Genomic DNA, 121,896 nt, shown 5'->3' with positions numbered 1-121,896 from the left:
GGCAAGTGATTTATTGAAGTGTCTCAGCAGAGTAGGAGGAGAAAAGCAGGATAGAACAGGGAAGAAAAGCTAAGCAAGAATGTAATTGCAGCTGGAAACCAGCTTCAACCTGAGCCCTGGGGAGCTCTGGAGCAGGAGCTGTCCCAGAGAGTTGGCCTCAGCTTGTACCACTATGGCAGTCAGTCATGGTTGTGAGCGGCCTGCAGTGAGGGTGGGGGTGGGGTGTGCGTGTAACGCTCACAGCAGCTGTGAGTAAATGTACTGGCCTAGTTAAGGGCATCTAGGCAGAGCACCGACAGCATCCACTACAACTTCCCAACTCACTCCAAGTTATAGCCAAAATCTTACTACACTGTGTGATCTATCCCTGCCTAACCATTCTCTCTGTCTCTGAAATCATCTCCAATTACCCTCCCTCTTTCATTCCACTTCAGCCACACTGGCCACCTCACAAGTCCTCAAATTCTCCAGCATACCCGTGCTTCAGATTCTTGCACTTCTCAGTTCCCTCATCTGGAATGATCCCCACCTCCCATGTCCACATGACTAGGTCCCTTATACATCCTTGAGGGCTTTACTCACAAGACAGATTCTCAGTACGGCCTTCTCTCGCAGCCCCATCTAAAAATCACAACTCCCACCCCTAGAAAACACTTACAATCCCTTTACGTTCGTTACTTTTCTCTTTAAGCACTTATCAATATTGAACATATTATATAGTTTTCCTGTTTTTCTCATTTATTATTTGGTCCTACTCTAGAATATAAGCTGAAAAGGCTAAGAATTTTTATCTTTTTTTTAAGTCTCAGCACTTAAAACAGCGTGTGGTAGGTTACAGGTACTCAGTTAATATTTGCTGAATACATGAAGGAAGGAAGGAATGACTGATTCCTAGCACAAAGTGTAAGTCCTCAATAAACACTGTTTGAACTGAACTAATCTGAAACAGAAAATACCAGCACAGCCCCCCATGGAACAGAGATGGGAAAAAGGACACATATACTGCTATAGGCAGAGTTCTCCATAGATTATATATTTTCTTTGATAATATTGCAATGTTTATGAGATGTTATATATGTGTACGTTAATATATAATTTATACATATAAATACTGGTGAATAAAAATAGAAGCGCTAAAGATTTTCCAATTTTATTTAAATTAGTTCATCTCAAAACTCAACACTCTAGATTTACACACATTAAAGTAAGGTAAAGGTATAGCAAAATTAAAGGAAACGCAGGTTGTACAGATAACTCGATTCCTATGAAATAAAATTTAAATCCAAAGATGAAACTCTTTAAGTTCTTTACTGCAATGCCATATTCTGATCTCAGAGAGTAGAAAACTGTTCAGACATGTAAAATCTCAAATCTCTCAATCCTGAAATCTACCAGTAGATACCAAAAATCTCCAAGCCACATTAAACTTTTCTAGAGAAAAGCCTTTTTTAAAACTGAGATTACCAAAACTACAAAAGCATCTCTCAGACACTCTCTATCGCATTTTTTTGCTGAAGTGTCAATCAGCCTAGGCAGCCTCAGAGCCAACACTGGCTTCTTCCTGTAAATCGTCCCCCGCAGAGGATTCTGACTCAATTGCAGAAGATTCTTCTTCTAGTTCAGCATATTCACCAGAGCTTTCATTCTCTGTTGTACCTTTATCATTATTGACGGCCACAGCTTCATCCGGAGCTGCATTCATCATCTCGGAGGGCGGTTCAGTGCTGACCTCTGCGGTTTCGCCAGTCGCTGCGTCTGTGACCTCTGGCCCAGTTTCGGCACTGACTGCAGCGGTCTCCGCTGGAGCAGCCTCCTCAGTTTGTGGACAGGCTGAAGCCTCTGCCATGACTGCAACTGTCGCATCTGGAATAGCTTCAGCATCTACCACCTGAGCTTCCGCTACAGACATCTCAGGGGCTTCTAGACTTGCTTTCTCCACTCCCGCAAGGTTCTCTTTTTCACCTTTAAGATTTAGTCCATTAAGCAAAGTATTAATTGAAAGAGCATGGGAATACAGTGGACCACTGTGCAGTCATTTAAAAAAATGAAACAGATCTAATGTACTGATATGAAATAGTCTTCGAGGTAGACTGTTAATTGAAAAAAAGCAAGGAAAAGAGCAATGTATACAATATGGAACTATTTGTGTTAGGACAAAAGGAGGATAAAATAGGGGCTGGCCCTGTGGCCGAGTGGTTAAGCTCGCGTGCTCCGCTGCAGGCGGCCCACTGATTTGTTGGTTCAAATCCTGGGCGCGGTCATGGCACTGCTCATCAAACCACGCTGAGGCAGCGTCCCACATGCCACAACTAGAAGGACCCACAACGAAGAATATACAACTATGTACCGGGGGGCTTTGGGGAGAAAAAGGAAAAAAATTTAAAAAAAAAGGAGGATAAAATATATACCCAGATAGTTATATGTGCAAAGACTCTCTCCAGGAGGATACAAACAAACTGGTATTTTTTATTGCCTCTGAGGAGGGAAAATGGGGAATCTGCTTTTCTGTAAACTCTTTTGAACCTGTTGAACTTTTTAAGCAAATAATTTACATATACTATTTACTCAAATACAAAGAGCATAAAAATAAACAGCCAACCCGTCATGCAAAATAGCTCAGAAAAGTAGCCAATTTACTAGCTGATAACTCTGAGAAATCTCTAATCCTCTCTCAGCCTCAGTGTTGTCATCTGTAAAATGGGGATATTGATAATATCTACCTCACAGAGCTATTGTGAGGATTGATTAAATTAACATATATGAAAAGTGCTTCAAAACCAATAAGTGCTATGGTAATGCTGTATTTTATTATTATTATAATCAGCCTTCTCATGATTATATTCAATAATGTGTATTGAGGATATCCTGTTTCGTATTGTTTTCATGACTAAAAGGTTAAAACTGATCCATAAGCAGCTATTATCTCTGTCCCTAAATAGTGATCATAGTAACTGATAATAATGGCATAACGTTGAGATGGAAAAAAGCATGGTTTAAAGCAAGCAGTTTAAGGCAAGAAATATACATGAGGGTGAAAATGTAAAGTCTCTCTTCTCACAGTTGCCATTTTATCAGTCAGATCAACTGAGGGACTCGATAGACACCACCAATTCAACTGTACTTTGGGCAAAGACACATGGGCGGTCTTAGCCAAAACTGAAACAAAAATTAGTTCCATGATTTTAAAAAATAATGAGGGAAATGACAGGTCAAGCTGCTGAGAGAGGCAGATACTAAAATTATGCCTGCATGAATGGAAGCCTGAGTAGGGGGATAGTAACATTATGACACAAAGAACTCAAAGCCAGTGGTCAGCAGTACAAATGTAAAACATTTTCATTTATCAAATGCACTCATCCAAAATGTTTAACAATATTCTTTAGGTTTCAGTCGGGCTTTTTCTTTCTGAATGAACTCCTACCAGAGCCATTCTGGATTAAGTTCATAAAAAAGCCAAAAGCAAATAATGTTCATTGACTAAGAAGTAAGACTAAGACGATAGAAATCAGTGCCTCAAAGGGAAAAAATAATGAATTCACTTTACCTTGAAGTGGATGTAACTCAGCATTGGTTTTTTCTTTCAAATTTGCTATATGTTCCTTGTGTTTAGCTTTCTCTGATGTGACTCTCTTGTAAGTCTGAAAGTAAATGTGTGCTTAAGATTATTTCTTGAGCTTTAAGATTCCTGATAAAAGCTATATGCAATTCAAAGAAGAGAAACCAATGCACACTGTCTACTCTGTTGCTTCCCCTTTGGAAACCTCTGTCATTAAGTAGACTGCTTTAAAAAGGAAAGAGACAAATGCTCTAACAGGGGTTAAGATAACTGAAAATGCACACAGTAGATAGAAAGATGAAGACAAATGAAGAAAAAATAAATTATGCTAGAATCAAAATATTCTGACAGGCATTTACAAATATCCTCCAGGGGCCAGCCCCGTGGCAGAGCGGTTAAGCTTGTGCGCTCTGCTGCTGCGGCCCAGGGTTCGGATCCTGGGCGTGGACATGGCACTGCTCATTAGGCCATGTTGAGGTGGCATCCCACATGCCACAACTAGAAGGACCCACAACTAAAATATACAACTATGTACTGGGGGAATTTGGGGAGAAAAAAAAAAGATTGGCAACAGTTGTTAGCTCAGGTGACAATCTTAAAAAAAACAAAGATCCTCCAGCATTTATTCCAGAGAAATGGAAATTTGTGTGCACATGAAAACCTGTACACAAATGTTCATGGTAGCTTTATTTGTCATAGCCAAAAACTAGAATCAGCCCAGATGTTCTACAACAGATGAATGGTTAAATAAACTGTGGTACATCCATAACCTAGAACATTACTCAGCAAGAAAAAGGCATGAACTGTAGATACAGGTTTGGACAAATCTCTAGGTAATTATGCTGAGTGAAAAAAGCCAGTCACAAAAGGTTATATAACTTATGATTCCATTTATGTAAGATTCCTGAAATGACAAAATCATAAAAATAGAGAACAGATTAGTGGTTGCCAGGTGCTAGGAGGAAGGGAGGGGAGGTGAGGAGAGAAGTGTGAAAGCATGAGGCCAGGAAGAGCTCTCAGGAGGAGCCAATTTAAGATTACTTTTGCAACGAAAGATTTAACAGACTAGAGAGGTTCCTGTCTGGCACTAGTAAACACAATTAGGGGTACAGTGACGTCCAGATGAAATTCAGTCTTCCAGCATCCCACATAATCACATAGCCTAGTCCAGTCTCTGTTTTTCCAGTGGCCTATATCCAACTGTCGTAGCCCTGGGCAGTGAATTCGACAGTCAGCAGTAGAAAGATGGTAGAAGCATAGGAATCTGGGAATGAGTGAAAGCTGGGAGATTAGTGGAGGACAATAATGTAAGTGATATGTTTGAAGTTTCTTGGCTTCTTGAGGCTCTCAAAATTCTGAAGATTGGAATATGTATTTTGTATTTTGGTTTGGCCATCTACATAGTCCTACAAACTGCTCCTAGTCAGGACTAAAAATCCCTTCATGCATATTTCTGGAGGGTCAAACCAAAATGTAGTGATTGTGTACTCTCATGGTTTCTGAAGAATTTATACTTATTTACTTTTATTCATAATGAAGATTAGATTTTGATTTAAAGTTTATGAAAAAGTGGGGAATGATTTAATAGGTTTATCTTATTTAAACTCACAAGTGTTCCTTTGTTTGGCTTTAAAATCAGACTATTAAATACTTTGTGGGGCCAGTCCCGGGCCAAGTGGTTAAGTTCTCGCTCTCTGCTTCGGCGGCCGAGGGTTTCCCGGTTCGAATCCTGGGTGCGGGCATGGCACCATTCGTCAAGCCATGCTGAGGCGGCATCCCACTTGCCACAACCGGAAGGACCCACAACTAAAAATACACAACCATGTATCGGGGGGCTTTGGGAGAAAAAGGAAAAATAAAATCTTTAAAAAAAGAAAATCTTTGTTTTATAGCAATTACCTGGGGGGAGCAGATAGAGGGACCAGAGAGGAAAACATTCCTTTAATTTTATATGTGTCTATTTTGAATTTTTAAAAATTCATGAACAAATGTTACTTTTAAAAATAATAAAAGTATATAAAGATATAAAACTAATAAAAACTATGGAGACAGTAAAAAGATTGGGGGGGAGGGAGGGAGGAATGAATTGGTGGAGCACGGGGGATTTTTAGGGCAGTGAAACTATTCTGTATGTTATTGTAATGGTGGATACATATCTTTATACATTTGTCCGAACCCATAGAATGTACAACACAGAGAGAACCCTAATGTAAACTATGGACTTTAGTTAATAATAATGTCTCAATATTGAATCATCATTGCTAACAAATTTACCACATTAATTCAAGATTGTTGATAGAGAAAAGGGGGAGAGAGGGTAAGAGGAGGTATATGCAAACTCTGTACTTTCTGCTCATTTTTCTTAAACCTAATCCTGCTCTAAAAACTAAAGTCTATTAATTTTTTAAAAAGTTAATCTTTCAAAAACAATTCTCATTAAATGTTAATAATAGTACCTACCATATAGAATTGTTGTAATTATTAAATGAGCCATGAGTCTGTCATAGGATAAACACTAAATGTCAGCTATCATTTGTAGTATAGATAATAATGCTGTTTTTACTGAAAATCACCTATACTTAGTGGTGTTAAGAAATATTGATTTTATACTTAAAAAGAAATCTTCGTAATCTTGTATATTTAATTAGTCCCATGTCCTGACCTTGACATTGCTTTGAGTTTTACCACAGGTTGTAAAATATAAGAATTCCTGAATACTACAGTGATTTAAACACTTACATAATATCCACCAGCACTGACTGTGACACCCACAACCAGATAATAGATCATATTTGATCCAGATGATCCAGGGAATTTGTTAGATGACATCCAGCGAAGAGATGCTAGGAAAACAAGTTTAAACACAGTTAGCCCCACTGCTTAAGCAAAACTATTTTAAATAATTGCATCTTAAAAAAATTTTCCCCTCGGTGAACCTAGAATCTATTAACATCAAGTCATTTTAGCTTAAGGGAATACAGTATTACAAGGTAGGGTAATAATTCCACTTGACATTTTCCCAATCTAATTTGATGAGTACTTATTAAACATGTCATTTTGATGCTTAGCATCATGCTTTTCTTGGAAGGAGTACAGGCGTGGATAAGGAGAAACGACAAAAGCATTAAACTATTTTAACAGCCAAACGCAATGCATATTAGCAAAAGAAATCCATTTACTGTATTTACTCCACCACAGGATTCAGTGGAAAAGATTATTTTTCCAAAAAATGAATTAAACACATTGTACTTAAAATTTATATGTTAAATAAAACATTTATGTTGAAATTCAACACATTTCTATAAATCTATAACATGTAAAGGAAGAAACTTTAATTTTTGTAATGTAAAGTCTTTATAAAGGTGAAGATATAAGCTTTTTTAAGACAAATGTTTGCAACGAGGTCATATTTGAAATAGAAGTACAATTCTGTACAAGCTAATAGAAATAGATGAAAGTACTGTATTATTATATGTAAATATATTTACTAGGTAGTGCTAGAATTTGTATATAACATATGCCCTGGAATTGAAATTTTTCTAATAGACTCAAAGTTAGAAAGAGCTTAAAGTTTATATAGTTCAAATTCTTTATTTTAAAGATAAAAAAGTAGAGACATTTATTCATTCAACAAATATAATTGAGCACCTACTATGTGTTTGGCATTGTTAGAAGCACTAAGAATGTAACTGTGAACAAGACACATGAGGTGCCTAGCCTTGGGTAGCTCACAGTCTAGAAGGAGAGAATAGATGTACAGAAAAATAACTGTAGGCAAATAATTGCAATGCAGTGTGACAAATGCTGTAATAGATGGAAGTAGAAGCTGCAAGAATAGCATGAAGATGCAGCGAAAAAAACTGCTAGTTGGCTCAAGGTAGATGTCACAACTGAAGAGACATGACCTAGGCTTTGAAGGAAAGCAGGAGTTTGTCAGATAAATAAGGGAAGGGGAAATTGCACTGGAGGCAGAAGGCACAATATGCGCAAAAGCATGACAGCTGTGTGACTGGGAAAGTGCAAAGTAATCTGATGTGGGCTGACATAGAGTACCGATGTGGGGACTAGTAAGAAGTGATGATTTGCAGAGGGCAAATCTTAAGACATTTGAACTGATTACAAATCCTTGTAGTAGCAATATTGGAAAGATTTCATATATATGTTCTTAGTTTGGATATAAATGACCATCTCCTGGAAAAAATATTTTTTTCCTGAAAATGTGCCCAAAGAGCCTATGCTAAGAGGTTACGGCTTTGACTTGTAGTGGGGCTTTTGTTGGTTTAAAAATACATCTGTTATTAAATAGGGAATATGTAGCTTTCATAGTTGGCAACCAGACATAAATATAAAAAGATTTTTTTAAATAGGAAGAAACAAAGAAAATCATCAGAGATTAAAACTTAAATACAAATACAATTATGGCAAAGCTATTTAGAAGAGCAATGAAATGGGAAATATTCAATAAAGATTAATCAGACAAATTTTAGCATATTCATACATGTGAAACAGACTATAATTTTTGCAGAAGAATACTTACAAGAGAAAATATTTACAATATATTAAGTGAAAAATTATAGCAAAATAATCTATGTGGGACTAGCCCAGATTTGTAGAAGCAATTTGTATAAGGAAAAAAAAGTCACAAGGGAAAAAAAAAGTCTGGAACACTATACTAAAATGTAAATAACGGTATTCACTGGGTGGTAGGATTACCGGTGGCTCCTATTTTACCTTTCTGTGTTTTCTCCAATGACCTATTATAAACCTAAATTATTTTTTCATTAAAAAGTTACATTTTAAAAGCAAAAACCAGAGAACAAAATTTAATCAGGCACAGTTAAAATTTTATCCTCCAGTAAAACTGAAACGACATTATTTTTCATCAAATTAGGAAGTTCCAATAAAAGGTTAATTAATATCCACGACTGAAGCCAAATTTCCAGTCAATCATAGTTCTTAAAATACATAAATCAGTGCTACAAAGAAAGTAATTGGATGAAAATTAAGGACAGACCAGTAATGCTACAACCAGTATTGCTAACTACTTCAAATTTTAAACTACTTTTCTCTTGCCCCAAGTTGGGCAGGAAATTATTTGAAACACGTGCAGCTCCAAAAAAAAAAAAAACAAAGTATGTTACGTTTGTGCGTGATGACGGTGGGGGATGCGGACAGATAACGCGAAAGGTCACGGTCCGGGGGCTCCTCTTTCTCCGTACAGCGCCCCCCCGTCGCAACAGCCCCGTTATTTTCAGAAGTTTAACATGATTGGCTTCTACCTGTTTCATCTGTGAAAAATGTGCTCTATCTGACTCGGTATAAAGATCAAGGAAAAAGAAGACGCCTTATTTCTGTTACTTGTGAGGCAACTTCTTCCCACCAGCATTTTAAGAGAAAAATAAAAGGGAGTTGGACAGACCTTCCTTTTCTCCCACCACCATCACCACCACCCCTCCGGGCCTAATCAAAGTGACAAAGACTGGCCCGCGGAATTTTCCGCAGAAGGCTTCCTTTCCGCCTCAAAAACACGAACTGGGCTAAAGCTACGTCACAAGCCTTAGGAAGCGAGGCAGAGTGAAGGGAGACCTCCAGGAGGTTGTCTGAGAGCCGTTCCCCTGATCAGGAGCGGGAGAGTGAGGGGAGACAGACGAGAACTAGGAAAGAACAGGTTGGGGCCGAACTGCACCGGAGAGCAAACCTGGTCCCAGGGCGCAGGCTGCGGGGATGAAAAATACTCTCAGGCTCACACTGAAGCACCTACGATGTTCCAGGCGCTGTAATAGGCGCTTTCGTACATGTCAATTTTTATTTAATAAGCTTCCAGCTCGCACTGCAACTTCTCCTTTAGGAAATTTCTTAATACGCCCACTTTTCCCCGTTCGCAAATCTAAAGGTGACAGATACATGGACGACAGAGCCTAACAGCTGAATACCTCCCGGTCTATCTGCAGCTCCTAAGGAAAGTGCTTCGAAGGCCGCTTCCTCCCCGGGGATACCAGGGCCCAGGCTCGCGGGGTTCAGGCTGCCAAGCCCTGGGTCTTCAGTTTATTCACTCAAAAACGTGTACCCAACTTCTACCGGGCCAGCACTCCCTCCCGCACCCTGCCCGGCTCGCTGATGAGTGTCCATCTTCCCACCCATTCCTCTGCTTCCTCCCGAAGTTGGAGAGCGCCCTGGTCTCTGTAATAGTAACAGCGGTAAGATACACGTATGTTAGCCAGGCACTTTTCTAAGCGCTTATAACTACATAGTAACTCATTACAACTCACAGCTATTATTGTCCCCATTTTACAGATGAGCAAACTAAGGTTAAATCACTTGCCCAAGATCGAGATTCGACCCAGGAAATCTAGTCTAGATTCAGAAGCCGCGCTAGAAAGGTTCCCTACTTCCAAAGTCTCCAAGAACTTGGGGGCGTCTTCCCACACGACTCTCCTGCATTTCTCCCTCCATCCCTAATCTCAGGCTTCTGCTGCACTGGGTCGAGTTTGCCCCACCGGGTGCAGACGGGGACAAAGGCGCTCGCGGAATCCGCGCGCGAGACGCTCGTCCTCTGCAGGCTTGGACGGCGGGAGAGGCGCCCGGGCCAGCGCCTGGCACTCACCGTCAGTCCGGAGCGGCGCAGGGCTCGCCTGCGCCCTCAGAGGCAGCGCCAGGGTCTTGGAGACCGCCCTGCGGAGATACATCGCGCCCGCGGTCCGCAGCGCAGTAGCCTCTGCAGCCCGGCGCGGGCAGCGGGGCGCGGACAGCCAGAGTGAGCCCCGCCCCGGGGAGGGGCGCCGACCCCTGTCCAGCCCCGCCCGGGAGGCCCGGGAGGTGGGTAGGAGTTGGCTGTTCTCACCATCCTGGTCAATCCGACCTCCAGGCTCCTTTGCTTTCTCCCGGGTCCAACAAGGTGATGGCGGCATCTCAGAAAAAGGATCAAGAAGCGAGAAGTCGCCGTCACTTGCCTGTCCAGTACTGTTCCACTGAGTGAAACCCCTCCGTGTAGACTGGAAATGTTTCGGGATTCGCATCCGGAATAAGACATAGACATTGTTTATCATGCCGAGGGAAATCTGAACCCACTTTATCTCATGCACTCCGTTAGCTTTCCTAGGAGCGGAAGGGGTAGCTGGAAGTTTCCTGGCGATGGAGCGAGGAGAGGGGCGGCCTCAGCCTTCCAACGGTGGTGCGCTGGGCGAAGTTCAGAATCGTCAGAAAATCCCCAGGCAATGGCTGAATCAATTCACCGTTACCATGACTTTAAACACAAACCCCTCAAATGCTGAATATTCCTCTAAGGGATGCGAAACCAGTATTTCCACATCAACTAAAAATGCTAAATTATTAGTTTCTTCTCCTAGATTTCAATTACTTGCCTCATTGTGGCTACAAGAATTTGTCATGGTTTGAATACGGAAACCAATAATTTATGCTCATAACATTTTCTGAATGATTAATCTTTGAAAGGGACCATTTCATATTATGATAGTCCCTTATGTGTGTTTGGCAGTTAGTTTATAAAGCACTTTTACATATATCGTCTCCTTTAATTTGCATTTCAACCCTCTGAGGGAGGTGCCAATTCTTCCCTTTAGCAAGGGACCAGGTTGTGGGGAGGAACGTCCACGGACTGATGGTCAGGATTTTTTTCTTTTTAAAGGATATGAACATAGTTCTTCTAGTTGCAAGTTCTCTTGCCATGTTACAGGCAAACTATCCGCTCATTTGCTACATGAGTAACTAAACATTTCTCAGAGGTTCTAGTACTGAACACAATTCTAATAATATTTAACATATTCTCATTTGACCGGATGAGCCAATGGTCAGAACTGGTTTTTTGATACTCAGAGTAGCTTGCTATTCCTAGTGATTAAACGCTTAACAAGAGCAATTAAGTAATCTGTAGTAACCAAGAGGTCAAATTCAGACTTCCAAGCAGCACAAGAAGGGGCTAAATTCAGACTCTCCACCAAGAAGTTAGGGAGTTCTGAAAGTAGCAAAACGCATATTAGTACACTTGCTACTTTTGACCAGCATCAAGTACACATTCTCCAGCAACTAGGATTCGCTACCTCACTGGCCAGTGTAGAATGCTTAATGAACTGCTAGCAGCTAGGACAGATTGACAAACCAAGCCAAATCTGTCACAAGCGCTCCTAACCACTTTTGGTTTGACGCTACCCGATTTAAAATTTAAAAACAAACAAACAAATCTTTCTACCACTATGGCTCATTCTTTCCCTTGTGTACTTAGGGCTGAATTTTGACTTGGTTGCCAGGGATAGGAAATGGTCAAAGGCGGTAAATGCATTTAAATGAATTAATGCATGAATATACTGTTATGTAATGTGTTGGAAGCTTCCCTGGGCTCCCCTAAAAAGGATTCTTTCTGAGTAAACATTTGTAAGTGATGATAGCTCCCAGGACACTGTTTTAGGCTCCCCTTTGGAATTTAGTTGTAGACTTAGGGTCTTCTGGGTCATCCCCAGGTTCCATGGCAGCCACTTAATCTCAAACTGTCTCTCTTAAAATGCCTACCATATGCTAGGGACTGTGCTGTATGCTGCGATTGGTTATAATTTATTTTACAAATATTTATCGAGTCTCTAATGTATTAGGCACTGTTCCAGGGCATTCTTCAATGAATAAGATAGGATTTCTGCTATCACTCACAGAGGTGATAGTCTCAGGCTAAAGAGACATGGAACTAACATCTTTTCTGAGGGGTAGCTGCCAAGCCCACCATCAATGGGGTCAATGATCACAAATCTCTTGACCAGATATCAATAATTAATGTAACCTAAGGGTTTTTGTTAAAACCAAACTGGTTTAAACAATGCAAGAATAACACACATGTATATAGGTCTTTAAAAACTTTCCCTAAAGTATTGTCACATCTATTTTTGCACTTCATCCTCTTAACAATCCTAAGGTGTAGGCAGAGGAATGGTGATTTTCCCTATACTACATATGACAAAAAACTGAGGTAGTATAATGTGGTTAAGAGCATGAGGTCGGGAGTCAGATGCCTGGTCAGAGTAAAAAGAGATAATTGCTTTATTCATAAGATTGTTTTGAGCTGTAAGGCACATTAGGTATGAAATGGGCTCGGCTAGTTGGAGGAAGTAGTGCCAGATTCTGACTTCCAGCCCAGGCCAAATGCAAGGCTCCCTTACAATGCTCTGTTGCCTTTCAGTGTGCATATGACAGGATCCATTATATCCCACCATCTTATCAGATGGTAAGGTCCAGTGGGGAGCTTATCACGTCTGTTAGGTTGGATGTGGCCATCCCAGCCAGGAGAGCAAGAACTGAGAGATAAATAGTGCCACTTCTCCAGATCTCTTTTCACCATGCCTCTTGGATCAAAGGGAATTTTCTACCTGCTCTACTGCTCCTATAGGATATGTGGCTCTCCATTTTGATGGCAAACTCTTTTCACATCTTCATGAAACATTTTCCGAGAGAGGACATGCCTGTGGGTTGTTACTTCACTCTGTTGCAAGCCGTTTCTCCCAAACCTGAGAGAACTTTAACATTGGGTCTTTGCTGAGACTCTGTAAGGCTCAGACAATAGTTTCCCAGCTGTGAGTCATTTTGTTTGTAATGCTGCCCTTGGGCACATCCTTGACATTTTTCTTGGTTTCATCAGGAAAACAGAATCTAGGGTCAGAGATTTCTTGGCTTACCTAAAATGATCTCCACCTAATTTTGATTGTTGACAAAGATGACATTAGTTTTGAAAACATATTGTAAGGGTCTTCTACTGGCAATATTAATCATACTTATTCAAGGCTTAAGTGCTATATAATTAAAAACAATTTCAAAGACTGAGCGATTTCCTAGGCTCCACAGAAAGCTAGAAACAGCTTTGTTTTTCTTAACACTGAATTCTTAGGCTATAATCTCTACTTTCAACAGATCAATGTGGATATCAGGTGAAACAATTTAGAAGAGTATCTAGGAAGACAAATTGGCAAGCAATTCAGAAAGTCCTGAGAGGCATCCTTTTGATGACCTAAAATATTTAGATAAATGAAGGGGGAAGGGTAATCAAGATGGTAAATTATTAAACTATTCTTGGAGGTCTCTCAGTACTCTCCCCATCTATTCACTTTCTCTTCCATAGTAAAATAAACACGATATTCCCTAACATTTCTGTATTATTTCCTAAGGCTACCTAACAAATTACTACAAACTTGGACGGCTTAAAACAACAGAAATTTATTCTCTCACAGTCCTGGAGGCTAGAAGTCTGAAACCAAGGTGTTGGCAGGGCCATGCCTGTCCTGAAACCTGTAGGGTAGAATCCTTCCTTGCCTCTTCTAGCTTCTGGTGTTTGCAGGTAATCCTTGGCTTGTAGATGCATCTCTAACTTCCGCCTCCATCACTACATGGCTGTCTTCTTCCTGTGTGTTTCTGTGTCTCCTCTCATAAGTATACCAGTCATATTGGATTAACGGCCCACCCTATTCCAGTATGAACTCATCTTAACTAATTGCATCTGCAACTGCCCTAATTCCAAATAAGGTCATGTTCTGAGGTACTAGGAGTTAGGACTTCAACATATCTTTTTGGGGGACACAATTCAACCTATAGCAACTTCCTATACTTGAAATTTAGTTCATATAGCCTGTTTTTCCCATGGCAACTTAAGAAAATAATTTAAATGACTACCTCACAGACATTAAACCTGAAAAAAGGTCTACCTGACTTTGATCTAATAAAAAACTTGACTGTATTTGATATATGATTTTGCCTGCATCCTCTTCTTATGGAAACTCTTCATTATTACTAAAGGAGCCATCATTTGACCACAGTTCCTCTTGGAAATTTAGAATCAGAATGATTCTTGTTCAGGCCAGCTACTCTCTTGAACTGATAAAAACTCAGGAACTATTCTGTGTGCAAAGGAAATAAAGCAGATACACAGACAGCAGAGCCAAGAGCAAAAGTCTTGATGACATTTGAGTTCCAGGCCCCAATTATTCCTGGGCCCAGGTGTATTCCTGTTCTTGGGGTCTGTGAGTGACTCTGTCTCCTCAAAACCTTTTTTTAGCTTAACATAGTTGGAGTTAGGTTTCCATATTTAATTTAGAAAGCAGTTTTTCCCAGTGCCACTACTTGGCACAATTCTATGAAGTCTTACTCACAGAATGAATCTATATCTGTGCCGTCCAATACAGCAGCCACCAGCCCCATGTGGCTATTTAAATTAATTAAAATTAAATAATATTAAAAATCCAGTGACATTAATCACATTTCAAATGCTCAACACCCACATGGGAGTACTGGCTACTGTACTGGATAGCACAGACAGAACATTTCCATCACTGCAGAAAGTTCTCTTGGACAGCCCTGCTCTTCATGAATGGCTCCCCCTGCAGTAATACAGGCACAATCATGATGAAAGTTCACACAGGGTAGCTATAAGCTTAAGGCTTACAACACAGGAGAAATTGTTTATTTAAGTTATATTTAAGGGGCCGGCCCGGTGGTGCAGCGGTTAGGTTCACACATTCCACTTTGGCTGCCAGGAGTTTGCCAGTTCGGATCCCAGGTGCAGACATGGCACTGCTTGGCACGCCATGCTGTGGCAGGCACCCCACATATAAAGTAGAGGAAAATGGGCCCGGATGTTATCTAAGGGCCAGTCTTCCTCAGCAAAAAGAGGATTGGCGGTGGATGTTAGCTCAGGGCTAATCTTCCTCAAAAGAAAAAGTTATATTTTATTTCCAATTAAGGCTATGAGTTTCCAGAATTTCAAGTGTCTTAGAGTTTTCTGTTCCCTTTAGGGATATGAATTTTTAAGTGTTTCTTTTAGTGGAAATTGCCTTGAACTGGGAGTTGATTCCTGACTTCTTGGTCTCTATTACCACGTGACAATATTAGCTTCCTACTGCTGCTCTAACAAACTCAGTGGTTTAAAACAACACAAATTTATTAATGTTTAGTTTTGTAGGTGAGAGGTCCAACACAGGTCTCATTGGGCTAAATCAGGTGTCAGCAGGGTTGTGTTCCTTTCCGGAAGCTCCAGGGGAGAATGTGTTTGACTTTTCCATTCCTTGGCTCTTGGCCCACTTCCATCTTCAAAGCTAGCAATTGTCAGTTGAGTTTTTCTCACATCTCATCACTCTAACACACTCTTCTGCATCCTCTTTCACTTAAAAGCACCCTTGTGATTACATCAGGCCCAACAAAATAATCCAGGATAATCTCCCCATCTCAATGTCAGCTGATGAGCAAACTTAATTCCATTTGCGACCTTTTGCCGTATAACCTAACATATACACAGATTCCAGGGAGTAGGACACGGTCACATTTGGGGCTTCATTACTGTACCTACCACAGTGATGTTGGGTAATTCACTCTTCACCTCTGGTTTTTGCATCTATAAAATTATGAGATTAGTCTATATGACCCCTAGGGTCCTTTCCAGCTCTATCAGCTAGGACTCCAAACTGATAAAAATTAACAGTTACTGTTTATCTCTCTCATCTGTTTATCTCATCTTTCACTGAATTTGAATTATATAATTATTCTGAAATAATGTAAGTCTGAATTTATGTTCAGAAGTGACTTCCAAAGATATTGGGCCATGAATCTCCCAGAGTAAGTGTTGCCCAGAACCCAAAACACACACAAAATCTATAAGGTAATGAACCTTTCCACTTAACATCAGAATGGAGACCAAATAATGAATTTTTAAGTGTATGGTACACTAACCGTTTAAATTACAAGTTAATGAAGCGACATATAAATAAGTTTTAACTGATTCACAAGAAAGGGTTTTGTGAGGGATAAATGAAGTGTATTCTAATTTGCATCTATTAACTCTCACCCTCCTCCCCTCTTTTTAAAAATAGTCAGGAGTTTGCTAAGCATTGGATGAAAGTCATATTAGCAAAAAAGGACAACAAACTTTGTGTTGTCATAACCAGTGAGTAAAAACAATCGCCCAAACGAAAATCATTCAAATTCAAGGAAATGGAGTCAGAAGAAATTCTGGTAATAGGATTCATCATTACTTTCTGACTTACCAAAATGCCTCCTCCAGAAGAAACAGTATTTGGGCTCTTTTGTATTTTGAGAAATAAGGTAGTTCTATCACCCTGATATACTAAAGAATAAGTGTTTTGATTAGAAATTAAAAGTTGATATAAAGAGTAAATCCTTCAGCAGTAATTTTTAAATCCATCTCCTTAACAAATTTTCTTACCACCATGTCCTTAATTACCACTGACGCTATTATCAGGTGGTACTTTCCACATTGAAATACTTCTAATAACGTACCTTAAAATCGACATTTTCTACGCATTTTCATAATATACAAAATCTGAAGAATACAGAAATATTTTTATTTTTTCATTTAATGATGCAAAACACAAAGCTGACTTGACATATATTCACATATAACTTTTTCTCTCACGTTTACAACTCAACAGGCTGGTGAATTGAGAGGAAGTGCTATAATCACTATATGGAGCACACCTATAATGAAGAGAAAACAAAATTAAAGCTGTAGCATTAGCCAGCAGAAACAACACTAAAACTAGACCATTCTGAACAATTCACCTTAGAGCATCAAAGAAAGTCCAGAAAACAAATCCAAAGAGTATTAACCCCTCATCTTACTTAAGTTTTAGCAAAAAATATTTTATCTGAACTCCAAGAGCAGCAAAAGCATCTGGTTTTGATTTACCTAGTTTATATTTATCTTTCAATTGGCTGAATGAAGTAGTGAAATGGGCAAGGTGATATTAATAGAAAGATAGAAGCAAAAAATTTGGATAATCAAACCCTAAAGAGCTGAGTTTGAGAGTTGTTAAGTGTGGGGGAAAAAAGTGTACGTTAGTGATCACTATTTTATTATCCAGCAGATATAAATAATCTACTTTAATCAACCTAATCCATAAAAGTTAAGATTTAGAGGAGTGGTTTTTCACTTTACAAAAGGATTAACATAGGATTTCTTTAAAAGGATTTTCAGAAATATACCATATATACTCACATAAAATAAAGTCACTCTCTTTTTTAAATCACAGACCATGCAAAGTTTGCTATCTTGTTCACAGCTAGGATTTACCAGGAATTGTCAAACTGGGTGTTAGTTGTAGTGACAACCATAATGAAATGGTCATGCAGTAAAAAATTTAACCATCTACTGCCCGTACACATTTGTCCATTCTACAAATATTAAACATCCAGCTGGGCCCGGCACTGGGCAAGTTGCTGACTACATGATGATTAACAAAACAGACAGGATTCCTGTTCTCATGGAACTTATACTCTAGTGTGGTGTATGACAAACAGATAATAAGAAATGCATACACAAATAATGATAACTTGTCCTAAGTGCTACGAAGGCACTGTGTACAGCCCTATTAGATTTAAGAAAGTATGATTTGGGTTTCATTCTTAAACACAACTTTCTTCCAATACAGTCAAGGTGTAATCATTAAAACTGATCATGCTAACAGATGCTTGAGCCAAGGTATTAAAAATTCATAAATCTGTCACAGACAGGAATAAAGGTGCTAAAAAATACAAACCCAATTTTAAAAAATCCAAGATACCTTATTTAAAAAAGGCCAAATTAACTTGCATAATTTCTTCATCCTATAAAATGACATACTTACTATATTAGTATTTCAAAAGCTTATTCCAACCCATTTCTTCTTTTATACTCTAAAACATCTTCATTATGTTGTTTGATGAGCTAGAAGTAGGTAACAGTTAAAATTAGAAACATAATCTTCCTGGCAACTTAAAGAGGAGGCGGCTAACTAATGATATTTATATTCTGCAAGAGGAGTAAGAATAGATTAAAAGAATTACAATTATTCTAGTTAGAAATAAAAGGCTAAGAGATGCCAAAGTCCAAAAAACTGAATAGTATATACTTGTTCACCACAGTCTGACATACTAAATTTGAGAAGGCAATCCTTGAAAGTTTAACTTCTAAGTCAACTTCTGCCAAACACATTACTTCATTCAATGGGTAATTAATGTAATGGACCACCTTGCTAAACCAGCACGAGAGAGCCTGGTTCTTAAATGGGGTCCAGGCTGGTTGGTGGGTGTGTATTATACTTCTAACCTTAGAAATTTGATACTGTGAGTCAATGATGCACCTCATCCTCTAACTATATGTGTCTTAATTAGATGTCACGGAGGACAGCCACTTTCTTGGAACCACTGTCTGACAGAATATGCAATCGGAAAAATGGCTGATAGAGGGTGACATTCGCCACAACCAAAGATCTCATTTTAATCAGAGTTCTCAGCAGCAATCAAGCTTCTTTTCAGGAAAGCTTCAAATTGAGAATGTATAAAATTTCACTATAACAAATATTTTGCAAAAAGATTAGTTACTGTTGTTGAGTTATAAGTGACTTTCAACATCTCTTAGTCCTTCCCATGTCAAAGAACCGCTGAACCGCTTTAATGAGAAAATCCAAAGTAAGAGATCCAAGAATTGGTGATGGGTGGCAGTGGACGAAGCTTCAAACCCATGAGATACACAACAAAAATTTTAAATACTCATGTAGCACACATACTTTGAGTCAACTTTTAAAAAATGTATCCATAGGGAGGCAGTATTTCACAACCTCTACAGTACAGCTCTGAAGTTAGGGAGATCAGGTTCAGCAAATTAATTTCTCTAAGTGTTTTCTTCATCTGTAAAAGGTCAACAATAGTACCTACACGTAGTGTTGTTGAAAAGATTAAATGAGCTTTTACATGTAAAACATTTGGCATACTGTAAAGACAAAAAAAAGGGCTGCTACACATTAAGTACAATTTCCAACAATGTATTTATACAGCATTGATTAAAATCTTGTTTCGTAAGTCTAATGGGATTTAATTTGTATAGCTTGTTCACTGATGGTTTGTCCCTATGGCATCTGAAAGAAGTGCCTTCATAAAACCCCAACCAGCCTCCATCCTAAGAAATAAAATAAATAGTTACTATGCAGTAAAACTGCCGTTCATGACAAAACCATGCTAAGTAACGATGAATGACAAATTTCAGGCTCATATTTTCTCAAAAGCGTTGAAATCTTAATATTCTTTAGTCCTTGGGATTCCCCTCACGGAGAAATATGTTAGGAATTATATGACTATCCTATTGCATGGGAGATTGGCTCGGCAACATGCAGTCTCACACTGGTATTTCTTCTCCCCACCGTGTTGGGGTCGCACCACATAAGGGAGTAAAGACTTACATAGATCCACAAGAAGACGGAGGTGCCCAAGGTCAGTCCAACTTTCAGCCAGTCAGGTTTGTCATGTGGCGGCGCCCGAATGTAGAATTTTGACCGCGCTGAAGCTGAAAGGGGACAGTCTGTAAATCTATAACATCGCCTTGTAGGGAAAACCTAGCATTTACGTGTATTAGCGCATTTAATTCTCCCTTCACTCTTCCCTCCCGCCCGCCCACGGGAACAAATGTTCGGAGAGATCACATAAGTCGTCCTGGGCCACCGGTAGAGCCAGGCCGGTTGCCTCTGTCCTCCAGGCTCCTGGGGACCCTCTGACGACTCGAGAGTGGGCGAGTAGCAAACGCCCCTGGGAGGATCCCCCCTCCCCGGGTCTGCAGGACCCAACCTGCAAAGTGGGTAGAGGAGGGACCCAAAATCCATTCGCAGAGACCAAGAGGGGTCGGGTGGCACTTGGCGGAGGGTCGGTGACGGGTGATAGGGAGCCGGGAGTCAGGGTGGGGGCACGCGTGGGCAGCGGGATACGGGCCGGCGAAGGTCACCGCAAGACGAGCCCGGGCCGCAGCCGCTCCCTGCCGCCACGGGCCAGGTTCGCCCTGGGAGGAGCAGGCTGGGATGCTGGATCGGCCTGCTCGAGGAGGGACACTTACAGCCGCTCGGGAGTCTGGCCGGGGCCAGCAGCCTGGAGAAGGGGCGCAACAACGCGGACGGCGCCATCTTGCCGGCCTGGGCTCCGCCTCCCAGCAGCCCCGCAGCCCCGCAGCCCCGCGGCTCTGGGGTCGGCGCCCGGCCGAGCGCCCCCTGGCGGGCGGAGGCGCGGGGCTCGCCGGCTCTGCAGCCGCGCCGCGGGACATGTCAACTCCAAGAATCGCAGTTAGGGCCGGGTGCTCTAGCTGCCCTGGTCTGTCTTCAGTCTGTTAAGTGGGGTTAGGAAGGAAATGATTAAAAGGAAAAAAAAAAAAACCCAAAAAACGTAGTCTATCCATTTCTCTGTCCTCTGAGAGTTTATTTCAGACCCCCTTCCCAGGGACACTCATGAAGAGATTTACTAAAATCTTCCTACATGAGCCAGGATACCTAAAATGCAGTGTCGTGTTGAATAATAACTAGTATTTTGATCGAATTCTGTGTTCCAGGCACTGAGCATTAATGCATCATATGGTTTATATGCATTGTCTCATTTCATTTTCATAACGACCGCATGACATGCCGAGATTATTATTCTCAATGTACAGATGAAGCTCAAAGAAGACAAACTATTCATCCGAAGTGATGTAGGTTATATTTGAAGAGATCTCTTACAGTTCCCAAAGTCTGTTTACACGCACTACTCCTAGTAAAGCCTCACAACCCTGTGAGGAAAAGAGGATCCTCCTTATGTATTTTAGAAGTGCCCTGACCGGCTGAAGATCACACAGCTGGGGGAGGTGGGATTCAGACACAGGGCTTCTGATGCCAGATCTAATGATCCTCGTTAGTTCACCTAACAGACTTGGTGAGTCCCCTGAGGCCATGAGCTCCAGAGCAGTGTTCAAAGTGCCAAGTTCAATGTGCCATTCCTGCTCACCACCTCTCTATGCCTCAGTTTTATATCTGTAGCATAGGGGGCTGGCCTGGTGGTGGAGTGGTTAAGTTTGCACTTTCTGCTTCAGCCGCCCAAGGTTCTGGGTTGGGATCCCGAGTTGGGACCTCTGCACTGCTTGGCAAGCCATACTGTTGAGGAAGTATGGGTACAGATGTTAGCTCAGGGCCAGTCTTCCTCAGCAAAAAGAGGAGGATTCGCAGCAGATGTTAGCTCAGGGCTAATCTTCCTCAGAAAAAAAAAAAAGAAGAAGAAGAATCTATCTGTAACATAAAACCTATCCTATAGGGTCGTTGGGAAGCTTAGAAAGTGTCTGGTAGTTGTAAACAACTTGTTTTTGCCTGTCAAAGACATTGTATGACCCATAGATTCTATCTTTCACAACTGAGCCAGATTTTTGCCCATTCAGTTCTCAATTCAATCTGATGTATAAAGACCATGTAAAAATATGTCTAGATAAGAGATAATAAATTGTAATACCTGAATCCTTTAAACAGAATGCCATTTAGGTTCATTTTAAAAGCAAAATAAGTATTAGCAAATCTCTTTTTTCCCTCTTCATTTTCTTTAGCACTGTTATTGAAAAAACAATTTTAACCAAAAATTATTGACCAAAGGGTGAAATAATTGTACTATGCTTTCTGGTTCATTTTTATGTGCAACTAATGGCTAAATAGATTGCTAAACTGTGAGTCACTTTATAGTTGGTAACCTAGTTTGAGCCTCCTTGACTCAAGCTCAAGTAAGCAAACGACCCACTGATACGCTGAGTCAGTTGTTGGTTCTCAACTTCTTGGCTTCTTGTCCACTCAGCAACCTGCCAGTTGTATATCCTTTCTACACCATCCCTTGGAAGCTTGTCCTGACACAGCTTTTGCTAGTATCCAACGAGTTGGAACAGAAGCCACATTTAGTCAGAGCATACAGAGCCAGTAAGCAAACTGCTAATTCCAATACTGCTGTTAGAAAAGGCTGTTTTGTGGTTTGGGTGCCTGTACACTTTTACTAGTGTATATTTTGGGAAAGTGATGAAATATAAGGACATTTCTCTCAGCATGTTAGAGCTGATGGAACCCTACACTTGGAGTAGGCAGCTGTAGGTGAAACTCCATCTTGAATCCTGATGACGCAATCCCAGCCGGGAGCTAATGGCTATGATATTTGGTAGACGTTGCTACATGACATTCATTTAAGCATCTCCAGAATTTGAATGAAAAGACCTTATTTATGACTATTATTTATGACCCAGGCAAAGAGAGAGGGATTTCAGTCAGCAGCTAGAAAACCAGTTCTAAGTCCTTAATTATTCCCCTGGGAAACATCCTACTCAACTCACACCTCCCAGGGAGGGTTAAAGAAGAGCAAGAGTTGAAAACTCTATAAAATGTACCACATACATGTTTATTGATTTATGATGCATGAGAACACTGTATATCAAATTCAGGATCTGGAGAGGGATGGTGTTCCTCATGTATATGCAAGTTTTTATTTAAAAAAAAGTTAATGTTTGTTAAATCTGGGTAGCAAATAGATTTCTTTTATCTTGTAGTTCTATAAAATTTAAATATTTAATAATTAAAATGTAAAAGTGTCAATAGAGAACATCTTATATATATATGAAGATGGAGAAATTTCAGTCTACATATCCCTTTTGTAGCATTAAAGTTTGCAAGGTAAATTACTCATTGATTGATTGATTGATTTTCGGTTAACTTTGTTTGGAAGAGGCTTTTTGACAATAGGGATATGCAAATACATCATCTTCATCATCTAGCCTTGGATATGTTAACTTCCTGTGTAGCTGACATTCATAACATAACGTGTTAAGTGGGATCTTCATTTGTGAAACAGTGGTGACCTATCAGAGGAGACATTTTATTGTTGAGTTCAGGCTATCAACTTACTGACTGTGTGGTCCAAGTGTTATCTGTAGGTGCCTTTTTCCTAGGATATAACTCAGATAAATGTTAAATCAGACTAGTATTCACTGAGTCTTAAAAATTACTATTTACTTGTTAACAGCCAAAAAGAACGTAACATTTGACAAATGATATTGCTCGCTCGTCTATTCAGGTACTCATCTTCTGGTGGAAACTACTGTTTATTTCAAAGACAGGAAATTTTCTTCCCATAAGGGGAAAATAGTATATTATTTACAGGAGAACTTAGAAAACCATAACAAATAATATTGCTGTAGGGACTTTTGGATATGAAGACAGATTTGGAAACCTAAGTTAGTAGCTAAGCCAAGATTATCACCTGAAGTTAGACAACTTTTCTTCCTTTCAATAGTTCAGATAGTTACAAGACCTCTTGTGAGCAGTCAAGTTCGAAGGTTATCACTAAATAACCACTGTTTTTTATGACTTCTAAGTTTGCTCTTAGCTTTATTTTTTTTTAAGTTAAGTTAAAAAACTGGCCATATTCCAAAACTTAAGTGGTTTTCTCTAGGTACAATTTTTTCTTTCTTTTTTTTTTTTGAGGAAGATTAGCCCTGGGCTACCTACTGCCAATCCCCCTCTTTTTGCTGAGGAAGGCTGGCCCTGAGCTACCATCTGTGCCCATCTTCCTCTACTTTCTACATGGGACACCTACCACAGCATGGCTTTTCCCAAAGCGGTGTCATGTCTGCACCCAGGATCCGAACCTGCGAACCCTGGGCTGCCGAGAAGTGGAACTTGCGCACTTAACCGCTGTGCCCTCGGGGTCAGCCACACTATAGGGGCAATTTTCTTAGAGAAACTTTTGAAGAGAGATCACGGAATCTGAAGAAATTTCAGGACTTGACTGCTAAAACCTTACTTATGACCTAGGCAAGGGGAGAAGGCATTCAAGATAGCAGCTAGAAAACCCCAGGATTAGTCCCAGATTTTTCCACCGGGAAACATCTAACTCAACTCACACCTTCCAGGGAGGGTTAAAGAGCAAACTGAAAATGGAAAATATCTGTCAAATTTAAAAGAGCAAAGCTACTGCACATATTATTTAATGATTCATGATGCAAATAATGCTACTGATGGAATTCAGGATCTGGAGCGAGATAATCAAAGGTAAAAGTGGGTGATACGATGTGAAAAATTGTAGGTCACCAACGGAATGCCACTTTTAAAACAGTTTTCCTGTCTATTGTTAATAAAATGACATATATGTAGAGGCCCTATTTGGTATCTACTCTGACCTTGCCTACTCCATTTCTCTAGCATTCTTGCCAAATACTCTTCGGCTTCTAAGATTGGAGGAATTCTGGTGATAAGTTCAACGAGTCACCATATTAAGCACTAGCTTGAAGCCAGGTCCAGGAGAGTCAGTTTTCGCTGAACTCTCCACTTCCCCAAGGTGACTTATGCATTCGTCGACTCTGCACTGTAAGGACTCAACGATAAAATAAAAACACACACTTTAACCTTCAGATGCTTCTTCGGCAGTGCAAATATGACACTTTTTGGATCTGGCTACCCACCTTTCCAGGTTCATCTTAAGTACAAATTAAATCACCAATACTCCAGCAAGGCCCATTTAATTGAGCAAGCTCTTTCACGCTGTTCAGACTCCATTAAGCCCCCTCCACTCCATATCTGTTTACAAGTCCCCAGTGGGGTGAAGCCTTCATTTCCCGTCAGCCTCTGCTGCTTAATTAGGCACTTCGTTCACGATCACACACAGCGCTTCTTAAACACCTGATTTTTAGCCCTTCAGACTCAAACTATGATCCTACAGTCTGGGAGAATCTACTCTATGAATGCACGGCCAATCTAGCAGGAAGGAACAGAAAGGCTATTTTTAACGCGAAGACAGGCAGAACCGCAGCCGGTCACTCTCCCCTAGTTTCCCGGGCGCCTCCAAAGACACCCAGAGCCGAATGGATGGGCGGGGCCTGCCGCGACCCTCACGGCCTCCGCCGGCCGGCCGGCCTCCAGGTTTCCCAGCAAGCTTCAGGACAGAGGAGGTGGGGAAAGGAGGTCATCGCGCCTGCGTGCTGGGAAGTGTGACCCGGGTGGGAAAGCCCTCCGCGTCCGCCATTTTGGCTGCCTCTGTCGGTCTGTTCAGTTACCACGTGAACCGCCGACGGAGACCCGTGGGGGGGTAGGCGGCGGCAACGTTAAGTGAGAAAGGGAAAAAAGACAACGAGGGGAAGGGGGTGTCGGGGTTGGGCAACGCGTTGACACCTGAGGCCTGGTGGCGGCGGTGGATCAGGCAATCAAGGCTGAAGCAGCCAGGGAACGGCGGCGGCGGCGGCGGTCGGACAAACACACTGACCAAGCCGGGCGGTGGCGGGAGCAGCGGGAGGAGCCGGAACGATGCCGGCCGTGAGCCTCCCGCCCAAGGAGAACGCGCTCTTCAAGCGGATCTTGGTAAGTGTGAGGCTCCGCGCAAGCAGAGGGGAGGATTTAGCCGGTACCCGGGCCTGTCACTCCTAACCTCGGCCCGGCGGGCACCGAGCCACCCCCGCCCGGGACCCCGCCTTCGTACTCCTAGTCAGGCCGAATGCACTCCCTCGTTCCCTCTCTGTGGTTCTCGTTCGGCTCGCGCGCCAAGGACCACAGGCTTCCTCCTCCCGTCCCCACGCTTCGGAGGCCGTGGTTCCGGATTAGGCCCTGTTCTCCTAGCTTCTAGACTGTGGGTTTTCATCCGCCCTGAGAGAAGGGAGAGGAGGCCCGGCCTTTAGTAGGGTGGCGGGCCACACGGGCAGGAGTCGGGGCCCCCCGGGTGGTGCGGGAACCCTGCCGGCAGGCCAGGGTGGCACCCTTGGAAGGAACAGGTGGTGCGGATGCGGCACAGCTCATTCATTGCCCAAGAGCGTCTCTCCCTCCATCGTCCGTCCCTCCCTCCCTTTTCCTCTCCTCTTGGGATTCACCTGTCTCCGCCCGGCCCGGGGTCGCTGAATGACCTGGGAGGAGGGAAGCTAGGAAGGAGTTCAGAAGAGAGAAGGAAGCTTTCTGAACGACTGCCTCCTTGTAGTCAGTTGCATACTTGAGTCTGCAGCTTCTTGTCCTCTCTTTTTCCCTCCTTTCTGGAGTAGGGAAGAGACATTTATTTCTTAGTTTCCGAGCGGGAAACAGCCCCACCCCGTCTCCCTCCTCGGGAGGTGGGGCCCATTGCGAGGGGGCGGTCCCGTAGGAAGTGAAAAGTGAAGAGCCTTTAGTTGGGTCGTTCTAGACACGAATTTTCTTGTAGACTAAAGTCAGTTAACACTGATGCAAAAATTTACCAGCAGAGAAAGGAAAACGTAACTTTTGAGGTGGATCTTTTGACACTAGCTGAAGCTCACTTATTCCCTACATTTCAAATGTGTGCAGTTTGCATTTTTTTAATAACACAAATGAAATGTTTGGAGGGACTGTTTACATTGTAAAATATGTCTTGTAGCCTTGGCGTTATAATTAATACATTGTAGCACATTTTTTGTTTGGCATTGATTGTGAGTTGTCCCTATCATGCATACATTTCTTTGTGAAAGAATTAACTGTATTTGCCAAACTTAAGACTTAAAGTTTGAGGTGTGTGTTTGAAAGTGTTAGCTTTTTCCCTTGCGATGTAAATTTATCTCACTTGTTTGGAAAGTAGAACAACTCTGGGGATCCAGTTTTTCTGGAAATAAGAAGGAGTAATCTATGTTGAACTAAATTTGATTTTACAAAAATACCTGTATGCCCTACAGGTTTACTCAGTTCACGTTGAAAAACATAAAGTTGTATCCAATACCATAAACTCTTAGTTACCTTGAAACCCATATTGCCATTTCGTTTTGTTTTGTTTTAAGACTAATTGGAGCGTGGGTGGGACTATAGCATAGTTATACCAGAACAATTTATTTATTTTTAAACATTTTAAAAGACTAATTGGTGTGTAGGTTCAACTATAACCGTTTTTGAATAGCAGTTTGTCTTTTATCTTCCCCCCATCTTCTCTCCCCCCCATTTATTTTGAAAACATTCAAGGCAAAAAGTAGAGAGAAGAGTACAAGGAGCACTCATAAACCCTTTACCAAAATTTAGTATTTAACATTTTGCCAGATTTGCTGTCTCTCTCTTTTCATGTATATAAAAATTAAAAGTAAGTTGAAGGCATACTTCATCCCTAAATGCTTCAGCTAGCGTCTCTTAAGGACATTGTCTTGTATAACCGTAATACCATTAACAGTCATTCCCTAATATTTTCTGATATCCAGTTTCTATTAAGATTCTCCCAGCTGTTATGGTAGCACTTTTTAAAAAAATCAAACTTTTTATTGTGAGATAACTGTAGAGTCACGTGTAGTTTTAAGAAATAATACAGAGAGATCCCTTGTATCCTTTACCCAGTTTCCCCAATGCTAATACCTTGCAAAACAGTAGTTCAATATAGTAACATTGATATAATCTACCAGTGTTATTCAGATTTCTCCATTTTACTTCTACTATTTTGTGTATTTAGTTTCATGCAATGTTATCACATGTGTAGATTACATAACCACCACTACATTCAATATATAGAACAATTTCATGAGCACAAGGATCCCTCTGTTGCTGTTTTAGAACCATACTCTCCCACCTCCCTCCCATCCCTTCTACCCCCAAGCTGACAGCCACTACTAATCTGTTTTATATTTCTCTAATTTTGTCATTTCAAGAATGTTTAATAAAAAGAATCACACAGTATATAACTTTTTAGGATTGGCCTTTTCTTTATGCAACCTAATTCCTTTGGGATTCATCCAAGTTGTTGCGTGTATCAATAGTGTCTTCCTTTTTGTTGCTGAGTAGAATTCTGATATGGATGTGCCACAGTTTGTTTACCCATTCATAGAATAGCAATTTTTGATTAAGCACCTTAAACAATTTTTTTCTTGGTGATAGTGAGACAAAACCTTTAAGTTCATTGCTAAAATCAAAGTGCTAAAGGATTTATTGTGATAAAGTATATCAGAAGAAATATGAAAATGACTAAGTGAAAGAAAAGGGGATGTAATGTCATTATTCTCTTCCATTAGGAAAGAAGAAAATATTACTAACCAAAAGTATACTTAGTATTTGCTTTTTCAAAATTGCTTCTGCTTCCTCAGTTTTTGTAATAGTTAGCTCTTTTGATTTTTAGCTTTCTTTTTCACCCTGTCCAATAGAGTAAAAGTTGGGCATACTCTAATGCCTTATAATTAAGTGTTGCTAGATTGGTAACTGGTAAATCATTCCAGCAGCATTCAGTTTTTGAGCTGTTATTTTGTTGTACCATACTTGTTTGTAGTAAACTTGGTTAGGAAATGAAGTTAGTTTATATTTGAAACCTCAATTTCAAAATAATGAAGTATGTTTTTGCTTTAATTTTTCAAAGGAAACCTGGTTTACATATCAGTTTGCAAAGAATTTCAGAGTTTCTGTGGTGGATTTGCCTGGCTTGTTTTAGTTAAGTTGGTATCTAAAATTCAATTTTGTTACATATTTGGCCCAGGTTTTTTTCTATATTACTCTACTGCTTTCTGACTAAAGCATTGTCATAAGTTAATCAAAATGTCTGCAAAATGTATTTTGTCTAGAGAAAGGTCGGAGACTGAATTTAATGTGATGTATATCGTGTAGGAGTGTAGTTTAAAGAAGAGTTATTTGTATTTGCCATGAACTTTTTTTCTTATTGTAACTACATACTTTTTTCAATTTGGAAAACTAAGTTATTAGAAAATTGTAGTTTTGGGGCCAGCCCGGTGGTGCAGTGGTTAAGTTCGCACGTTCCAATTCTTGGCAGCCAGGAGTTTGCTGGTTCAGATCCCGGGTGTGGACATGGCACCGCTTGGCAAAAGCCATGCTGTGGTAGGCGTCCCACGTATAAAGTAGAGGAAGATGGGCATGGATGTTAGCTCAGGGCCAGTCTTCCAGCTCTGGGCTAATCTTCCTCAAAAAAAACAAAAGAAGAAAATTCTGGTTTTACTTATTCTTGATGCTGTTTATCTAAGTAGTTTGAGGGGTGTTACCAGGTCTCTACACCACCTTCTTAGGATATAGGTTAAGGGTAGGAGAAATGAGGTTGCCAGGGTAGAATGAAATCCACGCCTTTTTAGATTTTAGCCCACTTGGGAAAGTTGGACATACCCTAAGGCCTTGCAACCAAGTGTCGCTACTCCTGCTTTCTTCTCTTTTGTCTTTTCACGTGTTAGAGTGAACTATAAGAAAAAAATCTAGGGAGTACTTAAAATATTGTACATTGTTAGTATATTTTTGGCCTTTTGCCTGAATGAGTTATTTTGTTAGTTAAAAGTCTAAAGGGCAGAGTTTTCCTTTCCTAGAAAAGTAGTAATAGAAGTTAGCATGGTGATAATATTTGTGATTTACTGAGAATTTACCATTTGTACTACACAATAGAACTTTCTGGTGATGGGAATGTTCTGTATCTCCTCTGTCCAGTGTGATAGCCATTAGCCATATATAACTATTGTACACTTGAAATATGGCTAGTGCAGTTGAGGTACTGAATTTTTAATTTTAATTAATTTAAATTCATACAGCTACATGTGAATAGTTACCACTTTGGACAGTACACTTTGTACAATTCTTTATTATCAAAACTTTTCAAGGTGGGGACATTTTTATTAAGGAAACAGACTGAGATTAAGGTTGACAGCTAGTATTAGTGTCAGGAATCAAACTTTTTTTTTTCAGGGCATTTATACCACACCTGCCTACTGTTCATCTGTTTTTGGGGGGAGGGATTTAGGGAGAGTGAGTGCTTTGTTAGATAAAGGAGTTGTAATAATTGTTAGGTAGCACACATTGTAGGTACCTACACATTTTGTAGGTAAATTATTTTATATGATTTATTGCTTTTGGAAAAAGTGCTCTTTGTACAGTTAATGATACTCAGGTTGGATTTAGTTGCAGATGAAATTAAGATGAGGAATTGTAAACAAGTAGATGCCCATATGCACATGGAAAGTCAGCTGACTTAAATTTCTATGTGACAATTCTAGTTTTTAACTCAGAATGGTTTTAATATACTTCTGCCTGTACTGCCTGTGTTTAGAATATAACAAAGAAAAAAAGGGAAACAAAGTTTTACCTGTTCTAAAGTCCCCTTTCTTCTGTACACAGTAGGTAATCAGATGTTTGAACTAGAATAAATTTATTTAAAAGTGTACCGGAAAATGAAATGCAATTTTGCTATAGTGTAAATGTACTTTATTCTTACAAAACTCGTAAAATACTTTTTTTAAAAGTCTGAAAATCTTATGAGAAGAAAAAACCTTTTGATAATGTGGTAAATTCACTGTTTGTTTTATTTTAATTTCTGCCCTAAATCCTTTCTGGAATGGGGAGTAGTATGAATGAACAAATAAATAAATGTTCTTATTTAAATTGGCAAAGCATATTTTTTAAAAAAATGCTTTGTTTGTTAGAAACCTGTAATGTTTCAAAAATGATTCTTTTGGGTTAAGAGAATTAGGTTAAAATACTTGTTTGTGCAGAAAAGCTTAGTAGGGAACTGAATTTAATGATCAATTCTGCAGATATTTCAAAGCCTTGAAGTCCTGGGTCATTGTTCGGGGAATACACAGCCTAACCTATTTGATGATAATAGAGTTGCCATCCCAGCTATTACTTTGAAGCACTGGTTAAAAGACAGTTCCCACAGAGGCAGACACGGTGCCCTGTATGATTGGAGGACGGGAGAGCTACTGGCCAACTGGCTTTGACTGAAGGGATCTCTTTGCTTGTGTGCATTCTTATTTCGTTTAATTTTTGTGTTTCTGATAATGCACTTCTCACAGAGCATTGATTCAAATGTATCTTCTTTGTTCATAAAAGTGTTATTGGACATAAAAAGCTAGTTCATATAAGGGATGATATGCAAAGGGCTGTTTGTTCAGACTTTTCTCCCCCAGATACCTGCATGGTCATTTCTTTTTGCTTTATTTTTCTCCATATCACGTACTACCGTCTGACTTATATTTACTAGTAATTTGTTTATCACATCTTCCACAATTAAAATGTAGGTTTTATGAGGATAGGGACTTTGTTCTGTTAATTGCTATACTCTCATTGTTTAGAATAATGTACCATAATAGATATTTAGTAAGTATTTGTTGGGGCAGCCCGGTAGCATAGTGGTTAAGTTTGCACGCTCCACTTCAGTGGCCCAGGGTTTACAGGTTCAGATCCCAGGCACGGACCTAGCACAGCTCGTCAGGCCGTGCTGTGGCAGCATCCCACATGAAATAGAGAAAGTTTGGCACAGATGTTAGCTCAGCAACAGTCTTCCTCAAGCAAAAAGAGGAAGATTGGCAAGAGATGTTAGTTTAGGGCCAGTCTTCCTCACAAGAAAAATAAATAAATAAATAAATATTTGTTACATGAAATGGGTGTTGAAACAGTGACTAGGGCAAGAGAGAAAGATCTTTGGGTTGTGTGCTTGCATAAAGGTTTTTGGAGAAGGGGAGTTAAGCTGGGCCTTGGCATCATAGAGTACGTTGTAATATGAGGTAATTGTAGGATTTCAGGCAGAACCAGTATTACCCAGTAAGACCTTTGAGGTTTCATTTATGAATGAATCATAGTATTTATTTGTTTATATGGCCTTTCTACCTTTACAAAAACATAATAAGAGGAAAATTTCATTGTTTATTTTTTGGTTATTTTAGCATTGGAGGAAAAATAGCATCTGGATTTCATGAAGTATGTTTGTCGTGAGAATCCTGCTGAATCAGATAGTAAGGGTCAGTCATTGGTAGTTTGCTGAAGCTCCACAATTGATTCTGACACAAAGTCAGGGATGAGGACCACTGCATATGATATTATGAAATAGTAATATAAAATATTAGAAGGGGAAAAAATTTGTAGTTTAAAGTTGTTCCGTTGAGTGTTTTTCAGAAAACTTAAAAATCAAGTTTAATTCTCGGAATTTGGAAAGGTATGCTGCTGGGAAGCTGGCGTGGCAGAGCGAGCTACTTAACTAATCAGTGAGCCTTGCCAACCATCAGCATTCACATCTAAATGCAACTTTGCTCTCTGTTTATAGGCAATAGCCCTATTGAAGAGAAAAAGCTTGCTTTTTTTTTTTTGAGGAAGATTAGCCCTGAACTAACATCTGCTGCCAATCCTCCTCTTTTTGCTGAGGAAGACTGGCCCTGAGCTAAGATCCATGCCCATCTTCCTCTACTTTATATGTGGGATGCCTACCACAGCATGGCTTGCCAGGCGCCGCTGTGTCCACACCTGGGAGCCGAACCGGTGAATCCCGGGCCGCTGAAGCAGAACGCGCGAACTTAACTGCTGTGCCACTGGGCCGGCCCCCAAAAACTTAAGATTCTTAGTGAAAGATAGTTTTGAAAAGAATGTCAGTTGCCAGTGCTCATGGTAAGAAGAGCAAGTGAAGAGGTTTAAAAGAGTGATGGTTCTTAGTTATAAATATTAGGGTGTGGAGGGGAGGGACCTTTATGCTATGATTGTATTATTGACTTTGGGGAACTTCCCTGGAATGTCAGCTGTACACTTACATGTAAGCTGTTTTATGATGCATGCTGTACAAACTTGTATTGAAGTTGTAACTTCAAAAAAACTAGTTTAGCTTGTTGCATGTGTTTTTTGCCCTTAGGTAAGGTATGAATTATAGTGTTCACTACTTAATTTAGATTTAAAATAATTGCTTAAAATTGTGATTTAATAAAAGCAATCTTTTTGGCTATTTAAAAGTAAAATAAAAACTACAGTATAGCAATAAATGGTAGAGCTTAATGTCTTTGTTACCTGGTGTGCTCTATTCCACTGAGATTTTCTTTGGTTAGTATAAGAACACATTTTCAGTTGAGATAATTTGAAATTTCTAAAACCTACTGGAGAAATTATAATTTTATTTGAACCTGGTGATATTTTTAATGTTAAAGGTTTCCTTTTATTTTATTGTGGAGATTATTTAAGCATTCCTGTGTGTCATCTCTAAGAGTTGTTTTATCTGATTGTACATAAAAAGAGAAATGAAAGTTTGCTTTTAAAAATGTAGACCTGGGGGCCCGACCCGGTGGCGCAGCAGTTAAGTTTGGACGTTCTGCTTCTCGGTGGCCTGGGGTTTGCCGGTTCGGATCCCAGAGGACATGGCACCTCTTGGCAAGCTGTGCTGTGGCAGGCATCCCACATATAAAGTAGAGGAAGATGGGCATGGATGTTAGCTCAGGGCCATTCCTCCTCAGCAAAAAGAGGAGGATTGGCAGTAGTTAGCTCAGGGCTAATCTTCCTCAAAATAAATAAATAAATAAATAAAAATATAGACCTGGAAAAAAAACCCCTTAGGGTTGGTTGTCTGCATGGTGGTGGTTCAAAATTAAAAAAAATTTTTTTCCACTTATGATAATGGCTTCCGCTTAATATGGTACTCTTTATTTTTCAGAGAGATCTCTTTGGAGATTGCAAGATCACCTTTGATTATCAGTGCTTGAAAACTGAATCAGAATCTTTAAGAAGGGGGAAATGTAGTAAAATGGCATTTATTGAACATCTGTTGTGTGTCTGATTTTATACTAGGCTTTTTTACACTTTAGTTGATATAAACATTGCATCACTCCTTTAAGGAAATTTTAAGTATAACCAGTACTTATAATTACATTGTTAAAAGTATATTTCTGATTGCTCTATATACAGACAGTTGTGCTGTATCAGAACATTTGGGTTCCTAAAAGTCACTGCACTATGCAGAATCACGCAGTAAAAACCACAGGACTTGTGGGAAAAATGGGGTTGGGTACAATGCTCAAAAACTTCATTAGTGACAAATTAAAAACAAAGATAAGAACCTAATAAAAACAATAGCACAGTTTTACATGTTAAATGATTAACAAATACATAAATACTACCATGTAAATACCACACTTTACCTTGGGAAAGACCTGAAGTTTGCTTGTGGAAGTGGGTGTCAGAAGGATTGCAGCTTGTGAATTATTGTGAAGTGATGGAAGGAAAGTTATCTGAAACCTGGGGGAAAGTAGTAATACCACGCGTGGATGGGTGTGGCTGGTAACACACAAGTTGAACTGAGGTAGCTAGCAGATGTTTGAGCTGTGTATTTGTGCTGTGCATGCCTATGCAGCTTGTTTCAACTGGGTAGTTTTCTGTGTTCACCTAGTGTTTCTGGGGGACAAAATTCCACAAAAGCAGACATGAAATTTGAAATTTAGTGTGCTCAAAAATGTTCCCTATTGTATCAGTCATGTTGGAGTAAATGTGTTTTTTTCAAAACAAACATTATAGCAGAACCGACTGTACATTATCTAACTTAGTGGTGTAAAGATCACACAGCCTAGGTTTGGGTAGCTCATCCTTCACTCTGAAGTGTGGTTATTTACTAAGCCAGAACTTCTTGAAACTAGTACTTGAGACAGTGTCACAGTCTTTGCTATTTTAGTTGCCACTGCCTCTAAGGAGACATAAACTTGTTGCAACATTTTCTTTGTTAGAAGAAACTTTGTACCCCAGGTATCAAAAGTTTCAGGCTGATTCATCCCAAAGGTTTTTGTGGGGAGACTAAGTAATGCTTTAAGAACAAGGAAATAAAATATTACACATTTCTTCAGTTTGTGTTTTGAGACAGTTTTGATGCTCAACGGGGGAAGCCTGGCATGGAAAGAACAGTAGAAAGATTCTGGATTTGAATGCTGACTCTGCTTTATGTTATCCTTTACCCTTTTAAGACTCAGTTTGTAAATCTGAGTAAAAAGAGAAAAACAATAGTTTTCTGACCTGTCTCACTGGTCAGGTAGCAAGCTATGTATGAAAGTGCCTGGCAAATAGCGTATGTATTAGTACTTGCTTTATTGTAGATGTAGTGTATTCTATTAAGAACTTTAGCTTTTTCATTGAATTGATCTCATCTTCATTTTATCTTATCCTTACTATGTGTCTTATATTCTGTTTGATATTTTTATTTTGTTTTTGTATATTTTTTCGTGTTTTGGAAGGTTTATATTTTCTAGTCAGTTACTGTTATATTTATGCCTTTGAAAAATTCTCTTAGGGGCCGGCCCCATGGCTGAGTGGTTAAGTTTGCACGCTCTGCTTCGGAGGCCCAGGGATTCGCCAGTTCGAATCTTGGGTGCGGACATGGCACCGCGCATCAAGCCATTCTGGGACGGCATCCCACATGCCACAACTAGAAGGACCCACAACTGAAAATACAGAACTATGTACCGGGGGGCTTTGGGAGAAAAAGGAAAAAAATAAAATCTTTAAAAAAACATTCCCTTAATCCTCCTTTTCTTCTTATTTAGGCTTCTGCTGTTTGATTTGTCAGCTTTAAATTAAATCCATTGAATCTTATTTTCTTGTCTGTGAAGCAGCGAATGGGCTTATTCTACTTTCCTTTTTTTAATGTGTCTTTTTCTCTGACTTTTTAAAGTTATTTTTACTTTGTGAGAGCATGTAATTTTACATACTATTTTTCCACACTCATCAATACCTTTGTTTTAAATTTGATTCTATTATTAAGTATAGTTAATATTCACCAGCAAACCTCTTGCTAGAGTTTTCCCAGTCATCTCTTAGTTGGACGAAGCTCAGTGTCTAGTAGAGATTTCTCAGCAGTGCTTGTGGAAATCTCTTGAGTTCTTGCATGTTAAAACTGTTTTCCTGTAGCCTTGAGTTCTGAAGGACAGGTTGGTTGAATATAAAGTTCTTGACTCACATCTTAAGTTTCTTGAGAATATTGCCCTGCTGTTGTCTTGCCTGTACGTTCCTGATGCCAACCTGATTTTCTTCTTTATGGATGACTTAGTCTTTCTCTTTGGAGATCTGAGAGGTTTTTCTTTATCTGTAAAATTGTATTGTTTTACTAGGATATATCCATTGACTATTTTGGATAAATTTTCCCTGGTGTGTGGTTTTGGAATGTAGATTGATGTTTTCTTTTAATTCAAAAATTATAGCTTTGAGTATTGTATTGTGTTGATTCATTCTTCAGTGATTTTTGCCTGTTGAATCTTCTTTGCCTTACTTTTATATCCATTACTTTTCCTTTGAGTTTTTCACCTCTATTTCTTTTTCATTTATTTGAGAAGCATGCTTGTTTTCTCTTTAGATCGTATGTCTTGTAGTTTAGTCTTCATTTCTGGGATAATTTTGTGTTTTTTCTTCTGTTTCTTAAATTCAGTCTGTTCCTGTTTTATATCTTCCTAATGTCTGTCCTCTCTATTTTAAAATTTGAATATCTGATTTGAGGTGTTCTTTTATGTCTGCGTTTATTATTTAATTATTTTTAATTTGTGATGGAGCATTGTATTACATCTTTCCTCTGTTTTATTGCTAGGGTTTTTGGTGTGTTTTCATCTGCCAAAATGTTTTTCACTTCTTTATTCTACATAAGTAACTTGATATGGATGCTAGGTTCTTTTTTCTGTTCAGGTTATTTGTGATGGATTTTACTGGACCAACAATAGAGACAATTTTATTTTTGGAATGAGATTTGGGTGGCTTCCTCAGTCTCTCTGTTCAAGAGCACCCTCTTCTGTTGCTATTGTGAAATGCAGTTTTTTAAGTAAATGTAGGGCGCCACCTCCCTCCCCCATTGTTCTATCTTATTTGAGTAGGAACTTTATCTTCAGTTGCTTCCTTCTCCATCAGCCTTCAAGTGACACTTCCTCCTTCCCTCAAAGTGCCTTTTTCTCCTCCAAAGCTGTGCCTTGCTGAAACTGCCACCTTTGGTCTTGCAGACTTTCTAAGAGCCTCTTCTTTTTGACTCCCCAGTAGCCATCACTCTCATTCATCATGTCTCTCAGTACTTCATCTCAGCAAGGAGCCCCTTCCTTCTGAGGATGAATCTAGTTAATATTACATATACTCAGTCACTACTAGGACACTGGTGTATTGCTCTTTTGGACAGTTCCCATTGGAGTCTCTGATCTTGGATGCTTATGCACTTACCTGTAAATTGGAGTTTTTAGTTGTCTTATCTCCTTATAATGCTATGGGTGATTTTATTTGCTCTATGTCTTGGCCTGTATGGTTTTTAAAGAGGATTTGTAGAGTGTTTAGAAATTAGGGGGCAGCCATTATCCTATAAGGAATTCATTTTTGTTTTTATGTGCTATGCTTGAAAATAATAGAGCTTGCTTTAAAATAATTTGCAGTTTAGGTTTTATATAATTGAATAATTGGTTATACTTCTCTTTCCCCATGGCCCCTCCATTGTTCTTTTCAAACTCTTTTGGGAGTATTTATCATTGAAATAATTATGAGGTTATATTATAGAGCTCTCTCTCAGTTTCATATATTTACCTTGAGTTTTATTGAATATTGTCCTATCCCTGGCATCAGAGTTCATGGCTTATAGCATTCTTGTAGCAGAGTTCTACTCATAGTAAGCAGGAATCCTAAATCTTACTTCAACTTTTCTTTTTTCAAGTGACATAATTTAATGCTGCAAAAAAAAGAAGAAGAAGAAGAAAGCTAAGATAAAATCTAGCACATTTTACAGTGCATTAACAGGGGTATAGTATCCAGAAAGCAGATGGTGATTGTCACCTTCGGTTCTGCTCCTAGTAAGACAATATCTGTAGTTTCAACTTGTGGCTCAAAACTTGGAGAGAGATAGACCAATGACTTTCTAATGCTGATACACTACAAAAATATTGGTGTAAATTTCCCACCGACCTTTCTTGTCTGTTTTATTCTGAGACTGTGTTCTTGTTACTTTCAAAATACTGAAATACCTTTTGTTTTGTGAAATACTAATGATAAATTTTTAAAAAATGATTTACTTAGAAAAATAAAAATTTAACAACTCTATTTAAATTATCCAATTTGTTTTTTTTGAAATTTTGGTAGTTTTAAAAAATAGACAGGTATGGGAACAATATTGTATCAACCTCAAGAGGGTGGCTCAGAGTGTCAAAGGACTTAAAACTTCCATATAAGGAACAGCTAAAAGAGCAGAGGTGTTTAGCTTGAATAAGAAAACTGAATTCTTACAGAGCTAGAATCAGTAAACAGAAGTTAGGGGGAACTAGAGTTTGGTTCAGGATATCTAAAAACATTTTAGTAAAGAATGAGCTGGCACCAGACATGAGCTGTGTGACCACTTGTACCAGATGACATTAAGGTCTCTCTGACTAGGAGATTCTATAAAATGGCCTTGATTTGTTAAGTCTTAATCTCAATTATCTTATTTTGTCATTTTTTTAATAGAAGGAAGACAAACTTATTTTTAAAAATAGTATAAAACTAGAAGGAGAAAAAGCATCTTAGAATTTGTTTTCATGGTTGTAGTAGTTCGCCAGAAATTGTATGGTGTGTAAAGGACAACATATGTATTGTCTTGTCTGCAAACGGAAGCTCTAACTAAAAGAATGTTAGGAAAGGGAGGATCAAGGTAGTTTTTCTGAGATTGTATGTTTTTTTCAAAAAACATTAAAAGAAATTAAAGTATAGTCTACCTGCAGTGAAATGTACAGGTCTCGAGTGTGCTGTTCTATAAGTTTTGACAAATGCATATATGCATGCAACCTATACTCGAGATGTAGAACATTTTCATCATCTCAGAAAGACCCCTTACTCCCCTTGATTGTTTATTTTAATTAAGTTTCTGCTTTCATATTTCTCTATAATCAGTCAACTTGGGTTGAGTCTAAATATTGTAAGCTGTAACTGATATCATAGTGCTTTATTTAAACATTTTTATTGAGTACTCACTAAGGTCATTTATGTACATCTGCATTTAATTCTCACCTAAACCCTGCAAGGTTGTTCATATCCACATTTTACAGGTGACACAGTTGAGGCTCTAATACATTTAGTTCCAGGCCAATGATAACAAAGCTATTTATTAAGTGCTAAGATTTGAGCTCTAGACCAGTGTTGTCCAGTAGAATTTTTTGTGATGATGGAAGTGTTCCACATTGGAGTTTCCAGTACATTAGCTGCTAGTCACGTGTAGCTATTGAACACCTGAGATGTGGGTAGTGCACCTGAGCAGCTTTAGTGAAGAATTTTAAATTTTATTTAATATTAATTAATTAAAATGTTAAATAGCTGCAACTCTAGGCTGACTGACTCTTAAGGCTGTATGTAGCCCTTATCCATCCCTTTGTGTTCCACAGCAGTAGAACTACTAAAGTAGTTCCGATACACTGGCACTGTTAAGTGCCAGCCAGGCTCCTAGTAAGCTCTTAAATGCTTCTTGATTTGATTTTGGCATACATAAGACTCATTTTCTTTTTAACTTTTTAATTAAAAGTGAAAAGATTCAAACATATGAAAATAAAGAGAATAATATGGTGAACCTGTCTCCTAGGTTTGACAATCACCAACTTTTGGTTCGTTCTTTTTCATCTGCGATCCCTATCCCCTGGGTTATTTTGAAGAAATCTCAGGCATCATTTCAACATGGCTAATTTTTAAAGCCAAGTTTTGCTTTTATCGTTTATCTTGATTTGAGGCTGCATTCCTTTTAATCAGTTTTGAAGAGTGAAATGTTTTTTGCTTTAGCTGAAGGAAAATGATGGAAAGGTATTTTTAATTCTCAAGAAAATTATGTAATCCTCATGCCAAATCTAAATTGGATGTATTTTATTTACATTTTTGTGTCGCTATCTTCTGTTGATGTAAATAGCCTAGTTTCTTTATTTGCCATGTCGAAGCTCCTACTTGTAAGGAAGTGTTTTTTTCTGTAACAGATTTTGGAAAATTTCTTTTTCCAAATGCATGATGCACTTTGTTTCTGCAAATGATCACCTTATGTAGTTGTTCTGAGTTTTTCACAGCTTGTCCAACTGTTCTGTTTATATAAGCAATCTACTGTTTTGGAGATTTCTTAACCTTTTTCATACTCTTATTAGAAATTACTTTTTCCAGGAAGATCAATGGAATGATTTTCAATATCATGACGAAGGTTCTGTTATTTAACATTGTGAGTTTCAGATGTTGTGATCTTGTGATACTATAGTGCATCCCTCAGCACTGCCATAGTGTTGATGGACCATGCCAGGCTATCTAAGGGTCCCTTTCTGGGATTCCTCTGGCACAGGTGCCTCAGGCTGTGTTCATTATCTAAAAAATCTCTTCCTTCTCTGTCGTTCAGTTTGGATAAATTTTATTCACCTATTTTCTAGTACACTGATTCTTTTCTCTTATCTTCGTTCTGGTATTGAGCCCAAACAGTGAGGGTTTTTCCCCCCCCGAAAAGTGTTGCAAAGTGTTCACTAATTACTTCCTCCAGCGTTTTTATAATAGCTAACTTAAAGTCTTAACTTTATCTCTCTCATCTCTACAATGGTGTCTCTTGATTGTCTTTTCCCATACAAGTTGAGATTTTCCTGTTTCTTCATGTACCACATAATTTTGGATTTTATCCTGGCCTTTTTTTAAAATTGAGACTATATTGTCTTATAACATTGTGTACATTTCAGGTGTATATTATTATTTTTCAGTTTCTGTATAGACTACATCATGTTATCACTAATAGACTAGTTTTTATCCATCACCATATATATGTGCCCCCTTACTTCTTTCACCCTACCCACTTCCCCTCTTGTAACCGCCAATCTGTTCTCCTTATCTGTGTGTTTATCTTCCACATATGAGTGAAATCATGTGGTATTTGTCTTTCTCTGACTTACTTTGCTTAGCATAATATCCTCAAGGTCCATCTATGTTGTTGCAAATAGCACGATTTTATCTGTTTTTTTAGGGCTGAGTAGTATTTCATTAAATATATACACACTGCATCTTTATCCATTCATCTGTTAATGGGCACTTGGGTTTCTTCCATGCTGGACATTTTGGATATTAGTTTATCAGACTCTGGGTCTTGTTTAAATCCTGTAGAGAATGTTAGGTTTTTTTAGCAAATCTGGTTAGGTTCAAGCTGCAAGTTCCAACTCATTCTGTGGGCTCTGGTTCTAATATCAGTTCAGTTTTCAGAATCTCTGTAGTCCTATTCAGATGTGTCCTACTCATGTGCCACCCAGTAGTTTGTCCGGGACTTGGACAGTGTATCTGTTAGTTCAGTTCTCAAAGTCTTTGGTGTTGTGAGTAGATACAAGCTTGTGCAGTTTCAGGGTGAACCCTAGAGTTCGTAAACAGCTCTCTGGGGTTGCTTTCTCCAGTTCCTCCTTTTCTCTGATCTTCTTGATAACTTTCTGTTTCCCTGGGGCTCCTCTTTTCATCCTCTGGCTAGAAAGCTGAGGCTCTAGTTGTTTTGCTGTGCTATGCACTTTTGTGATTATACCTGTGTACAGGTTTATCGGTTTTATTGATCTTTTTAAAGAACCAGCTTTTGGTTTCACTAATTTCCTCTATTTTTCTTTTTTCTATTCCATTGATTCTGCTCTTTTTAAAATTTCCTTTCTTCTGCTTACTTTGAATTTAATTTGTACATATTTTTCTGATTTCTTAAGGTGGAAGCTGAGGTGATAATTGGACACCTTTTATAGTAGAGACTTTTTTCTGACTTCTACAGTTCTCTCTTTTGTTGTTGCTTTTCAGTAATTGGATTGTGATGTGGCTCTGTTTTCTTGTGGGTTTTTTCCTATCTTTCTTTTAGTTTATTTTGCTCGGGATTTATTGACATTCTTGGATCTGTTTAAAGTTTTTGTCAAATTTGCAATTTTTTTCTATTTTTCCCTCTTTGGTCTTTCTTTCCTCTCTTTCTGATACTCCTGTTACATGCATGTATTAGACCATTAAACCAGTTAATCTTGTTCCTCAGTTCGTTGAGTTTCAGTGTTCTCTCTCTCTGTGTCATTTTACTCTTTCAGCTTCCGTTTTGGATCGTTTCTATTTTAAGTTTTCAAGTTCACTGCAGCCACTTTAAGTTCTCTGCAGTGGTTTTATGTTCACTGCCCTGGCTTCAAATTCACTATTGTGTCTAATATTTTAAGCCCATATGATTAACTTTTCATTTTTGGTATTATATTTTTCTATTCTACGATATCTATAGTTTTAATAGTTTCCATTTCTCTATTGAGATTCCTGTTTGTTTTCTGATTGTGTCCATGTTTTCCTTTCAGTCCTTTAATATCATAATAGTAACTGTTTTAAAAGTCTTTACTACTTTCATCATTATTATTTCTGAGTTTGTTTCTGTTGATTGATTTTTTTGCCTCCTATAAATCATGGGTGAGAACTTCCTGCTTCGCATTTCTAGTAATTTTTGTTTTTTTATAATATTGAATATTATGGATACTGAGATCCATGAATGTCTAGATCTTGTTGTCTTTCTTAACAGAGTTTTGTTTTGGCAGACAGTTAATTTGCTGTGCATCAGCTTGTTCTTTTCGGGGCTTGTTTTTAAGCTTTAATAAAAATGGGTCTGGATTAGCCTTGCCAGCTCTGGTGGTCTAGAGATTAAGGTTTGGTGCTCTCACTGCTGTGGCCCTGTTTTGCTTCCCAATCAGGGAATCACACCACCTGTCTGTTGGTTGGTAATACTGTTGTGATGGTTTGTTGCCCTGATGCTGAAAGCTATGCTGTTGGTATTTCAACTACCAGCAGGGTCACTCATGGTGGACAGGTTTCACTGGAGCTTCCAAACTAAGACTAGGAACAAGGACCTGGTCACCCACTTCTGAAAAAATTGGCCATGAAAACTCTGTGAATAGCAGTGGAGCATTCTCTGATACAGGTCTGGAAGGTGAGAGGGTGGTGCAAAAAGACCAGGCAGGGTTCTGCTCTGCTGTTCATAGGGTCACTAGGAGTTGGAATTGACTCTGGCAGTAACAACGAAGATTATCCTTATTCCTCAGCTGTGCTTTTTCTGGGTCTCTGCTGATTCCTGGAGTGTTTCATGAAGTCTCTAAGTAGATGTTTGGAACTCACATGTCTCCCAACCATGTATCAGCACCAGTAAGTTGTTCAGCTCATGCTACTTGGTAGTTGTTCTTTGCCCAGCCTCAGCAGAATCACGCAGTGTACCTGCTCAGCTTAATATTTGACCAAAGATCTCCAGCAGATTTCTAAAGCTTCATCTCTGTACAGTTCTCTCTGGTACCCTGACCCATAAATTCCAGCCATTCAAGCAGTTCCTAACTCAGATATCTGCTTAGATCAGTGAGACTGCCATGCTGTTTGGGTTCCCCCTCCCTGTTCTATAGTCTGGGAAATGCCTTTAGGCAAAAAAAAGGATTTTCTTGGGATTTACCTTGTTTTTCTTCTGAGATCATAGTCCTGTGGTGGCTCTGGTCCAATAACTGAAAATAGTTGTTTCATATTTACTTACCAGTTTTATGCTTGGCAGGAACATGATCTGGTGTCACTTATTCCTATACATTTGGAAGCAGGAGTCTCAGAGTGTATAGTGCCAGCATTTAACATGTGGGATTTTTTATCTACTGGGACAATTCATTTTGTGTTAATTATCCTATTTTGCTTTACTGTTTCTATAGCAAAGTGTTGATATTTTAAAATTTAACTGCTGGTGAAAGATAGTAATTGACCAAGTTTTAATATTTTTGAAACTGTGTATTGTGTTTAATTTTGCATTATCACGTGCCCATGTTATAGGCAAGAGGACAAATAGAGTACTGTGGCATTCGTTCCATACCAAGGGAAATCCTCATTCACAATTCTGAAATTTCAAGAACTCCCCAATACAAGTTTCAGTGTGGAATTGGAGACTTATATTTTTATTTAATTTGATGATTCTGTTGTGGAGAACATAATATGTCTGTTACCATGTCTTTTTATAAAACCTGTTTTCAATGAATTGAATATGAAACCTTTGTTCAAAGTATACTATATGTACTATTTTGCATCTCTCTTTCTCTAAATAAAAGTAAAGTAAGTTCTCTGAAAATTTATTTAAGCCTATGGGTTTGGTTAAGGCAGCATTAAGAATCTTCTCATGATACCTTCTCATGCAGTTTTGTAAAATGAATGGTAGTGATAATGTTGCATGGGATTTTTAAAAAGAAGCAGATAATCCTATTTTTTCATTTTGTACATTTACACCTTTTGAATGGTTCAAAAAAGGACTCCTTATGATTATATCTTCTTTTATATTTTAAGACTGCTTTTATAAGTTTCCACTTAACTAGAAAGAACCTGTGTTAAAACTGAATTGTACAGGGGCTGGCCCTGTGGCCGAGTGGTTAAGTTCGCGTGCTCCGCTGCAGGCGGCCCAGTGTTTCGTTGGTTCGAATCCTGGGCGCGGACATGACACTGCTCATCAAACCACGCTGAGGCGGCGTCCCACATACCACAACTAGAAGGACCCACAACCAAGAATATACAACTATGTACTGGGGGGCTTTGGGGAGAAAAAGGAAAAAATAAAATCTTTAAAAAAAAAAACTGAATTGTACATAGATCTGACCTTATGTTTGGGGGCAGGGAAATTGTTGAATGAAATATGATACACTCTTTCCTATTTTTCTTATTAACCTGATTTGTTACTAGAGTTTATCCTAGGGCAAGAGCATAAATTTTAAGGAAAATGTATGGGATAAGCTAAGTTGAATGTTTGTTATTATTTTTTCCATTGAACTATGAGAATACTACTATCATTTGTAATGAGTGACCTGTTGTAGAAGTAGTGCTTTTAGGGAAAAAAAGAGATGGAGATCCATTTCTTTAAATACTCACTGATTCTTGATGGGGGAGAAATTCATTTTTAGCAGTTATTTGGAGGGGTATGCCTTTCTGAATTATTTTTACAGGTCACATTGACAGGAGGTAATTGGGTTAATGGCATGGAGTATAATTTCAATATGGAAGACTGCCAGATTTCATTAATTGGGAACATAATCATTAGAAACTGAAACTTGATTACAGTTCTGAAGTGTGATAAAATAAGAAGCCAAGTACTATAGTCTTATATCTCATTCAAAGAAAGTGGAGTTTGGTTTTTGATTTTCATTTTGTAAACTCAGTTATTGGGGAGATTTATGCAATTGATTAGTTATTCTGTGTGTGTTCATTTTTCTCATCTTATTTGGGGGATTTATCCAGTTTAATTATTTTGTTTATGTGTGTGCATTTTTCTTGCCTTATTTTTGGCATTTTATTGCCCATTTGATGATAATACCGAGTAAGTGAAACAAAAGGTGAGATAACAGTTGAATTTGTTCATTAGAAGATCTGTTAAAAGGTTAAAACTCTTGGCTTTCTTTGTTTCTTTGTTTCTTTCTTTTTTAAGATTAGCCCTGAGCTAACTGCTGCCAATCCTCCTCTTTTTGCTGAGGAAGACTGGCCCTGAGCTAACATCCGTGCCTATCTTCCTCTACTTTATATGTGTGACACCTACCACAGCATGGCTTGCCAAGCAGTGCCATGTCAGCACCCAGGATCCGAACCAGCGAGCGAACCCCAGGCCGCCAAAGCGGAACATGTGCACTTAACTGCTGTGCCACCGGGCCAGCCCCAAAACTCTTGGCTTTAATAACACTTATGTTAATAAAATTTAATAGAATTTCCTATATGGTCGAAAGAGCTCTCAGCTGGCACTCAGAGGGGCTAGAGTATAGTTTAAATTTTGCCACTAACTAGCTATGTAATCTCTGGCAAATTGCTTGTTTTCTAAATCTTACCTGTACAATAGGGATTGAACCTTTTGTGCTTAGTTAACAGGAGTATATTGAAGATTAAATGAGATGTTAGTGTGAAGTCCTTTTGAAAAATGTGATGCTGTAAACCATATAAGGTATTTCCATAAGACCAAGAGAAAAAAAACAAATCCTGTGTATTGTATACAAAATAAAGTCACATTGTGCATGTCAAGAATATCAATGTCTGTGATTTTTATTTGCTAGTTAGGAATTATATTTATACAGGTTCATATTTATACCATGGGATAGTAGACTCTTCCGTAGATTTTGGATTAAAACTTTGTTTAAAAAATTAGAATGTTAGTAGCAGTTGTCTCTGTAATGGAAATATGAATTAAATTTTTTCTCTATTTCTCTCTCCCTCTCCCTCTCCCCCTCCCCCAAATTATATAACCCCTCTGGACCTCAGTTATGTCATCTAAAATGGGGATAAAAAGTACCTATTTCAGGGGCTGGCCCCGTGGCCGAGTGGTTAAGTTCGCGCGCTCCGCTGGAGGCGGCCCAGTGTTTCGTTAGTTCGAATCCTGGGCGCGGACATGGCACTGCTCATCAGACCATGCTGAGGCAGCGTCCCACATGCCACAACTAGAAGAACCCACAACGAAGAATACACAACTATGTACCGGGGGGCTTTGGGGAGAAAAAGGAAAAAATAAAATCTTTAAAAAAAAAAAAAAGTACCTATTTCATACCATTGTTAGGATTAAGTTTCTCTATAAATGTATAGATATATCCATCTATACTCTCTAAAACTCTCTAAAAATATAGTTTTCTCTATAAAGCACTTTTAGCACAGTCCTGGTACACAGTAAATGCTCAGGAAGTATTAGCTATTATTACTAAGTGTTTTACATGTCTTTTTCTGGTGATTTATCTCCATGATATAAGGATTTTTTTTTGATAGTCAGCAAAGGACTTAAGATTACATAACTAATTTTATCGTCTGAAGTCATTGTTTGAAACCAGAGCCATTTGATTCCAAAGGCAGCCCTTTTCACTACTTGACTAGTTTCTTGAAGTGGATTTTCCCATTCATAGTGTTTCTGGTATGTAAAAATTACCTAGGAATATGATGCTAGAATTATGACATGGTGATGATGCTTTATGATTTGTATATGGTCATGCATTACATGATGACATTTCAGTCAATGACATACTGCATGTATGACAGTGGTCCTATATGATTAGTATCATGAAGCCTAGCTCTGTAGTAGGCTATACCCTCTAGGTGTGTGTAAGTACACTATGACGTTTGCACAATGAAAAAATTGCCTAAGAACACATTTCTCAGAACGTATGTGTTGTTAAGTGATGCATGACTGTACTTTATAGAGAAAACCTAGACTCCTTTTATATCATATTTACTGTATTGGCTTTGGTAAATTTAAGCCTTAAGTGTAAAAGCTATTTTTAATAAAGTAAATTAAAGGTGACTATTATTAAATTTTTGATGACTTACTACTGTTAATTCAGGTATGTTATTCAGGTATGTTATTAATTTTAGGTCTTCTTTTTCATCACTTTCACATATTTTTTGTAATCTCAGCTATTAGTAAATGCTGTTTACATTTTTCCTGTCTTTTGGTGAATATATGTTTGTATTTCTGTTGGGTATATACCCAAAATTGGAATTGCTGGGTCAATATATGTGTATGGTTAGTTTTATTAGATAGTGCCAAACAGTATTTTTTAGAAATCTGGTTTATTGAGGTATAATTTTTGTACCATGAAATCCCTTCTGCCAAACAATTGAACCAATTGGCTAACCAGTTTTCCCTCGTACCAGCAATGTATGAGAGAGTTCCAGTTGCTCCACAACTTCATCAGTTGATGTTATGTGATTTCATGATATTTCAATTTTGATGTAATTAAATACCTTTTGTGTGTTTATTGGCCATTTGGGTGTTTTTTTCCCAAGGCTCTTGCCCAATTTTTTTATTAGTATTTTATTGAGGTCATAATAGTCTATAACAGTGTGAAATTTCAGGCGTTCGCGATTATTTGTCAATCACCATATATATGTGCTCGTTTACCCCTTATGCCAACCTCACAACCACCTTCACCTCTGGTAATCACTAGTCTGTTCTCTTTGTCCATGTGTTTGTTTATTTTCCACATATGAGTGAATTCATGTGGTGTTTGTCTTTCTCTGTCTGGCTTGTTTGACTTAACATAATAGCCTCAAGGTCCATCCATGTTGTTGCAAATGGGGTGATTTTGTCTTTCTTTAATGGCTGAATAGTATTGCATTGTATATATATATATATATACACACATATACATATACATACACCACATTTTCTTTATCTGTTCATCAGTTGATGAGCACTTGGGTTGATTGCAGGTCTTGGCTATTGTGAGTAATGCTGCAATGAACATAGGCGTGCATAAGTCTTGTTGAATTGTTGATTTCAAGTTCTTTGGATAAATACCCAGTAGTGGGATAGGTGTGTCATATGGTATTTCTGTTTTTAATTTTTTGAGACATCTCTGTACTCTTTCCCACAGTGGCTGTACCAGTTTGCATTCCCACTAGCAGTGTATGAGGGTTCCCTTTTCTCCACATCCTCTCGAACATTTGTTATTTTTTGTCTTGGTAATTATAGCCATTCTAATAGGTATAGGGTGGTTATCTCATTGTAGTTTTGATTTGCCTTTCCCTAACGATTACTGATGTTGAACATCTTTTCATGTGCCTGTTGGCCATCTGTATATCTTCTTTGGAAAAATAATCTGTTCATATCCTCTGCCCATTTTTTGATTGCATGTTTGTTTTTTGTTGTTGAGTTGTGTGAGTGCTTCATATACTTCGGAGATTAACCCCTTGTTGGATTTATGATTTGCAAATATTTTCTCCCTCTTGGTGGGGTGTCTTTTCATTTTGTTCCTGGTTTCCTTTGCCTTACAGAAGTTCTTTTGTCTGATGTAGTCCCTTTTGTTTATTTTTTCTTTTGTTTCCCTTGCCCAAGTAGACATGGTATTCAAAAAGATGCTGCTAAGACCGACGTCAAAGAATGTACTGCTTATATTTTTTTCTAGGAGTTTTATGGTTTCATGTCTTACCTTTAAGTCTTTAATCATTTTGAGTTAATTTTTGTGCATGGTGTAAGATAATGGTCTGCTTTCATTCTTTTGCTCATGTGGCTGTCCAGTTTTCCAAAAAGCATTTATTGAAGAGACTTTCCTTTCTCCATTGTATATTCTTGGCTCCTTTGTCAAAGATGAGCTGTCTGTAGATGTATGGCTTTATTTCTGGGCTTTCAGTTCTGCTGCATTGATTTGTGTGTCTGTTTTTGTACCAGTACCATGCTGTTTTGATTACTATGGGTTCATAGTATATTTTGAAGTCAGGGATTGTGATGCTCCAGCTTTGTTCTTTTTTCTCAGGATTGCTTTAGCTGTTTGGGGTCTTTTGTTGCCCCATATGAATTTTAGGATTCTTTGTTCTACTTCCATGAAGAATGTCATTAGGATTCTGTGTAGTATTGCACTGAATCTGTAGATTGCTTTAGATAACATGAACATTTTAACTACGTGTATTCTTCCAATTCATGTGCATGGAATATCTTTACGTTTCTTTATGGCATCGTCAGTTTCTTTCAATAACATCGTACTTTTCATTGTATATTCCTAGATATTTTATTCCTTTTGTTGCTCTTCTAAATGCGATTGTATTCTTGAATTCTCTTTCTTTTAGTTCATTCTCAGAGTATAGAAATGCAACTGATTTTTGTAAGTTGATTTTGTACCCTGCAGCTTTGCTGCAGTGGATGATTATTTCTAATAGTTTTCTGATGTATTCTTTAGGGTTTTCTATATATAGAATCATGTCGTCTGCAAACAGTAAGCGTTTCACTTCTTCCTTACCGATTTGGATAACTTTTACTTCTTTTTGTTGCCTAATTGCTTTGGCCCAAACCTCCGGTACTATGTTGAATAAGAGTGGGCACCCTTGTCTTGTTCCTCTTTTCACAGGGATGGCTTTCAGTTTTTCACCATTAAATAGGATGTTGGCTGTGGGTTTGTCTAAACAGCCTTTATTATGTTGAGGTACTTTCCTTCTATACTCATTTTATTGAGAGTTTTATTGTAAATGGATGTTGAATTTTGTCAAATACTTTCTCTGTGTCTGTTGAGATGATCTTGTGACTTTTATTCCTCATTTTGTTGATGTGCTGTATCATGTTGATTGATTTGCAGATGTTGAACCATCCCTGCATCCTTGGTATAAATCCCACTTGATCATGGTGTATAATCCTTTTAATGTATTGCTATATTTGGTTTGCTAATATTTTGTTGAGGATTTTGCACCTATGTTCATCAGTGATATTGGCCTGTAGTTTTCCTTCTTTGTGTTGTCCTTGTCTGGCTTTGGTATTAGGATGATATTGGCCTTGTAAAATGTGTTAGGAAATGTTCTGCCATCTTCAGTTTTTTGGAATAGTTTGAGAAGGATAGATATTAAATCTTGTTTGACTGTTTGGTAGAATTCTTCAGAGAAGCCATCTGGTCCTGGATTTTTATTTTTTGGGAGGTTTTTGGTTACTGTTTCAATCTCTTTACTTGTGATTGGTCTATTCAGATACTCTATTTTTTATTCGCTCAGTTTTGGGAGGTTGTATGAATCTAAGAATTTATCCCATTTCTTCTAGATTGTCCAATTTGTTGGCATATAGTTTTTCATAGAATTCTCATAATCCTTTGTATTTCCGTGGTATTCATTGTAATTTCTCCTCTTTCATTTCTAATTTTATTTGAGCTTTTTTCTTTTTTTCTTAGTGCGCCTGGCTCTAAGGATTGTCAATTTTGTTTATCTTCTCAAAGAACCAGCTCTTAGTTTCATTGATCTTTTCTCCTGTTCTTTTTGGCTTCACTTTCATTTATTTCTGCTCTATTTTTAATGTCTTCTTTCCTGTTTTGTGAAGAAGATTGGCCCTGAGCTAACATCTGTTGCCAATCCTCCTCTTTTTGTTTGAGGAGGATTGTCACTGAGCTAACATCTGTGCCAGTCTTTCTGTATTTTATGTGGGATGCTGCCATAGTGTGGCTTGAAGAGCAGTGTCAGGTCTGCGTCCAGGATCTGAATCTGAACCCCAGGCTGCTGAAGCGGAGTGCACAAACTTAACCACTTTGCCTCCGGGCTGGCCCCACTGCTCTAATTTTATTATTCCCCTCCTGCTGACTTTGGGCTTTGTTTGTTCTTCTTTTTCTAGTTTTATTAGGTGTAGTTTAAGGTTATTTACTTGAGATTTTTCATCATGTTTATGGTGGGCCTCTGTTGCTATGAATTTCCCTATTAAGAACTGCTTTTGCTTCATCTCATGTTAGTTGGTATGATGTATTTTCATTTGTCTCTAGATATTTTTTGATTTCTTTAATTTTTTCATGATCCATTGGTTGATCAGTAGCATGTTGTTTAGTCTCCACGTATTTGTGACTTTCCCAGATTTTTTCTTGTAGTTTATGTCTAGTTTCATTGCGTTATGGTTGGAAAAGATGTTTGATACGATTTCAGTCTTCTTAAATTTATTGAGGCTTGCCTTGTTTCCCAGCATATGATCTATCTTTAAGAATGTTCTGTGTGCACCTGAGAAGAATGTGTATTCTTCTGTTTTTGGATAGACTGTTCTATATGTATCTATTAAGTCCATCTGGTCTTTTTTTTTCATTTAATTCCACTGTTTTCTTGTTGATTTTCTGTCTGGATGATCTGTCCATTGATGTAAGTGGGATATTGAGGTCCCCTACTATTATTGTGTTGCTGTTAATTTCTCCTTTTAGGTCTGTTAATAGTTTGTTTATGTACTTTGGTATTCATGTGTTAGGTGCATTTATATTTACATGCGTTTTTATGTCCTCTTGATGGAGTATCCCTTTTGTCATTATATACTGCCCTTCTTTGTCTCTCATTTCCTTTTTTATCTTGAAGTCTGCTTTGTCTCATATAAGTATGGCAGCACCTGCTTTCTTTTGTTTGCCATTAGCTTGGAGTATCGTCTTCCATCCCTTCACTCGGAGCCTGTGTTTGTCTTTAGAGCTGAGATGTGTTTCCTGGATGCAGCATATTGTTGGGTCTTGTTTTTTAATCCATCCAGCTACTCTGTCTCTTTTGATTGGAGAATTCAATTCATTTACTTTTAGAGTGATTATTGATATATGAGGGCCTAATACTCCCATTTTATCTCTTGTTTTCTGGTTGTTCTGTGTTTGCCTTGTTTCTCATCCCATGTATTTCCAACTGTCAATTCAGTTTGGTGATTCTCTATAATGCTTTTCTATTTTCTCTTTATTTATCAATTGTGTCTCTGTTCTTATTTCCTGTTTAGTGGTTACCGTGAGGTTTGTATAAAACATCGCATAGATGAGAGATTCTGTTTTCTGATAGTCTCTTATCTCCTTAGCCTAATCAGGTTCTATCCCTTTCCTGTTCCCCCTGTAAGTTATTGTTGTCAGAACTTATTCTGATTTGTGTTGCGAGTTTGTGATTAAAATGAAGTGATTATGGGGCTGGCCCTGTGGCCTAGTGGTTAAGTTTGTGAGCTCTGCTTTGGCAGCCCAGGGTCTCACCAGTTCAGATCCTGGTCGCAGACATGGCACTGCTCATCAAGCCATGCTGAGGTGGCATCCCACATGCCACAACTGGAAGGACCCACAACTAAAAATATACAACTATGTACCAGGGGGCTTTGGGGAGAAGAAGGAAAAATAAAATCTTTAAGATGAAGTGATTAGTTTTACTAGTTTATGCCTTGGAGAAGTTCTTTTTACTGATGTAATTAGGAGTTCTCTTAGCTTCATTTGCATGTAATTCCAGCTTCTTCCCCAGGTTTGGGAAGTTCTCAGCTATTATTTCTTTGGACAAGCTCTCTGCTCCTTTCTCCCTCTCTTCTCCTTCTGGAATACCTATATTCCTTATGTTGCGTTTCTTAATTGAGTCAGATATTTCTTGGAGAATTTTGTCATTTCTTTTTAATCTTAGTTCTCTCTCTTTCTCTACCTGAAGTGTTTCTGTATTTCTGTCCTTTAAATTACTATTCTGCCCTTCACAATATCAGCTCTTTTAAAGATTCTAGATTTTTTTTTCATTTCATTCATTGTGTTTTTTGCCTCTGACATTTCTGACTGCTGCTTTTTTAATGGTTTCAGTCTCTTTTGTGAAGAATTCCCACTTCTCATTCATTTTATTCCTTAGTTCATTCAACTGTCTTTCTGAGTTTTCTTGTAACTTGTTGACTTTCTTTATGATAACTATTTTGAATTCTCTTATCATTTAGATTGCAAATTTCTGTGACTTTAGGCTTGATCTCTGCATAGTTGTCATTTTCTTTCTGGTCTGGAGTGTTAGTATATTTCTTCATGCTCTTTGATGGGCTGGAACTTGGCCATCGCATAGTGGTAGTATCTGGTTGCAGATTCCACCTGCTGTCACTGGGATGGGGGGCAGGAACTGTGTTTTCTGAGCCCAGTGCTACTCCTGGCAGTTCTGCCTGTCTGTTGGAAGTTGTGCTGATAGGGCTTTCTGCATCTGGCCACTGCTGCTTTGCACATGTAGGTGCAGTGCTCTGGCTGGGATCCCCTCTCCTGTCTGACTTTCAAGCTGATGCACCAGGTGGGATAGGGGAGAGGGGGTGCCTTCTTCCCTGCCCCTCTGCTCCCATTCTGCATTCCCTGGCTGCCTACCTGGACTGCTTTGCTTGGTGGGGACACCCCTCTGGTGGCTTAGCCACTTTGGTGTGAAGCGTTCCTGTAGAGGGCTGCTTTTTCCCCTCTTCTCCTCTCCGACTCATGTGCTGGTGGCCACGTGAGGTCCTGCATCCTAGATCACTGCCACTGGGGGTGGGGTCTGCTTACCTCCTTCCACTGCCTCCTGGGGGGTCCAGCAGCCCCACCTTCAGATGTATGGCTGCAGACATCTGTTGTGTTGTGTGAATGTCCTCTGTTGGTTACTGAATCTCATTTTCATCATATCTTAGCAGGGAGAGCCTAGGGGAACAGCTCACTTGCCATGATGCTGATGTCACTCCTCTTGCCCAATTTTTTAATGAACTGTCTCTCTTATTGACTTATACGAGTTCTTTATGTATTCTGGATGTAAGATCTTTGTTGGATGTATTTATTGCAGATATCTTCTCTCACTTGCCTTTCTTTTTTTAACACTAACTTGAATATTTAGAATTTCCTGGTTAAGAGATCTTGTCTAGCCAACATTATGAAGATATTTTAAAATATTTTCTTCTAAATGTTTTATTGTTTTACCTTTCACGTTTAGATCTGTGATGGTTTTAGAATTTATTTTTCTGTCATAAGAAGGGTCATTGTAGCTCTGTTAATTTATTTTTTCTAATTGTTTTTCTTTTCATATTTCAGGCTGAGTAGTTTCTATTGCTGTGTCTTTTGGTTCTCTGATCCTTTTGCACTGTCATAATTGCTATAATCTTATCTGAAGTTTTCTTGATAGATACTGTATTTTTCTTGATAGATACTGTATTTTTCACCTCTAGAAGTGCTGTTTGATTCTTTTCTATATATTCCATTTCTCTTCATATGTTTGTATTTTCTTTAAATTCTTGAGCATATTTAAAATACTTTTTTTCTTTTAAGAGTCGCACTTCAGCTAACATGTGTTATGAATCTTCTTTTCTTTTTTTTTCTTCTTCCCAAAGCCCCCCAGTACATACTTGTATGTTCTAGTTGTAGGTCCTTTGGTTGTGCTGTGTGGGATGCCACCTCAGCATGGCTTGATGAGTGGTGCCATGCCCATGTCCAGGATCTGAACCAGTGAAACCCTGGACTGCCAAAATGGAGCACATGACTGTAACCACTTGGCCACAGGGATGGCCCCTAAAATAGTTGTTTTGATACCCTTTTCTCATGATTCCGTCATTTCTCTTTTATTTCTCTTGGGTGTGTGTCATGTTTTCTTGCTTCTTAGCTCATCTGGGAATTTTTTAGTGCATGTTGGGCCTTATGAATTTTATTGTTTTACTGGATTTAATTATCTTTAAAGAGTGTTGGACTTTGTTATAACAGGCAGTGAAGGTACTTGTGTATCAGTCTAGGGCTTTGTTAGGGTGGGTCTACAGTACACTTACTCTAGGGCTAGCTTTAGTCTACTATTGAATAGACCTTTTTGCAGTATTTACTGAATTATACAGCTGTTCCTTTTCTTTCTAGCTACTCGGAACTCTCAGTGCCTTGTGAGCCCTGAGAATTGTTGAATTTACTGCTTTCTGGTCATACTTTGTTTGGCCTCATGAAGTTTCACCCTACATCTGCAAGGCTTAGTACTTAGTTTTCAGCATGGAGACCCCATGCAGAATTTTGGATCTTTCTCTGAATACTTCCATCATTCTTTGTCCTATGTCTTGCAGAGTACCTCAGCCTCATTGAACTTGAATCTTTGTCTCGTCAACTCTGGGCTATTGTGTTCTGCTTAGGATCCTTTTCCCTGTGCTGTGATCTATAAAGCAATGGCATTTCTAGAGCTCATTGTCTTTTCCATCTCTTATGGTTCACAATTCTGTGCTGCCTGTTGTCCAATGTCTGACCACAGTTGTTTCATTAATTTTTTCTAGGTTTATTGTTTGTGGTAGAAGGGCTCTCCCCTCCCACTTATCCCCCAGATCACTCTGCCTTCTGAGTGCATGTTTGATTGCAGGAGAGGCAGAGAGTTAGGAAGCTATTGCAGAGAAACTGGGACTGATGGGAGCTACTAGAGGATGCAAGTATGAGGGGAGGAAAGCACCAAGGATGCTTAGCTTTTTCGCTTCATCATCTGGTTGCATGAGTTGAGGGGAGTGCATCTACTAAGGTGGTGAAGACTTGGGGAAGAAATCAGTTGTGTTTTAGATATGTAAGGTTTGAGATGTGAAACAGCAAAGTGGGGTTGGTGAGTATGTAGTTGGTTATAGAACAGCTCTGTAGTTGGCTGTAGCATTGAGCTTAAGCAATTGATTTCTTGATGCTAAATGTAAAATTTTATGTTTCATTGTTTTGTTTCTACACATTTTTATACTATGGTTTAGTTAATATTTGCATTAACTATCACTCCCAATTTTGAATATATTGTTTCAAAAGTTGTGAGTAAAATTTGTTTCAATTTATGACAGTGAATTCTGGCATAGATTATCTTTTAGATGCAGGGTTTTTTTTTCTGTCACAAATATAACACTTCAGAAAACAATTGTTATTGTGAGAGCACATGTTGATACCTAAAATTAAATAGCACTAAAAGATTTATTATGAAAAAAATGCCACCCCCGTTCCCACTCCAGAATCAAATATCCTCAGTCCTTCTAGCCATTATCTTTGGTATTTGCTTTCTTGTTGCCTAATAATATGTCAGTATTGCTTGATACATGACTTTTAGACATTTGTTGACTTCTGGATATAAAAAATGAGGACTTAGAACTTCATCATTGACACATTTGCCCATTTTCCTTTTGCTCATTCCCCTCATCATAGTTAATATCACAATTTTTTTATAAACCAGCACTGAATATTTACCTTTTTATAATTACGCATGTATTGTTCCCTGTTAAGTGAAATATTACACTAAAACCACACTTCCTGTCTTATACTAGCCTTTATTTCCCCTGGAATTAATGCATATTTTATTTATTCTGTTGCCTGGTTTTCTGTAGATCTATTGCTCATTTTCCCCAGATGTACGTGTATTTCTCTCATGTGTTTATAAATAATACTTTTCCATATTCTGAAGTATACCAGTTCTGTTTTTGCCCTTGCTGGAAACCTATTGCATGGTGGCCTTTGGCTTCCTGTTTCATTTTGGAGTGTTTGTTCTGTAGTTCTTCTTTTCTGCATTAGATTGTTTGTTTACTAAGTCTCATGTTTGTCTTTTTAAATTTGTTTTGATTCCTTTAATATCTTCCTAAGAAAGACTACATAGAGATAAAATATTAGCTGTCTGAGAAGCCCTAAATTTCATTTTACTCACAGACTTGATTGATGCTTTGGCTAGGTATTGAATTCTAGGTTGAAACTTAATTTCGCTCTGAATTTTAAAGGCTGTGTTGTTTTCTAGCTTTCAGCAATAATCCATTATTACTTTGAAAAAAAGTTCAGTGTCATTTTGATTACACATCCTTTGTATATGACTTGTGTTTTGCCCCCTCTCTGGAAGTTTTTAAGAACTTTTTATTTCCAGGCTTTGAAACTTCATCATGATGTCCATAGTGTAGTTCCTTTTTTTTCCTTTGTTATTTTGCATGCATTTAATTTTCTTTTCCGGCTTTAGAGACTACTTTCCTTCGGTAAAAAAGAAAATGTTATTTTAAAATATAATTTCTACCCCATTATTATTTTCAGTTTTCACTTTCTTTAACACTTGTTGCACCTGGAGTGAGCTAACGATTTTCTTCCTTTTCCTAATTTATAGTCGTCCCTTTGTCTTTCTTTTACTGTCTGTATTCAAACCTTCTGTATTGTTTTTTTTTTTTTTACTGGCATTTTAGTGGGATTTAGGAGAGTATGGAAATAACGCTGGCTCATTCTGTTGGATTTAACAGAATCAAAAATTTAGCGTTGAATTTAAAATTGTTTGCATTTCTTGCTAAAATCAGTTTCTTTTGTTTTGACAGAGATGTTATGAACATAAACAGTATAGAAACGGATTGAAATTCTGTAAACAAATCCTCTCTAATCCCAAATTTGCAGAGCATGGAGGTAAGTGTAAATACTGTACCCATACTTGTAAGTATAAGTAGATAAGGCTTTGCTTACTTGTCTGGCTTTACTTATTTGTGTTCTATTACTCCTAGCTGTCTTAAATATTTTCCAGAGAGAAGGGACCTTCTTATTCCTGACTCCTGTAAGAAGATACTTAAACCGTATTTTGAATTTAATGTCAAGAGAATGATAACACATTCTACTTGAGCTCTCATTTATTCCCATTTTGAATATTGATGCTATAAGAAAGGGAGAAGAACCTAGTAGGACAAGTATACTTATTTAAGTTAATAAAGAAGTTTAAGATGTTATAAGAAAAATTTGCTTTAGAACTTTGGTTGAGCTGGAGAAATTCTTTATAATAAGCTTATTTAGAAAGTGCCCATTTGGTCCTCTGCTCACAAAGCGGCATGTTTTATTTAGCATTGTATCTTAATTAGTTTTTCAAGACAGTCATGTTTAAGATGTGATTTGGGGGCTGGCCCCGTGGCCGAGTGGTTGAGTTCACACGCTCCTCTTCGGCGGCACAGGGTTTTGCTAATTCAGATCCTGGGCGTGGACATGGCACTGCTCATCAGGTCACGTTGGGGCAGCGTCCCATGTGGCACAACCAGAGGCACTCAAAACTAGAATATGCAACTATGTAGCGGGGGGCTTTAAGGAGGAGGAGAAAAAAGAAATTATTGGCAACAGATGTTAGTGCAGGCGCCAATCTTTTAACCAAAAAAAAAAAGATGTGATTTGTATATTGCGATATTCTGAAAGTTTACATAGCTCTTGCGTGTGTGAGGGTAGAAGGTTGGATGGTGAGATGTTTTGGGAAAATGGGAGAGTGTGTAGCTAAACTTGAGAAGAGGCAAAAGAAAAATAAGTTTTCACAGGTCTGATTTGTACTCTTAGGAAGCATTGCTATTTGGTAATTAATTTGATAATATTCTCTTAGTATTGAAGAGGAAAAGAGTAATAGTTCTCTATTAGCTTTCTTTATTCTTGCATACTTTCACCATAATAATACCATTTTTTTGGAAATGGCAAACAGTGGGAATAAAAGTATCCAAATCTCTCTCTTTTTTCTTCCGTGCTAAAGAATATTTCTTTTTGCTGGCCAGCTGGATATTAGATTGTTTTATATTTATTTCTAAACTATGCATATTGGTAATGTAATCATAGAGTTTCAGTGCAGCAGAGTACCAATTTTCCTTGTTTGTAAAATGCTGTTTCCCTCATATTTTAACATATCTGAAATCAGGTTGTATATGAAGTGTCATAATTGAAAATATTTTTTTAACAGTATATAAAATGATTGATTGCCTTAAACTTAATGGGAACCCAGGGTTTTGTTAATTTAGACATTTTAAGATGTTGGATAAAACCTGAAAGAATAGATGTTACGTTTGATAACAAAGGGCTACTTTCTACAGTGGCTTGCTAATTTGGCCACTTCCAAACATATTTCTTTTGTTTATTTCCTTTTCCTTTAAATTTATACATGATTTGTAATGATTTGTACAATTCCATTTCTTTGTTTGTGTTTTCCTATAGTAGTTGGCTCTTCCTCAGGATAGTGTCGTCACCCCTTATCTTTTATTCCTAGTTAATTTTTCTATAAACTCTAAATTGTAATCCTGAAAGTTAGGCAGAGAAATCATAATGAATATTTCTTATTCCTTTATGCTTCATATGTTATAAAATTAGAAATCTTTTTTTCTTTTTCTGAAAACTTGTTGATTGCGAAAGACAGCTTTCTGACATCATCTTTTCCTTATATCTTTAATAGTAATCCCAAAGAATCATTTAAAAATAAATACATTTATGGAAATCAGAAATGTAGATAGTAATTATGTGTATGTTTTAATCATTGAACAGTGAATTTAATCTTTATGTAATTGGGTTTACAGAAATAAAGTCCATTTCAAGATAAAGTTATTCACACTTTAAAGGAGTGATTAAATAAGGTCATCCCACAGAATTCCCCTGAAGAACAGTAATAGAGTCATTGTATCTTGTTAGCATATGAATTACCAGATATTGATGCATTTTTGTATCTTTGTATCTAAAAACAAATAGGCCTAGAAATGTGTATTTACTTGGTTTGTCAGTTTTTAAAATATTTTAATTCTGTACAAACCTAGAAAATTTCCCAGTAACCTTGAAGTTTAAAATTTTTAGGATAATGTAACATTTGTTTTTGAGGTTATGGTTATGTTTTTTGTTGTTAATTATTTTTAGTGTTTAATTCCTTTCTTCTTTTTTTTTTTAAATAGAAACTCTGGCTATGAAAGGATTAACATTGAACTGTTTGGGAAAAAAGGAAGAAGCTTATGAATTGGTTCGTAGAGGTTTGAGAAATGACTTGAAGAGTCATGTGTGTATCCTTTTTGAGATATATTTAAGGATTGGATTGTGATGTCTTGAGCTAAGATAGCAGTTTGGGAGTCAGAAGTTTTAGATCCCTCTTACCATATAACTGCAGAGGAGATGATTCTTTTCTTAAATTGAATAATAACAACTGCCTTCATTCAGGGAACATTTTTATATACCTGCTGTGTTCTAACAGTATGTCTATTCACAGATAAATGAGATTTACCTTTTAAAATATCTAGGAAAGCTCTTCCCACGCTTAAAAAGAAAAGAAGCTCCCTGCACATTTCATCATGATCATAAATTTAGGGAAGGATATATTTATTATAAGGAATATTAGAGAGACAGTATAGTGTACTGATAATAGCACAGGCTTTGGAGCGTGCTTCACTTAGGTTAGAATCCCAGCTCAGTCTTTCTAACTGTGATCTTAGGGCACAGTGTCCTCGTGTGTAAAATGGGGATAGTCCTACCCACCTCATGGTGGCGTTGCGAAGATTTCCTCATAATGCTAAGTACTATACTAGATAAATTTTGTTAAGGAAAGTGTGAGGGTAGGAGCAAGTACAACTGCCTGAGGGAAGATTGAGAAAAAATTGTGGGTTGCTATTATTTAAATAGTTTTCAAACAAATATTTCTTTATCTATTTTGTGGGCTAACACAATTTTAAGTGTTGAAATACTTGGTAAATTTTGAAGTGTTTGCCAGGCCCCTGGCATAGTGTAGACTAAGAAAAGGTATGGATTTTGCTCTCAAGGAACTTACAGTCTGGTTGAAGGAAGATACTTATTAGAAGCATATACAGAACACTTTGGAATGTTACATAAATGTTAGAGCTTGTTCAAAAATTATCAGTAATCCAGTGAAGCAGGAGTGAGTGAGTTGGGAGTAACTGAAACTAGAAAGGTAGGCAAAGGATTGTTTATTAAGACTATTGTAGATATCTTTTCATCATATTTAATGATTGATTAGTGTTCTCTACGTATTTGCCATGATTTATGTAATTGGATTTCTCTTGATGGAGGTGAATTTCTTTAAATTTTTGGCCATGTTAAACTCCTTGAAGATAGATTTTTACGAGGTGAAGATTAGAGGGAGTTGAAAGGAGTTGCAGTGCCCTAGAGAGGTAATCAGGTCCTGAAATAGTAGGATATTGGTGATTGCAAAGGGGAGGGAGGGGAAGGTAGGTAATGGGCCAGATTATGAAGGGTAGTGTGTTTCAGGCTTGTTAAAACCATTTTCCAGGCAACTGAGAAGGTTTTATTAAGCTTTATTTTGTCATTTATATTATGAAAACAAAGATTGTTTTTCAAATAAAATTTATAATATCAAATGTGTATTTTCAGTTATACATACTATCCTACACATTCTGTGTTTTACTGACTCTTTTGAGGATCCCTGGTGTAAGAGTTATTAGTTTGGAAGTTTGAATTTGATCTGAGAGAGAAACATTGTAAGTTTCTGGAAAGGGAAGTGGATTTTTTTTCTTTTGATTATGTGTGTTTTAGAAAGGTTACTGTGGCAGGAGAAATTAAAAGCAGAGACTGAAGGTAGGAGGATGGGTGACTATCGCAGTAATCAAGATCTGAAGTGAAAAGGACCTGTATTAGGGGGGTGGAATTATTTATGTATTTTCCTCCTTTATAGCATTTTTGTTTTTGTTTTTTACAACTACTGTAATTTTGCTTTCTTATCTGTGTCCCTTACTAGACTATATTCTCTGAATGCAGGAGACTGTCCATTTTGGTCACCTATACCCTAATTATTAAGAAATTTTTTGTTAAATGAGTCTATGTTTTTACTTTTTGTGTGGTTGATTTTTAGGAACTTTGTATTGCACTAAAAGTTCTGTCCTGTGGACCTTGTTAGCTAAAGAAAAGAAAATATACATGACTTAAAATAATTATATGTCATAGATGCCCATTCCCTCTTTTTTCTTTGAAAAATATAGATAATTCCTAATGTGTTTTGTGCCAGCGACTGAACGCTTTATTGCATTTAGTTACCAAACTACTATGCTTTGCTGTATAGGCTTTCTATTTACATTTTATAATTGAAGAAACATAATGAGACTAAATAACTTGTCCAAGGTCACAGAGCTAATAAGGCAGGCCAGACCTATTTTTTTTTTCTGGCTCAAAAAGCTGTGCTGTTTTCGACTGTATTAAACTACCTTCTATATTTATAGTCTCTCCTTCTTTTTAAGCTTGTAATTTTATAAACAGCTAAAGTCTCCGAGTTTCCTGGGGAATATTATTTCTTGACTTGTAGGTTGTATCCTTAACTAAATCCTTTAGGTTGGCATGTTTATGGCCTTCTCCAGAGGTCAGACAAGAAATACGATGAAGCCATTAAATGTTACAGAAATGCGCTAAAATGGGATAAAGACAATCTTCAAATCTTAAGGGACCTTTCTTTACTACAGATTCAAATGCGAGATCTTGAGGGTTACAGGGTAAGTAAAATAGAGAATTTTTTTATACTAAGGGGAAAGTATTTTTAAAATACTTAAAACTTTTGAGTACTTTCTAATAACAAAATTTTCCATTTTTTAAAAAGAATTTAATTGAATCTTACCCCCTTGCCCCAATAGTGATTGTGTTTATGACTGGACTCATCATATTTTAAAAATAAATTGTTTTACTGTGAGGCAGAGTTGGATTACTGTATAGGATTGAGTTAATTCAATATAAATTAACATTAATATTTCTCAAATAGGCAATCCTTTGTCTGTTATTAACATGTAAATACAACCTTTACTTCTCACATTTTTCTAGAAAGCAAATTATTTTGTTTCTTTTTACCTCCATTGAGACTAATTGTAGCTACATTTTAATCCTTAAATCAGTCTATTAAATCACATCTATTTAGTTCTTCTTTTTCTTTTTTTTCCATGTCATACGTGCTGAGTTGTTTTCTGTAGATCTTAACTCAGGCACTGTATTTTTAAAAATTGTTTCCTTTATACTGTCTTTTCCATTTGGTCTCTCAGAGTAAGTAGATCAAGAAATAATAAAGGGTGCTTGGTCTTAACTTTTGAAAGAAGGACAAGATTGCCTTGGAGGCTTCATTGTGCTTCTTAACAAGTATTTTTTTGGTTCTATAAAGCTGCACAATATGGATGTTTGAAACTATTTTCTATTATTATTCCCAGCACTGGGTTGCAAATTGCTTAGTGTTGTGGGTAAATTAATATTCTTTTTAAGAAGCATTTGCTTTCACTGTAAACCTAAAACCTAAAAAAAGGTGATCTTTTCCCCTTAAAGGAAACGAGATATCAATTACTTCAGCTTCGACCTGCGCAGAGAGCATCATGGATTGGTTATGCTATTGCTTATCATTTATTAGAAGATTATGAAATGGCAGCAAAGATTTTAGAAGAATTTAGGAAAACACAACAGGTAACAACCAGAAGCCAGACCTAGTAAACTAAGTCTGATTCTAAGTATAACTAAAAGAAAGAAGTGTACATAGACTTGCTTACCTTTTATTTTAAAATAGTTTCAAATTTACAGAAAAGTTGCAAAAATAGTACAAAGAACTCCATATAAGAGTTCACTCACATTAACTAGTTAATATTTGACACATTTACTGTACAACTTCTATATTTGCTTATCTATTTAAATTTTCTTCCTGAAATATTTGGGGGTAATTACAGATGCCATATTCTTTTACTCCTAAATACTTCAATCTGATATTTCCTAAGAATAACTCTCTAGTCATCAACTCTATAGATAGTACATAGATTATCAAAAAATTAGGAAATTGAACATTGATATATTATTATCTAATCCACAGCCCATATTCAAAATTGACTAATTATTCTACGTATATCCTTTCTAGAATTTTTTTTTCCTGTTTCAGGATCCAGTTTAGTTATACTTTGCATTTAGTTATCATTTCTCCAGTCTCTTTTAATCTGGAAGTTTCGAAGACTTCCTTTGTACTTCATGACATTGATATTTTTGAAGAGTATAGATAGAACAGTGCTTTTATAGAATATCCATCAATTTGGATTTGTTCGATGTTTCCTCATTATTAGATATAGTTATGCGTTTTTGGCAGGAAACCACAGAAGTGATGTTGAGCCCTACTCAGTTCATCATATTAAGAGGCACATGATGTCTGACTGTTCCATTTGATTACTTGGTTAAAGAGGTGTCTGCCAGGTTTCTTCACTATGAACTAATTTTTCTCTCTTTTTATTTAATAAACATTTTGAGACTTTATGAATAGCCTGTTCCTCAGTAAACTTTCATCACTAGTTTTAGCATTCATTGATTATGATTCTTGCCTGAATCAGCTATTTCTATGATAGTTGCAGGATGGTGATTCTCTAGTGCTCTTATTCCTTCTAGATTTATTATTTGACATTCTACTGTAAGAGCTTTCCTTTCTCCTCTCTTTATTATATGTAAGAACTTATGGATTCTTACTTTGTTAAATGGATTATAAGTTAATATTGTCATTATTTACTTAGTTGCTCCCTAGACAGATATTTAGGAATGTTTTTTTTAAAGTTTTATCAATCAGATAATTATCCTTTGACTTTTTGTATATATTTGAGTGTGTAAACAATTTTCTAATGAAAACAAAATTCTTACTGTTAGTATTCCTTATATCCACATATAGACATCCCCTGATAAAGTGGATTATGAATATAGTGAACTCCTTTTATATCAGAATCAAGTTCTTCGGGAAGCAGGTCTCTATAGAGAAGCCCTGGAACATCTTTGTACCTATGAAAAGCAGATTTGTGATAAACTTGCTGTAGAAGAAACCAAAGGTATTTTTTATAAGAATGTGATTTATTCTAATATTTAGTTATGACAAAGCAAGGCTGAAAAATCTAGTTGCTGCTGATAATTACATATAATTCAACTTTTTGATGATAGAAGATCGGTTTCTTACTCCTGTACTTTGAATAATTTGTAATGTGGGAAAATACACATTTAAACAATGAATATTGTTGAGAGAGGAAAAAATAATTATGCACAATAAAAATTATTGAATGAAGTAACCCAAATATGTTTTCTTTAAATAAAATATCTTTTATATGAAAATATTATAGAGTTTGATAAAACACAAGAGCTAATTGCTTAATTGTATAAGACAGAGGATTAAATTTCCTGGAAACATCTTATTAGCAAAACTGAATGTGTATACCAAATCTCTTTATTGACAGTAATATATATGGACAAATCACTCTTAACTAAAGTGCATATGGGACATTCCTAGGGGGTCTTTATAGTTTATGTAAATGTCTTTCTGGACATGGAAAGAACAACAATTGAAATGAGAGATTTGGGTTTATATATATGGATTGTGATAGGAGGGGCAAATCCCTACCTAAAGATCTCCAATACTGCTATTTATTAGAGGGCTGAGAAAAAGGAGTCTTAGAGTTTTAAAAGTTGAGGAGCTGATTATGGAAAGGGAAAGAAGAGGACTAGGGCATTGAAAATACAAGTACTTTCTAAGAATTACCGTCTTAGTAGTTTGCCCTTGTTAGTCCAGGGAACTGAAGTTTGCTGGTTTCAGATTCCTTTGGTTCCCTTTGAAGTTGAACTCTAGAAAAGCTTGGTATCTGTGTGGATAGTGGAAATAGCCGTTATTTGCTAAATGAACTTTTTGGCAAAGGATAATGCTACTAGCAAGAAAAAAATGGAAGGCTGATTGTCCTGGAGCTCACTTGTGAGCTGTAGATCCAGGATAACCCTCTTTGATTTGAGTTGAACATCCTTTAGCAGTCTATTAGTTATAAAGGGAGGAGATTTCTGACTTAATGGAAAGATCACAAGATTGGGAAAAACTAGTTTGGGTTCTTTCCCTGGCTACTAACTATATGACCAGGGGCAAGCCTTGGGCCTCAGTTTCTTTATGGAAATACATGACAGTTTTCAAAATACTCTTGAGTACATTATTTCATTTGATCCGTTTGATAACTTTCTTAATGAGGAAGAATGACAGATCACCAATGGGTTTTAGCAATTAGGAAGTCATTGATGACCTTAACAAAAGCACTCTCTGAACATTTGGAAGGAGGATGGAAAAAGCCCAAACAAATCAAGTAGATTTAAATGAGATGAGGAGTAGAGAGATTGAAGACAGTGTGCATAAATGACTCATACAAGGAGTTTTTGCTGTATAGGGGAACAGATAGGGGTAGTGGTGGATGAAATGAGATGCAGGATCAAAAGATTTTTTATAGCATGTGCTCATGCTCACTGGAGAATGATCCAGTGGACACAGAATAATTGATACAGTAGAGGGGATGTGATCTAGTGGGCAAGTTGAAGGATTAGACTTAGATAACAACATAAATAGTTCATACACAGTGACAAGAGATGGTAAAGTATATGGGCAAGTAGATGTGTAGATAATAGTGGGTTTTGGGGGGTTCTCTTTTCATTGCTTCCATTTTCTCAGTGAAATAGCAAACGGGGCCATCAGTTTATTCCACAAAATATGTATTGAATACCTACAGTGAGTCAGGTGTTGGGGACAGAGTATATAAAAAGAATAGAAAGGAACTGAAAGTACAATCATCAGTCTTTGGAAATTCCAGTAATAAAGGCATTGTTGTTAGTGGTGGGTGGTGAGGATAATTTGGAAACTTTCTGGAGTGGGTGAGTGAGCATAGTTAGGCAGCAAGTTTCATTGTTAATTTTTATACCACCAGTTCCTTCTACAAAGAAAAGGTGGGAGAATATTAAGGGAGGGAAACGTGGATGGGTGTAGCGTAGGGAAGAAAAATTGCAGGGTATTTTTTATGTTCTTTGTGAAGTGAGCTTTTGGTTAGTATAGAGCATGCTGTCAACCTCAGCACTGTTGACATTTTGGGACCAAGATGTTGCAGATGGAAGTCTCCAGTATATTGCAGAATGTTTAGCAGCATCCCTAGCTTCTATCCATCAGTTACCAGTAGCACCCATCCCCCTCCCCCCTTACTGTGACAACCAAAAATGTCTCCAGATATTGCCACATGTCCCCTGGGTGGCAGAAGTGCCCTTCCTTGGTTGAGATCCACTGGTATAGACATTAAGAATGTGGGCTCTTTGAGCCAAATTGCTTGGATTCAAATCCTGACTCAGTTAGGTATCTGTGTATGTGTATCGACCTTTGGCAAGTTTACTTAAGTTCTCTCTGCTTTAAAATGATGAAAATAATAGTAACCTATCTCATAGAATTTTGAGAATTAGATAATGCACGTGAAACATTTAAAAGTCACTGGCACACAGTAAGCACTCAGTAAGTATTCATATTTGTTATCTGATGAGAGCAAAGGGTGCAAGGTGAAGTCATGGTTTGAAAATAATACCTTTGGTGAATGGAAGCACATTAAGAATAAGGATTTCTCGGCAGTGTTTGAGGCTTTGTGTGAGTTTGGGGCTCATATATTTCTAGTGAAACCAGTGCCTCTGTCCATTCATCTGACCACTTGCTTCCTTTTGTGAGAAGGTGTGGAGCAAACAAACAATTGGAATGATCTAGGCCTTAAAATTGGTAAACAAGGGAGCCTAGGTTTTGAGATTGATTTTGATATTTGGGGCTGCTAATGTCATCAGAGATGAGATTGGGCTTGCAGCCCAGAGGAGACAAGCAGTGAGTCTACTGAAAGGCCTTAAGAAGAGGGAATAGTGTTTCTCTAAGGTTGAAGGGTAGAATTAGTGAGACAACAAGAAGAAAGACAAGGTAGTTAAGCTTAAAGCAAGATGCCTATTTGGGAGTTGGAAGAGACAGAAAAAGCAGGTTTGGAATGTGGCCATGATTATGGGCTGCTACAGTAGAATCATTTTATAGTTAATTAAGGCATCGTAAGGTTAGGGTATTGGATTGCATCATTAATTTGGATGTTGAAATTGTCCATATGATGTCAGGAATAATTAAGTAGTAGGTAATAGCTTGATAACTGTTTTGTGAATTCTGGAAAGTAGCCTGGAGTTAGACAAATACCTGAATAAATTGAGAATGCGAAAGACAATGGCATTTCTAAATACGAACCTCAAAAATGGAGAGACAATAAAATAACATGGTAAACAGTCTTGTTGAAGGGAATTGGGAGCTCAGAAGGATACGACATCCAACTACTTTCCAACATTGAAAAAGTTTTAAGAGAAAGTTTGAGGAAAAGTTAAAGTTATAGTCAGAAGATATTTAGTTAATTTAATCTGATTTTTATCAGGGGAACTTCTGTTGCAATTATGTCGTTTGGAAGATGCCGCTGATGTTTATAGAGGATTACAAGAGAGAAATCCTGAAAACTGGGCCTATTACAAAGGCTTGGAAAAGGCTCTTAAGCCAGGTAGTATTGTTTAAAACTCACTTTCTAAGTTTTAATTGCTTCTTTTGTTAATATATATTTTATTAATGAAAGGCATAACTAGTAAAATAGTGGTTAAGAATTGGTTCAGAATCTGAATACAAAAATACATATGCAAACTTCCATTTAATATGGCCAACTGAGCATTTTCTGAAACCTGTCTTCTAATACAAATTCATAGAAATAGTTGAGAGAAGAACTTTAGAAACAACTTTAAAAATTCACAAATGCATAGCAGCATCAAAAACATAGAAGAGAAATTTCCGCTGACAGAAATGGAGATGTCTCTGTAAAGGAAAGAAAGAAACATAACTTCTTGGTAACCTGTGGCTACAGCAGAATAGCTTTCCAGGGGCACGTGAATGTAGCCAAGCAGAGAGACCAGTTCTGTGTCATATGTGAGAAGAGGGAGTAAATTTCCATCACTCAAATAAACTTGGGTCTAGAGATTCCCTTCTCCTCCCCCTCTCCCTCCACCCTCTGCCAGGAATGGGACCCACTTGTGAGGACAGGCCCAGAAACATGTCTTCTACAAACAGCCGAGATGATCTGATTTGAAGCTATGTTTCCCTCAAGAGTGGTAGTGAGCCATTCTAGTTACATTGATATATGCAAGAGAAATCTTGTAGCAAAGAATGTCATACTACCTAGGAAAACCAGCACAGGAAGGGTAATCATCAGTGCCAGAAAAAGGGAGAGTAGAGATGATGGAGGAATCTAAGATGAAGAGAGGGAATTGCAGCCATGAAATATGAATAGTTATGAGAAAGTACCAATGAGGAATCTGGGAAATGAAAAACCTACTTAGGGACATAAAAATCTTTGTAGATTGAATAGAAGCAAGGCAACAGCTGAGGAAAAATTAATGGAGTGGAAGATTGATTGAACTGAGGAAAGCTCTGAACTGACAGTAAAAGAGAAAGTGTAAAAGAAATATGGAGAAATGGAAATACAGGATAGATCCAGAAACTCCAAAATAAATCAAAGGAGAGGAGTTAGAGAAGGAGCCACTGAGGAGAATAGTGGAGAAGCCATGTATGGACACATAATAACCGAGCCTTTCTCAGAAGTAGAGTAAAGGAGTCTTCAGATTTTGAAAGGCTACCTAAAGCAGAACAAGATAAAATTATGTATTTTATATGATTATAGGTATTTAAAATATGAAAATATTAGAAGGAAATATTCTAAAATAATTATTGATGTATTTAGATGTTTAGATTATAAATAATTTTCTTCCCATCTTCAAATTTTTCTTTCATATGATCATTTTATATACTTTGAGAAATTTGTAATTTGGTGGAAAAATATACAAGTTATAATTAATGTAAAAAGAATGTTTTTGGCTGCAGCTAATATGTTAGAACGACTAAAAATTTATGAGGAGGCCTGGACTAAATATCCCAGAGGACTGGTGCCGAGAAGATTGCCGTTAAACTTTTTATCTGGTAAGTGAGAATAATTGCAAAGGAATGAAAATGATGTTATGATTTACAGTTTCTTTCCTTGTTTTTAAGTATATGAGTATGCTATATTAAGATTAAAGTATGCATTATTTGAATTGTCTGGGTAAATGTAAGTCAGTGGAATTTTTTTGCTCCCAAGGTGAGAAGTTCAAAGAATGTTTGGATAAGTTCCTAAGGATGAACTTCAGCAAGGGTTGTCCACCAGTTTTCAATACTTTGAGGTCGTTATACAAAGACAAAGAAAAGGTAAAGCAAACTCAGATTTTTTTAACTGTCATTACTTTGCACAGTACTTGGAATAGTTGACTTCCTGATTATCTGTGCACATATTATATCTGCTATCAGTCTTCCTAGCCTGCAGTTTAAATGCTTCTGTGCCTCCTACTTCTCTTTCATCCTTCTCTTGTTAGCTAAATAACTTATTGCTTATTTATTTTCTCTGTCTCTTGTTTCTGCTGTATACTTTAATGAGTCAACGTAGGTATGAAAAGTTAGTAAGGTAGTGACTTCTTCAGTATTTTCTCTAGTCTCTGCTCATGGTGAAAGTCAAGAGGGACTTTTTTTAAAAAAACTATTTTAGCTTAGTAATCTTGCTCCTTTTTTATTTGGTAGAAAAAAATTCTGTCAGAAGAGTTTGTTTGCTGTCCCAGTAAGTCAGCTTACTCTTTCAGCTATGTTATAATATTCAAAATGCTTGTTAAGAGGATGTTTTAATCTTAATTTAGATTATTTTTCTTGCAAGTACAGTGACATCAAGACATGTTGGTTGGATTAAAAAAAAATCAGTTACAATGAAGAATAAGAGATGGGCAAAATTAAACGTACTAAAAACACCTAAACTTAAAGCACATAAGGTGCACTTATTTGCCAGTCTTTTGTTGACAGGCCCAAGGTGTGGGCTTTATTGATGAGTGTTTCTTTTTTTTTTCTTGCTATATCACATTCAGAAAATGTATTCTGTTATTTCCAGTTTGGGTAGAGTGAGAACTTGATGCTTGCCGAACGTTCTGATTGCAGAATCCTGTATTTTATGATTGTCTCCTTGATGGTTGTCTCATTTAAATCTAAATTGGTTAAAAATATCTTATGTATCCTTGAGTCTTTCCACGGTATTCAACTCATAGAAACAATTCTTTTCTTTTTGTTCTCACTTCTTAAGTTTACATAATATTGACTTAAATTCTGCAATGATGATAATAAATGCAACTGATTCAAACAGGTTTGGGAAAACAAAACTCTTCGTAAGCATGTAGCTCAGCTTGTGGGAGCAGAAGAACATGGGTGCACTAGAATAACCCAGCCGTGACCATTCAGTCCTCACAATTTTGTGAGGTAATGGAGAGAGTTGGTATTAATCTGTTGAGTCAGTTAAGTTGAAGTCATTTAAGAGAGCTTCTATAGTAGCAGAAATTCAATATACATGAATTAAGCAAATAAGGGAATTAATAAATTAAAAGTATTCACAGATCTCTTACGAAGCCAGGAGCAAGTAGTATAATCATGACTCAGGAGAAACCAGAACCTGGACAGCCGTTCATTTTCCTGGACCTCAGAAACCCACTCACAATTCCATGTTTCAGTTTTACTAATGCTTTCCCCTGGATTATGAAATTGAAAGTTGATGCTGTCATCTACTTCTGGAATTTCTCTTTTCATATAATATTTAATTCTTGATTCCTGAAGAGCAAATGTTAACTGTGTTTGTTATTTATGTGAGTTGAGATAAAAATGAACCAAGACAAAAATCATCCGGATCAGCATTACCTCTTTTTGTCCAACCTTTTCCTTATTTCTAGTTCAGCTTGGTGCTTTATTTTCTAGCAGGGAAAGGAGTTATCAGTAAGTTTTTAGAAAGTTATGTCGTATTTACACACCTTCAAAAATATGTATGGTTTACTTTTAAATTTTTATCCATAGGTGAAGAGATTTATAAAAGTGTGTGTGTGTTGGAATGTTTATCTAACCCTTTAATAGTAAATAGCACATTTTGTACAAGAATAGTATCAGTGTGTTTGTATATATGTGTGTGTGTGTATATATATGTATTTAAAGTGTGCTTGTATGTTTGTGCTCTAGGTGGCAATCATAGAAGAATTAGTAGTAGGTTATGAAACCTCTCTAAAAAGCTGCCGCTTATTTAACCCCAATGGTAAGTGCTCAAGTTTTATGTTTTAAAAAAATCTTGAAAATTTTAATATATTTATAATATTCTTAATCAGGTCAGTTTTGTTCATTATTTAGGCAGTAGGCTTAGTATATTTAAACTTCTTTTCCCCTTTAAGATGGAGATGCACTAATTTGTACATTGTGTGAAAATATTTGGTAGGAAGAAAATCACGTTACATTAGCTTATTGAAAAAAATTTTATGTAAAATGTAAAACATCTACAAAACTAGATGTAATAATATACTGATCCTCCAGTTAACAACCACTCAGCTTCAATAATTTTTAACTCATGGCCAAACTTATTTCATCTGTATTCTTACCTACTTTCCTCTACTTCCATATTATTCTGAAGCAAATCCCAAACACATTATTTCATCCATGAGTGTTTCACCATTTTAAAGATCATAACCATAGTATTTCCACACCTGAACATTAATACTTTCTTAGTATCAAAGAAAAAAGTCCATGCTTACATTTCCAGTTATCTTAGAAATGTCTTTTTTGTGTTTTTGAAGTTTGTCTGAATGAAGATCCCGGTAATACTTATACTTTTGGGTTTGGTTGATATCTCTCTTAACTCTCTTCTAATCTATAGGTTTTCCCTCCATCTCCTCCTCTTCCTGCAATTTGCTTGTTAAAGAAATGAAGTTTTTTTCCTTGAGTTTTTCTATAGACAGGATTTTGCTGAATGCACCCCATGGTGTTGCTTAACATATTATTCCTCCAAATTTATTATAAATTGGTAGTTGGATATAGAGCTGTGCTGTCTAGTATGATAGCCATTGGCTACATGTGGCTATACAAATTTTTTAAATAAAATAAAAATTTCACTTTCTCAGTTGTAGTAGCTGAATTTCAAGTGCTACTCAATAGCCATGTAAAACTAGTGCTTACATATTGGACAGGGCAGATACAGAACATTTCCATCATTTCACAAACTTCTAATGGACAGATCTGACTGGAGGCTTGATGAGATTCATTTATTATTTTTTGGTTGGTTGCTTTTTGTTTTGTTTCAAATATAAGACGGATGAGCAAGATTATTTAATGGGTGGTATATGTTCTTCCTTGAGGAGGCTTGTATTATTTTTGTTTTATATGTTAGCAAGTGTTAGGAATTACAAACTGGTGATATTCTATCATTCATTTTTTATTATCTTAAAAGAGAAATTTCCCTTCATCTATTATCTGCTTATCCAGTGTATAGGAAAAGCAAGATAAATGCTGCTTTTTCTTCCCTACCTCTCCTACATATTTTTTTGTTTTACCAGTTTTCACAGTAATGAATTGGTTTAGTAACACCGTTCAAAGATGGCCAATACACATTTTAAATGTATTATGAATTCATGGATTTAAGCCTATTTGATGTTTTAAATCTTTGCAGTTTCACATGGTTCCAGCTCTCACTTACATGGTAGTAGTTGATAGCTTCATTGCAGTTTGGTATGACAAGATATTCCAGTTCATCTTCTACACTGCCCATAGCAGACCTGGAATCACTTGTTTTTCCCAAGGAGCCCTGGTTCCTACAGAAAGCCCACTATGGGACTTGGGGTGCTCATTGCTATTGGGTTGCTCATTGTTTTTAGGTCTCAGATTAATTTTAATAGTACTTTTTGGAAGGCATTACTGTAGTTTCCTTGGTTAATCATCATGATGTTCCTTTGATTATCAGCATTTTCCTACATATTTTACAAATGTGGAAGAGGTTCAATGACATGCCCAAGAATATGCAGCACTTTAGTTGCAGATCTATCAGATGGGGAGTTGGTGAGTTCCACTCCTATTGTTTGTCCACTGAGCCATCCTACTTTTACGAGGATAAAAATAAGCAATCTGTTGCTTTCTTTGAAAGCAAATAACAGTTCTTAGATTTTAGAAATTTGCATTAAAAATTTTTTTTAATGTGTGGGCTGTGTATTTAACTTATACATTTTCTTGTGAGTACTAGATAAAAATTAAATTATGACCTAAAATATAGAATAAGCATTTTTACTTGTCTCGTTTTTTTGGTATAGTTTTCTTTTTGTTTTTGTTTTTTTTGAGGAAGGTTAGCCCTGAGCTAACTTCTGCCAATCCTTCTCTTTTTGCTGAGGAAGACTGGCCCTGAGCTACCATCCATGCCCATCTTCCTCTACTTTTTTATCTGTGGGACACCTACCACAGTGTAGCATGCCAACCGGTGCCATGTCTGCACCTGGAATTTGAGCTGGTGGACCCTGGGCCGCCGAAGCGGAATGTGTGCATTTAACCGGTGTGCCGTGGGTCGGGACCCCGGTATAGTTTTTATTTAACTTAAATTATGCATCATTGCATATTCAGCATAATTTTAAAATATATTAAGAATATTATAATCACCAAAATTCAAAATAACCACATCACAAGTATATTTATGTATAGTTTAGTACATTGGCTAAAAACCGACTTAAGCAGTTAGGCCTTTTTTTTTAACCTCACATTAATGGAAAATTTCTTTTGATTTTTCTTTTTTTTTTCCTCTCTATAAATAGTATCCTGGTCAGTAGACTCTCATAGTTCTAGTACAGCTTGACTCCCCCTCACCCCCTTCAGTTTGTTTTTTAGGTAATTCGTTACATCTTTAATCCCATTTATCACCACCTTTATTATATAAAGTTCTTACTAAGTGCAAGGCGTTGTGCTGGGGTCTATAATGATACAGAACAGAAAGCATGGTCCCTTCCAAAGATCTTAAAACTTTAGGGGTAGTGTTATAGCTAGTACATAAATAATGTGGTCCAAACTACTTTCCTTATCAAATAAAGATAGAGCCATTTTGAGGTGGGTACTCTCTTAATATATGTAATGACTAATCTTGGTTTCTTTCCTCTCCCACCTCCCCCCCCCCCCACTTTTTAAAGATGATGGAAAAGAGGAACCACCAACCACATTACTTTGGGTCCAGTACTACTTGGCACAACATTATGACAAAATTGGTCAGCCATCTATTGCTCTGGAATACATAAATACTGCTATTGAAAGTACACCTACATTGATAGAACTCTTTCTTGTGAAAGCTAAAATCTATAAGGTAAAAATCTCTTCCCACCCCTTTTTTATAAGATAGTGAGACTTATAAAGATTTTTTCTGTATTTTACAGATTCTAAACGCTGTAAGAAAATGACATTTGATGGCTCATAAAACATGGAATAACAAGTCTAGTACATTTCTCAGTCTGATTACTTTTAGACTTGTCATAGTCATGCTAATTTGATCATTCATCTATCTATATATGTACACACATACATACGCATGTATACATACATATGGTTACTCATATATGTGGTTATTCATGTTATACCTTGACACATACACATATCTGGTTATTCTCTTGGTTTTAAGTAGTAAAAGTATAGATAAAAGTAATTGCATTTTCTGTGAAATATTTGTTTCTATTAACATTTGAGTATGATCATAATCAGTATCTGGTAATCTTAATGAAATGAAACTGAAGATTCTACTATGAATTCTACATGTTTTGTCTCTTTTGGCTCTCAACTCCTGGGTCCTGCTTGAGAATCTTCACTCCTATGTTTTAGCACCATCTTAAAATAAAGTTGGCTCTTCTCTCTCTTAATACAAATACAATTTGGTAATAAAATCTCCTGAGGAAGGGATTGTAAACCAATTATTTATCAAAAAATAGTGAAATTGAGTAATATTTTAAAAGCACTTTTTAGAGCCAGGTTATGCTCCTTAATTTTGTGGTTTTGCCAAATGGACTAGTTAGGCGAATTGAAATAGGATTATAGTAGAATGTCCACTAATGTTTCTGTGGTTCCTTTGGAGTAGGAATTTGGCCATTCATTTGCCTTTTATCACCTTTGCATTGAGTTATGTCGTTATGACTTAAAGATTTCCATTTTTATTTATTCTTTGATTCAAACATTCATTGTTTTTGAGTGTTCACTATGTACCTGGCATTGTTATGGGCAGTGAGGTTATGTAACAATAGACACATTGTTGAAACAAGTCTTTCCTGTCAGAGAGCCTATATTCTGTATAACCAGCTAGATATCAGACTTATGTTATGCTAGACTGTATGCATCTACATTGATTAGGGTCTCAAGAGTCCAGAGAATGCCTTTTCTTCCATTTGTGTTTCAGCTGTCAAGAGGTAGCTAATGACTTGCGTAGTAAAATCAGCATACTGACCGATTTATTTTGCTTTTGTACCCTGTAAGCATGCTGGGAATATTAAAGAAGCTGCAAGGTGGATGGATGAGGCCCAAGCCTTGGACACGGCAGACAGATTTATCAACTCCAAGTGTGCAAAGTACATGTTAAAAGCCAATCTGATAAAGGAGGCTGAAGAAATGTGCTCAAAGTTTACAAGGGTTTGTACAGCTAGTGTTCTTACATAGGAATAAACAATTTGTACTTGTATACCTTGCTTATTTTTCAAAGTTGGTTTCCAGTATTTTTAATATCAAAACAGTCGAGTTTAATTGTCACCTTATCAGAAAAAAAAACCCTGAAATCAACATGAGCATTAAACATTATTTTCTTTTTAGATGGTTGTACAGTGGGTTTTTAAACTCTGATATATTCTCATACGTTCAGATGGATTTTCTAGAAGTAAAGGGAACTAATATTGATTGAGTACCTGCTTTGTGCTGGTGTTCTTTTTCTTATGTTACTCTCCAATCCCAATTATGTAGATCTTTTGATTAATCATTTACAAAGGTATGTATCTTTTTTAGTGATTATAAATACTATTCCAGTTGCTTTCACATATCAACTATTCTTTCTTACTTTGAGAATGGTTAAAAAAACAAAAAATTATTTTGAAAGAATTCACATCAATTGACCATCTTTTCTTTCTTAAATCCTATGGTGGAATAATGTATTTGGTAAGAAATGGTCTTGAATATATGTGATTTTCATATAGGAAGGAACATCAGCGGTAGAGAATTTGAATGAAATGCAGTGTATGTGGTTCCAGACAGAATGTGCCCAGGCTTATAAGGCAATGAATAAATTTGGTGAAGCACTTAAGAAATGTCATGAGATTGAGAGAGTAAGTACCATATATATATGAGTTTCTCTTTTTATTTTGTTATATGTTGAAGGCTTTGGGTAAATCCTATAGTTTTTTCTTTTCTCCCATATTATAATTTACAGTAAGTGATTTGTAGAAATCAGTATTCACATTTTTCAGTGTTTATAATGGAAATATTATAGACTATATTTTCAGCAGACTTCCCCATTGTCTACTCTTCCTGTAAGAATTCATGTAAAAAACTTTATGGAAAATTTGTATCTTGGCTATGTCTCCATTGGTTTTTGAATGTTCCTTTCAAAGTACTGCGGCTTTTTCAGTAATACACACAATGTTTACTAAGTTACCCTGGAAACGTTTTTTTTGTGGGTTGATTGGTGATGCCATGCCATATACCTTTGGTATTTATAAGATATAAGCTTTGAAGCCTTTTCACAACGTTTCTGTAGCCTATGTAATTCCTCATTTTCTGATAAATTTATTGTTTTCTTAGTCCTTTTTACTTTTAATTCATTTCTGTCATGAGTATTCGCTTTCGTTTTTTGTGTTTTTCACAGATAAAAATAGCTTATATGATGTCACGTTTGTTCTGTAATCAAGTAGAGAGCCCCAGAGCTTAGTTGAAATGTGTTAGTTTCTGGTTGCTTGACTTACTTCCTCATTGATTTCTCTCCCACATACCAGTATTCCATTGCATAGGATTCATATTTGTATCCTCAGAAAAATTACCAACTACTACATATTATAATCCTTTGCAAATTGTTCTAAATATAAAAACTGAATATTTTATGTAAATCTGCTGTACTACACCATTATGTATACTAGTAAATTATGTTTGATTTGTCATGATAGCTTTATTTAAATATGATTAAGGAAGGAATAAATATATATATTTTAAAGTATTGTGTTTCTTTTTCATTCACTAAATAATTCAGTGCCTGGTGTATGCCATATATTGTGCTAGGTGATGGCCAATTGTATTTTTTTTGATATGCAAAGTATTCATATTGAATGATTGTAATTTCTTATATTTTATTTATTGGTTCATGCCTAAGAAACAAGTAATTCCAAGCTTTGTTTTTTTGTAGTTTTTTTTGACGTTGCTATACTTCAGTATAATAAAAAAGATAATTTTATTAGCATTTTATAGAAATCACTGACGACCAGTTTGACTTTCATACATACTGTATGAGGAAGATTACCCTTAGATCATATGTGGACTTATTAAAACTAGAAGATGTACTTCGGCAGCATCCATTTTACTTCAAGGCAGCAAGAATTGCTATAGAGATCTATTTGAAGCTTCACGACAACCCCCTTACAGATGAGAATAAAGAACATGAAGCTGATACAGGTATAGTATTCAAAGATTTCTTATTGTTCGCTGTGATGTGTGTATGTGTATTTATGTTGTTGTGTAATAGAGATTTTTCCTGAGCTTTTTATTAAGCACCTTGTGGGAAGATGTTATTACATGTTTAGAAAATAATGATGGTCATTTTGTGAATTTCTCTAAGCAACAAAAGAAAAATATTCTTTACTTTTTACTTTCAAAAGTTAAGCAAGAATTTAATTTGTAACTAATCATTAGCTTATAAGAAGTTGGATTTCATGAGTTTTACATTTAATATCTGGTTTACCCAATACTGTAAATTGCTAACGATGCAATACTATAAATTGCTACCTATATAATTAATATTGGAACTCTACATTAGTGTTGGCTGTCAGTATATCTAGTTATTCCTCTTTTTAATGGTAATTTATAATTAAGCTACTAAAAGATGAATATTGCTTGAACTTTAAAAGTCAGCTTGGAATTAAGCTGATAAAATTGCCCAGTGACTTTATCGTTTGACCAGTTTTTGATGTGCCATTTTTACAGCAGGATGTCAGGATGTATAGAGAGAAGTCTTCCTTAGATAATTATTTGGGGAAAAAAATCTCAGAATGAAAGTGACCCAGGCATATAGAAGGATATAAATTTAATTGTATATCCAAATATTTTGTGACTTATTCATAGCAAAAATGTTATAGGAGTTGGGGCATAAAAGTGTGTCAGATTTTTTTCTTTAGTCTGGAGTTTTATTCCTCTTCTGAGGTTATGGTTGGTTACTTTTTGTATTCTTCCTCCTGCTGAAGACCTTTGGATCATTATGTTAATTTGTTACTAAATTTTACTTCCGGTCGCCTCAGAACAGTTTAGAACTTTCTAAGATCACACACTGAAACCCTTGTACTGATTTCACTTGACTCTTTCTACTTACTACTTTGTCAACTAGAAAGAAATGCCAGTAAAAATCTACAGGACTATTGACATTTGAAACTGAGCTGTGATCCTCTGGTTTACGTTTCTGTTCACTCCTTCTGCCTTCCTCTTCTTCAAACTTTACAAATCATATTCAATTAACTGTAATTATACAAAGTTGGAACAATTCAGAAATATACCTGGGCAAATATGAAAATCCCCTTTCACTTTTCTGCTACCAAAAGGTTATCTCCCTTTGAACGTTATCCCTATGAAAGGTTCAGTTTCCTTTGTGTACAATTATGATTTTTGGAATTTTATGTGTACATACTCTATATACACATGTCAGGGTGGTTCTTTGTAGTTGTCCAGTTTTGCTTAACTTACTTTTTTCCCCTCATTTCATAGTGTTGCTCTATGTCTGCACACAGCTTATCATCATCAGGCATGTTAATGGCTGTGTAGGAATCCATGTGGAATTTTTTCCCATCATTGCAGTGCCATAGTAAATGTCCTTGTACATCATTATGCACTTACTTATTTAGCATGGATTGTTAGTAGTGGAAATCGCTGGGTCAAAGAGTGTGATAATTTCAGGGGCCAGTCCAGTGGTGCAGCGGTTAAGTGCGCATGTTCCACTTCTCGGTGGCCCTGGGTTTGCCGCTTCGGATCCCGGGTGTGGACATGGCACTGCTTGGCAAAAGCCATGCTGTGGCAGGCGTCCCACGTATAAAGTAGATGAAGATGGGCATGGATGTTAGCTCAGGGCCAGTCTTCCTCAACAAACAGAGGAGGATTGGCAGTAGTTAGCTCAGGGCTAATCTTCCTCAAAAGAAAAATAAATAAATAAAATTTAAAATTTTTTTAAAAATAGTGTGGTAATTTCAAATAGTGCCAAGTTGCCTTCAATAAAAGATTCATCAGTTTTTATTGCCACCAATACTGTGTTGAGATTATCTTTTAATTTATTCCTAACACTGAAAATTACCTGTCCTTTACATCTTTGTTATTTTGGAGAAAATATCTAATATATAATTCCTAGATTTTTAAGAGTGGAGCATCTGCATATGTTTTCATGTTGCCTTTGGATTTCTTCTGTGAATTGCCTGTTCCATATTTTCTGCCCATTTTATTTTGAAACTTTTTGATTTGTAGGAGTTCTGTACATATCCTTGGTTATATTGCAAACATTTTCTTGCTGTCACTTAGGTCTTACCTTTGTTTATGGTGAGTATCTTTCATTATGTAAAAGTTTTAGTCTTTTATGGCTTCTGGGTCTTGCTTAGAAAGGCTTTTCTATGTCAAAATTTAAAATATATTTATAAATGTCTTCTGTGTTTTCTTATAATATTTGTTCCATTATTTTTACATTTGGCAATTTAATCATTTGGAGTTAATTTTTATATATGATGTGAGGTGGAGGATGGCTTTTTTACCCCCAAACAAACTTCTGACTCCTCAACAGAAGTTTTTGAATAGGTTGTCGTATTCCCTACTGATTTAAAATGCCACCTTTATCATGAACTAAACTGAAAAAGTAATATGGTGGGTTGTGGGCATGGTGTCTTATTCTAATATATATCAAAACTTGTAAAGACATTAAAACTGTGTGATATTGACACCAGTATAGGTTTCTGTTATGATCTATTTTTCTCAATCTAATGCTACATCTTTAGAATTTTCTTGGTTTTACATGTAAATTTTTGCTTATGTATAAACTGTAGGATTAGCTTTTCTTCTGGAAAGTTTCTTGTGGAGTTTTTAATTCAAATTACATTTAACGTATACAGATTACTATTTAGGGTGGGGAAATCTTAAACAATATTGAGACTGCATACTAGAATGCATGTATCTCCTACTATTGTTTAGTGTAATGGTTGTCATATAACTTTGGCAAATTTACTATTAGCATTATCCTTACATGTCCTTTTTTTCCATTACAGTATTCTAAATGAATATAGTTTTTGTATGTCAAGTTAGTATCCTTATTGAACTCCGATACTAGGTTTAGTTTTTTCAGTTGATTTTTAAAAATTTTCTCTGTAAACCATTATGTTAATCTGTAAACAATAGTTTTATTTCTTTATTTATACCTCTTTTTCATGCCTTATTGCATTGGTTAGAGTTGCTAAAATGTGCTGATTAATAGGAACAATAGTGTGCTTGCTGCCTTTTTATCAGGTAGATACAGTGCTTCTAATGGTTCACTATAAAGCTTGATATTTATAGTAAATATCTAGTGTTATCTTTTATTTGGTTGAGAGTTATCTTTTGCTTCTTATGTTTTTATTTTTCAGTAAACTTAAGAGCCTTTAAATGGCCGGATTTCTTTTATTTTGCCTTCTTATATGAATGTTAGTTGGGCTGAATAGAGTAGTCTAGGTTCAGATGTTATTTTCTATGTATACACATATATACAGGTGTACACACATGTATACACACATGCACAAACATTTTTCTTTTTAAGATAGTGCAATGTTATCTTCTAGCATGGTAGAATTTTCCTGACTCCTCCTAAGCTAAAATTCTCAGCCTCTATCATGTTCACACAAATAATAACAAATTCATGTAAAGTTGAGACCCTGCTTATCCAGATAATTAGTGCTAAATGAAGTGAAACAGGATTTGGACTCTTAATTTCTGTATTAATTTCCTATGTGGGTTTTTTTCCCTCTGTTTTTATATGACAACTCTGTTATTATGAACTGATATGAGTCCTTTTAAGACAGTGGCACGTATTATAGAATAGGATCACGAACTAGCCAGTGGGCCAAATCCATACTAGTATCCATACATAGTTTGTTTTGGTAAATGAAGTTTTATTGGGACATAGCTGAGCCCCTTTGTTTACGTGTTATCTATGGCTGTTTTCATGCTACAACAGCAGAGTTTAGTTGCAACTAAGACCTATGGCTTACAAAGCTGAAAATATTTAGTATCTGGCCTGTTGTGGAAAAACTTTGCTAACCCCAGGTATAGCATAGTGGAAGGAAAGCCCGGACTTTGGAGTCAGAGTGAAGTGGATTTAAATCCTTGCTCTGCCTTTTACTGTATCTGAGTCATTATTTTTCCTCTGAAACGTCAGTTTTCTTATACATAAAATAATATTGCAGTCTAATACATGAAGTTGTTGAGAATATTAAATAAAATAATGTATATATTGTATTTAGCATGCACTAAGGATGCAAGCAGTAGCAATTATTTTACACATCATTAAAAGGTCAATTTATGTTGACCACTCATTCGTAGCCTTCTGTTTCCAGGATATAATTTTTGGTCCTTGCTTGAAATTTTCTTTTTTTAGTAGAAAGGGATTCTTTACCAGGAAAAAGAGAAACAGGTTTGTGTTTGTTTTTGACAGTTCTGTCTGTTGCCACGTAATAACTTACTCCCCGACTTAGCAGCTTAAAACACCTGTTTCCACAGGTCAAGAATTCAGAAGCATCTAGGTGGTTCTGGCTTAGGGTCTCTTATGAAGTTGTAGTTAGGGTATTGAATGGGGCTACAGTCATCTGAAGGTTTGTCTTGGGATGGAAGATCCATTTTCGAGATGGCTTACTCATACGGCTTTTGGCAGGAGGCATTAATTCCTTAGTCTCTCCAGAGAGTTTCTTGGGTTCCTTAAGATATGGTAGCTAGCCATGAAAGAGAGCAAGGAAGAAGCCACATCTTTAATGTTCTATTCTCTTGACGTGATACTCGATTCACTTCCTTCACATTTCTGTTTGTAGAAGTGAGTCACCAAGTGCAGCCTATACTTGAGTGGGGAGGAAAATCAAAGAATTTGTAGACATGTGTTTGTCATGTTCTGCTTTTTGGACACAAATTATTTACCTTATTCTTACACGTGAAATACACTTGCCCCTCCCAGGGCCTCCAAAAATTTCATCCCATTACAGCATTAGCTCACAGTCCACAATGTTATCATATAAATGAGGTGCAGGTGCTGATGAGGTTTCTTGAATATGATTCTTTAGTATAGCTCTTCAAGTATAGCTGTTCTTGGTATGAAATCCTTTGAACTAAAGAGATGAGTGACCTACCAGCTACATTGTTAATGCCGTCAAGTCGATTCAGACTCCTAGTGACCCTGTGTATAGCAGAGCAGGAACCTGCCCAGTCTTTTTACGCCGTTTTCTCACCTTAAAGTGCTATATTAGATAATGCTCCGCTGCTGTTCATAGGGTTTTCATGGCCAATTTTGTTCAGAAGTGGGTGGCCAGGTCCTTCTTCCTAGTCTGTCTGAATGTGGAAGCTCCACTGAAACCTGTCCACCATGGCTTACCTTGCTGGTGTTTGAAATACCGATGGCATAGCTTTCAGCATCTGCAACAGTATGGACAACCAACAGACATACGGTGTGGTTCCCTGACAGGGAAACGAACCCAGGCCACTGAGGTGAGAGTGCTGGATCTTAATCACTAGACCACCAGGGCTGGCTATCAACCACAAATCCAATATAAAATGATGGGAGAGGAATAGGGCATCCACTGTAGACATTGTTGTTCAACAGGGGTGGTGAGGGGAGAATGGGAGGCACACAGGAGTTACTGGTTCATGTTAATTCTTTTTTGTTTTTTAGATTTTTAAAAAATTTTTCCTTGTCTATCCAAAGGGCCCCAGTACGTAGTTGTATATTTTAGTTGTGAGTCCTTCTAGTTGTGGCATGTGGGACACTGTCTCAGCATGGCTTGAGGAGTGGTGCTAGGTTGGTGCCCAGGATCCGAACCAGCAAAACCCTGAGCCGCCAAAGCAGGGCACACAAACTTAACCACTCAGCCAAGGGGCCAGCCCCTGGTTCATGTTATTTCTAAAGTCCAGTTGGGTACATGTTAGCAGTACTTTGATTAGGACTCAAGACCTTAGGAATACTTTTCTATGGCTCTTGACTCTGCCGTCTGGATTCTTGGTTCGACTTTCTGACTCATCCTTTCTTTTTCTTGAAACTTAGCATTTGTTTGCAACTCACTAGTTTTTTAATGTGCTTCCAATATTTAGGGGGTGTGAAGGCTTCTTTTCATTTTGTTCTCTCTTCCTTTCAGTCAAAATTTGCTGTCTTTCTTCCCATATAATTCCTTTAAAAACTTTGTGGAGGCTGCCCTGGGTGTCCTAGTGATTGAGTCCTGTGCGTTCTGCTTCAGCAGCCTGCGTTCAGTTCCTGGATGTGGACCCACGCCACTCTTCAGTGGCCTTGCTGTGGCAGCAGCCCACATACAAAATAGAGGAAGATTGGCAATGGATGTCAGTTCAGGGCAAATCTTCCTCAGCAAAAAGAGGGAGATTGGCAACAGATGTTAGCTCAGGGCGAGTTTTCCTCAGCAAAAAACATTTATGGATCTTTTGTGAATCTTATTGGAATCCACATGCACAGATCTTTGTCTGTCTTGAGCTTTTGCTGAGAGGATAACACTCTTAAGTTTCTTACAAGCTCTGTTTAATTGAGAGGATCTGTAAGTCACACCCTTAAGAGAGCCTTTAGTTTGACTAGTAACTGAAGTACCATGTTTCTGAGTTCTGAGTCCTAACAGAAGATTTTAAAGGCAAACTCTCTGCTTTCCCTCTGGATATGTTTTCCTGGCAGTCTTCTGGATTTGGTCTTTGCCCAGCAGCCATTTCTGGAGAGGCTGAGAATTTTCAGAACTGTCAAGTCCCTGCTTCTTCCTTTAGTTTCCTTCTCTCTTGCAGTTTTACTACAAGTAGCAGGGTGCCACCTTCAACACTGTTTTCTTTTTCTTTTTTTTTTTTTTGGCCTAGAAATTCCTCTAGCTAGATCACCCAGTTTATTTGATACATGTTCTAAGTGTTACTAAACTTTCTGCCTCTATGTAACAGCAACATGTTCCTCACTTCACTTGAAGTCCTCACTTGCAGACTCTTCAAAATCCAGACTTCTATCAATAGTCTAAGGCTCTTTAAGCTTACATTAATGCTCTTCTCCAAGTCTTTCCACCTTTTGCCACTCCCTGCTTCCAAAGGCACTCCCACGTTGTGGGTTTTTATTGCAGCAGCACCCTACTTCCAGGTGCCAGAATCTGTGTTGCTTACAGCATAGCAAATTGCTTACACTTAGCAGTTTTAAGTAACAAAACATTTATTATCTCAGAGTTACTGTGGGGCAGGAATTTGGAAGTCACTTAGCTATATGATTTTGAAAGACTTAGGAGTCTCAGGAGGTTGAAGTTAAGATGTCAGCCAAGGCATCTGAAGAGTTGACTTGGGTTGGAGAATCTGCCTGCAAGATGGCTTACTTTCACAGCTGGAGGCCTATTCTTGACCATGTGGGTCTTTTCATAAAGTTGTTTGGGTTTTTTCACACGATGGCATCTGGCTTCCTCTGAGTGATCCAAGAGAAAGCAAGGAGGAAAGCACAGTGCTTTTATGTCCTCGTCTTGGATGTCATACACTTTGATTTCTAGCACATTCTATTCTTTAGAAGTGAGTAAGTATAGCTCACATTTACGGGAAGAGGAGATAGGCTTTACCTTTTGGAGGGAAGACTTTATGGACATATATTTAATTCACCACAGTGGTGGTGTATTTTAGAATGACTTTTTTCTTTCTCAGTGTTAACAAATGTTATCTAAATAAATGCTGATTGAACATGTAGCTTTCAGATTTATTGCTTGAAGTCTAAACAGTATAGATTTTCCCTTTAATATAGCATATTTGCCAGTGATTTTCAGTCTTTGTTTTGAGACATTCCATAGTTTGTACCTCAAGGGACATTGTTAATTTTCAGTGTCAGATTTTTAATTTACCATTTATTCCTTATTCCGTTAACAAATATCCAAACAAATATTTGAGTGTTTTCTTTGTGTTTTGGTAGGCTGCTAGGCCCTGAGAATATAAAGATGATGAGTAAGACAAGGTCTCTTCCACGAAGGAGCTTACAGTTTCAGGGAGAAACAGATGCATAAACAAAGTATTCTGACAAGCAAAATAGATAAGGCATAGTGGCAGCTCAGAGTAGAGAATGCATAACCGTTTGACAAGATTAGAGAAGGCATAACTAAGAGAAAGCATAGTGCAAGGCCGTAGAGAGATGAAACAGCTCGTTAATAGAATTGCACATAGTTGAATACTGCTGGAGGAACTCACATGCTTTTATGCTTTGCTGTGGTTGCAGCACCAGGTCACCACCTGGTTTCAAAAAAACTTTCTGAAGTGGGTACAGTCTTCTCTCTAAATATGGAATCATTTAAAGGCTAGGTACACATAGGCATATGAACATGCATAACGTAATATTTTTAATGGGAGTTTGTGTGAGAGTATTAAATAGTAGTAATTGATCATTACTAATCTGATTAACATGCTTATAATTTCATTAATTAACACTTATTGCCTACAGCAAATATGTCTGACAAAGAGCTGAAGAAGCTACGTAATAAACAAAGAAGAGCTCAAAAGAAAGCCCAGATAGAAGAAGAGAAAAAAAATGCAGAAAAAGAAAAGCAGCAGAGAAATCAGAAAAAGAAGAAGGATGATGATGATGAGGAAATTGGAGGGCCAAAAGAAGAACTTATCCCTGAGAAACTAGCCAAGGTACTTCATAATAGCGTTTAGCACAATTGAGTGAAATCTCATGACCAGCTCTTGTCATTTTACACTGTCTTATTCAATCGATTTGATTATAGATTTTAGAGCAAAAACTTAGTTTAATTTTTAGTCGTCTTTGTTTGTTTGTTTCTGATCATATTTCACGTTTAAAACTTGAAATAATGATCCTGAGTTAGAGTAATCTAGTATGGTATAGTGGAAAGTTTTGGCATTTGAGTCATTCTGATCTGGGTCCACGTATCAGCTCTTACACTTCACTGTGTGTCTTGGACACTTTGTCTAACCTCTCTGATGGTTTTCTAATCTATAAAATGGGAGTAGGAAAAATCCCTACTAGGCAGAGATGTTAGGACTAGAGTAAATATATATGTAAAGCATGTAGTGTCTATTAAAAGTGGTGATAGGCGAGTTTTTATATCTAGGCTAAATTGAGCTTGTTAAAAAGTGAGTTCTAGATGTGTATCTCCTACTTACCGATGTTGTCAGTTTACGATACTTCTTTATTGGACTTTGCTATTTGAACCTGATATCTTAAAAGTCCCTAAATATTTCCCCCCAGCCAAAATCTTATCTACCGTTTTTAACCATTAAGCTGAAACCAAGGTATTCATTGTCACATGAACCGTTTTGATTAAAAACATACCTTTGCACTTTTCTTCTGGCCCTTGACATCCTCCTACTCCATGTGAAAATAATTCTTAATTCATTATGTTAAAGCAAAATAGTAAGCACATTGCCCTAGAGTTCAGTTGTAGCCTCACTACTAACTAAAAATTCAAAATCACTGACTGCTATAACTAAGGAAAATTATAATACCTAACAAATAGAGTTGGAAAATATCTTTAGAACTATACCAGAGCAGGTGGACAGTAATGTCTCATAGCAGTATTGCTATTTGAGAATCATAGAGAAATCTAACTTGGAGTTCACGAGGATATATTGACATTTTTCCACAAATGTGTACTTTCTAGGAACAAAGATGATAGTTTCTTACGGTTGTTGGGAGTTTATTGGAAGAGTATACAGGGAAGTGAGGAGACACAGAAAATTGACCTTTTAGGCCTAGTGGAGAATCATGAAGTTATTCAGGGATAATAGCAACTTTAGGGGCCTTCCAACTTGATGCCTTGGCTTTCTTTGTTACTGCCATTTTTATCACTATCACTGACTGCCTGCCACCATCATTCTTTCCGCTTGCTTTCTCTCTATCCCATGACTTTCCTTAATAACTTTTTTCTTGTAACTCTTCATGTCTTGCATTATAGTTCTTAAAGAGAGGATCTGTTTGGATTGTTTAGTTGCTGTCTAAGAAAGAGTACCCCTACAGAACAGAATTCTTGAACCAGGCATCCCTATAGACTCTATTAGGTTTTGCTTGTGTCCAGCTTATAATGGCTGCTTTGGGGCCAGATGCTAGGTTGTAGTCTAATCATTTGTGGCTAGAGGTGGTAGAGTCTCAGAAGAAGATAATGCCTGTAGAAAGTGCTTCTGAGTGCTTTATTTGGAAGGAGCCTAGTGGAAGGCACCCAGTTTCATGGATTGCTCTTTAGTGTATACTATTCTTATGTGTTAGGCACATAACACCCCTCTTTTCCTAGATGCCCCCATCTAATGGCATCCACACCTACCCGTATCCCCAAAGTGGTGGCAGTGCCAAATTACACCAAGCCATCATAACCAGGAGAGGCATTTTAGGCTCTTTTAAAAGCTGCCTGCCAAGTCTGGATCTGCAATCTGTAATTGGCTATTTTGTGATCCTCTATTTCAGCATTCTTCCGTGTGGTAAATGGTAAATTTAATGTTACCAGTTCACAATAACATATATAAAATAAAATAAAAGCATTATTAAGTTAGCAGGAATTTCAGTTAAGGAGAAAAGGAAACTAGGAAGAGGTTTAGTTAATGAGTTTAATAGTTAGGTAACTGAGTATAAATCTGAAGTCTTGGTGGAAGCTGTATTGCTTTCTCCAACTTACCTTGCATGAGACAGTAGTTGGTATTTGTGAGTTCTCATGCAGCATCCATCCTATTATGTTACCCCTTGCCTTCAGTCAGCATTCATCTCAACTGGATTTTTTCCCCCTGTTTTACACACCCACATTTCTTATCAAGAGTAATGAGTCCTTAGTATTCCGTGTTTATAATAGTGTTCTAATAGTTTTAAATTTTTTGTTTCTATGCTGAGAGTATTGGGAGATATACTCCTATACAACATATCTTAATATGTGGATTAAATTTCAGGTCAGTTTATAAATGAAAATATTGCATATAATCAAAACTGCCCTTGCAAATGTCTTAAATTGCTCCTCAAACTGTCCCATTCTGCATCTGTTTAACTTAGGTAAATTCAGATCTTCATGACTGGATGTAATTTTTTGTTTGAGAGAAAAGAGTATGCATAATGCTGGCAATTCCATCCGATACTCCACTCAGTGAACATATGATCCCAACTAAGTTTGAGATGGGGGAGGTATGACTGCTATTTGTGTAGGCTGTGTCAGTTCTTGTGTGCCTCTCATAGTGTGAATATCTTTCTACAATGATTGTGATTTTGGTACTTAAATATATGGTTTTCATACACATAATGTAAACTAGTGATATTGCATATTTATATCTATATGTCTATCTTTACAACTTTAGGGATTTTCAAGGGTAGTTTTGACAATTTTTTTCTTTCGTCTTCAGCACTGATTTTAGAACCTCGTTCCTCTTTATATGCTTTTGTATATGTAACCCTGTACTGCATTATGTATAGGTAAATGTAGAATGTAGTTAGCTTATTGTGGTTATGTATGTATATTTAAATGCCTAGATTTAGCCTGACAGAATCTTACCTGTGAGAGGCACACAACACATGTGGGGACAGCAGATCCACATCTCCTTTGGGGGCATATCTTCTCATTTACTAAGATTGTAGACAGAATTAAGTTCTCTCTTTTCTCTTTCCAAGTTCAAATACTTGATTTCAGTAAGTGTAATGCTTGTATTGATTTAACTTCCCTATATTCCTTGTTGTTTCCGGTTTGTAATAGCAGCTGTATCTCCCTGGTAGTAAATTATCCTGGTCAATACAGTGACCATCATTTCAGTCTGTACCCCTAGAGGCACAAAAAGCTTGGTATAGCTGGGTGGCAATTTCAGTTTCCAGTTTTCTTCCTTTCCCTGGGAACCATTTCTCCCCTGTATACCGTAAATTCCAACTCTGTAGAACATACAGCCATGGGAATAAGAAGCAAAATATTTACAAATGTGTGAGAAAGGCATACTTATGAGGGCCCCTGTTTTCTCCGTCTCTTGGTATCTACAGCTCTTAGGTCAGTGCTAGACACTGATTTCTGGTTTATCCTTCAGAATAATGCTAGCTGCTTCACACATTAGTACAAGATAAATCCCACAGACATCCCTTTGTTGCTTAACTTTTTTTTTTAATGCTGTGAAATAATTTCCTTGGCCAGAATCTATGTTGGTGAAACCATAATTACTGTACTAATAGAAGCATGCTGGACAGATATGGCAAATCCAAATTCCATTGAAGGTAAATTATTATTGCCTCTCTGATGAGAGAAGGTGAATAGAACCCAGATCTTCAGTGCCCTTCTGCTAAATATGGTGGTGTTCCCCACCACCATCCCAGTCTACTGAGAATAGTCGTCTCTCAATACTCAGTCTAGGAGTGTAACAATAGCACAATTATGAGGCAGACCTTACACATGTCCAGTAGTGGTTTACAAATAGGTAATTAATATGATGTTTTTTCTAGAAAAACTTTTTATTTTAAAATACGTTTAAAGTTACAGAAAAATAGGAAGAATCGTTTTAAGGACTCCTATATAATCTTTATCATGATTCAGCATTTTTTAGTATTTTTATTTAATATGATTTTTATATAATTAGTAAAAGGTTACAGAGAGAGTTCTATAAATATAAATCTTTTCAAATGCCATCTCACCGTTAGTGTGGCATTTGAATAATTTTGAATGTCTATAGAATTTGTAGTGGAACAAAGTAACACAGAATGGATATTGTAGTATTTTTTAATAGCTTGATTATAGTTTGAATTTAAAAAGAGCATTCACTCGTTCTGTAATGTTCTCTATAGTTCCTTCTTAGTCCTCTCCATCCTGTTTCTCATCCCTCCTCTGTCAGTTTTTCCCCTTGGGTATCTTACCTGTTTCTCTTATTGTCTTTCCCTGGTTCTATTTTATCTTCTTCCTTACTTGTATAGTTTCTATCCAGAGATAATGTAATCTCTGTGGTTAAAAACCAGTGAAGAGTTCTAGAGTTCCAAAATCCCCTTTGTTTAGATTACAGGAGGTTAAAATATGACAGTATATTTCTGGGAGACTGGTAAGTGGTTTTTGTTTCTTTTTTTAAAGTGTTTTTAATAGAAAGAGTAAACTCACATCCCCCAAAAATCTTGCTTCCATTTGTATAATATCTTTTATTTTTGTTAGGTTGAAACTCCATTGGAAGAAGCTATTAAATTTTTAACACCGTTGAAGAACTTGGTGAAGAACAAGATAGAAACTCATCTTTTTGCCTTTGAGATTTACTTTAGGAAAGGTAGGCAATTAGAGTATAGTGGCCCTGATAAAATTGATCACTGTATTTCTTAGATATAGTCGCCAAACTCTGATACCCTCCACTGCTGTAGGATTTTTTGGCAAATGCCAATGCAGCTTCCTCATAGAAATGCCTGCTATGTACAAAATGTTGTGGGGAGGTACAATGATGCAATTGTCTCTTCCAGGACATTAAAATCAACAGTAGATGTACATACATAACTAGGAGTAAGGTAAATACAGTAATTACCATGTACATGTGTGGATAAAATTAGTTAATAGATATAGAGCTTAGAATAGTGCCTGGTACACAGTAAGCATTAAATAAATTTTAGCTATTATTAGCTATTGTTATGAATAGAAGATGTGATGTTTGAGGTGTGTCTTGAAGGATGAATTGTATTTCTAAAAGGAAAGGTACATAGAAAGGAAGAATATCCGTTAAGAAAACACAAGTGTTTGTAAATAATATTGAAGTTATTCCCTGAGCCAGGTAAAAGATCAATGAAGGGTCTTAGTTGCCAGGTTTAGAATGCATAAACTGTATATAATAGATACTAAGAAGATTCTATGATACTGAATTGATGTAATGCAAGTGGTTCATTGGAAAAAAAGCATATGGAAGGGAAGAGAAACTGGTTAGTAAGATCCAACAGAAGGTTGTTGCTCCAAACAGTGTCTCTCTCCTACTAAAGAGATTGAATAAAATGGTATCTCTGTAGAGTATCCATTAAAAAATCATGTTTACCAAAAGTAATTAATAATGTTGGAGAAAGGTTGCTTCATAACATTGTTTCAAAATAGGATGAAAAACTATAGTTTGATTTTAATTTTTATTAAGATATTTACCTAATTCTATTAAGGTATTAAGAAAAGTGGCTGGGAAGAAATCAAAAGGTAACAGAGATTGTCTCTTGATGGAATTTGATTAAAATATTTTCTATTTTCTGCAATAATTATGTTATAATTTGGAAAATAAGTTTAATAAATAGTTTAGTAATTTTAAAACTTTTAAGTTAGTACTTCTCCCTTTTTAACAAATATTCTTAACTGGAACCCCAAAGTACAAAATATAAAAGCTGTTCTGCTTCAGGTGGGAAAGAGCAATCTAAATTCCATTCAGTTGGCTTCTTGGCTATGTTCTAACCTCTGAAGGACTCTCCAGTGTTTGGAATCCACTGCACTAGAGTGAAATGGGTGGTGACAGAGGGCGTGGCAGTATTTTTAGCTTTCTGAGTGTTGGAGGTAAGGGAAAAGAAATTGTTAGAGGAGCCTGAGATTTTGAATTTCGCCATTTGGGGAATGGTACCAAATTAGGGAAGTCTTCAAAGAGGTGATTATAGATGAGACTTGGCAGTATGGTGAGTATTCAGGTGCAGATTTACATTGAACAGGTGAAACACTACTGAAACTTGGGGAGCATGGGGGATCTGGGTGGGGGTGTAACATAGATAGAGATTAGAAAATGACTGAAAATATAACCTTGGTGAATACTCTACCTTTCAAGGGGGAAGAGGAGCCAAGGATTGACAGGAGAGGAATAGTCAGGTAGGAGGGAAATCATTTCACATGTCACAAAACACAAGGAAGGAGATAGTTTCAAGCATAAACAATGAAGTTTTTTAAGTAGTGGGGAAAATCCCTTTGTTTTGACTAAAGGAATTTAGGAAATGAAATGGCTTCACATTTCATTTCTTTGTTTATATAGCATTAGTTCAAATATTGTTGAATACTATCTAAATTTTTTATACTTCATAAAACCTTTTTTCTTAAAGAATGTTGTGTGGAAGGTACTAGCTAATGTTGCTAATCTGAGGAATTTGTGTGCTTAAGTCATATGTCGCAGTTGAGTTGTGATTGACTCTGAATTAGTTTTCTGTTTGTAAGGTCTTAGTCCTCCAAAGGAGGGCATCTTATTCTATCAAGTGATCAAATATATCTTACTTTTTCTTTTTATAGAGAAGTTTCTTTTGATGCTCCAATCAGTAAAGAGGGCATTTGCTATTGATTCTAGTCATCCCTGGCTTCATGAGTGTATGATTCGACTCTTTAGTACTGGTATGTTTTTGTTTTCTGTTACTTAAGTATTTGATTACAGTAGTTGATAGTGACTGTATAAGTGATCTATATAAGTTTATCATGAACTCAATCATTTTAACGCTAATGCGTATTAAATTAGCTTGGGGAAACAGCAGGATTCTTTTCTTTGTGATGAAGGTCTTTATTTTAAGACTAGAAACATTACCTGATTTTGACAGAATCATTCAAGTCCGGATATTTGAGAATCAGCTTTGTTTCCGTTTCTAAAAAGTTACATGTAAGTTGAAGTTTTGAATCATTTCATTATGTAAAGCTTCTTAGTAAATTGTTCTAAAATTGAAGAATCTCTTTGAAATTGATGTTATCTCCTTATTTAGCACAATTGTTTGAGTCGTAAAATTTTTGTTATTAAATATAGGTTAAAAAGAACTTTAAAACAATCAGTGTACTTTTCAAATATTTTGACGGTGAGATCCATCCGTTTTAATGTGAAGTAGAACTACAGAATTTTAGAGAATGAAAGGTGGAATTTTATGCTAATTATGTTTCATTTTATAGTTGGGAAATCTAGGATCTCAGAAGATTAAATTACTTATTCAAGCTAACATACATAATTATTGTTCTTCCTACAAGAGCTTTAAGTTTAGAAAAAAGGACTCCTGTAGTCAAGTAGTTCTGTTCTTGTTTTGATTGTTAAGTGACTGGAGAAGGAAAAATTGAATCTTAAATAGGACAGTCTGTAGAATTTAGAAATACTATTAAGTTACTTACCTCATTGCTAAATACTAGGCTCCATGAACCCATACGTTATATAAACATAATGAGATTTAAACCAGGCATTACAATCATTCTTTTGAAAAATGCTAAATTGTTCCATAAGAATATTGTTTTGATTTCTAAGAAAAAGTAAAGCCTTATTTAAATTATATTTATGCTTGTCAAAAAAAATGATTCCTATTATAGAAACTGAATCATAGAAATGTTTTTCCTCAATTTTTTAAAATTCTGAAGTAATAAATTATATAAGCATATCATAAAAATACAAGAAAAAATTGTTGTATTTAGAGAAAATAAAGAAGTTTCCTTTTTGTAAAGATTTTTTATTTTTTTCCTTTTTCTCACCAAAGCCCCGCAGTACATAGATGTATATTCTTCGTTGTGGGTCCTTCTAGTTGTGGCATGTGGGACGCTGCCTCAGCGTGGTTTGATGAGCAGTGCCATGTCCGCGCCCAGGATTTGAACCAACGAAACACTGGGCCGCCTGCAGCGGAGTGCGCGAACTTAACCACTCAGGCACGGGGCCAGCCCCCAAAGAAGTTTCTTTTTAGTCTCTTTTTTATATTAAAAAAATCTTTGAAATCATGAATCAGAAAATTAAGGCTAGAATAATTTTAATCCATTCTCAAGTTAGGATGGAGTGCACTTAAACTATTTTCAAAATTAACATACATGCTTTGTTTTATACAACCAGTTCTTTCCTGAAAGGTAGTAAAATAATACATATAAATCCTATGGAATTAGAGACTTTCCTTTGAAATATGAATTTAAAAGTGGCATATTTAAGCATATTTGCTTATAATGAATGTGTGGATTGTGAACATATGACTATTTTCTTGCAACACTTGTTTCAGAAAATTAAAATGTTCATGGACTTCAGAGAAACAAAGGCACAATGGTCCTGACATAAAAGTTAGAATTCCTGAGTGTCCCTGTTAACCATGCCCATTGCTCCAGCTGTTCAACTCACATCATTGTCAGGAAGAGAGTCACAAAGTGATCTTTATTTTGATTAAGTTTGGGGAATGAAAGCAGTGATAATTTGTAGTTAAAGGTGCACCGTCTCTTTAAAAAGCTTTTATGAAGTTGGGTAGACTGCTTATTACCTTTGTTAAGAACAGGTGTGTACTGTAAAGGCATTTGTGAAACTGGAGAGACACAAAATAGGGGCATGTTTGTTAAACCTCACAAGGTTCCTTCCTTTAACTAATATATTTGGTACTTCAAAAGATTTAACTTTGAAGTAATGTTTCAGGAACACATTTGTCACCTTAAGTTATATTGTAGTAACTCCTTTGCAAAGAGATCCTCACCAATAACACTTTTCTGGGGAGTATGGACGAAAAGACAATGCGTCTACATCTATTTTATCAGTTGTAGAAACATCTCTAAAGTGAATATTCATTTTCACATGGTTAAAGGTACCTTCCAAAACTGCAGAATGTTGTTATACTACCATTGTAATTAATATCTGCCACATATATGGTCATTTACCATATGGGACATTCCCATCCCCCATTTTTATGAGGATGATTTGGTACCCATTTAAAGTTTTTCAGTTTTTTTTTAAGTATTTTTTTTTAAAGATTGACACCTGAGCTAACATCTGTTGCCAATCTTCTTCTTTTTTCTTCTTTTTCCTCTCCCCAAGGCCACCCAGTACATAGTTGCATATTCTAGTTGTAGGTCCTTCTGGCTGTGCTATGTGGGACGCCGCCTCAGCATGGCCTGATGAGCGGTGCCATGTCTGCACCCAGGATCCGAACCAGGGAAACCCTGAGCTGAAGTGGAGCGCGTGAACTTAACCATTTGGCCAAGAGGCTGGCCCCGAGTTGTTGTTTTTTTTTTTAAGTCGTTGGACTTAAAGCAATTTAAATTACATTTCTGGTCAGTGCAAAGTAAAAGATAGGAGCTTAGGTATTCACTTGTTTTATTATTTCCTTATGTGTTTATATTCCCTCACATGCTTTTAAAATTAGCATTATTTGGTCACCTTAATCTACAATGAATCTTATATATCGTTTTCCTCTCTCATTTGTACAATCTCATTTCTTTTATCTGGAGATAATTTTCTTCTGTACTTAAGTATTTCCCCCAAAAAGACCGTGCTTAATACTCTCATTTATCTATTTTGTCATTTTAAGTGGCAATCACTAAGTGGGGTGTGCTATAACCTAGTAATGAATAGTCATTATCTCACACAAAATATGAACATTTTTTTACTCGAATTATTAACAAAAATGCTGGCTAGCCTGGGAACTCAGGGAAACTCCTTTTGCTAATCCCCTATTCAATGTAACTTTTCACAGTTGGTGATTAGTAAATTTATTCAATCTGCTAATAAACTAATAGCATGAATAAAACGTTATTTTAATTTTAGGATATCAGAGCACTCAAACCAAAAGCCCCTTACCAAAGGTTTTATTCCTCTCCCCCCAATTGTTACTCTTCCTTGATTCACAAGACTTACTGTTGTACCATGGAAGGTAATTAAGTAGTCAGATATTTTACTTTCCTGAGAACTCAATATTTTTTGGTTGGTTTTTATCACTTTTAAAGGATTTTTAGATTGATCCCCACACACACTAGTCTTTAGCAATGAAGGGTTAGCTAATAACCTGTGACATTTGGGGTGCTCCTTTCCCTAAAGGCATAGGTAAAATTTCATTATACACAATTCCACAGGACATTCTAAGTGTTACTTGCAGTAGAATTTTTTGTTTTTTTGGGTAATTAGTAGTTTCCTGGAAATTATACTTCCAATCTACATGATTTAGGGAAGAAAACTGAGTCGGCTGTAAACAAGCCTTTTGTGAATCAGTGAGAAAATGATTTTGGAAACAGCTGTTAGTGGAAGTTGGGAGTTATTTATTTCCTATTTATGCATCCTGAACACCATGGATATATGTTCATATATTTGTTTTTAATTGAGCGGGCTTTTTTCTCCCCAAATCCCCCCAGTACATAGTTGTATATTTTAGTTGTGGGTCCTTCTAGTTGGGGCATGTGGGCCGCCGTCTCAACATGGCCTGACGAGTGGTGCCATGTCTGCGCCTAGGATCCAAACTGGTGAAACCGTGGGCCACTGAAGCGGAGCATGCAAACTTAACCACTCGGCCACAGGACCAGCCCCAAGTGGGCTTTTTTAAAAGCAGTTTATTTTCTGGGGAAATTGTTTAATCTGAGGAAGACAAGTTAAATGAAGTTAATGAAAAACATGAAAAGCTTAGCTTCTACCTATAATGAACTATGATGCAAACTATATAGTTATTTTCTCATCTGCACATAAAGTGTCTCGAAAGCGTTTCAGGCAAAACCCAACAAGGCCCATGGAAATAACATATTTTGTAGAATCCCAGCTGTGGTTTTTGACATGTTTATTGTATTGGCTATAGCCTATTTTAGCAACTTTTCTTCCTATTCTGTCTCTGCTTCTGTGCCCCCCCGAAAAACAAACATTGATAAATTGCCAAAACCAAGTTGAAAGTACAGCCATAATGGAGGTTAAGCTAAATTCTTTAACTAGTACTTATTTATTTGAATGAATCAATTCTGTAGAATGATAGAAGAAATGCTGTTTAACCAACTAAGGGCATATCGATCAATTATTCAGTTACTAGTTATGTGTAGGATATTTCAGTTGGATGTTTACTACTCAAGAGTTGAGTGTTTTTTAAACTTAGGGTAGTGACTCATTAGTGAGACAATGAAAGCAATTTAGTGGGTCATTACCAGCATTTGAAAACCTAAAATAGAATAGAGTAGAAAATATCAGCATGTGTCACACAAAGTAAGGATCAGTGAGTGTTCTGTGAAACTTTTTTGCTTCACATAATAAGTTATCCTTTATAGGATACATATTCATGAGAATACAAATACTTCGTTGCAGTCAAAGTTTGAAAGCCGCCACCATAGTTCCTAACCATAAGGGAAAATCTTTTTATGTTTTCAGTCTGTGACAAAAATGGTAACTACAGTATATCAAATACCTATTATATAATTAGCTCTTTTATACGTAGCTTTTCCTTACTGTAATCCTTCTGGGTTAAATATTACTCCAGTTTTGCAAATCAAGGAATAGGTTCAGAGAGGTTATGATTTGTCCAAGCCTAGCTCCATACCCAGGTCTGTCTGGCTCAAAGCTCCAGACTATCTCTCTATACCAAAATAATACTGAAACAAAGCATAACTAGGATTCAGTCCAGAGAGGTTGGGGGTCAGCTTTTCCATCTCCAAATCTCAAAGCCTGGAAATACGACGATGACTGTGCACTCATTACAGGAAAATACTTTGGTCTTCCTTGGAGTTTATTGTATAGTGATAGCTTAATTCACATAGCCCCTGAAAATAAAGGTCAATGAAGTCAACCATGTTTTTTTTTTAATTGATAATTTTATAATGCCTTACTTGGGTATAGAAGAAAATGGAGAGGGTGAGGAAAATTCTATTGTCTTCAGCACTACATATTTGCTGTGACATTGTTTACCAGGTAGGTGCCATCAAGCCCCTGCTTTACAGACTCTCTTTAAAGTTGAGAGAGGCAGCCCCTAGGGGCTTATACAAGGCCGTGGAACTACATCTTTCATCATCTATTTTTCTTTCTGTTCTTTTTCTGGAAATGAATCATCAGTCAATGAAATGTCTTTGAGTGCCTTTAGAAAATAGATTATTTAACACACACTCTTTAAATTTATATAGGTAAACTCTTCTTTAAATGTTGAATTATCAATAGGCTTATTTAGTCTTTGTATATAATTGCTTTGTTTCATTGGCCTCATCAAGTAGATAATTTAACTTCTACACACTTTATCAGAGTATCTAACTTCTAATAAGAGTTTGTCTTTAATTTGTTCAGCAGTGTGTGAAAGTAAAGATTTACCTGATACAGTTAGAACAGTATTAAAACAAGAAATGAATCGTCTTTTTGGAGCGACGAATCCAAAGAATTTTAATGAAACTTTTCTGAAAAGGAATTCTGATTCATTGCCACACAGATTATCAGGTAATCGCTTTGTTTTGTCCTTATCTTAGCCTTCTGAAACAACTTGTTTTTATTTTAATGACTCAATGACAAGGTTACACAGTTTTCATGTGGAAGAGGCAATGTGTATTTGTCACATTTTAGTCCCATGGCAACAGGAGCTTAAATATGCTTCCTATAAATTTTTTAAAATTTCTTAGATAAAATTATTACTGTGAATCAAGGTTAGTAGTTTCTCCTGGTTCAGTATAGGCATTACAGAGAAGCACGTATAACTGAATTTAGCTGTGTATTACATACAACGAAAGAGGAGCTTTCTTTCTATTTCTTTTCTTTTTCTCATCGACGTGCTCTTAAAATTCACTTGGATGTGACTGTCATCTTCCATTTCTCATGCTTATGTAAGATATCAAACTTGACAATGCTGAACACCTGAAAGCATCTCACAGGCAAGAGTCATCTGGCAAGGTTCTGTGCTAGTGAGCCAAAGTCTGGACTTGATGGGACCACATGGGTAGTAGTGTGCTTTTAAAATACCTGGCTAAGAAGCAGAGCAGCTTCGTATGCCTTAGTGAAATTCTGAATTCAGCTTTATGTCTCATACCATCAAGATTGGGTACCCCCCACCATCTTCCCCTCCTCCCCCAACATATGTATTTAATGAAGTATTCCCATCAACCTCATTTTAGAAAGAGGAAGACTATCCATGGTCCAACCACACAAAGACAAGTATTAGAATATTTGTATTTCTTCATAGTCTCTGTTACAATCATTCTCCTAGTTTGGACAGTAAGGCTATTTCTGGTCTACTGTCTCAGCATTTTTTTTTTTTAAATAGTGATTCAAAATGGCTGTTCCCGTTTTCCTAATAAAGTGCCACACACTGCACACATACCTTGCATTTTATATTTGAATGAATCGAGGATAAGACGCTGGTTTTACCTTGAAATAAAACAAATTTCCTTTTTTCTTCTCCTTTAGCTGCCAAAATGGTATATTATTTAGATCCTTCTAGTCAGAAGCGAGCTATAGAGTTGGCAACAACGCTTGATGAATCCCTCACTAACAGAAACCTCCAGGTAAAGAGTTTTTCATAATCTCTCTGTTAGAGTACCTGACTACTTTTTGTTTCTCTTTCCACCAAGAGAATAATTTATTTATGTATATTATTCTCCAAACCATTATGAATCCATGTCAGAAACTCACCTTATCTTAAGTTAATTTAGGACTATGTGTGTGCGTGCACATGCGCAGCAAGCTACTTGGCATTCAGTAACTAGTTTCACATCTGTTACTTAGAATAATTTTTTGAGAAATATGTTTTAGAAAAATCATATGTACATTCCATAGTTAAATTTTGGATTTCAGTTCATATCTGCATTTCTGAGCAAGCAGTGGTCTCAGTGAAGATTTTGACATATTTAAGATGTATTTACCAAGGGTTAAATTAAAATGCTCATTTTATAGCTTGTACTATAACATGAGGATTAAGTAGAGAAAAAGATAATATGGGTGTGTTGCAAAATACAGACTGTAGTTTAGACTAAAAATGAAGGACAGCTACTGTGTATGATAATCGGCCAGATAAAAAAGCACCTGCTGAAAGACAGTTAGATAGAGTCCCTTAATAGCAAATGAAGGAAATACCTGTGAAAGAAAAATTTGACTTGTTGGATGCTAATTAATGCATCATTTAGATTAGAACCTTTCCAGACTGGCAAAGTTTGTGGGGTATTATATATCTGGAAACTATGTAGTGTTTTCAAGCAAAAAAATGAAGAAAGAAAACATGAGAAATGCAAGTCAACATGAATCATTTAAGAATAAAAGAAAGCAGAACTATGTAGGGGTTTGGTTGAAAGAGTTATCAATTTTCATGATCACATTTTTCTTGCATACGTGCACTTTGTGTTGGAGACCTTCTTTCCTCCTTTCTTGCACATACCTTAAGGTTCTCTTTCATTTGAATGCAAGGTTGAAAAAAAATGTTTAATTTTGCCAACTGGCTCTAAGCCTCCAAAAAAAACTTAAAGGCTTAAGTGTAGTAATTGACAATAGCGTGTAAATTTCGACATTTATGCACAGGGCTAGGCTAGGCTGAGGCAATGTTGCCGCCTGGAGTTGGACATTTGCTGAGAGTGAGTTGACTCTTTAAATGTAGCACCCTGTACACTTTGCTTGGCCCACCTTAGTCCTAGCCCTGTTTATACATATCCGTCCTTTTGTATAAACACTGCAATTCTGAAGAAACTAATTCTAATGAAATGTATATGTGGGAGTAAATGCTTTTGTTTATCTTAAATATGTACATTTGCCTCTTATTTTGGAAATCTGTTGATAATGGAATGTCTAATGAAGTTCACAGTAAAACCTTTTTTTGGCCAAGTTATAACATGACCTTTTTTCTTTCTTTAGACATGTATGGAGGTGTTAGAAGCCTTGTGTGATGGGAGCCTAGGAGATTGTAAAGAAGCTGCTGAAGTTTATAGAGCAAATTGTCATAAGCTTTTCCCTTACGCTTTGGCTTTCATGCCTCCTGGATATGAAGAGGATATGAAGATCACAGTTAATGGAGATAGTTCTGCAGAAACTGAAGAACTGGCCAATGAAATTTGAACATCATTGAACAAGCAAATGGAATGACTTTGGACCATATCTAGTGTATAATATTTTTGTCACGCACCTGCTGCATTGCTCTAACTTACACAGAATGAGAAGAGTAAATGTTGTTGCCTTCAAATAGTGTTTTACGTTTTTTTATCCTGCTGAAAAAGTATATATAAAATATCTAACATATTACAGGATATAGGTTCAGTTTCTTAAAAAATTAAAAGCTGCTAAAATTGAGGGTTAAAAAAAGATACCTTATCCTATTCCTACCTACCCACCCATGTTTTTAAACTAATTTATATAAAATCTGGAGGCTGTTAACAGCTAACAAAGCAGGTGTGTGGCAGAAATATTACTTTAAATTTGTCTTGTGAGATTTTACTATATCTCAGACAGCATAAATGCTGTTTTAGCACTGGATTCTTTCACTGAGCACAAAGAGTTGTTGGGGCTTTAGCATCTGACTGATTTTGTTACGGGGTTGATTCTGACCATAGGAAGTATGCAATGTGAATCACTATTTACAGAGAAACCTACAACAGATGCTTGATGTTGTAGAAGCTGGGACATATAGATACCAAGCAGAATTATAAGAAACCTAGAGGGTGTTCAATACGCTTGTTGTGTTTCCAAAATTCACTGTACATGATCAGTTTGGTGTTCTTGTACCACAGTTTTTAACTGAAGGAACCAGTTGGAACAATCTCAATTTTAACTAAAACTTGAAGAACTAAAATAACAATGCAAAACGTTCAGCATTGGTTTGGCCAAACTTGTTAAAACTGTAATGCAAGAACCAAATGCACTGTGATGTGGCACCAACTAATTAGCAAGCATGAATTTTTTCACCCAAGAGTGAAAAAAGAAAATCTACCATGGCTTGAAGTTAAAAGAGCAGAACTCCTGACTACCATTCTATGACTGATCAAGAGACTAATAGTTAAAACCTCAGCAGGCCTTGTTCACGATATGCAGAAAAAAAAGTGCTGCAGTTTAGATACCTCTGGAATTTTTCCACAGTGTCACAGGTTTGTAATACTTGAAGCCCTACATTTCTAAGAATATATTTCTTGCTCAGTTGTTTCAGGCAAGCCCAAGACTTTGTAATTTTTAAAGGGCCCAAGATTTTTTTTTTCAATAACAGACCAGCTTCTTTTTCCTGCAGTTACAGATGTAATTCCTTTTTGTTGTCAAACATAAGGTACCAAATATGATGCAATAAATTGTTTTGAAAAACAGTTGTGTGAATATTTCAACTAATCTGTGTTGGGCTTCTGTGAAAATACACAGGTGGAAACAGAGGTGCAAGCCAGAGGCAGTGTATTTGCTGTAAGGCTAGTGCAGAGGGGAGCTGTGTAGAATGGGCTGAGTGCTGGCGTCAGGGAAATTCCGGAAAGCAAGTGTGGTGCTGCTCCTGCATTAAGATTTCAGTGAGGGCTAGGATGGTGGCAGGTACTATGAATGTAATTCATGATCCATTATTTGAAAGCAAAACTGAAAATTGCTGTTTTCATTGAGAAAATGAGCCTTAAAATGTTAAACCTGTACATTGAGAACAGTCTCAGGCTCAGTATTCTCATTGCGTTTGTAAGATCTGAGCAAATACGATTAGGTAAAATAAATTGATTGTATATATAATTGACCTTTTTGTGGTACTTTTAGTTCATAGAAAGGGTATTCTAAAGGGAATTTCCAGGAAACCTGATCCTTTTACTGATTGAACACTTGTGCTAAACTCAACCTTTCATAGTACATGACCTGCAGTCCACATCCTAGTCTAACAATTTAGTGATGTAAAGAGAAGTACAAACTGAACTCCAGTGCTTTGTTATGTTTTATTAACTAGCCCTGTCTCAGGAACATCTTAACAGATGGCAAAAAAAAAAAACACAAATAACTTTTTTTTCAACTTCTCCTATGAGTGGCAACTGAAGTTCTTATTGTTGGGAAAGAACACTAGTGCTACCTCTGCCACTAATGAGGTGTTTGGAGGAGGCACCAGCCATATGATAGGGGGTGTACGTGTGAATTATGTTTAAACTCTACTGTATATTAAAATGAAATTCATATATTTGCCTTGACAATGTTCAAATGATGTAGATTGTCTTAGAATGAATATTCATGAGTACTCAGAACTCTTGATGCAGATGCCACCGTGAGGAGCTAAATTCCTAACGTGTATATTGTATTCCAACCCAATTTTACTGGAAATATTGAATAAATATTTTATTTTCTTTCAGGTTTACTTGATAGTGGATACATTGTCTGGTGTCAGAGGACCTTGACAGGGTTCATTTTATGTCCAGACATCACCCCTAAAACATTGTACTGTGCCACTTTGAGTAGTATCAACTGGATCATCTCACGTTTGCCTCATTCACTCTTAATTCCAAATGATACTGTGGGGGGAAAACAGGGTTAGAAAAACAAGTGGAAAAAAAAATGCAGTGATGTTGTAATCTAAACAAGTGCCTTATGTTTATTGCTAAGAATTGGTGTTATCAACCCTTTTGAGAAGAAAGGGTCCATTGACCTGTATTAACATAGGAAAGTAAAGTTCTTTTTGTTTTTCTTTATATTTACTACTCTTGTCATTTCTCATTTAAAAATGAAAATCTGACTAGGTTAGTTTATTCAGCTTTAATTAGATAGTTGAGTCATACATTTTCAGCGTTTTCCTGTGTCTGTTTATTATGCACAAAAATACAGTGTGATCTATAATAGCATGACTAAAAATAGTCCCAATATAAGTGAGTAGTTGTTCTGTGGGTTTTATCAGGCCCTTGTTTTTCACAATAGCAATAATTTTATTGCTATTAGAGCTGTGGAATTAAAGCTGTGATTAAGAAGAGGCCGGAAAATTGTGGTCTAGATTCAGGTAGGCTGTGATAAATTCAGGGCAGTCTCTTCTGCACAATCTCTAGGAATACTTCAGTTGCCGTATGTAGCTTCTGTTTGGAAAAACATAAAATGTGAAGTGTTGGATTTTCTTACAAGATGCGTATGTATTTGTCTTAGTGATTACCAGCCTTAAATTTTGAAATTATTCTTAAGAGAATTCAAAGGAAGACTGACCTTTCGGATGGATGGAAGGTAGTCTTTCTGTTCTAGCTCATGCTCCACTTCAGGTTGCAAAGTTTCTTGATACCATTCTGCTATCATCTAAACTTTGCTGAATCCACTGCTAAACCTAAATTGAAAACAAAACCCCATGGAATGAATGGCTGTGTTGCATTACATAGGGAGCTGAAAGCTTAAGTTTTGTTCCAATTTTAATGGTTGGAAATCTCACAACTTGCAGCAATAAAACATTTTTGGAAAAGGTTATTTATTGAATTGCACTTTTCGCGTTTCAGTATGCAGTCTACAAGATGGATGTTGAAATAAAAGTATTGATAGTGTGCAGGAGGTTTTGGAGAAAAGAATGCACTTACTTCGATAAAGCAGGATTGTTGGTTACATACTGTGAGTTATACAGCCTATTTAACACTGCTACCTCCGTCAGAACATGCCCCCTTCTCATGGTGTCATAAAAATGGGCAGAAGGAAAGGGAGCAGTATGTAATAGGAAAGAGGGTCTAAAAGTTTCCAGCCTTTGTTTATCCAGTTGCCTTTGAAGCAATGCCATCTTGGGACTGTAGCCAGAAGAAAGAAAAAATTGGTAGTATTTAAATGAGAACTTTTACTAAATTGTCAAACATAGACAAGCTTGGAATCTTAATATTCAGTGCTCTTTACAGAGTTATGTGTGCCAAAAACAATATAGACTTTGTTTCAAGGCTGCTTGTAGCAAAAGTAAAGTTGATACTTGGCAATCTAACAAGACTATAATTCTTACAGAATTATAGTTTTTCTTTATATTTACTACTCTTGTTCTTTACTACTCTATAGTTCTTACAGAACTATAATAGTTCTTACATTTTCTTATCAGGCCTTTCTTTGTGTCTATTTTAAGGGTCTGTATTAATTCATACAAGTGGTACAATTCTTCCTAACTGGAGAAAGATTGGTGGTGATGAATATATGATGGAAATTTTCTTATATGTGATATAAAGATTTCTGCTATTGCTACATCTTCAGCTTGACCTCAATAAGTACAAATTATCTTCTCATTTAGAAACAAGATTGGAATGAAGAGATTTTTGGAATATGTCCTGGATCCCGTGGCTTGCTTTCAGCTAATTACCTTTACCTTCTAGGTTTAGTTACCTGTGCGTTGTCTAACAAACAAGAAGCCTCTCTGTACTGTTCTACGGCTGTCTTTCCAATCTACCGTAGTTGCCCAACAGTGAGCTTCTATAAACTTACCACTTCTTTACTTTGATCTACCAGTTTATTGAGTCCGCTGTCTAATGCTTGATGGCGCATCACAACTGGCATAGGAACTGGCTTTTCTAAAGTGTTCTCCGAAAACTCTGGTGTTTCTTCATTAATAATGAATAACTAAATTAGCTACCACCTCATCTTTCTTTTGAACTAATTTGCCTTCAAGTTGTCCTAATGCTGGTTGATATCTTTAAAATGAAAAGGGGGCCATTTAAAGAAGTAGATAACAAACCTATCTCCCAGATTCTTCCCCTTTAAATTCTGAACTTTGGAATACTAGATACTAATTAGTCCCTTCTGTCTATTAGGACAGTAATAGAAGTATTCAGAAACATTCAGCTGGTGGTGTACTGTTGACATTATTTGCTCAGATCTTCATTGAAAAGGACCTAAGCATAAGCCAACCACTTCACTTGTAATTTTTAAAATAACTTAAAAGTTTTATTCCCAGAGCCCAGTTCTTATTTCAAGAATTCCATTTCACATAACATTTTTCACTCAACTGCTAGGATGCTTTTTGTTTGGAGAAATGTCTAATTATAATATGAAGTTAAATGATTAATGCTTTGGTTCAGACTCATGTAAATCCATTTCTAATGTGATATATGAAATCTTAAGGATTTACACTGGGTACATTTTAGTATAAAGCTATAGTGACTAGGAGAGTACATAGTAGATATTCAAATATTTGTTAAATTTGCTGTGATATTAATATTGCCCTACAGATTGTAGAAAATAGCAATAAAGTACTATTAATTTTCAGGTCACCTGCAAAGGCTCACAAATTTTTTATCCCTTATCTGTTGACTTAGAGTACTCCCTATATTTGCCCCTTGTCCTTCTCTGTTGGTCTTAAGGAATTTCCTCAAAATAGCACAGATCCATTATATTTTAAATATGTTGAATGGATTTCTTTTTTTTCTTTTCCATTTTTTCCTTTTTTTTTAATTAAGGTTATGAAAGTTAACATCCTTGTAAAATTACAGTTGTACATCATTATTAGTCATGTTGTAGGTACACCACTTCACCCCTAGTGCCCTCCCCCCACCCCCCTTTCCCCTGGCAACCACCAATCAGTTCTCTTTGTCCATATGTTAACTATCACCTATGAGTGGAGTCATACAGAGTTCGTCTTTCTCTGTCTGGCTTATTTCACTCAACATAATACCCTCAAGGTCTATCCATGTTGTTGTGAATGGGACGACTTTGTCCTTTTTTATGGCTGAGTAGTATTCCATTGTGTGTGTGTGTGTGTGTGTGTGTGTGTGTGTGTATGTATATATATATATATATATATATATATATATATATATATATATATACCACATCTTCTTTATCCAATCATCAGTTGCTGGGCACTTAGGTTGGTTCCATGACTTGGCTATCGTGAATAATGCTGCGATGAACATAGGGGTGCATGGAACTTTTGGAATTGCTGATTTCAGGTTCTTAGGATGGATACCCAGTAGTGGGATGGCTGGGTCATAAGGTATGTCTATTCTTAACTTTTTGAGGAATCTCCATACTGTTTTCCATAGTGGCTGCACCAGTTTGCATTCCCACCAAAAGTGTATGAGGGTTCTCCTTTCTCCACAGCCTCTCCAACATTTGTCACTCTTGGTTTTGGATATTTTTGCCATTCTAACAGGTGTAAGGTGATATCTTAGTGTAGTTTTGATTTGCATTTCCCTGATGATTAGTGATGATGAGCATCTTTTCATGTGTCTATTGGCCATCCGTATATCTTCTTTGGAGAAATGTCTGTTCATGCCCCCTGCCCATTTTGTAATTGGGTTGTTTGATTTTTTATTGTTGAGTTGTGTGAGTTCTTTGTATATTATGGAGATTAACCCATTGTCAGATAAATAACTTGTGAATATTTTTTCCCAATTAGTGGGCTGTTTTTTTTTGTTTCAATCCTGTTTTCCCTTGCCTTGAAGAAGCTCTTTAGTCTGATGAAGTCCCATTTGTTTATTCTTTCTATTGTTTCCCTCATGTGAGGGGTTATGGTGTCCGAAAAGATTCTTTTGAAGCTGATGTCAAAAGAGTGTACTGCCGATATTGTCTTCTAGAATTATTGTTTCAGGCCTAATCTTTAGGTCTTTGATCCATTTTGAGTTTATTTTAGTAAATGGTGAAAAAGAATGGTTGATGTTCATTCTTTTACATGTGGCTGTCCAGTTTACCCAGCACCATTTGTTGAAGAGACTTTCTTTCCTCCATTGTAGGCCCTCAGCTCCTTTGTCAAAGATTAGCTGTCCATAGATGTGTGGTTTTATTTCTGGGCTTTCAATTCTGTTCCATTGGTCTGTGCACCTGTTTTTGTACCAGTACCATGCTGTTTTGATTACTGTAGCTTTGTAGTATGTTTTGAAGTCAGGGATTGTGATGCCACCAGCTTTGTTCTTCTTTCTCAGGATTGCTTTAGCAATTCGGGGTCTTTTGTTGCCCCATATGAATTTTAGGATTCTTTGTTCAATTTCTGTAAAGAATGACATTGGAATTCTGATTGGGATAACGTTGAATCTGTAGATTGCTTTAGGTAGTATGGACATTTTAACTATGTTTATTCTTCCAATCCATGTGCATGGAATGTCTTTCCATCTCTTTATGTTGTCGTCAATTTCTTTCAAGAAGGTCTTGTAGTTTTCGTTGTATAGATCTTTCACTTCCTTGGTTAAATTTATCCCAAGGTATTTTATTCTTTTTGTTGGGATCGTGAATGGGATTGAGTTCTTAAGATCTTTTTCTGTTAGTTCATTGTTAGCATATAGAAATACTACTGATTTATGTATGTTGATTTAAACCCTGCAACTTTGCTGTAGTTGTTGATTGTTTCTAATAGTTTTTCTATGGATTCTTTGGGGTTTTCTATATATAAGATCATGTCGTCTGCAAACAGCGAGAGTTTTACTTCTTTGTTGCCTATTTGGATTCCTTTTATTTCTTTTTCCTGCCGAATTGCTCTGGCCAAAACCTCCAGTACGATGTTGAATAAGAGTGGTGAAAGTGGGCACCCTTGTCTTGTTCCTGTTCTGAGAGGGAATTTCCTCAAAATAGCACAGATCCATTATATTTTAAATATGTTGAATGGATTTCTTACATCTAGTTTTTGGATTCTTTTCTGTAGTTTGTCAGAGGAATGGTTGTGACGGGCTTTGTAGGAAGCAGATGACTGGAGGACCATCCTCTCACTTTCTCAGTTGCCTCTTCATTGTGGCTTTAGTTGCCAGTGACTCTACTCATCCTTCATGTCTTTAGCAACCAGCCACCCAGGTAACATCATATCCAGTGGAAGTAAGTTACTACAAAGATTGTCACTCAGTAGTAGTTTTTCATCAAACAGTATGAAGGGGCTGGTAACACACACCGCCTACCTGGCAAGCTGTGTTTTCTACAGCCTAGTATCTCCACTTTTAATCAAAGGAGACACTAGATAGGAATCTGTAATGATTATTTCTAGACACTTGACCTACAGTCAGTGTTTATCGCAATGAATAGCTGTGGTCCACAGTTAACCTTCTCTACTTAGGATAGGCAAAATTGACTCCTTTCAAGTCATAAACTCAACCCTGTTTGTATATTAGAAACCCAGGGGAACTATTTAAATAACACGCAAACCTCAATGCCCAGGCCCACCTGCAAAGATTCTACTTTAAATGATCAAGAGTCAGGCCTGGGCATTGGTCCTGTCCTTTCTTTTTTTCAAAGACTACCCTGGTGACTTTAAGGTGCATCCAAAGTTGAGAACCACTGTCCTTGATGAGGAAGAAGTTTTAAATATTTTATAATATTGGGGTTTTTTCCCTCAAAGAGAGGGGCAAGCAACTACATAAGTAAAAAAAGTTTACCCCATCTTACATTGAGGGGAAGAACTTGTATCTGAAGTTTCTGTCAAGAGCTTTCTGGTTATTTTTAAGTCCATGCTTTTCTCTACTTTAATCATGCTGCTAAACTAGACTACCTTAGATGCTGGGATTCAAAGAAAAAGAACCACCTCTTCCTAGTTTTATTAGATGTCATGGTAACTTGTCTCCATTGAGGCAACTTTTAAAACATAATTGCCATAGCAGATGCTTGAGTTTTTGAGTGGATGAGTACCAAAGCAAAGCACAGTGTGGCAGGCTTTTAAACAAGTATAGGTGGTAGATACGACTCCCTGAAAATGCATGCGCACCTAACCCCCAATCAAGTATATGTTTTTTTCTCCCCCAAAGACTGCATTTTCCATAAACGAGTGAATTGCTGTTACAAATCTCACATGTGAAAGGAACCGTGATTTTTAGGACAACCCGAAGCTACATGTTGGCCTGTTAATAAAGAATCTGGAAAGGAGATTTACATGCTACAAAATCATATTTCAAACTAAAACCTGCTTTATGAGATCTGTTGAAATAACATTCTGTATAGATCTCCCTAATCTGTCCATTCTAATATTTTTCTTTAATACAATAAGGATTGTTTTAGAGACTAACCCTCAATTCTATCTAGTTTGTTCTTGACGGGTTAAAGAATTTGATAAATGAGTCTGGTTGTGTTGACACTGTTCATCACCATTCTCAAGTTTATAGACATGGATGATTTTCTCACCTTTGCAACCTGGAGGGTCTTAATTGTTTTAGCCTTTCGAATAGAAGGCTTTCCTTATGCTTTAGTACTCTTCTCTAATCTTTGTGGCTAAATACTAAATTATTGTGGCTTGGTACAACAATAGTATGATGTAGTTAAAACACGCGATTTTAAGTCAGACAGAACTAGGTTTAAATCCTGGCTCAGCTCCCTTAGGCAAGATACTAAGAATTCCTAGTGCATGTAGCTGTTGGAAGGATTAAGTAACATACTGCATATAACATAATTCCCACAAGGCCTGACACATAGTAAGCATTCATTATAAATATCAGTACTATTAGCAAAAGGATGTCCTTTTCTGTTTAGTTGTCAGTACTCTACGTGATTATCTTTATTTCCCTATGCAGTACTTTGGGCCAGCATATTCAGGAAATGGTTTATAGTCTTTTCCTAGGTACTAGCAGCTCAAATTTTTATTTTTTCCTAGTACTTTATATGTGCTAGTTCTTTACACTATTTTGCCTTTTTACACAGAAAACCACCTGTAATACCTCCATCCTCCATCATCATTTTGACATTCATGGAAACTATAACTCGTCTTAGTGAACTTGGCAGATTTCTTGATTCTGCTGTTTAAAATTATTTAGAAGATGTGAAATAAGGCCAGTCCCGGTGTCCTTCCTTCCTCTCGGTAGTTATTGAATGCCTACCACCTCCAGGAACTATGCTTCATATTGGGGATATATGACATGGTCCTCGCTCTCTTATTTTTCACAGGCTAGTAAAGGAGACAGACAAATCAAGAAATGATTCCAACAGCGATCTGTAAACCCCTAGGAGTCAGTACTCATTTCTGTTTGGATGGACTAGGAAAGTTTAACAGAAAGAATGTTCACTTGAGTCTGGAAAGATAAAGATGAGTTGCCTAGACAGACAAAAGATAGCATGGGCCTAGAGGCACAGATACATGAAACAAGATATACTATCATGCGCTGCATAACGACATTTCGGTCAACAGACTGCATATAGACGGTGGTCCCAAGACATTAGTACCATATAGCCTAAGTGTATAGTAGGCTAAACCATCTAGGTCTGTGTAAGTACACTCTGTGATATTCCCACAACAATGAAGTCATCTAATAATGCTTTTCTCAGAATGTGTCGTCATCGTTAAGTGACACATGACTGTAGTGTATTCAGGGACTTTATGTAAACTAGTGTGAACAGAATCTAGGGAATGGAGCTGAGGCTCAGAGTAGAGGGAGACTTAGATGACACTAAAAGACTAGATTTGGCTTTGTGTAAGCAAAGGACAGTTATTGAAGAATTAGGGGAGGATGATAAGTGTTTAAGAGAATTTTTTTAGCAATGTGATGGTGTGGATGGGGAGCAAGGTTGGAGGCACCAAGACTAACCAGGAGACTCAAGTTGAGCTAATGAATAATGGCTATCATTCGCTGAGCTCTTACTATGTGCCAGGCAATGTAGTAAGCAATTATTGTAGTTAGTTCATTTCAGCCTTGAAAAAGCCACATGAGACAGTCATCATTCCATTTAATAGAAAACTTGAGGATCATAATTGGCCCATGGTCACACAGCTTGTAAGTGATAAAGATCTGCTTTCAAGCACAGGTATGTCTAACGCCAAAGTGCTTGCTTCTGATCAATATAACCTCTGGCAAGAAGTGGTAAGGACAAACACAGTAAGTATGGAGAGGAGAGCAGGGATTCATGAGATGTTAAGAAGGTAGGACCTAGATCAGCTGACTCTGTTGGAGGGAGGAGGGCAGTGCACAGGGAAGTTAAAGTTAACAATGATGTCCAGAGTTTTGGTCTAAAACTGTCTTTGTGTGATTAAGAGAGTAAGAATTAGGAAGAAGAGACTGAGGAGAAAAGAGGGTTTTTTAAGACATGAATTTTAGGTGCTTATGGGACAAAAGTAAGTCCCTTAAGATGTGTAGTAGGCAGCTAGGTATATGGGTCTGGAACTTAGAAGAGAAATGACTTGAAGAGTGAGTTGTGAGTGGTGTGGCTTGGACAAGACTGCTCAAAGAGAATGAACAAAGATGATGACTCGCAAATACCAAGAGAAGGAGGTAGAGGAGGAGAAGCTAGCAAAAGAGACCAAGAAATAGTCAAAAAGCTAGGAAAGGAGAAGATAATGGTGTTGAGGAATCAAAGTTTTTCTAGTATTGGACTCAACAGGGTCAAAAGCAAGATACTATAATTCACATCTATCAAGTTGGTAACATTTTAAAAGTCTGAATATCAAATGTTGGCAAGGATGTTGAAAAAAACATGGGAACCCTCAGGCACTGTCTCTGGGAGTATAAATTGGTATAATCATTATGAGGGCAATTGGCAATATTCACTTACTAAAATTAAACGTGCGTATCCTATGAACCAGCAATTCCCACTAGGCGATATAGATATAGATATAGATATAGATATAGATATATAGATATGTCCTGTAAACATTCCTACACATTTGCCAGAGAGACGTCAAAGAATGTTCATCGCAGTATTGTTTATAATAATGAAATTTGGAAATAAAATGTCTGTAACATAAGAATGGATAAATTGTGCTATGTTCATTTAATGGAATGCTATACAGTTAGAACAAATAAACTAGCATTAAGTGAATCAAGGATTACCCTCCCAAACAGTGGTGATCAAAAAAAAGCAAGTTAAATGGCATCATATCGTATTTCTTGTACATAAATTTTTTAAAAATGTAAAACAACACTAAGTATGGTTTATGGATATATTCACATAAAGTAAAAGTTTGAAAACAGCTTGAGAATTACAGACACAAAATTCAGGCCAGTGGTTCTCTTTAGAGGAGGGAGAGGCACATAGGTGGCCTATTAATTTTTATTTCTTAAAAAACATGTTTGAGATAATGTGGCAAAATATTAAGATTTGGTGTTTTTGTTAATTTTGGGTCTATATGGGATACCTTTTTAAAGTTAAAAAAGTAAAACAATTTAATTTTTTATTCCTCACTGAAAAAGTAGGTGGACAAAAAATACTGGATAATACTAATTCACTCAGAAAGTAGAGAATCTACAATTGAAACAAATGCTGCTTTTGTTTCTATATTCTCCCAAAAGGTCAAGGGCACTTTTACTGATTTATCAAGAATAGTGAGAGAATGAAAAGCAGGAGGGAGCATTACCAGGATGTGTAACATAATTTTTCAGGAGGAAAAGAGGCTCAGTAATATCTAAACATTGTTACCTTCGTAATTTCCAAAGTGCTCCTCTGTAGGTGCTATCCCTTCTTTACAGAGATGTTAAACAACTTGCTACAGGGCACCCAGCCAGTAGTAGAAGGCCAGGTCAAAGAAGCCGTGTGTGTCTTTCCCTGTGTCACTCCTCCCATTATTAGCTGGATGTTCAAGGTCACAGAACTGTAGATGTCAGAGCAGGAACTTGAACCCAGGTTTTTCATTTCAAGGCAAACTAAACCACTCTATGTTCCTGGATCCCATTATTTCAACTAGAGAGCTATTACCGAAGTTAAATGCCTTGTGCTATTTAGAACTTCCTTAGAAGAAAGAATTGTTGAAGTAAAAAAATGGGTATTTTCTAAACTGCATTTTTAGTCAGTATTTGTTTATCCCTTTTGTTACATACAACATACTTTATTCTGACACTGCTTTATGTTTCAAACTTTTCTTTTCCGTAACTCCTGGTTATGCTGGCATTTGGAATTCCTTTTACAATGGGAAAGTGGATCTTTAAGATGGTGAAGATAAGTGTGTAAGATCATTTGCCAGTTCCATGAATTAGAAACTACCATCCCTGTATACCCTTAAGTGAAATACAGTGTCCTGCGAAAGAAACCACTCCAGTGGATAAGATGCAAGTAGTAAAGTGGCCAAGAGCTGTAGGTTATAGATGTGTTGATTATTAGAGATTGTCAGTCTGTCTTGCTAAAGTATTATAATTAGAAACCAAGAAAATAGGGTCCATCTCCACTTACCATTCACCCCAACTACGATGTTATACTTTAGGCCACAGAGTAACTCCTTCTGAGTAAAATGAGGGAAAACATTACCATTACTGAAAACTATTATAAACTCACGAATTCTAATGTTTATTAGATTTTGCAATTAGGAAGTCCTTCATCAACTTAACAAAACTGCTTTCCACAGAGTAGTGGGAATTGAAGCCAGGAAATGAGTTGGACAGTGAATGGAAGGTGAAGACAGAGAGATTTCAAGAGAATGCCAATTTTTTAAAAAGCTTTCAACGAGATGGAGGGCAGAAAGCAGAAGGAGAAAAAGTGGAAAAAGAGGGGTCATGATATTTGAGAGATTTGAGCAAGACTGTAACTTGAGTGAAAGGAACCTGTAGAGAAGGAGGGAAAAAATTTATGGAGCCAGGTCCCAAAGGAGATACAAAAGGTGGGCCTTGGAAAAGATACCTTTTCTCAGAAACTAAGAGGAGGTAAGGGAATAGTTACAAGTAAGTTTATAGCTGTGACGGGAGAGGTTTATACTAGATGGTCTAAGTATTTTTTGTGAAGTAGGAAGTAATAGCTGACGTTATTTATGAATTAGGAGGGGGTAGAAGATTAGTTTGGGGGGTTGGGAGAGAATGGAGATAGTGTGGAAGACACAACCGACTAAAGACAATGAACAGTGTTCACCACCAAACTGAGTTTGGAAATCATGAAAGTGTAGTGGTTTTATGATTGTTTCTAGTACCTCAGCTGAATGACTTATAGGACCAGGCATATTATAGGACTGATTCAGAATTGTGAGTTGGACGACAGATAGAGGAGAAACACAAGGATGAAAGGAGTTGAGGGCATTGGTGCCAAGCAGAATATAGCACTGTTCTAGAAATGTAAGTTAGAAGAGAAATACCAGGGAAGGAAAAACACGGAGAGGGCTTGAAAGAACTGGTGAGAGAACAGATCATACGACCAATTAAGAGATCCAGCTCAGATATGAAAGGAAGTGTGACCAAGAATAAGCTAGGGAAAAGGCAATATTACAAGAAAGGAAGTCTTGATGAGATTGTGAATCAGGCATACTGGGGTAATATGGATGGAAGGATAAGGGTATTGAAATCACTCAGAGCTACTTCATAACAAGTAGAGTGTGGCCAAGGGAATGAGGTTGAAGTGGCCGCGGAATTGTGATGCTTGGGTGTTCGACAGACCATCCATATGAATGTTGAAATCTCCTAGGAAATGATGAAGTGAACTGAGGTTTAAAGGATTAACATAATCCAGGTATAATGTTATTGTAAAGGAATGATCCAGAAGTTAATGGATTGTAGGGACAAAGCAAGGTAAAGAGTGGTAAAATTGGATGGAATGAACTTCAAAGGAATGAAAGTTTTTACAGGAGAGTGACATGGTTTGGAAGCGGCTGTGGGACAAAAAAAGGTGACACCAATTCCAAGCCTTGTGGCACATAGAGTTTGAGGAAACTGCAAAAGAAGTAGTATCTTTGAGAAAGTGCTCAAGGAAATAGAAGACATTCAAAAACGTTGTGGGTATAGGTGAGTTTATTTATCATGGAATAGGTTGCCAAAGCCCACACCGGAAAGGAGTGAGGGAGGATATTATGGGAAAGGTGGGGATGAGGAGTCAAGAGGACACGCTATCGGGTACACAGCAGTTTGGATACCAGAAATGAGATGGGTAAGAGGGCTGCCTTCTGAGCAGTGACCACGTAGATCAGCAATGAAAAGTTTGGATGGAATTATAGTTTGTTGGCTTTTGGCCCAGTTGTTTTGAACAAAACTGATAAACTCAGGGTCCCAGGCAGTGTTTGATCTTACCTTTGTAGGAGTGTTTCTAGATCCTCGGTATAGTGGTAATGCTAGATCCTTGTAGGGCAGCTGTGCAAAATGCTGAGTGTGGTAGGATTTGGCCTAGACTCTGTTGGACTTCCTTATGGTTTAAGACAAGCAGCCACTGGTTGGCCACACTCTCTGGTAGGTATTGCATGCAGCAGACATCCCAGAAGACAGAACCCAAAGACTTTTCTCTATGGGTTTGCACCCTCTTTACCATAAGGATCACTATCTGTGCTTTACATAGATGCAATCCCTTTTTTCCTGCTTTTGTAAGAGAGAGACTTCATTCACCAGCCTTTTGGAGAGAGTGGAGAGAGTCTTTTGATATAGTGGGAAAAGCATGGACTTGTAAGTCTTGGGTCTGAATCCTGGAAGCTTCTTGGGCAATTCACATAACTTTTCTGAGTCTTAATACATCATGAGTGTATAATAGACCTTGTATGTAAAGTGCCTAAAACAGAAAAAGTACTCAATCAATTTTTTCCAATCATTAATTCTTTCATAAATGTCTTGTTAAAGACTATCTGCCAGGCACTGTGCTGAGTCCTGGGAACCTAATGATGAATATGACGTGACCCTTGACTTAAGATCCTTACGGTTTAGTAGAAGGAGAGATGAAGATGAATATATTCAATGACAGATGAGGGGTACCTTGATAGATGGATGCATAGATGGAAAACAGTGGGACCCCAAGGGAGCAACAGTAAGTTCTGCCCGCCTGAGGTGGGAGTGAGAAGGCAGGGAGCCTCCTTGGCTATTCCTTCTCAGCTTTTTCTGTTCATCTTACTTCCACTCTATGTGCATGTCTATTTTCATTCTATGCACATTTCCTGAAATACATCCAGTGTGTCTTTTGTCTTCTCCCATGGTATCAGTGATAACCTATGTGCCAAAGAATTCCAGATCTCTCTACTCAACATCATACCACATATCCAGTTGTCAAATAGATATGTAAGCTTGGATGTACCATGAATGCCTCCAACTTAACAAGAGCTAAAATTGAATTTTATAATCTTTTCTTCAAAACCTGCTCCTCCACGTTTTGGGCACTTCTATCTGCTCAGCTGTCAAGTCAGAAACATGGAAGTCATCTTTGGTGTTTCCCTCTTCCTAATTCTCCACAGTTGGCTTTCAGCAAGTCATATTTATTATGTCTGTGAGACATCTTTCAAATCCACCCACTTCTCTGCATTTCCATGTTTATAATCCTAGTTTAGTATGATCATCTCTTGCCTAAATTACTCTAACAACCTCTCCCTGCCTCTAATCTTATCTCCTTTTAATCTATTCTCCATACTGCACCCAGAATATTATTTCTAAAATACAAATCTAATTAATTCATTCCTTGGCTTAAAATCCTTCAAAAGCTTCTCATTGCTTCCAGAATAAAATAGTTTACAGGGCACGGAGAATCTCATCTTTCCTTACCTCTCTAAACATTATTTCATCACTTCTTTCCTCTTACTCAATGCTTTCAATTTAGATAAACTTCTTCCCACTAGTCTTCCCTAAATCTGTAACTGCTCCTGGTTCTCTTCGGAGCTTACACAGTTTCTGTGCGTCTGCTCACATAGCACCCACTACACTGTATTGAAATGTTGAGGTGTTTGTTTCCCTGGCTAGACTAATCTGCTTAGGGCAGTGATCAAGCTGGCTTTTGTTTTGCTTTTTTGTAGTGTGTGTGTGTGTGTGTGTGTGTGTGTGTGTGTAATAGGAAGGAAATGTAATTAGTTGGGGCCTTCTGTATGTTCCTTGAATAGCTACATAAAAGAGAAATTTAACACTGTGGAGAATGGTTCAACAATGTACTCAGTATTCAACAACTAGATGGCAATGTTGTCTCTACAGTTTACGTCTAAATAAAGAGCTTGATTAAAATTAAATTTTCTCTCTCAATGAATGACCTGGTTTTACATTATTGCATGACGTAGTAACAGGACTATTTATTCCATTATCTACTTATACTTTGAATTTAAATATTCCCTAGTATTTCTTCTCTAATTAAGTCAAGCAATTTCGATCTATTGAAATAAAATATTGTGGACCATTTTACCTTATGCAAGGTACTTAATCATTTAACTATAATAGTTTATAACTGATTATACAAGTACTTTTTTCTTTATCATCATAATTATCTTATCTGGTCCAGAAATTAAAAACACACACACTGATATTATTAAAATTTTACACTAATCTTTTACTCAGATTTGACATAATGGTATAAAAGGTGAAGCTGATGGTCCTCAAAAGGAAGTATTTTTTTCAAAAACAGTTTACATACAATGATTTACATATAATAATCTGCTCCTATTTAAAATGTACACAGCTGTGAAATCATCACAAAGTAGTGAACATATCCATCACCCCAAAAAGTCTCCTCATGCCCTTCTGTAATCCCTCCCTCCCACCCTTCCCAGCCCCCAACCTCAGCTTTCTATATCTATAGATTAGTTTGCATTTTCTAGAGTTTTATATGAATGAGATCATACAGTATTTACTTTCTATTTTTCCTGAGGAAGTTTCTCCCTGAGTGAACATCTGCTGCCAATCTTCCTCTTTTTGTATGTGAGCCACCAACACAGCATGGCCACTAACAGACAAGTGGTGTAGGCCCATGCCCAGAAGTCAAACCCAGGCCACCAAAGTGGAACGCACCAAACTTAACCACTAGGCCACCGGGGCTGGCTCCAGGATTTACTCTTTTTAAATTCTGGTTTCTTTCACTCAGTGTAATTATTTCGAGTCATCTGTGTTATTGCGTGTATCAGTGGTTAATTCCTTTTTATTGTTTAGTAGTATTTCCCTAAAGATGCTCTAGAAAAACCAATTTTGAGCTTTCTCTGTTAGAAGAAAAAATTATTGTGAAGCATTGGGACTTCTGTCTTTTAAATACTTAAATTAAGTATCTTTCTGACTAAAATAGGCTGACAGTAATCTATAATAATATTGTGCCATGTGTGTGCTTTCATGGTTGCTCATGAAAATCTCAGGGTTAACTTTACTAATTGTGTGGTCAAGAGGACCATACTGTCTGCTTGTTGAAAATATTACCTTTGAAAGACAAAGGAAAGTGTTATTTTCATTGTTGTGCGATGTCTTTCCCTGTGGAACACTGGCACATCATAATTAAAAAACTGGAAACCTGCTTTCCATTTATCCATGAACAAACCGCTCAAGAACTGGGTTAAATTCACAGTTTTGCAAACATTCCCAATGCCTTTCCATGCCAAGACTTGTCTCCTACTTTTCACTCTTGCTGAAATATTCTTTCCTCTATTACCAACTGAGTAAATTCTGCCTATTCTTTAAGGTTTTTTCTCAACTGAATAGAATTTCTTCCTTCTCTGATCTTTCACAGCACACTCCATCTTTTAGTCATTTTTATGTGTAGTGTTATCTTAAGCTTTTTTGAGTATTTGTCTTCTTTTTATATGATTATAAGCTTTTTAAGTGCAGAAACCATGTTTATTCATCTTTAAATCTCACAAGGTATATGAGATGCCTTGTACATATTATGCCTTGGACAATAAATATTTGTGGTGTGAGTGAATGAAGCTACCAATAAGAAGCAGAAAAGCCACAAAGAGTCCCATTATTAGCCTACTTGAGAATAGTCCTAAAATTTCAAAGGGAGTGTCCATCGAACATTTATATATATTATATACATTGGAGCCATGTAAACTTTACACAAAGCCCCTCACCAACATTAAAAACAAGAGGATTGTTACCTTGATACTGTGCTCCACCATGTTCCAGGCTTTTGGTCTAAGCATTAGATTGGGCACTTGTGATATGGCAGGGACATCTAAGATGAAAAAGAAATTCATCCTACGTAAAATGAGTCTTCACAGTTGCACAAATATAGTTGCACAACAGTTGACATTATTGGCAACAAGCATAGCCTAGCTTCACCTTGCCTTCACAATTCCCCTGGACAGACCTCCCTTCCAGACAAACTGACTCAGACACCAACCTTCAACAGCTAAGCTTTTGCTCATTCCATTCCTCTCGCATAGAATTCACCATGCAATTCCTAATCCTTTCCAAAGCCCAGCATATTTCTCACTTTCTCTGTGAAGCATTTCTGACCATTTTAACCCACAGTGACGCTCCTCTCCTAGAAATTCAGCTCTACTGTCCTTACTACTCACATCAGAACATCTGATGTTTGTGACAGCTCAAATTGTTATTTATACAATTCTTGATTACTTGACATTTTTATTTACAGGGATCTTTTCTTCCAAACTGGATTGGGACCTGGGACCATGTATTTTACTTTCTTATATCCCTCATTACCCCTACCACAAAGACTTGCACAAAGGAAATACTCACTGAGTACTTGTTAAATGAATGAGTTTTATCTCACCTGGAAATGTATTGTGAAGACGTTATATATGCTCTTAGTTTGATTAGCAAAAGTCGGACTTCATCATTAAAATCAACCTATAAAAGATACAGACAAAAAAATTGCATTTCTCTAAGACCTCTAATGGTTATGATTTTGCATAAAACCAGCTAGTGGTTGCTTCAAGTAATAGGGCATTATGGTAGACAACAGAGTTGGGCCTGATATGCGGCTAAGCACAGGTTCAGGAACTCTGTTTTAAAAGTTTACCACTGGTGATAAAGCCCTGGGAGATCAGTTCCCACAAACCGCTGAATAAATTAGACACCCAGCTTAAATGTATTAACTTACCAAGAGAAAGGTCACCATCCAGGTTGACCAATCTACTTTAAACAAGTCATACGTCAGAAGATAGCTCAGTGAGCCAGAATAAGAAGCCAGAAAGCGTTCAAAAGAGATCATTAGTCATTTCAAGTTATATTTTGGACTATAGGAAACTTACTGCTGGAGCTTAACAGCTGTAAAGTCTAACAGTTCATGTGAAGTTAGAAATTAGATGTTATAAAACAAAAAGCTAATGCTTTTTAGCATTTTCCAAAAAGTCAAGCAAATCATGGACTATTAGATTATGGACCATTGGAAATTAAATCAGTAGTGTCAGTACTGCTCTAGGCCAGGCATTTAACTGACAGGGCCCCATCCCTGCTCGTTGTAGCTGTATGCTGTGGCCATGGATCACACAGGCTAGAGGGAATCCAGTGTTTGCTAAGGAGCAGTATCAGCAGCACACATGGTGTTTCTGGAGTCTGCAAGGTACAGGTACCAGCTGCTGTTTTTTTGTTTTGATTGTGGTAGTTGTGAGAGAAATTCAGAGACCACTGGTTAGGTCCAGTGAAATTTTTCAAGCAATTGATTCCAAAATAGTCTCTTTCCAAAATAAACATCTTTACTGCTGTTTTTAAATCCTTTTAGACAACCCTAATTCTTCTGTTACATAATAGCCAATACTTAGAAATGGTCAAATTTGATAACTGAGTTCAAATCTCGAAGGCCAGATAAATCACATTACAGGGTTCTGAAAGAATAATACAGTATGATTATGGAACGACTCAAAATTCTATTTTGAGGAGCTGTAAGAACAGAGGAGATTCCACAAAGTCCTTAAGGACAACTGGAGTTTCCAGACAGTTCTGTGGGTCCCTCTGAAGTTGG

The 121,896-nt window shown here is 37.0% G+C and overlaps 3 protein-coding genes and 1 long non-coding RNA gene across 5 annotated transcripts; 1 reads left to right on the top strand and 3 right to left on the bottom strand.

Annotated features, from left to right (window-relative positions):
- Positions 1–1,134: 1,134 nt before the first annotated feature.
- MGARP (mitochondria localized glutamic acid rich protein) lies at positions 1,135–10,822 on the bottom strand. Its single transcript, XM_001502525.6, has 4 exons — positions 10,161–10,822; positions 6,296–6,399; positions 3,545–3,638; positions 1,135–1,962 (listed from the first exon to the last, which is right to left on the bottom strand). The coding sequence occupies exons 1-4, from the start codon at positions 10,600–10,602 to the stop codon at positions 1,529–1,531; spliced, it is 1,074 nt and encodes a 357-aa protein (XP_001502575.4). The 5' UTR covers positions 10,603–10,822; the 3' UTR covers positions 1,135–1,528.
- A 6,056-nt stretch (positions 10,823–16,878) lies between these two features.
- NDUFC1 (NADH:ubiquinone oxidoreductase subunit C1) lies at positions 16,879–26,303 on the bottom strand. Its single transcript, XM_023636528.2, has 5 exons — positions 26,202–26,303; positions 20,415–20,678; positions 19,771–19,874; positions 18,181–18,260; positions 16,879–17,032 (listed from the first exon to the last, which is right to left on the bottom strand). The coding sequence occupies exons 2-4, from the start codon at positions 20,479–20,481 to the stop codon at positions 18,201–18,203; spliced, it is 231 nt and encodes a 76-aa protein (XP_023492296.1). The 5' UTR covers positions 20,482–20,678; positions 26,202–26,303; the 3' UTR covers positions 16,879–17,032; positions 18,181–18,200.
- NAA15 (N-alpha-acetyltransferase 15, NatA auxiliary subunit) lies at positions 25,018–104,201 on the top strand. Of its 2 annotated transcripts, none has more exons than XM_005607836.4 (20): positions 25,018–25,698; positions 57,431–57,515; positions 59,783–59,887; positions 62,178–62,335; positions 63,147–63,281; positions 64,513–64,666; positions 68,066–68,185; positions 69,553–69,648; positions 69,806–69,912; positions 71,743–71,815; positions 74,712–74,881; positions 76,036–76,188; positions 76,743–76,871; positions 77,994–78,207; positions 86,447–86,640; positions 91,110–91,218; positions 93,177–93,275; positions 98,893–99,036; positions 99,997–100,094; positions 101,431–104,201. In XM_005607836.4, the coding sequence occupies exons 1-20, from the start codon at positions 25,645–25,647 to the stop codon at positions 101,629–101,631; spliced, it is 2,598 nt and encodes an 865-aa protein (XP_005607893.1). In that variant the 5' UTR covers positions 25,018–25,644; the 3' UTR covers positions 101,632–104,201. The 2 variants fall into 2 exon arrangements, with proteins under 2 accessions (XP_005607893.1, XP_001502546.1); XM_001502496.6 differs by having other exon boundaries at positions 98,890–99,036.
- Positions 104,202–104,250: 49 nt separating this feature from the next.
- Positions 104,251–113,891, bottom strand: LOC106782875 (uncharacterized). Its single transcript, XR_002806496.2, has 3 exons — positions 113,761–113,891; positions 104,701–104,815; positions 104,251–104,576 (listed from the first exon to the last, which is right to left on the bottom strand). It is a non-coding gene; the product is annotated as an uncharacterized lncRNA (long non-coding RNA).
- Between the last annotated feature and the right edge of the window lie 8,005 nt (positions 113,892–121,896).

The sequence above is a fragment of the Equus caballus genome, chromosome 2 (genome assembly GCF_041296265.1).
Source record: "Equus caballus isolate H_3958 breed thoroughbred chromosome 2, TB-T2T, whole genome shotgun sequence".
In the NCBI taxonomy this organism is placed as follows: Eukaryota; Metazoa; Chordata; class Mammalia; order Perissodactyla; family Equidae; genus Equus; species Equus caballus.
This window is presented reverse-complemented; position numbering and strand designations above follow the sequence as displayed.

What these genes read in the sequence shown, in the direction of transcription:
- MGARP (XM_001502525.6), bottom strand. Translation starts at nt 10,602, where the DNA reads ATGATAAACAATGTCTATGTCTTATTCCGGATGCGAATCCCGAAACAT. An exon ending in TGCGCCGCTCCGGACTGACG is followed by an intron (nt 6,400 to 10,160) that starts GTGAGTGCCAGG and finishes TTGTTTTCCTAG; the next exon opens with CATCTCTTCGCTGGATGTCA. An exon ending in TCAGTGCTGGTGGATATTAT is followed by an intron (nt 3,639 to 6,295) that starts GTAAGTGTTTAA and finishes ATTTACTTTCAG; the next exon opens with ACTTACAAGAGAGTCACATC.
- NDUFC1 (XM_023636528.2), bottom strand. Translation starts at nt 20,481, where the DNA reads ATGGCGCCGTCCGCGTTGTTGCGCCCCTTCTCCAGGCTGCTGGCCCCG. An exon ending in GGCCAGACTCCCGAGCGGCT is followed by an intron (nt 19,875 to 20,414) that starts GTAAGTGTCCCT and finishes GTCCCCTTTCAG; the next exon opens with CTTCAGCGCGGTCAAAATTC. An exon ending in CCGTCTTCTTGTGGATCTAT is followed by an intron (nt 18,261 to 19,770) that starts GTAAGTCTTTAC and finishes ACCTACTTCTAG; the next exon opens with CTCATCAAACAACATAATGA.
- NAA15 (XM_001502496.6), top strand. Translation starts at nt 25,645, where the DNA reads ATGCCGGCCGTGAGCCTCCCGCCCAAGGAGAACGCGCTCTTCAAGCGG. An exon ending in TGACTTGAAGAGTCATGTGT is followed by an intron (nt 59,888 to 62,177) that starts GTATCCTTTTTG and finishes TAAATCCTTTAG; the next exon opens with GTTGGCATGTTTATGGCCTT. An exon ending in GATTCGACTCTTTAGTACTG is followed by an intron (nt 93,276 to 98,889) that starts GTATGTTTTTGT and finishes TAATTTGTTCAG; the next exon opens with CAGTGTGTGAAAGTAAAGAT.